The sequence below is a fragment of the Micromesistius poutassou genome, assembly GCF_964030765.1.
Source record: "Micromesistius poutassou genome assembly, chromosome: 23".
NCBI classification, from domain to species: domain Eukaryota; kingdom Metazoa; phylum Chordata; class Actinopteri; order Gadiformes; family Gadidae; genus Micromesistius; species Micromesistius poutassou.
This window is the reverse complement of record NC_140293.1, coordinates 8,657,718-8,779,613: the sequence shown is the minus strand read 5'-3', so window position 1 is coordinate 8,779,613 and position 121,896 is coordinate 8,657,718. Positions and strand designations below refer to the sequence as shown.

General features: G+C 44.7%; 2 protein-coding genes and 1 pseudogene across 3 annotated transcripts in view; 2 read left to right on the top strand and 1 right to left on the bottom strand.

Moving 5' to 3' along the window:
- Positions 1-537: 537 nt before the first annotated feature.
- Positions 538-105,353, top strand: LOC311368773 (inactive dipeptidyl peptidase 10-like; the record flags this gene model as incomplete). Its single annotated transcript, XM_084487551.1, has 26 exons — positions 538-597; positions 38,699-38,807; positions 39,837-39,932; positions 48,256-48,350; positions 48,724-48,798; positions 60,506-60,558; positions 62,728-62,809; positions 76,275-76,395; positions 77,334-77,488; positions 78,882-78,979; positions 79,075-79,198; positions 79,941-79,979; positions 80,161-80,268; positions 80,473-80,564; positions 80,647-80,694; positions 81,195-81,316; positions 83,113-83,160; positions 85,325-85,423; positions 87,396-87,465; positions 88,076-88,270; positions 89,223-89,277; positions 89,361-89,460; positions 98,563-98,621; positions 99,378-99,450; positions 100,202-100,275; positions 105,225-105,353. The coding sequence occupies 26 exons, from the start codon at positions 538-540 to the stop codon at positions 105,351-105,353; spliced, it is 2,379 nt and encodes a 792-aa protein (XP_084343677.1).
- Positions 105,354-110,056: 4,703 nt separating this feature from the next.
- Positions 110,057-121,896, bottom strand: part of dpp10 (dipeptidyl peptidase like 10) — a gene marked incomplete at its 3' end in the record, with an annotated part of 169,139 nt that continues 157,299 nt past the window's right edge. Inside the window, exons 18-26 of the mRNA XM_084487092.1 lie at positions 120,045-120,143; positions 119,856-119,925; positions 114,804-114,998; positions 114,175-114,229; positions 113,658-113,757; positions 112,798-112,856; positions 111,855-111,927; positions 110,949-111,022; positions 110,057-110,194 (exon numbers count right to left, since the gene is read on the bottom strand). Of these exons, the coding sequence (XP_084343218.1) occupies positions 110,057-110,194; positions 110,949-111,022; positions 111,855-111,927; positions 112,798-112,856; positions 113,658-113,757; positions 114,175-114,229; positions 114,804-114,998; positions 119,856-119,925; positions 120,045-120,143 (863 nt within the window). The remainder of the gene's footprint in view (positions 110,195-110,948; positions 111,023-111,854; positions 111,928-112,797; positions 112,857-113,657; positions 113,758-114,174; positions 114,230-114,803; positions 114,999-119,855; positions 119,926-120,044; positions 120,144-121,896) is intronic.
- Positions 115,237-119,004, top strand: LOC311368627 (annotated as a pseudogene). The gene is made up of 2 exons: positions 115,237-116,058; positions 118,861-119,004. The product of its transcript is annotated as an uncharacterized misc_RNA (transcript).

Below are 121,896 nucleotides of genomic sequence, written 5' to 3'. Positions count from 1 at the left end.
GAGAGAGAGAGAGAGAGAGAGAGAGTCAGAGAGAGAGTGAGAGAGAGAGCATGTTTGATAAGAATAGCCTTGCTGAATAAGTAGTGAGATGTTGTTTTAATTAACATTTCATTTTTGGATTTACATCGCCATTAAATCCTTAATTGCGTTGACTGCGTTGCTCTATGTAGGCTAAGCAGCTATGTTTCTGCATCTCGTGCAGAGGATGCAGAATTCGTCTTCATACGACGATACGTTTTCTCGCGGATGAATGAATCGCCCGCCTGCACTCACAGAGCCAGCGCACCGGCAGAGCGCGTCTTTACGCATGGCGCGTCATTGGCTGAGAAACCACCACGCATGTCATAGCGGTTAAGACGCACTATTGAACCGGTCTCAACGAGTCCCCCGCGACATCTGCAGCTGATTCTTGTCTAAACAACTTAGATTGTTGCAGAACATATTCCTCGAGGGCGCGTACTAAGCCACTCTGCGTTTGATCTGGTTTTCCCGGGGCTTTTGGATTCCGTTTGGAGGAGCTTTCCGAGGTTCTGAAAGATGAATCAAAGCGCAGGGGCAGGAGCGGGTCACACACGGCGGTTCTCCGCCGATGAGAAGGTAAGGGGTTGCCTCTCATTGCGTCATGTTACACTGGCGTGTGTGTTCTTTGATGCGCTGGAAAGCGAGATCACGGCTTGCGGTCTTTTCTTATCTGAGATCAAAGTTTTCGCTCTCCCCGGAACTTATACCAAAATAAGAAGAGAGTTAAAGAAGTCTTTGAATCTGTAGTGCAAAAGCCACGTGGAAGCAGATCAGTTTAGTGGCCATGTATGTGTATCATGTCTGATCAATTATTGAATTGCAGCCCGTGGTTCCCGTTATAGGACTATCTCCGTGCGTGTATGGTATCAATGATTCATGGGAGACCGAGGTGAATGCGGCCGGAAAATGCAGCCTTTGTGATTCAGTCTCACTGTCAAACACTCCCCTTCATTGACTCTATTTGTTGCTTTGTTGCTATGGTGTGTGTGTGTGTGTGTGTGTGTGTGTGTGTGTGTGTGTGTGTGTGTGCTCGTGCGTGCCTGTGCGTGTATGTCTGTTTGTGCCATTTGCTAATGTCCCGGGGCTGTTTGCAGGGGTACTGTATCTAAGTAATAGGTCTCTATCTGCAAATGTGTAATATACATTTACATTGACAGTAGTCTTATGATCTGCTAATGAATATGATGACACCGCTGTTCTATGCGGCCTACAGAACAGGTTGTGACGTTGTCACGGTCCCCCAGCGGGTTTAAGGGACAAATGAAAGTGCATACATAGCCGGGGGCTACTGTGATGCACCTTTCCACCCCCCCCCCCCCCCTCCCACCATCCCCAAGCTCCGTCACGTGCATCACTCTGAGCACTTCAGTCTATGTCCACAGAAAGCAAAGTTCAGCAGACTCACTGAGGAAGCACGTATGTGAAACATCTGAACAACCTATTGCGCAAATTGTCTACTATTAACCAATATGCTATTAACAAGGTACGGTTGATCTGTACGATTTATAATCCTGCCTCATTCCTGTTACTCCGGGGTTGAAGTATGTGAGTCTGTTTGTCCGAGGAAAGATGGCAGAGAGTTGAGATTATTCCCAAACCACGAGCCTTTCCTGCTTACGTCATCAACGCAGGATTTAAGGCCCAACAAGAGGGTACTTTCATGTTGAATGCAGTGTCTGTCAAATTAATAGCAGCATTATGTTCGATTGACCTCAGTCTCGGTTTTCTTTGAAGTCTAAAATGTTTCTGCCGTTGAGCGATAATGAGGAGAGGGAGGGGCTTTGGAAGTGACAGTGTGTGTGACGTGGTTGAACGAGATGAAACAGCTGCCTTCAGCTGCTCGTGGCATCAGTGTGTCTTGTAGAGGTGACCTTTCACCTCTACTATGGTTCAGCCCTCAACTCTCCTTCCCCGATACAATTGACAGAAGGCTGAAAGTCAGATATACCATTAAGGATGTAATATACAAATATACGTCACCTGCTGCTTCTCTAACTCTACTCAATTTCAAACTGCTCATTTGCCAATTTATGTTTTTACCTTTGTAAAACGTGTTAGAATATCAAAGACTAGACTGAGCTCCATTCCATCATGCTTCTTCACGTGCACATTGCTTTTGACCATTTTTGATAAATGACCTGGCTGCTTGGAACCAGCTGCATAATGTTTATATAATATTCATAGTGGTTAAAGCACACATTAAATATACCCGCTGTAATACCTGAGCAGGAAAGGGGAAGGAAAGAGGAAGGACAACACTTCAGGGAGGTATGGGCTCATCTGGAACGATGTGTATTATCACAGCCATCGATCGACCGTGACATAACTTCATACAAGGTTACTAAACGACTCTTCACCTTGAGAACCATCGATAACGATCGCTCTTCCAGACGGAATTCACGGTCACCACCACCTCTAGGAGTGTGCGGTGTGCGGTGTGAGTGACGAGGTGTGTTGGTTTGTTATTAGGCCCTCTACTGAGCACCTCTCTGTACAGTGAAGCCCTTTACAGAAACCAACAGAACCCCCTACAGATGCTGTCCTCGGGCCTACCGGCCACAAGCTTCTTACACTGCCCTGCATTTTTTGTAATGAAATGAAAATAATCAAGCTAAACATGACTGGATTATGTTCCCATAATCCAATCCCAGATGCTGATCTACTGCCTGTGTTTCCCGGCAGCAGCTTTGGGTCAGGGCTCTGCATGGAGCTGTGGTTCTGGGGCAGGGGTGGAGATTGAAATGTGGCGTAATTCTTCTTTCCTTCCCCGTCTCTTGTGTAACAGAGAGGAGCTCTATTGGACACAATCAGCATGATTCTGGACCACTCCCAGTCCAAGTCCTCCCTACACCAACGGGTTTCTCCACTACAGTTCAATCTATACTCTGGTTTTGCTCTCGTGCTCCGAGGCCCAAACGTCCCCACATTTGGCAACATTATATTAATGATTTCAAGTTGCTTGTTACAAGTTGAGTTCAAACAGCCATGGCAAACAGAAGAATTAGAGGAGATGATTGTGATTTTCTCGCTGTTTCCTCTGCTGGGTCCAAAGGCGTTATGCGGGGAACAAGACATGAAGCTGTGGCATTGTGATGGGTACTTGGTACCCTGGAGAACAGGTGTGCACACGGGGCCCTGTTGGTGGGCCTTCGCGGACGGCCCCCCAGGTCTATTGTCTTGATTGTGTTCTGGTGATGAGGCTTTGTAATGTTGTGGGTGATGAGGCATAAGACCCAAGAGTACACACACACACACACACACAGAAGTACACACAGATGAACACATACAGTACAGACGCACAAGTACACACTGATGAACACATGCAGTACAGACGCAATGACATTTTATCCAAAGCAGCAAACGCTTTTATCCAAAGCAACTATAAGTATATTTGTCAGAGGAAAGAGAAACAATATATTGCTGTCAGTAAAGCTATTCAACGTGCTAAGCATTTACAATTGCTCGTTCCCCGTATACAACACAGATAGCTAGGATAAGACACTACGCAATGCTAAGTACTATTTTTAAGTGCCAGGACGTAAAACATACATGTGCATACATTAAGTGCCAGGACATACAACATACAATAAGTGCGTAACAGGTATTTTTAGGAGAGTAATGGAGGAGAAGGGGCGGTGGGGTGTAGGGAGGAGGCTATGCAGAGTCCAGGTGAACTCTGAACAGGTGAGTCTTGGGTCTCTTGTTCAGAGTCCAGGGGAACTCTGAACAGGTGAGTCTTGAGTCTTTTGTTCAGAGTTCACCTGGACTCTGAACAAGTGAGTCTTGAGTCTCTTGTTCAGAGTCCAGGGGAACTCTGAACAGGTGAGTCTTGAGTCTTTTGTTCAGAGTTCACCTGGACTCTGAACAAGTGAGTCTTGAGTCTCTTGTTCAGAGTCCAGGTGAACTCTGAACAGGTGAGTCTTGAGTCTCTTGTTCAGAGTCCAGGTGAACTCTGAACAGGTGAGTCTTGAGTCTCTTGACTCTGCAGTCCTGACATTGGCAGGGAGCTCGTTCCACGATCGCGGTGCCAAAACAGAGAAGAGTTGTGACTTTGTTGTTGATGCAATGACTCAGAGATACACACATACAGTAAAAACACACAAGTACCCACAAAAATATCGAATGGTGTACACACATGCATAAACACAAGTGCTGATACAAAAACACGTACAGGGTGGAGTACAAACACAAAGAGACACAGAAGAAGACTAAGAACACTCAGATGAAGATGGACACTCACACTAGAGATGAGGGATGGGCAATTATTTTATCTGCAACTGCATCACAGAATGCATCATCTGTCTGCCATCCATCCGCACCAACATTTTTGACCAATTTTCAAAACCGCAGCCGTCCGCCATCCGCCGGTTGATTTTAGTTCTATAGGCGATGCAAGGCGCTGCTGATACGAGTCTATAAAGCAAGCCTTGATATTAAAGAAACACACTCAAGCCTATTAATTTAGAAATTCACTGCAAGTCAGCCGCACAACAGTGCAACATGCACATTTTTAATTGTACATAATTAACAACCCCAAAAAAGTTTTCTGACTATTTTACCTTACCTTCTTTCTTGAGCAAGAAGTTTAACTTGTTCTGAACACCTCGCGCTGCCATTGCCCAATGTCACTTCTGAGTCAAATCACTCCATAATCTCTTTTAAATTCCTTATTCCACGAGTGGTAGGCTACAATGACTGGCTTTGGTTTTTAGTTCTCCCTTTTTGAGCTCTTCACGTACTACCTTCGCCTGCGCTGCCATCTCTTTACATCCACATTTTTTCGGATGTAGGTAACAATATTTAACAATGTATATATATTTTTACTTTGATTGGTAAAACCGCCATCCACTGGAATTTAATTAAAATATTATTTTTTGTCACGTCATCCGCCCAATCTGCGGGTTCAGAAACACAAACTCACACACACAATCCCGACTTATAGGGCCATCATCATGTATACTTCCTCCCTATGGGTGTATGTAGTACACAGTAGATACAAATCTTACAGCGCTGAGAAGATACAACTCTATTGCCCAGTGATATGACCGGGGATCTGGAGAGAAAATCTGAAAATCTAATTAACTGAAATGGACGTATTAGAACTTAACACATAGCCAGCTAGTGTAGATAAGTTGTTTCCACATTATTCCTGTTACTTAAGACACATATCGGAGAAAGTTCTGCTTATGAGCAGACATAATTGCACTGTCCAGAAATACCCAATGTTAGATCAAAAGACCTTCTATCCCTGGTTGATTTAAAGACATTAATCTGAACAATGGTAGGTGTATCTCTCTAATTAATTTAATATTAAGATATATTGCCCTGTTTGAGTCTGAATGTCTGGTAATCGCGTCGTTATGGACAGTTAATGAGGTGTGGAGGAGCAGGGAAGTATGAAAAGGACAGAACAAGATATTAAACTACTTTGCGAGAATTATGGAATTAGCGAGAGAAGACACGGATACAGATTCACTTGTCAAATTGAGAAATTGAGTTATTGCTGTGACTCCATTACAATAAACCGAAGCTGCGCACAGCCATAGAAAAGCGTTTTATGCAGCAGGTTATCATAGCTTTGCTCCCTCGCAACGCTACGCTAGGCTAAAATAGATAAGCTAAGCTGCTAACCGCCCTGGTTATGCAGAGTGTGGTTAGACTTTCTGAGCAGACAGACACACTTGGCTCCTGGGATCAAGAGTTGAGCCATGATGGAGGGGTCTGGATCTGTGGAGCTCAGTCCGGAGTAGAGAGTCTTGTGTAAGTGTTACTACTGTTTGACCAGAGCTATAAGTTACACTACACTTTATAGCGCCCAGAAACATCACTTCAAAGAAAACATGTACCTGGAATCTGGGTCAACTGGATTTGTATTGCTAACAAGGTTTAAGGTAGGGATGGGATGTCTGGGAGATCATTTATAATGTCTTTAACATGTGGTGCAACATGTGTACTGCGTTAAAGACATTGCTACTAGGGTTAGGAAGCCCTCTAGGTAATCACATGTGTAAGTGTACAGGCACTCAATGGTGCATCATTCTTTGTCATACCATTTCTGATTGGCAACCCCATTGGATAGTAGGAGCTCATCGTTTTACAGATGTTTTGTATTGTATACGCATTGCAATGTTTACAAAGGCAAACAACATATTACTATTGTGTCTAAACCTGTTGTGTCTAGTTTTCCTGACTATTGTGTTAAGGGATCCGGCCAACGTCTCTGCAGGCTGCATCACATCACACAATAGAGTGCAGTTAGTTACTGGAATAAACGCCATGTCCTTTCCCAGCATCTGTTAAAACGTTAAACCTGGGTTTTTCATATTTGGAGGTTTTAAAAAAATATTTTCTCTCTGGAAAATTTAGGTAAGTGAGCTTGACTGTAGCTCTGCAACTAACTGCCCAATCTGCCCAGATCATGTCTTCTAAATGAAACTGAAAACAAGCTTGACATTTGACCACCGTGTAACACAGAACATTGTCCCCAGACATATTTTTTTTAATTTTCACGTCACTTTCAAAGGGTATATCACTGTTTCTATTTATACTATCCCATCACACGGCGTGCATTGGTAGCTGGAAATAGACCATCAAACACAATACACAGACACCCTGCATCTAAAAATTGAGGAATATGAGCTGATGTCAACAAGGTTTTGCACAGAAAATATCTTAAACCAATTCCCATTGATCAAACCTGCCTATTTTAAACCGCTGTAACCTTTTGTAGCAGGCACTGCAGGTGCTTACGCTATAAACAACATGCTGGCTTGGCCCAGCCATGTCTCAGGTGTGCACTCAGCCAACCCTTTGGCTGATGGAAGCAGTTTTTCAATGAAGGTCAAGAAGTACGAATCTTAAATATGGAAGTGGACGTCTACCTACAATGAGGATCTAATCTTGGTTCTGGATATCAGCTTGATCCCTTGAATAACATAGTGTATCGGTGCCAGGCAATATCCTCTAGGTGCGGCAAAAAAGTGATAGCAGGACACCTCCGATATTAAAGAAACTGTTCATCAGCTAGAGATCACAGCTGTATTGCAACAACAGAAGGTTGTTCAAGGTAATGAAAATGTGTTATCAGTGGGATATGTGTTATGTGTTATCAGTCTTCTCCAGTGAGATGCCAAGAGGCCACAGGTTTGCAAGTATATGCAATATATATATTGCAGGTGAGTCTAGGAGAGGAGAGGCCACTGACTTTTTTGAAGACACTCCTCCAATGTGCCTGCTAGTCTCAAGTCACTGTGTGGACGTGCAAAGTGTATTTTTCAGAACATTATGACACATAATTGTGATATGAGCCAGACATCTGTAGGGAGCCAAAGTGCTCTTCAATTGCGAGATGAGAGGAACATCTTTGATGTTTCATAGATGGACGGCACTTGATGTTGGTGAAGACGGTATGGACAGGAAACAACTGTGTTTTAACATTTATTCGGCATTGTTTGCATATGGGCTGAATACTAGCGAATCCCTGAACTACCAAAACTCTTGAGCACTAGAGTCATCTCGCCAGCGTGAGCAGGTTGTTCTTCATCACACTGAACAACCCGCCTCACCGGAGTAGTACTGTCTCTTTAACGTGTCGTTCTCTTGTCCTATCTCCCTCCGAACACATGCCCACTCCTTCTCTCTCACGGTATTGATTAAGTTAAGCTCCGCGCTCGACCACCTCCACCTACGCAGTTTCAACAGACACCAACCAATCCGGGACCTTCAAACCATGGGCGCTACGTAATTTGTCCTTCACAGCCCCTCCCTTGGAGACCACCACCACCATCCCCCGGAACGCCATATCCCTTATCTCTCTCTCTGAGCCTGACCCCTGCTTTGTGTGGCCACATGGGCACATTGTAATCCCAGTTCCTTGACATTGTCTATCTGCGACTTATCATTAGAGGGGTCTGTAGCTGAAGTCAATGGGGGGGGTATCAACAGTAAAGCCCCAGATGACATCATGACATCTAAAGGTAGCGCTGTCTGCGTGTGACAAAGCTGCTTCTCATTATAACGTAATCTCCCCAAACACTGAGCATCACGCGGGAGTGTGTGCGTGTGTTAGTGTATGTGTGTGTGTGTGTGTGTGAGTTTGGGAATGTGTGTGTCGGAGTGGGGTGAGATGGGTTGGTTTGCAGTCCCACTCCGTGGGTGCATACGCGGGGGCATCTGTGGAGTCTTAGGGCCCGATGGGGGGCCCCCGCGGGTGTAGTCATGAATGCCTTGACTGCCTTGGCTCAGCTGCTGTGGTGAAGTGTCATTCCACATCCTGATGCCCCCCCTGGCCCCTCCCCCTGGGCTTTGTTCACCATCTCCTCCTCAACTTCTCCTGCTTCCCCTCGCCGTCCAGGAGCTGAAGAACATGTCGAGGATGTGTTCACTGATTCTGGATTCATGGACCACAGCAGGCGTGCTGTAGAGACACGCAGGCACGCACACACACACACACACACACACACACACACACACACACACACACACATTCAGGTTCAGGAATTCATGCAGGCACACACACACACACACACACACACACACACACACACACACACACACTCACTCCCATGTGTACACAAACATGTCTGCCCTCAACAATGTAAATATGAATGCCATTGTCTTCTTGGAACTATGTTTAATTTGGGGGTTAAGGTAGCATGCCCTCAGATCATTCCTACAGTCCTACCACTGAGAGGGAACAGCCGTGGAACAACTGAGTAATGACTACCACTGTGTGACTCTTTCATCTCAATGTTATTCAAATGAGTGAATCTGTATTATATTCAGGAGGGGTGCAGAGACGATGGGTTGGTGTGGCGACCGGAGGGCAGTTTAAACTGTACTGGGAAATATCCAAACTAAAATTCAATGTGGAGTCGGCTGTATGCCATTAACCGTTAATGCCCGTGTCACACTGTCCCGAAATTGACACCTGATGGACACACGATAAAGGAAATGTTCAAATTCGGCTCTGATCGTAAAAACATCCGGCCATTCGTGAGGGCATCTGAAGCCGTTTTATGAGTTTCTCGGGCGCCGGCAGCAACTTCGTGAGCAGTGCCAAAATCTTTGGCATGCCAAAGATTTGCCGAAGAACCTTGCGAAGGTTCATTTTCGTATTGAATTTGTGTGTCCATTTTGCCCTTCGTAAGGCCATTGTGATGGCATCTTTTCAAGTCGTGTCATGTTTGTGTGATCATCGGCGCCATCGCCTCACGAAAACAATGCGAAGGAAACAAGAAGCTGCCTGATTGTCTTAGGAAGGCACCACGAATACGTGAAGCCCTCGCAATGCCGTTGTGTAGCAGTCGTATTAGAGTTCGATGGCATCGAGATGGAACAACGGTGTCGGCGAAGACAGCCGAATTTGAGTAGCTCAAGCGTTTTCGATGTGTCATGGTAACGTGGACATATAAAACGCCAGCCTCAGAGCATCTTCCTCAGTCAGTCCTGAGCAACTCTACAGAGCAGAGGCGTGTGTAACTCCCAAAGCTTCAATCACAATTAAGTTCCTGGTTATTAGGCCTATATGAAAATGATTATATAGATATTGTCTCGGCTATTTTGACCGTGGGTACAGCAGGCGAGGTCAGCTCGACTCGCTTCCAATAATTAAAAAAAACTTGCGACTTCAAAAAATGATTGCATTTATTTTACAATTTAAAAAATGAACAAAATTGTCCTCTATATTAAGGAAATAATACTGGGAAACGAATAAACCATTATAAGCAACGAGTGAACTTAATAAGCGGTGTTAATACTTTTTTCAACAACCGCCTCTTTCCCTTGACGTTAGTTTTCACCTGACAAACACACACCAGATACCTGCGCGCAAAGCCCGCACACAGATCCTACAGGTAGCAAAAAGCAAAGCAGTCTCAGCATAAACAGTAGGCTATTATATAATATTAGTCCTGCAACGGGTCGGGTACCCGCATAAAAGTTGCTAAAACAGGCGGATTGTAACGTCCGTTTTAGTCAACGATACGACACTTGACTCCCAGCTGCGAAGAGACCTCGTCTGGTTCTAACAGCTGATCATTTGTCAGACGTGGAGCGGGGACTCCAGCGATGACACTGCGCTGCCCGAAGACTGCATAAATCGAGTGAAAGCCACCCAAAGGAGGTCCTTTCGATGTTTTGGTGCGGATTTCATTTTGATCACGGATGACAGGTCGGATCTGGTGCTGAACTTTGCAGGTGCGGGTCTCAAAAAATTGATATGATTCATAAATAAACAAGTCAGACACCTTTAACAGAAACTCAATAGCCTCATTTGAACGGCTGCGACAAATATATTATATATCGATTATAGATTATTTAGATATGATAGATATCCAAATATCAGATAGATGATTATATGAAGGTGTTATACCAACGGGAGGTCACGTGACGCCTTCGTGACCTAGTTCAAACGCATCGTACCCTCAATACGACGTCTCGTGTGTGTGGTTCGGGTGCCATTGTTTGACCTTCTGTAGGCATTGTACTTGCTTCGGCTGTTGACCAAGTTCGGGGCCATCTTCGTGCGAAATTCAAAATTCCACATTCGTGTGTTTATCTGGTGTCAATTTCGGGACAGTGTGACACAGGCATAACCAGATCAAAATACATTATTCAAGAGTGCCCTAGCCAAGAAGCCAGCATAAAAAATGACATCAGGGTTACAGAGAGACAGAACAAATTACAACACAGAATTACAGTAGGCCTACATTATAAAATGTGGCTCAAGGGGCCTACAGGTAGACTGTGGACATTGGGGGACTTAAACCGGCTACGAGAAGAACACGCTTAGCACCAGACCATCCTGCCAGAGAAGTGTTTCAACTGGAAAGGCACTGCCCACGATAACACTGATATTTCTTGTGGAATGCAAATGTCGTGGAAAGACTCTCCGAAGTTGGAACAACCCAGTACAGTCCAGTCGATACCGTGCATTTGCTTACTTGACCAAAAGACGCTGTACCCCGTCAGGACCCTTAGGTTGTCACCGTCAGTGTGATGACACAGGGTGGCCACTAGAGGGCAACCTGGCATTGGACACAAGCTGCTTATCCCATCAGTGCCATAGATTTGTTAGTCATAGTCAAACGTGGCTTTTTGTTTTTAGTTTTTTTTTTATCATCATTTAGAAAATAATTTGTCATCCAACATCGAAATAACATCGATACATTTTTCTACACACTGTTTGGATAGGACCCCCCCCACACAGACTTACCACTGAACCCAACATGTGATTATAGAATCTAACATGTTTTGGAGTGAGCTGGAGCAGGCGGTTCCTCACAATAACCCAAGAGGCCTCGAGAGAAACCTTTACAGAGCGTCAGACGGCCGTGCCTCTGCCCTTCTGTAGGAGAGCACAAAGCCAATGCTCCTGAGGAGCCATCGGAATCAGAGCCCTGGAAGTCTGAAAGGACAAAGAGTTACTATTTGCTCTTCTGAATAAAGCCTTTTTGAATCTTGCACGCACACACACACACACACAAACACAAACACACACACAGACACGCACGCATACAAACACACTCAAAGACACACACACACACACTCACACTCAGACACACACTGGTATCAAGCAGTCCCATAGCTCAGGCCCGAGTCTCCTGATTTCCCTATGGGAATGGTTGATGAGTTGTATGGCTACCTAAATAAAATAATCTCTCACACACACACACACACACATGCACACACACATGCACACACACACACACACACACACACACACATGTACACACACACACACACACACACACACACTGTGCTGGTCAGCAGGAAGAGGTGAGGCACTGTGACACCTGAGCCCGGAGGATCAGAGCATCGATCCAGGAGCTCTCCAGAGACATCAGAGTGAGTGGGAGGGAAGGAGGGAGAGAGAGACAGGGAGGGAGGGACAGAGAGACAGAGAGACAGAGGGATGGATAAATAAAGGAAGAGGAAATGAGTGAGGGGGACATTTTTGGGGGGAGACAGAAATGGAGGGAGAAAGTCGAGAGAGTGTTCAAGAGAGGAGAGAGAGGAAGGTTCTATTAGAAGAATGAGAGTGTAGAGCGAGGGAGGACAGAGAGGGGAGGGAACATGGGGAGCCACAGAGAGCGAGGATTGAGGGAGGGGAGCAGAGAGAGAGAGAGAGGAAAGACGATGAAGGCAGGAGAGGAGCAGAGAGAGAGAGGGGGTGAGGAGATGGAGGAATAATTCTGTCCATGCAGATAAAAGGGATGCAGCTGTGCTCCAGGGCCTTCCCTCGGCTGTGTGCTTGTGTTTGAAGCCATGGTGCTTGCTTTAGAAACCATGGTGGGTTTAAGGTTGTCTTCAATAGAGCAGGACATGCCTGGACAAGCCAAGGTCCTCCTCGGGCCCCTAAGTAAGGCTCTCAGAGGACCTGCGAACAGGAGGCTTCATTATTGTTGCTCCCTCCTCTTCTGTGTAGAGTCAGATGCCGAATGGCCAGGGACTGAGCAGGACGGCACGAGGCTGTTCAATTATGCTAATCATTTAGACCTTGACAATAAAGATATTCTGATTATTATTCATTGCATGGTTTATGTGGCCGCTTTCAGCAAAACATCATCTTAAGACATGCTCTGGCAATTTAAAAAAAGTTTGATTCTTAAAGGGGTAGTTCAGGATTTTAGACATTGGGTCTCATTTCCAAGTGAGCCAGTGTGTTATTTATCATTGGAGACCGTTTTCAACACTTTTCATTCAGTCCTTCTAGTTGCAGAGATCGCTGGTGCTAGGCTAGCGCAAGTCGAGGGGAACTGCTAGCCTGCCAATAACAACAGTTTTACCCACTCCAAAGTACACCCGATGCAAACCAATTATAATGCCCGATTATCAATGTAAATGTCTGTGTTGATAGAATAATATTAGAAATAAAACTATCCTTATATCGCAATGATCACATTACAGGCGGAATTTCACTTTGCTCCGGTGTAGCAACCAATTCACTACAGCAGAAGGTAAACAGAGAAGCGCACTCCAGGTAATATCAGTCCTCCACTGCCGTAGCTTGCTTACAACTACAGGGATTATAAACTAAATGCAATGCGATGTAAGGGTAAGTTTATTTCTAACACTATTCTATCAACACAGACATTTACATCGATAGTCGGGCATTATAATTGGTTTGCCTCGGGAGTGGGTTTTTATTGGCAGGCTAGCAGTTCCCCTCAACTTGCGCTAGCCTAGCACCGTTTTCAACACTTTTCATTCAGTCCTTCTAGATGCAGAAATCTTTCTGCAACTAGAAGGACTGAATGAAAAGTGTTGAAAACGGTCTCCAATGATAAATAACACACTGGCTCACTTGGAAATGAGACCCGATGTCCAAAATCCTGAACTACCCCTTTAATACCTGCTATAATACATAAAAGCGAACATCCTTACAGCATAAACATCATATAGGTAAGACGCACTGTTTTACTCAGAAGTAGTTGATTCATTTTAGACACAACTAGCATTGATCATATATATATATAAAGTTTTTGTGCTGGAACCTTTTCAGCTTCAGCTCAACTCTCTTCTGATTTAACAAGCATGCACACCACCAACAAGTCCTCATTACATGCAGAGAAAGTCAACTGAAAAATATATAAAACATATTTGATTCGCCTGCTTCCTTTGGAATGAGTAAAAACATAAATTTGGCATACAGTACCCACACCGCCGAAGGGCTTTCCAGCACTACGCCAAAAGAGAAATATTGATATCTGTCCCTCCAAGACCACTGTGGGAAAACGTGTATTGCACTTTCCAGTGGAACGACAATAGTTTCCCCTCCAGTAACTTTCCCCTCTGGTGGTGCTCGGCAGATTGGTGTGTTCTTGGCATGTTCTTTTTGTTCTGTTCACCGGTCTCCTCAGACATGTCTGGTCATGCAGGTTTATACGATAAGTCATATCATATGAACATGTGCCTTAACATGCAGGTGTGGTGACCCACAATTACTGTGTGAGACATTCACATTCAAGGGACTGTACCTTTAAGATAAACAGTTCCGGTTTACGTCAGTTTCGATTTGAACTCATGTGCGAGTATCACTCGTTTGTTTGGAAGTGGAGAGTAAAGCTGACTCGACCCATCTCCGTCTCTTGTCTCATCATTTACATACTCCACAATTGGTGACCCCGACGCGAGTTGGATACGACTGTAAAATGTTTCACATCGACGGTGATAACAGCGCGCCCGCCGCGGCGCCCGCCGCCGCTGGCGGTGCGGCTATCGACGCGGCGAACGTCGGCGCTATCTATGCTGCCACCGTCAAGTTACCGGACTTCTGGCAGAACAACCCACGGTCGTGGTTCCAGCATATCGAAGCCCAGTTCCAGCTGAGAGGAATAACACAGGACGTGACTAAGTATTTCCACGTGGTAGCAGCCTTAGATGCCTCGACGACGGCCAGGTGTATGGCGCGGTTGGAGGCTCCTCCAGCTGTCGGCAAGTACGACGTGCTCAAGGCGTTCCTCGTGAACCTTTTTGAACTGTCGGAGCTGGAGAAGGCGGACCGCCTGCTTTCCCTGAACGGCCTGGGCGACGGCAAGCCGTCCGAGTTGATGGAGAGGATGCTGGCTGTGCTGGGCTCGGCGGATCCCTCCTTCCTTTTCGCCCACATCTTCCTGCGGCAGCTTCCAGCACCCGTGCGCACCGCACTGGCCAGCTCACCCCTCTTTGCCTCCAAGGACTACCGGGCGGTGGCTGTAGAGGCCGACAGGATTTTCCTCGCCAACAGGCAGCAGTTTGTTCATGCGCTGTTGCCCCCCCAGCACACATCGGCCCCGTTTCCGCCGCAGGGATACGACCCGGACACCGCAGCCGCTGTGACCGCCCGCCGACAGAATGACGACGGGTGTTGTTACTACCACGCCAGGTTCGGGGCCAAAGCCAAGCAGTGTCGCCAGCCTTGCAGTTTTGGGGCCCCGGGAAAAGCCCGGGCCAGCGCTCATTAACAGCTGTGAGCGCTGGTCGGGACTGCAGGCTGTTGTTCGTCACTGACACCTTGTCCGGCCGGCGGCTGCTGGTTGATTCTGGGGCTCAGCGCAGCATCCTGCCGGCAACGCCTGTGGACACTATGGCTGGCGGCCATGGCCCCCCGATGGACGCCGCCAACGGCACACCCATTCGTACCTACGGCACGAGGTATGTGGATGTGTGTTTTGGCGGCCGGCGTTTTGGTTGGGATTTCGTCATGGCTGCCGTGTCTACGCCACTCCTGGGGGCGGATTTCCTCTGCGCATACAGACTGCTGGTGGATGTTACGAACTGCCGCCTGATCGACGCCCTCTCCTTTGCTTCGTTCCCCTGCACGCTGGGGGGGGTGGGGGGGCTTTGTCTTGCGAACACGTTTGCCACCGGGGACCTGTATCAACGCCTGCTGGCTGAGTTTCCTGACATCACCACGCCAACGTTTTCATCGGCTGTGGCTAAGCATGGTGTGGAGCACTACATCACCACGGTTGGCCCCCCGGTCTATGCACGGGCCCGCCGCCTGGACTCTGCCAAGCTCGCGATCGCCAGGGAGGAGTTTGCCACCATGGAGTGCCTCGGCATCGTACGCCGTTCTAAAAGTCCGTGGGCCTCCCCCCTGCACATGGTGACCAAGGCTGATGGCGGTTGGCGTCCGTGTGGTGATTTCCGTCGCTTGAATAACGCCACCACCCCCGACCGGTACCCGGTACCGCACATTCAGGATTTCACCGCCCACCTGGCTGGCGCCGCCGTCTTTTCAAAGGTGGACCTGGTGCGCGGTTACCATCAGGTGCCCGTCCGCCCGCAGGATGTCCCCAAGACGGCGGTCATCACGCCCTTTGGACTTTTTGAATTCCTGAGAATGCCTTTCGGCCTCAAGGGTGCAGCGCAGACGTTCCAGCGCCTCATGGATTCTGTGCTGCGGGACATGCCGTTCCTGTTCGTCTATCTGGATGACATCCTTGTTGCCAGTGCGTCCGCGGACGACCACCTGACGCATCTACGGCAGCTGTTCGGTCGGCTCAGTGAGCATGGTCTCATTGTCAACCCGGCCAAGTGCGAGTTTGGCCGGTCATCCATTACCTTCCTCGGCCACCACGTCACTCCGCAGGGGGCGGTTCCCCTCCCGGCCAAGGTGGATGCCATCGCCAGTTTCCCACGTCCGCGCACTGTGAAGTCCCTGCAGGAGTTCCTGGGCATGGTGAACTTCTATAACCGTTTCCTTCCCCATGCGGCCCAGCTCATGCGCCCCTTGTACAACGCCTTGCGGGGCAGGAAGCCTGCAGACGTGTTGGATTGGTCCACGGAAATGACGGCTGCCTTCGATGCTGCCAAAACCGCGTTGGCCAACGCTGCTCTGCTGGCGCACCCGTCTCCGACCGCCCCTGTTGCCCTTACTACGGACGCCTCTGATTACGCCGTGGGGGCTGTGTGTGAGCAGTGGGTGAGCGGAGCCTGGCAACCGCTAGCCTTTTTCAGCAGGAAGCTCCGCGACAACGAGAGGAAATACAGCGCTTTCGACAGGGAGCTCCTGGCTCTTTTCCTCGCCACCCGTCATTTCCGCTTCCTGCTGGAGGGCCGTCGGTTCACGGCTTTTGTTGACCACAAGCCGCTGACGTTCGCCATGGCGAAATCTTCGGAGCCATGGTCTGGTCGACAGCAGCGTCAGCTCTCCGCCATCTCGGAGTACACCACCGACGTTCAGCATGTGGCCGGCAAAGACAATTTTGTAGCCGACTGCCTCTCTCGGGTGGTTGTTGGTTCCGTCCACTTGGGCCTCGACTACGCAGCTATGGCTGGGGATCAGGCTATTGACTCTGAGGTGCAGGCCTACAGGACAGCCCCCACGGCACTCCTTATGGAGGATGTGGTGTTTGGCACGGCCAACACTGCGCTCCTCTGCGACGTCTCTACTGGCCAACCGCGCCCCATGGTGCCTGCTGGCTGGAGGCGTAAGGTGTTCGACACGATCCACAGCCTTTCCCACCCTGGGGTGAAGGCCTCTGCCAAGCTCGTGGGGGCCAAGTTCGTCTGGCCGGGCCTGCGGAAGGACGTCAGGGCCTGGGCTGCTGTCTGTGTGGCGTGCCAGCGTGCGAAGGTGACTCGGCATACCAAAGCCCCCTTGGCACTCTTCAAAGTGCCGGAGAGGCGTTTCGACCACGTGAATGTGGACCTGGTGGGCCCGCTTTCACCCTCCCGTGGTTACACCTACCTCCTCACCATGGTGGACCGGACCACCAGGTGGCCAGAAGTGGTTCCCCTGTCCTCCACTACAGCAGCTGAGGTGGCCCGGGCGTTCGTTATGGCTTGGGTGGCCCGTTTCGGCACACCGTCAGACATTTCCTCAGACCGGGGGCCGCAGTTCACGTCGGAGCTTTGGACTGCGGTCGCCGGGGTCCTGGGGGTGAAGGTCCACCGCACCACAGCCTATAACCCACAGAGCAACGGGCTTTGCGAGCGGTTTCATCGGGACATGAAGGCCGCGCTCAGGGCCAGCCTTACGGGCGGCGACTGGGCTGACCGCCTCCCGTGGGTTATGCTGGGCCTTCGCTCCGCCCCCAAGGACGATCTTCAGGCCTCGTCGGCAGAGCTGGTGTACGGCCAGCCCCTGCGCGTCCCTGGGGAGTTTCTTCCGGACGCCACGGCCCCGTGGTCGGCTGCCTCCCATCGTGCTGCGTCCCGGGACATTGCGGACGCTTTCATTCCCGTTCCGACGTCTCGCCATGGCCTCCCCCGGTCCTACGTTCCCAGGGATTTACCGTCGGCCAAGTACGTCTTCATCCGCCACGATGGCCACCGTACCCCGCTGCGGCCCCCCTACGATGGGCCCTTCCGCGTCTTGGAGGGTGGGCCTAAGAACTTTGTTGTGGATATGGGGGGCAGGCCTGAGCGGGTGGCTATAGACCGGCTCAAGCCTGCTCATGTGGATGTTGGCGAACCGCTCCAGCTGGCTCAGCCCCCGCGGCGGGGGCGCCCGCCTGCGGCAGCCTCTACCCCTGATCCTGCGGCGGCCTCGACACCTGCTCCTGCCTCTTGCCCTTCTCCTGTTAGGCGCAGCCGTTCTGGCCGCCTGGTCCGCCCCCCTAGGCGTTGATTTTTCTAGGGACTGTTTTGTACTAGTGTATTCTGTTTAACGCTAGTGGGTGTCCGATGTTCTCTGTGTGTTACCTGTTCGGTCTGGCCCTGTTCGTTTGGGTGAATTCTGGGGGGGCCTGTGTGGTGACCCACAATTACTGTGTGAGACATTCACATTCAAGGGACTGTACCTTTAAGATAAACAGTTCCGGTTTACGTCAGTTTCGATTTGAACTCATGTGCGAGTATCACTCGTTTGTTTGGAAGTGGAGAGTAAAGCTGACTCGACCCATCTCCGTCTCTTGTCTCATCATTTACATACTCCACACAGGCGTCTCAATCTCAAACACATGGAACCGTTTTAATATTACACACAGACCACAGGAGAAGCTCAGCCCAGATATGCTAGCATGTATGCTACCAAACAAGGCATCCTACCTGTGAGGGTTGGGGAAAATATCATTGTGGAAAATATCATTTTTGGAAGTAATTGCTCTTCATAAAAGCCAATCGATTAGCAACCTTCTTCCGAAAAATCAATGGCTCGTTATGTGCCTGATCAACATTTGACATGAGCAATATTTTACAGATAACACCCTCAGTGGTGTAAGAATAATGACGAAGATCGGCCCAAAGTCGTATCTCAGAGTATGCCGTGCTGTGGCAGTTATCAAGCGCTCTGGCCTGCTGCCGGGTAACCGCACTGCATCCTGGGAATTTGGTCCCTGGCTTTTAAAGTGTGCCATTATGTTAATTTAAATGTATTTGATGATTGTATTGAATGATGAATTGTAGTTATAATATTTCTATCACAATTTAAGCATCAAAGGCATGTACTTTAAGTATAATGTTATTATACTATAATGAAGAGTGGAAGTGTATATGAATATCATTTCATATATATCATTGCTTATACTACAGAATAGAAGTGTATTTTGAACACACTATTATCATACCTCTATCATATTTCCAATTAAATTGAGATACACAATCTAACTATATTGCATGCTTGGTGCCACCCCTCGAGTTGGGCCATTTTCATTACTCGTTGCCAGACCCTACAGCTTTCTAGATGTGTGCAATACCACTTCAAGTAGGCCTATTGCAATTAGTATACTTGAACTTAATGTTGTTGAACTTAATGACAAATTAAGCCCAAAAAGTAAAAATATACTTGTACTAACTTTTGTATAATAAAATTATATTTGTAATACACTAAAGTATACTACTTTTTCACCTGGGATACATCTCTTCAGGAGCTGTCTCTTATCATTCTCTGCTAGGTGAATTCTCTCTCTCTCTCTCTCTCTCTCTCTCTCTCTCTCTCTCTCTCTCTCTCTCTCTCTCTCTCTCTCTCTCTCTCTCTCTCTCTCTCTCCCTGATGTCCTTCTACTGGTGACTTGCATATGAGGCTGTTTTTAATCTACTAGATCGCCCTCAGGTCATAGACAGTGTGTTTACCTTGGCCTGGCCTGCCCCCCCCCCTCCATCCAATCAACCAGAGGGTTAGCGAGGCTCAGGCAGATATCTCTTAATCCAGCAGGACTGTGTGTCATACCTGTGGGGATCATTCAGGTCATAATAACGTGGGTCTTCAGCAGTGGCCCTGCTTTATGTTTCCGTGGGGAACAGCGTTGACACGCATGTGTCAGACTGATTTGATCTGAGAGGACTCTCCTTCACAACGAGGAGAGATGACAGAAGAAGTCCCATTGTCTATGTCATCAGAGGAAAGGGTTGGCAGCAACCAGAGTGAGGAGACTGCGTCCAGTCCGGTGTCATTGTGCTACTACTACTACTGCCAGGTCAAAACATTGCAACTGCAGTATTATTTTATCCCTACATGAATATAGGCTGACACAATAATGGGATATAAAAATACTGTGGGATCGGTGTGGATGACGTCTGGTTGAAGCAGCCTCACCTTGCCGAGTCTGATTGGACTCTGGGGCTGGGGAGGCTGCACACCTGTTGCATGTTGAGTAATCAGTGTGCACAGGTTAAAGCAGCCATCTCCACACACACTCAGAGAGAAATCACCTACATGGAAGTGGAGCAGCTTGGCCATGGTCCTCACCTGCTAAACCAAAGGATAAAGCGGCTTTAACATCGCCACTCTGGGTCCTTTTGTTTGTCTGAAAGGTTTTAAACACTGTCACTGGCAATGTCCTCACATTTCTTGGAGCAGTGCCCTGTACTACGAACAAATCTATTAGTGAGGTATGTTGCGCTCAAAGCCTGGGTTGGCTGGGACACGAAAGTCGCTCTCTTTTAGCGTCGCTGTATCACCATGTTGACTAATGCTGCCAACCAAACCTGGTCGGGAGGAGGTTTTCAGCTAAGTCTATCGGGTTTGGTCGGCGTGCGCAGCTTCCTAGCCCCTCATTTGACAATGGCGTCACCATTTGTGGGTGTTCCCGTGGACCACGTATCGTAAAGGGTCTCTCCGACAGAGGCCTGAGAATATTCTTTATGAGACCCTCACATTGTGTAGAAGTGAGGGTATACAAGTGCTGACATCCATACTAAAGTTAGTATAGTATAAGACTGGGGACCCCCAGCCCCCCCTGGTGCGCTATTGGCTGGTTTAACACAATGACGACAGGGAAGCGACAGCAAGCAGCCAATTGCGTACTGAGTCGTTGAACTAGGCCCGTTGATCACGCCTCCTGTGCTGAATTACAGCCGCCTCCCCAGACCAACGTGCAATCTACGATTGAGCCTGGTCTGGCAATAGCCAGGTTAATAGCAATAGTAGTTCCATGTTGGATTAGGATTGGATTTGGCATCCATGATGGCTCCATCTTACATGTTGGATTCTTCTGTCACTCGTGGCTCATTATTAAATAGAGGAGGAACGTTGCAGCCAGTGCCATTAGAGACCAGTAACATTCAAGGCTCCCACACATACAGAGTTCATGTCATTAGAGTGTTGCTATTCTGGCTTACCTACGTTCCATAATGAGCTGTCAATCATATTCCCAGTGCCTTCATATGACAGAAATACACTAAACACTACGATTACTGTCCGTCTGTCTGCCTGCCTGCCTGCCTGTCTTTCTGTTCACATGTGTGTACATACTAGCCTGTATGTCTGTCTTCTGTCTATCTCTCCGTCCGTCCTCATTCCATACTATCTGAGTAGCGGATGGCTCCAGTGAACCAGATGCTGAGTTGTTGTGTCTGCGTGGACGACTGACGGTGTTAGGACTCAAACTTCCTTCCTTAATGATACCTGGGCTGCTCAGCCTCCACATACGTGCCGGAAGAGAATCTTGCTGGATCGGAATTCCACTGAAACATATTTCCCTCCTTCCCTGAGACAGGTGAATTCTTTCCAGCTCATTGTGCTCATGATAAAGGAACTGGCTCAAACTGGTTTCCTTGATTTCCCTGATGTAGAAGATTAGATAAAATGAGTTCCACACTGGCATAGAAACACAGAGCTTTACTTCTACACATGGTTTCAGCTTCACTGTTGATTTCTTATAGATAACATAATTTTGTGTGGCAGTTTGTGCGTGTGTGTCTGTGTTTGTGCTTGTATTTTGTGTATTTGTGTGAGTATGTGATTGTGTGTGTGCATGTGTTTGTGTGTGTTTATGTCCATGTTACTTAAATAAGAATCAAATCGACTTTGTTTGTTGTAAATTGTATTTGACCCCAATCATTTCACCTGAATTTTCTTATATTACTTTTAAACACTATGTAAGTCACTTTTTGTATTGCTATGACCTACAATCCTTGGTCTGTGCATAATGCATGGCTTGGCTCAGCAGGCTATCATGAGATAGAGAAGCTAGCCTGAGCTTGTTAGAATGCGTGGAAGCACGGCTGAGCTGGTCCACGAGTGCAGCAACAGGAGAAAAACTGAATTCCAGAAGTAAGCCGGAAGTACATGACTGTCTGACTGGAGCCATGAAATAGCTGGGCATCCACATCAAAGCTATCAGTCAGTTGTCTATTAGGCTAACCCACTGAACTTCAAACCCCAATAAGCTGAAACCACAACACATTGAGTTTTGAAGCCCTAGTGCAGAGTTTTTCTAAGTTGTATGTGTATGATTGTTAATGTGTGTGTGTGTGTATGGCTCCATATATGGCTCCATATATGGCTCCTATATATATATATTGTGATGGTCGCCGTGTCCAGGTGCCACAAAGGATCCTGGTAGGGTCGGGGGAAGCTGAACCGCCAGCTTGTGTGTCGGGGTCGTATGATGTATGGGGCACGAGGGTTGCACCTCCTTTGACCCTTGACTCCCGTCTGGTCATTCCCTTGCTGCTCGCCACATTGGTGTCAGAAGCGGGATGTGTTAAGGATGATGTGCCCTGTGTTAAGGAAACACTGGAGAACTGGCAGCCGTCGACCGCCCCCCCAGTGGCCAGGACACCGGCCACGCTGCCCAAGTTCTCTGGGGCAACGCCAGCCCACCTGGCCTGGAACTGCTCTGCCTGAGCCCCTCAGCGGAGTGGTCCAGTGAGGGGACCCCCCGTCCAGCCACTCCATGGTCGCTGCGCCCTGGTTGGTGGACGGGGCCGCATCAGGGGCCTGTATGCTGGCTGCAGCCCTGACGGTCGACCTGGCCCGCCCTGGGAGACGCCGGCCCACATCTCCCTGTTGCGTCCTGGTATCCTCTTGGGGGCATGGATGATGACCATAAGAAAATGTTATTTGTAATTTTAGATAACAAAAGAGAAAATGGAAAACTAATTGGAGTGGAATTTATACATGAGTATAAATGTGTATATATATATATATGTGTATGTGTATGTATATGTGTTTGTATGTGTATGTGCATATCAGTCAGCAGAACAAAATAAAATACCTGCTGACTAAAGTGCTTCAACATTCAAAACCACCGAAGTGCAGGCTGCATAGTCAGAGCTGCATATTCACATAATGCTCTTCATTTAATCTGGAGTAACCCCTGAAAGCTTCCATCCCCAAAGAAGAAATCAACACTCCAGCTTTTATCTAATTTCACTGAGAGACAGAAGACAGACTCGTGTGGCAAGGGACGCCTCTTGGCTCTGCAGTAATCAGCGGATCTATTACAGAAAAGGATTGGTTTAGGATTAGGAAACCAGTACAGGCATCTGGGTCCTCTCCACACGGCTGTTGTCCTGGAAGCGAGCCTTCACATGTATACACCGCAAATACTGAGCAGAGAACGTTATTCACATCTCAAACCGATGGAAAGCCCTCTCCTGTAATGAGGATGATTTTAATATATATGAATGTTGCGATCCATGTAAAAGCAATCAGTCCGTATGAGTAGGAATGTTGTTTTGGAAATGTTGGAGAGTGATGTTCATCACACACATTTTACACAAAACACTGAAATATAATTTTATTATTCCTTTTCAACATTGTTGTGTACCTGCAACAGTGCAATAAAGATTTAAGTTTACCTTCCTAAGGTAGCACTGTAAAAACTGTCTGTTTGCAATTAGCAGTATCTGATCTAAGAAATCCTTTAATTCCACTCTTTCCATGAGTTGAGACTAATTGAAAACACAGACATTTTTCGCTATTCTCCAATGGCTCATTTCGGAGACATGAAGGCTGCGCTTTTCACTAATTCAGTAGAAACAGAGCAGTTGAAAGCATTAGGAGTATCAAAGCCATTTATTCTGCGGAGTATTAAACCACGTGATCGCAGAGCTAGCGTGCTACACAGAGCACTCCTCCATGAGGACATGGGTATAGCATTAGCTCTACACCAGTGTTAAAACCTACTCTATTACGCAGGGCAGAGTTTCAAGTTGGAAAAACAACATGAGATGGAAATTGCTCTTCTCCTCCACCCCATTAACTTATTTATGCTCTTTACCTCTTTTGAGAAAGTATGTCAACATTATTCTACACATTCTGTACGTTTTTGTGATGATGTGACACATACACACAGCTGCTCACACAGCTAACCGGAGGTACTTAATCGCCACCATCCAACCAAATGTTCTAGTATCAAATAACATCCCTGCAACGCCTTGTGTCCAAGGCTAACATGTTTTACATGGAAATATTTTAGAAGTAATAAACACATAATTAATGTATTCCACGCTGTCTCTTGTAAGTCCCTGCCATTTGACCATACCCTGGAAGGATTCTTTAAGCTTTAATTGTTTTGTTTGTTTGTGCAAGGGTATGAAGACATAATGAAAAACAAACAACCAAAGGAATCCATCACAGGGGTTTTATTCAATAGGTCGGCTACAGCACACCCTGTCTTCCTCTCAGTGTTTACAAGACACTGTCAACAGTCTCTACATGCCTGTGACCTCGCATCGACGTAGATGAAGAAATGCCAACATAACGCACTAACATATGCAGCGCTCTCCTACATCACCCGAGGGCTGGCAGACCAACACAGACACCGCTGAAGCCACATTTTGGAGTGACCCACTGTATACACATAGGCCCGTGTAGCAGGTTGATATGGTTCCACCTGCCACGCTTTTAATTTGAAAGAGCCGGTGGGACTTCCCCCTTTGTGCCCCTGCACAGGCTGGAAATATTTGCATTGGGCGGGTACATACAATTTGGGCTGGTTTTGATTATTTATTTATTTTTTACAATCATCAATCAATACCAATAGATGTGAGGTTGACATTTCGATTTGACATAATAACGTTAGTATTGAGGGGTGGGAGATGGTCCAATAGTAGTCAGGGGCGAGGTAGGGCCATTAGACCTGTCCGCGCCAGTTGTAAGGAGATTTTGGTTCCTCGATGTATTAGTTGAACGGGTGTTGATTGTACATAGTTCTCCGGTTGCTGTGAGTGTGTGTGTGTGACGTGATAGTTATTAGGTTAATTAGGGCGCACACTTTCTTACACAAGTACATGCATATGTACATACAACATGCATACATACATACATACATACATACATAAAGACATACATGTATGTATGTATGTATGTATACATACATACAGGCATGCAAACAGACACACACACAGATTCATACATCAAGAGACAGACAATATACCATGGAAATCCAGAGTTCTTGTGAGAGCACAATTTTAATTTGCTCCGCGAGTCTCTCTGGGAACGAGCAATATACTCACTCCCCGATGCCCCTGGATCCGAACATTAACCAATCACATCTGTGTATCTGATATAGGCGGTGCTGTTTTACCGACTGGATACGGCAAGAGTCTTATCTATTGGTTAGCTCCGCTGGTCTGGATACGTCACCCCTTGTATTCTTCTGATTGGTCATAGTGTTACTCCTTGCGGGCAGTGATATTTTCAAATGCATGCTTGGTGCCGCCCCTCGAGTTGGGCCGTTTTCATTACTCGTTGCCAGACCCTGCAGCTCTCTAGATGTGGCTCTGGATCTCCAGGCAACAGACAATATCATTTAACATGTGAAATGCAACACCGACAGTTTTGTAATCCGTTGCGTCTAGTCACTGCACATCCTAATAAGGCCAGGAAACCAGGGTGCAAAGTGCGAACTGTGTAAGCTAATTGTCTGTCTGACAAGGTCTCTGCTCTTTACGGGCCAATCTCGCCGCTGAGGTGTACAGGCCGGCGCTGCGCCTCATGGCGGTACAACATCACCTGTCCGCTTCATTACGTTTGGTCAGCGGTGACACGGGAGGCCGGTCGCTAGATTGCGTTCAGACGGTGGCGAAGGCGGTAGCGGAAAAAGCAATCAGCAATACAGATGAACAAACAAGAGTTGGCAAACAAAATGACGTACACAGGCACCGGACCCCGCCGGATTGCCCTGGTGCTGTGAGGGGTGGGGTGCGGGACAGGTCAGGTGAGTGACAGGTAGTTTAATGAGAAGTCAATCACCCCGTCTCCCTCTTCTTTCTTCTCCCCAATTGATAATTAGCTCGCAGGAAGCTGATGGATTCAGACCCAACCGGTGAATGACAAGTAACATAAACATATCCATATTTGTTTGTTTGATAAAACACTAAGATGTCTAAGTTGAAACGTAGGTGCCATAGAGATACCGCCAAATTGCCTGTGCATAATATGGTCAAACTTTGGAGGTGGTTTGTGACGCCTCCAAAAATAGCAGAGGATTCATGTAGGTAAAGATCAGGATTTGATCCATTTCCACATCCCATATGCTCGGACGACCCTTTTAATCATACTGTCAGAGAGAGCGAGCGAGAGAGAGAGAGAGTAGGAGGGAGAGCGAGAGGGAAAGGGGAAGGACACTCTCATGAATATTAATGCTCTGAACCAGAATCCAGACAGCTGCTGACGTGGCAGACACCCAGGTGGATTGTGGATGTTAACGAGATAGTGGAGCCCATCTGGTGGTGCAGATCTGCGAAGCATTAGCCTGATGGGCCAGTGCATCAGGTGTGTCTCTGGCCACCGTGGAAACCATTTAAGGCTAGCTAGGGCAAGACAGGCTGAGAATAGTTGATGTGAAGTATATGTGAAGAAGAATAATAGTGGAGAGAATTCGGTGTGGGGGGAAATTAGTTTTAGGTTTAAAAGGAAGTGCTTGTCAGAATGGTCAAAGGGGGATATGGGTCAACTGGTGCGTACTAAATGAGGTAAGTAGGGAGATAGTGTAGCGGTGTTCCAAGCCAAGCCGAGAGATCCTGGGTTCCATCTCCAATGTCCACAACCTACCTGTAGGCATCCTTGAGCAAGATGTTTCACCCTTTAGCTGCTCATTGATGACATGGATCTGATTTCAGTGGTAGTTTGTAGGAAAGTGTTGACTAAATTACAAAATAATATAGTACATGTGAAATCAAGTCTGGGGGCTTTATATAAAACATAGGCTCTGATTTATTGAAGACTATGAGGTATATGGAGTGCTTCCTTTGATGGATAATAACAACAGTTGTGGTTGTGGAGGGATTTGAAATCTAGGCCCCCACTGTGACATTCAACAGATATTGGATATTGGTGCTGGTGGTTAAAAGGTTTTGTGGATGAGAAAGACAGAACAGTCTACTGGGTCCAACATTGTCTGCTGCACATCCAACACTTCTCAACAGAAGGGAACCAATAAGATCTGTCTGGCTACCACAGCCTTTAGTTCACAAAGGCTTTATTTCCCAAAGGCAAAGAGTAAATATGCTGATTACTATTCCATGTGAAAAGATATTTAGCCCTTTTTCAATGTTTTGCTGTAGGTGTAGATAGAACCATACAGCCACGTTTCAATGGAACAGATTCACTACCCGTTCACAGTTAGTCGTAAATACTAGTATTAGTCACACAATCACATCTAGAACAACTACATCATCATTGATGTAGAACTACATGCATTTCTAAATGGTTTTACATGAAGTTCTACATCAACTTCCCTTCAACTTCTACATCAACTTCTACATTGATTTCTACATCAAGCTCCACATCAACTTCTACTTTCATTTCTAAATCTAGTTCCACATCAAGTTCTACATCATGTTCTACATCTAGTTCTACATAAATGTCTTCATCAACTTCTACATAGACTTCTACGTCAATCTCTACATCAAGTTCAACATCAAGTTCGAGGGCTTCTTGACCCTAGTAGTAGCAGTAGTAGCAGTAGTAGTAGTAGCAGTAGCAGTAGCAGCAGTAGTAGTAGTAGTAGTGGCAGTGGCAGCAGCAGCAGTAGTAGCAGTAGTAGTAGTAGTAGCAGTAGTAGTAGTAGTAGTAGAAGTAGTAGTAGTAGTAGTAGTAGTAGTAGTAGAAATAAGAAAATGTGCAACCAGAGTAGCAATAGGAATCACAAAGACAAGGTAAGAAGAGGTTATATTAAAAGATGTAGAGTGCTTGATGTTTCAGGACACAAATTGCAGCCTAAATTCTACATAAGTGCAACAAAGTCCACACATTTCTTGATTTCCATAATGACCAGCAGACAGGCAAAGCGGAGAGGTTATGTAAAATAATGACCATCTCTCCTAATGACCACAAACGGACAATCGATGAAATGGCAAAATAAGCAGTGATGAATTGGCTCAAATATCACTTCCTGCGACAGCCTTACGATGAAGCTGGCTGGCCCTAAGGGGCCGTTATATAAAGCAGCAATCGTAGTGAAATTGAATCAATGAAACGTAGAAATGGCAGCCATGGAAATGCACCTGCTACATCGGTCTCTTTTAAGACCAGCTAAAATATAGTCACTCTCAACAGAGTTGTACAAGGCTTACCATGGCAAGAAGACTGTTAATGAAAGTGTATATGACAAGAATTTGCTTTGAGTGACATAACATACCAAACACTTTTTTGTAATAACAAATTTCATTGTTTTTACTGCATAATCACTCCCCTTTTACAGTCTGTAAATACACATTTTTGCTTTGCTTATTTGAGTTTTGTCCGTGCGTTGCTCAGGTCACCGTGCAGATGAAGTGAACGTACAGTAAGCACTGACTATATGGCCATACAGTTTACTTTTACTTATTTCACAGTAGCAGGAAAGATGATGAGCATGTAGCCATGATAACTGGCCTCTCACATGAAGTCATTTTATGAACAGACCTTTAGCACAAAACATATATTAGATTAGATTCAGATTCAGTGGCAATTTGTTCAGACTTTGTCATCCATGCATGGGACTATTTATATTTCCATTTGCCGTGGCCATGGGATTTAATTTCTGAAGTAGGCGCTGGATGTTTTAATGGAACTGATTATAAGAACTAGTTGTTCAAATGTAACGTAATAAAAATATAATCTGACTGCACACAGAGTTGATGGGGGATGGTTTTGGCTCTGCCTGTTGACATGCATGCTACAATTGAGCTACAGTCTGTGGTGTGTGTCCGACCATTTGGGCAAACAACTTTTGGACGAACCATTTGGACGAACAAACAACACTATTCTCCTACAACAAGAAAAACAATTATTTTTATTCTAAGTTTTCCTTTGTGATAAAAATCGACTCAGGCGCACACAAACACAAATTATTATAAGCTGTTGTTTGTTCTTGCTTTCTGGTCCTTGACGCCACATATTGCTTTCACATTAGAAGCCTCACTGAGATGTTTAAGTAATTTCATTTGTTGAGATGAAAACAAGATGTGTCGGGGCTTTGTGTGCAATAATGTTGCATTTTTAATAGTGGCTATGAACCCAAATAAAAATGTTTGACTTCTAATCTAAACAAGGAGCTAACGGATAAAACGGCGGGGTCGATCTATTGACATTCCTCACACCTCATCTTGGGTCTCTTTGATAACTCTGCTGGGAGGCAGCTGCACGTAAACAGTGTTATACACATGCATGCACGCCATTATGCCCTAATAAACAGTTGGAGCTTTTCTTGTCTTCTCTGGGCTGCTTTGAAACGCATTAAAACTGATGAGCTTAGTTAGCATCGATTTGGAGGATTGATCGCCCCAGAGCAACTGCCTGTGTAAACACATCCTCTCTGTGTGTCTGTGAAAAGCTGGTCTGGAATCAGCTGTTACACAGTGTCATGAATCGAGTGGGGGAGTTCAGACTTTTTATAGCCTTTGTAGTTTAGTCATTAGCAGGCCTTCCCTTTGTGTTTTCTGGTTCAGCCTCGTAGTATATCCCTTGTGTATCAGTTTCAATGGGGGGGGGGCGTGGGTATGTTTGGTAAATCTTGTAAATCTCAACTGAAGTTGAACCAAACTGGCAACCAAAAACACACAGTTTGCTGGTTTATCCCCTGTTTAGGGAATAAACCCTTCTTTTTTAATCAAATGGACTTTGTCCCTAACCTGTGGGCCCTTACAGCAGCTGGAACGCCATGCATCAAGTGTTTGCAATAAGGCAGCGTCTCTGTGTGTCGTCACGCCGACCCAGGCCGTGCTCTTTTCCTTACCTTGTGTACGTTGCGGAAATGGCATATTTCAAAGCTGCACTCCCATCCTGTGTGCTCGTCCAGTCACTGACCTTTATGTATGTATTTCTCTTTCAACACTTGAAACTACTTCTGACGATCATGTGAGCCCTCGAGGAATAGCTCAAAGATGCCATTACAGACATCTTGGTCTACATGGATGTTACCACACACTTAGACCTCAGTAGATAAATCTGTGTTCACTAAACACATCCTTCGCTGCTCCGGTATGACGCCCACAGAGAGGGAGTCCATGTTCTCCTGGGCCTCTCTATCTGAGTGTGTATCAGGGTCTGAGTGTGTGTGTGTGTGTGTGTGTGTGTGTGTGGGCGTGTGTCTGTTTGTGCACATGTTTGTGTGTTTGTGTGTACGTGTGTCTGTTTGTGTACATGTTTGTGTGTGTGTATGTGTTTGTGCGTGTGTGTGCTCCCTTCCCGTCCTTCATCCAGCGAGGGCGAGGGGTGGCATGCTGAGTTCCCGCGCTCCCTCCATTAGGCTCCATTGAATTCCACTTTGACGCCACGTTGGAGGACGCCCCCCCCCCCCCACCTCCCTCAGCCCCCTGCGCAGCCCCCATCATTTAGCCTGTCAAGCCGACGAGCCTCGCGGCTCAATGAAGATTAATTATGATCCCCACGTCGCCACGGCGACTGGGGGTAATGAGATGAGCTGCATGGCGGGGCGGCACATCGCTTTCTCTGCTGTCACATTTCCACCGTCAACATCTTCCAGACACTCGCAGGCTCCTGCCTGATGACGGCAGATGGTTGGAGAGGAGAGACGGGGGGGGAGGAATGGCGGTGAACACACACCGCAGCCGCGGGGACGGTCTGCGGACGTTGACCTCGTGGGGGACATGTCTCTACGGCCCGGTTTTGATGAAAAGCTAGGGAGATGTGGTGTGTGTGTGTGTGTTTCTCACCAGTGTTGTGTATTTATTGTGTATGATGCTTGTCATTTAGTGTGTGGTATCTTCAACCTTATGGAGAGACAAGCCAAGTCTGGCTTGGTCTGGTCTCCATTAGTCTGCGATACAGCAGTCCTGCTATGCTGTCGTAGAACTCCTGGGGAGGCGGCCCAGAGCCCGGGCAACAGACACTGAAACAGGCAGAGCTAGGCTTTGTTTTCATCTATCTGAGGGAATGAAGTTTCAGGAGGGGATTTAAATGAGTCCAATTCTACAGTGGCTAGTCTACACAGAGTTGATTTGAAACCTTTACAGACAAAGTTTTCTACTGCCGGTTGAATTTGTGTTCACCAATTTCGCGCTTAAAGATCACAGTTTGTCTGCCATAAGACTTTAGAAATAATTCTAAAGTCTGATTGTAAAACTAATGGAAGACAACTTGTTCAAGAATGCCTACAGCAGGGGTTCTCAAACTATATAGGGCCCGGGACCCCTCATAGGGCAGACAATTTTTTAAGGACCCCCTCATAACTGCAACACAAATGTAATCACATAGGCTCTTATCTATTTGTTCTGTTAGATGCTTTTGAACTCTTTTATGCTTCAAACATTCAGTGCCAAAAGCCATTGATGTAACAGACAATATAACATTGCACAAATAAAATACTTAATGCATTGAGAGGCAATTGTTTTAGTAGGTAAATCATGAATCATAGCTAAAGAGTGTGTGTGTGGGGGGGGGGGGGGAGGGGTGGGTGAGCAAGTAAAAATGAACTGCAACAACAGTGCAACAACAGTGCAACAGGCTATTTGATAAGTATAGTGATAAAAGACAATGAAAATGCACGGATGCAGTAACAGGCAATACACAGAGAGAATATAACTTTTTGAGAAATACTTCATGTATTACAGAAATATAAGTTTAACCATTTTCAGTGGTTTTGTGTGCGTGTGTGTGTGAATGAGTGAGAGAGAGGCAAGTACAATTAACTGTAGCAACACAGTGGAACACAAAGTAACTAGTGCAACATCAACCTTTTGATCAATCAAATCAAGTAGTGTTAACAGACACAAAGACAATTTTTATTTTCCACATATTTTTTAGCAAACTCTTCACGGACCCCCTGGCAATGTGCCGCGGACCCCACTTTGAGAACCACTGGCCTACACTGTGGTACACTGTGGTACACTGTGGAACTTTTGCAAGCCCTAACAGACATGTGATTTGTTTGCAGACCAGTCTGACTGATCACAGCTCAAGGTCAGAATGGAACAGTTGTTCAAATGTCGTCAACTTTGATTCATTATTGTCTGCCCCTGGTGACATTTGGAAATACGAGAGCAGAGTGTTTGTTATGCTAATGAGTGGAAGGTTGCGTTGTTCAAGAACATCTGCCGCAGCGGCATTAAGCACGCTGCCATGAGCTCTCCAAGGCATTGGGACATTGTAAATGTATAACTCTACAGTACTGCAGGACATACAACGAAAGGCTCTTGACAGGCAAATAGCTGTGTAACCATTAAGATAAGATGACCATAGAGTAGATCTGAAGTGCTTAAAGTTTAACCACATTTGTAATCTTGACCAAAGAAGCTTTGGAATGGAATGGATTCTGGAATGGAATTTGTTTGCAGCAGACATCTTTATTTATTAATATTCATGTGCCCTATTTTATATGGAATTCATTTTTACTTGAAATAAATGATAGTGGTTTCTGTGGATATTTATTTTCACACAACTGTAAAGAAATACCTTTTTAAAACCTCTACATACATATTGATAATATTGATCAATCTTTCTCTGTGGGTTTCTTGCATAAACCATAATAGTTAAATCAAATGGTGGTATGATTTTATGTCTGTTTTAATAAGCGGCCATGGCTGGATGCGTCCCTCAAACCAGATTTTTCTTCCCTCCCTTTAATTAAAACGGCCGTTGAAAGCAGAAGAATTGGCTGATATCTGATATATCACTTTGCTTTTTTTCAACCTGACCTCAATTTTCCGTGCTCACCTTCGCAGATGAGGCTGGAACTCTCCTTGGCTGGAAAACGGTTCTCTACTGTAGCTTGACTGTTTCATCACTGGAGACTTTCTTTCCTTAATTTTTGAATGAGGATTCTTATTAAGGATAATATGAATTTGGTAGCCTTCTGTGAAGTCGGTTGAGTCTCGTTCCATTGTAAAGTTTTAATTGGTGAAACAGGTGGCTCCATTTATGTTATTGGAAGAAAGGTGTGTGTATACAAATAAACTATATAAATAAACCAATAAACCTTATTTTGATTTAGACACTGGTTTGAGTACGTGCTGTTGTTGGTATTAGTACATTTTGTACATAATAGCATTTGAATGATAGTGATTTCTTATGGTGATGATTCTTGCACCATCCTTCCCATACACAAACACACAAACACACACACACACACACACACACACACACACACACACACACACACACACACACTCCCCCCCCCCCAATACAGTTCACCCAACTCACTGAGGGACAGCCTATGTGGTTCTACTGCCCCCCATATTCAAAAGATCCCTTTGTTCTCCAGAATAATGGCCCTGAACCCCGTCCAGAACCAGCGGGACCCAGGCAGGATCAACGGCCTATGCAGAGCCACCTCACAGCAGCCCGCTCCATTCCCCCACCTCCCTCTTTTATCTTTGTGTGTCCCATGGCCTGCCTCCGCCTCACTGCCTGCCTCGTCCTCGCCTCATTACCAGAGACCCGCTGCCTTTCAACACAGTGAGGCTTGTGAACAGGGTCCCTTGCTGGAAAAGTTAGTTCTTCCCAAGTTAAAAGGATCAAGGCAGGGTATGGTTGGGGGAACTCCTCTCAACATGTGTCTGATTTTCAGCAGGAGCTATGTGGGCCTCATGAACGGTAATGGCTGTACAGTCCTTCTCTCGGATCATTGCTGTAACAAGCTGGTCGACTATGAAAGACAGTGTTGATGTCTGAGAGAGACAGATGAGTCTGTTTGCATGTTTCTCTGGTAAATGTTGTTTGGTACAGGCTATAATTACCGGAAGGTTATTCCAGCGTGACTCTTCATTGAGAGAGTTGTTTATGTCCAGGTACACTTAACCTTCTTCAGTGCCATTTTTTTACCCCAGATTGCATTTTAGCGAGAAACTAAATATTTCACATCGTTTTGCCAGAATGACAACAATGTGCATATTTATTTGTCTATGCAGGAACAACAACATTCACGCAGAGCAATGTTGTTCATGATAGTACGACACAACTTAATGAAATAAGTGTGAATCATCATCATTTTGTTTATTTTCAAAAGTACAACTCTTACTCTCTGACTTCTTGTCCTCAAATCGTAAACCTAATTTAAAAAATATATAAACTCCGCTGTTTTATACTGCTGTTGCATTTACACTTTGCAAAATCCACTTAACTGCAGAGATTAAACCTTCAACTGTATCTACGTCCTTGGTCCCTTTCAATACATATTTTATGTCCATGCTTATTTCATTTAGTTGTGTGGTTCTACCTTTCATAACATTGTGCTTCATGAATGTGGTTGATTTACTTTGCTCAAGGGAAATGTTTCAAATGATACATTTGGGTCAAAGCAAGTGCCATGTTATATTGAATGTTTCGTTATATCGGTGTGCGTTATGGCAAAGGTAAAGTGTTTAGTTAACTGCATATTGTCTTCTTCTAGAACATTTTCGCTCTTGCCTCGTTTTGTATTCTCCTTCTTGTAATTATTTTTTGAATCCTTGAATCTCACTCCTTGTTGTTTTACAAAAGTGGGTACTGGAATACTTCCAAATGAAGCCGGATATTCGGATATTCATTGTAAAACCTCACTGAACCCAAATCCTCCCTTTGCACATAGAGTAGAACACTGTAGAGCGCACAATGCAATGTAACATGCTCAAGGTTCGCCGAGCATGCTCAAGATTCTCGAGCGTGCCTTTGCGTGCGTTGTCTAATATGAATCACAGCACTAGTCTGTGGCGTAGCTTCCTCCAAGGTACGCTACATCTGCCCATGTCCACAGAGACAGACCTTGAATGGCTCTTTATGCACCCAAAGGACATCTTCCACTTTGCTCTCTCTCTCTCTTAATATTCAGTGTCCTGAATAACCGCTGAAGCACATCATCCACCTCCTTCTCCTCCTCCGCCCTTGCGCGCCCCTGACTTCCTCCACACTGAAATGAACAATTTACCTCTTGGAACTGAGATATCATCCTCAAGCCCAAGGAATATGCGTGACACAATATCACCCTGTGCCATACGATTAGAAAAACCAGCATCTAAAGGGGAAAAAACATGGGAGCTTGAATATTTACACAGGAAACTGAACAGCGCTGAATAGGAATGTAAGCGTTGTCGTTTCCACCATTGGTCAGATTAGTGTGGTTTAATATCACTCGCCGTATCCAAGACTTTTTACAGGGAGATTACATTGGGAGGAACGTGTTAAGCTTACATAAATACACATATCCCTCAAGCCAGTGAAGACTGCTGCAATAAATCACAGGCCAGCACTACGCTAATGCGACAGTGGCATTCAGCCTCGATTGATCCAAAGCCAAATCAAGGAGGAGTTTTTGAGTCACAGAACCAGATTGAAACATTATCTACAGCCCTCCCAGTGATCTGATTGGCTAGCCTTACCCCAAGGCTGTGGACAGCGTTAGGGTAGAACTGTGTGTCTAAAGATATGTGGTGTAAACATAGAATACACATTACGCTGCTAGAAACTGTGTTGTTTTATTCATATTACATTTTAGTTATGTTTTAGTTGAGATTTTAAGAGAGAGACCCTGCTCAGTTGTAAAGCATGAATGGTGAAAACAGGAAACTAATAGAACAACTCAATGTACAATAACACACTAAAGCCTACAATATAAAACAAAAAAATACAACTAAGAACAGCAGTTGTCTAACCAGAACACATGATGTAGTCTCAGCCTAATCTCTATACACGTATGATAACCACAGAGTCATACGCATCTCCCCTTCTTATCTTGAAAACCCACAGAGACCAATTCTAGTAACCTCCTTACATTGGTATTCAAATAAACCCTTTTATCTGTGCTGTGTTTATAGGAGGGGGGTGGGGTGAGGGCTCTCAGGGGATGCCTGGTGACATTGATTAATGCGGCTTGGTGCGTACGGCCGCAAGCTGAGTCAAAACATAAGATACAGTGCAGCGTGGTATTATCATGTGTGGAGAGACGGTGGGGACGAGGCTGATTACATAGTACAGCTGCACCGCTGTTGGATTTGACCATGTGGGCTGCGTTCCAAAGATATTTCCTATACACCTCCTTCCTATTGCTCCTTCACTATACCCTCAAGGAGACAAGCAGTATTGATGTGAGTGGCCAGAAAGGAGGAGAGGTAGCCCTGTAAGTTTCTGTTTCGCAATGGCCGGGCTGGCCAGTGTATGATTCCCAAATATGAGCACAGCCCTTCCGTTTTACAAACAACTCCAGCCAAACAGATTAAAGTGACAAAAGTGATTAAAGCCAAAACATATCCTCCTCTTTTTACATTCAGTCTACTTTGTATGAAACTGTTTTGATTGCTCTGTAGATTGTTACCAAGTCCTTGGGCGCCGCCCTTCTATTTTCCATTGGGCAGACTCTGGTCACTACTTTATATTGATTCATGTTTGTTCACGGGGAAATTTAGACAGTGTACATTATTGTGTCATTATGTCAACCTTCATGCACATACACTCACCCACACCATATATTTCATATATCCTGACCTATCTGACATCCTGCCTGTCATTTTCTGGCTGAGACAATGTCCACTACATAAACCACATATAACCACATATAACATATAAACCACAAAATTAATAGTAAGACCAATTTTTTCTGCAATAATAGCATTTGGTCACTAAGTATACCATTTTATTATTAAATAGTTTAAATAGTTTCTCCATAAACAGTGAAACTTTAACATGTCCTCGCCGCGTTCTGTGTAGTGTATTGTGTTTTAAAGTGCCTTTAGGAGTTTGTGCATTGATCGATGTGCATAGTTTGTTTAGACTGTGAACAAGGGATTTTTCTCCAAGATGTTCTTCATGAATAAATATTCACTTGAATGAACTAACTGGAATAAAGGACAAATTGTTGTTTTCGCTTTTGTTCGGCTCTTAACCTGTAAAAAAAAATAAAAATGAAAATAAAATCAATAGGCATTTGCCATACTGCTGCTATAAGCCGTCGATGAATACAATGTAAAAAAGCCTTTCCAAACAGAGAACCGAGCAGACGACTGAAGATGAAGAACAGCCCATGGGGGGGTTCCAAAATGGCGGATGGATGTGTGGCTGCTCGGGTTAATGAGGCTATAGGAAACAACAGAGAGGCAATAACAAACAACACTGATGAAATGATGTGGATTGTACACTGGAGGAGCCTGTTTCTCTGCTGAATAACTTCTCTCTCTGGCACTCTGTCATTTTTGTGTCTCTCTCTCTTTCTCTATCTCTCTCTCTCTTATGACAGTTCAGAAATTGCAATAACTAGGTGCCAGAGGGACAAGCGGATGAGAGAGAAGTGTTTGGGAAACCAAGGGTGGGGGGTGGGGGAACAGAGGAGTCTCGCGGCCCCCCCAGGATATTTGTCTTTATGTCTCACTTCCAATTAAAAAGGCTTGGAAAGCAAAACGCTCCCCACATAAACAGGAGTAATTCCGCTCACTTGCGACATTGTGAATTAAAAGCGACGGATTGTTAAATGTTCCTCTGTCTCTATGAAAGGAACCGCGTATCGGAGAGGGGTTGGGGTCTGCGGTTCTTCTTTGACAGAGCATCAAGTGGATAAGACGTGTTTTTTACTGCCTTGGCCTCCAGTGCTTTCGTGTGAGTTCTGTCGGTTCTTTCAGGTGGAGCTCGTCTTGTCAAGTGTAAAGATATATGATATATGTAGCCCCCCAACTTCATCAGCCCTCCTGCCAACCTTCAGCCCTCGCACCTCCGAGTGTCACAGCCAACACAATACCGCTCACCTCGCTGTACAGCAAGGAGGTCACGTCCAGCTCATCGCAACCTTTACAAATAGAAATGTTCCCCAATCCCTGTGTCTCCTCTGAATCCCTGAATCTTTTACCACGCAAGCACTTGACAAACACAACTCAAAATAGAGTCTTTTGAGGAGTGAAAGCCCTGGTGAGTTTGTCTGGGAGACATGGTTACAAAGGTCAGAGGAGAGAGAGGTCAAGCGCCCAGCAAAGTCTTACTTCCTGCCATCCCCTTGTTGTCTGTGGAAGGCCTTCATGGAGCTCAGATGTCCACTTTAGACTTTCACAGTCCTGTGAGTCTGACAGTGCGTATGTGTGTCCATGTGTCTGTGCATGTTTATGTATTAGATAGGAGGGACGGGGTCCTGGATTTTCGCTGCTGGAGTGGAGAAGCAAGCAGGGTACTGATAATCCATCTGCCAATAAAGCCCTGAATCCTTCCTCCTGTCTAACCTACACAGATGTCCTCTGCTCTCCCCATGAAACACACGCTGTCCCAGCCCCACTCAGTGCTACTCTTTTTGTCTGCCCACTATTCTTCTATTCGTCCTTTTTCAGAACACATTTTTCATCACGTAAATCGTACTCTGTTTCTCCCTCCCCCTGTCTCGTTCTCTCTTTCTCCCATCCCACTCTCTCCCCCTGTCTTGACATCTCTCCATCTGTCTCTCCCCCTCTTTGTCTCTCTCCCCTTCTCTTTCTCTCTACCTCTCCCTTCCTCTCTCTGTCCTCAATCTACCTCCCCCTCCCTCCCTCACCCCCTAACTCTATCGCTCTTGCCTGCCCTCTCTCCTGCCTTTTCTCTCTCTCTTTACCCCTCTCTGTCTCTTGCCCTCCCTCTCCCTCTCTCCTTCTCTTTCTCCTCTCTCTCCCTCACTCTCTATCCCTCCCCCCCCCCCCCTCGCTCTCTCTGTAGGATATAGACCTTGGACTGGATAGGAACTGGAAAGGAATTGGCATCTCCCTGCTGGTGATTGTGCTGGTGTTGTCTGTCATTGGGCTCTCCATTGTTGTCCTATCCAAAGGTAAGATCTGGCATGCTGCAATAAGAACAGATCTGGCATCAGCCTCTGTTAAAGCCGGCCAATACAGCGTTAGACACAGAGCCAGAACACGCCGGGTGTGTCTGTTTTTTTGACTCCAGATTGGAAAAATGTGTTTTTTATTTTATTTGTAAGATAAGATAAAATAACACTTTATTGGTCCCAGGTGAGATGTGTGGGTGTAACTATACTTGGGTAGGTATTTATATTTAAAAACACACACGCACACGCACACGCACACACGCACACACACACACACACACACACACACGCGCGCGCGCGCGTGCATGCACACATGAGTGCACACACACGCACACCTATCATCTCATGGAAGTATGCAATTACCAAAGAGAATATACCAGTAACCACTGTACCTTTGTATGTCATTCTTACTCTCCCCTGCATTACATGTATTATTAGCTACTACCTATCCAATTAATTTCATAAAGAAATCCATTTTAGAATTAACTTGAATTTCAGTCAGTTTGTGCGACTGAAAACATCTTTCATCTAAACAATGTGACATGAAGGGGAATTCTCGAGTGGTTCAGTGTTTAACTTCTACTCAATTATCACAAACAATACGTAGGCCCCTCCGTTCCCAGCACAGATGAAGGGCCGGGACCATAGACTAGATGGGGAGCTGGGGGGGTTGGCGGTGGACTTAAGTTAACACGGCCGGGGTCATGGTGTGTTCACAACCTCACCTTCCACCATCACCACCGCCGGGACAGGCCCTGTGAGGGAAGCTCTCTGGCCAAGCAGCCACCATCTGGCAGCGTCAGGCTGCATCCATGGCCTCCATGCAACTAAAGGAAAATGGCCAACCCCCCCCAACCCAAGGGGGCGTCGGGGCGTTCGGTGCCTCGCCCCCCGAGTGATAACGCGGCTAGCAGCCATGGGGGAGGTACAGCCACTAGCTCCACGACCCCAACCGCAGGCCCACTACCCAACAACCAGTGGACTGAAGTAATGTTTCCATAATGAAAGTTTTCTGTTTTCTGATTTCAGACGATGGCTCCAAATCAGTTGGCTCCCAGCTGACCCTGGATGACCTTTTCAACAGACACTTTCAGGTCCATGATCCGGATGCTAAGTGGATCAGCGGTATGTATATATTTGAAGCATACACACTTATGGCTTGTACATGACAAGCAACTATACTTATGGTTTGTGCATTACAAGCGTGCATATTCATGTTTTTTACGTAACAAGTAAAAATATTAATGGTTTGTAATTAACAAGCACAATCATCAATTTCACATGGATAGTACCAATGTTTGGAACTACTCGCCAAACATTTCTCCCTTCTCCAAGCAAAAAATATCTCCTCTGAGGAAAGCCTTCCGTGCAGATTTCTGTTAAACTTCCTATGGGTGGCGTCATTTTCTTAAATTTCAGATGGGCAGACTGCCGTGTTTCTTGTTATTCACAAACTGAAACTCCCTCCTCCAAGCACTGATTCAACATATAATTTCTGAAAATTGAAATAGGCTTTTAACAGGCTTGAGGCCAGACTGATCTGAAAGGTTAAGAATGGAGAGCTCTGGTGATCAGGATGGTCGCACAATGGAAAGATGCTTATGGAAAGCTGTTGTTTACAACATGTGTAGTAAACGCAGAGCTCAGAAAACAAAGAATTCACAGCAACTGTACACTTTGAGTGCACACATCTCTTTTCCGAAGTCTCCAGCAAAAGCTGACCGAAAAAAAAACATCTTTTGTCTCAGATTATCCTATTTAATCGCCTTTAAACCTCTCCCTGAAGCAACTGCTCTCTGTATCGCTTTTCATTAATACCGTTTCTGTACGGAGATCAAGGACAAATCCCTCCTTTTCACACATCTAGAACAAAGGACAAATACAAAGTACTATTGACACAGGCGTGTTTAATTTTCACAAAATAGATGAATGATCAAATGAGGCTGTTCCTGATTGTTCTTGTTGTTTTCTGATGTTTGTCTGTTTTGGTGAACCCCCTCCTTCGCTGAATGTGCTTTATTGATATTTTATGCTAAATAGAGAAGCAGTGGGGGTCATGTGAATCTTTGGCAAAACAAATCTAGCTGTAGAGAAGAGGCAAATTTATGCATCATTAACACTTTCCTAAAACTTAGATTTAATGAAATTATTCATGAACAAAGAAAAATGTGAGCAATAACTACTTAAAAAAAAGTAGGATCATAGAACATACTCTATCATATTTCTCTATAGAAATAACAAATATTGATCAGGTTTTTTTAATCCATTCAGAACACCTTTCTAAAAGCAAGGCTTGCTAAAAAAAACCCTTGAAATGAGATTTGACTACGCTGCTGCAGAGTCTGAGCATTTTATGCCAGATCGCAGATTGTATACCTTCCCGTTGTGTACTTTCAATGCTATCTAGGCCGTAGACATACAGACATATACTCAGTTGAGAAATGTAAATGTTATAGTGCATAAAATCCAGAAAAAACACAGCTGCCCCGTGTGGCGTATATTAGGCCAATGTTGACGCTGACCGAAAGGCCAATGCATTGCTATGATGGTCTCAGATAAGCTAATAGTGATATCCAATGATATCAGAAAAGATACTTGAAAAGATACTTGAAAAGATACTTGAACATCAGAAGAGATGGTCCGGTTAACATTTCTTTGTGGAGGGAAGTTCACAGGGCGCTTGGAACTTGGTACTGCTGAGAATAAAGTTTGGTTTTAAAAAAACATTTTAAAATAAAACTTCTTCAAAAGCAGGACTAAAGAAAGCAATGACAGAATATAGAATGGAGGAAAGAAAGACAGAATATATATAATAAATGTAACTCAGCAGTGTGGGAATACATTGCAACCTGGATGTATGACACGCATAAAACCAAGTTTTTGACCTCAATATCATTTTCCCCTGTCACCAATTTTCTCTTTAGCCTATTGTGATTTGCATGGGATTAAAAATGTTGCAGTTAAGGCTTTCAGGGGGTCTCAAGTGACAGTGAGAGGGGCTCGGCCTCCCCAGGGCCCATGTATTCCGCTCACTGACTATCGGTATCCATAAATAAAAACAGGTGCCCAGAAGGAGCTCCACACATCCCAACACACAGGGGCGGAGTGGCCGTCGGGACGATCGGGAGTTTTCCCGGTCGGCCAGTCGGCCACCGAGGTCAGGTGGACCAGCCCACATTTAGCTTCCGCGAGACGTGTGTAAGCCGGGCCTATGCGTTATACATCATTATGCTACTTCAGCGCTCGTCCGTGACCCCCCCCGTCAACAATCGCGACCGTAACAGCACTCGTCCGCGATCCCCCCCCCTCCCCCCCCGTCAACAATCGCGATCGCTACGCCACTGGGCCGGTGGTGGGCCGGTGGTGGGCTGGGCTGGGCAGGTCAGAATTCTCCCGGTGGCTTTTAGTGCCCCACTCCGCCCCTGCCAACACACATGGTATTACTATAGGTTTCTGAGAAGCAAAGCTTCTCTCAGACACTGTGGTGAACCGCTGCCCAGACAGATCTCATCCACACACACCTCACTACTGGTGTCCCCCGTCCTGGCATCCATGACTCACCAGAAGGCACTAGGCATGTACGATTTTACATTCTTATTTTAGTAAGTGATAAAACGACATAGATTACTATGTTGAAGATCATATATAACAAATATTACTCATTTATAATTGTTCACGCTTAAGAGAGCACTTTGACACTTTGACAAATTCTGTCTGCTTTGTCTAATTTTTGACCCGCCAACAAACCAATCAGATTGGCTGTACAATATAACACTGTGAGTGTCAAAAAAACCCATCAACACCAAATCTTCAACAAAGCAACAAGACGTTTAGCCAGACACACCCCGTTTCAGAACATGGCTTACATGGCTTGCCGGCTTCTGCCTGACACAAAACGGATGCCTTTTTCCCAATGACCGTGGGCGATATTTTGGGAATCTCATAAATATTCATGAGGAGCCGTTATCTGATTGGCCAATGAAGCAATACGCACCAGCGAAAGACCGAAAGGTTTTGGACTTCATTATTTTGTCTTTATTTATTTAAGTCTTTATTTATTTACTTAGGTTTTGAACCAACTATTTTGGACTTGGAAAATGTCTTTGATATTTTATCGCTCAACAGCCTGAGTGCCAAGTTGTTTCATTATTTCTGGGGAAGGGTGTCAGGCTCCATGACAGCACACCCAGGCCTCCCTGGTGCCCAGGCCAACCAAGGTGGCCTCTGGTGGGCTTGGGGGGTGGGTAGGGTCGGTACCCCTGGTCCTATTTATTTAATTATTTCTTGGGATGGGTGGATCGCGTGGCAGGCTTTTTAAATTTATGAATAATTCTGGCAAAAGCTGTAAAAAGGCTATTAGGAACTAAAAATGACACTCTGGTTATACTAGTGGGTCTGACATCATGGACTGAATACATCTTAAAACAGTTAATGTCTTAACAATAATGACAGAGCCCATCAATAGACAAAATAGTTTTTAATCATGAACAGAAATACTCTAGTATAGTGTATATACTCTATAGTGTGTTATCATGGACTGCATACATCTTAAAACAATTAATCTCTTAACAATTAAAAAACGTAACAATAATGACAGAGCCCAAAATAGTTTTTAATCATCATGAACAGAAATACTCCTAGACCAGTGTGTTCCACCGAGGGACGTGTTTACTTCTACACAGCACTCCTCTTTCTGCCCGTCCTACGATAAGGCTGCTCCCTCGCCGAGGCCTTCGTGGGCCGCCCTGATATGAAGGCCCTTCTCCCACCCAGTGCCATCTTTCTGCGGGCTACAGCTGTTGGCTGCACTCTGGAGCACTTTGTCGTTTGCAGGTATCCCTTCGGTCTTTGGTATTGGCTCGTCTTGATACCTGGGCCCTTACTGAAGGTTGCCAGAGCCGACTGCAATGTCTGTTTTTAATTGTTCGAAGCTGGAGATGAACGCTGTTACAGGTGCTGTGAAGCTGGTGTCATCAGTTAGGCTAGCTATATTCATTAAATTTGGTTATTACACGACTCTTCTCAATGTTGTGGAACGCTCCGTTTACTTGCATGGGCCTTCCCGACTTCCGGTGGTGAATTTATTTTAGTAGCCGTGTAATAAGCGGGATACTGTATAGAACGTTGCTGGTCATTATCTAAAAATAAGCCCTGTCTGGGCTTATTTCCCAATAATGACCGGCGTTCTATACATTATCCCTTACTTAATGACCACTGACTAACGTTACATGACTGAGGCTAGATGCTTAAACTTTGCGAATGGACAATAGTAAAAAAGTGTGGTGCTAATATGTTTTACTTTACATGACCTCAGATTGTGTGGTCGAGATCTGCTAGTTGAGTCAAACACCAAGCCAGCGTCACCATCACAACGCAAGTCAACGTCCAATCCGATGACAGCTCCTCACGAATATTTATGAGATTCCCAGACTTATCCTACGGAAAAAAATATTACAGACCGTCACTGTGGCACCTCCGGCAACCACTCTGCTTCCGGCAAGCCCCGGAGACACCCGACTTAATGAAAGCACGCGGGCGCCATTTGTTTGAACACCTGCTTGGCTGCCTCAGACAACAAACCCTCAACCTTTTCCTTTTCACCGCGCCACACGTCCACGTGATGCGGGCCGACAGCTGCTCCGAGCGCCAGCGCTCCATCATCTGCGAGCGACATCGTGCTCCGCGAAACACAGCGGTTCTGATTTATGTACGACAGCGGGTGAGCTGGAGGGGAGAGAACACAATAACAGTATCTTCATCATCGCAGGGCTCTGTTCAGTGGATTGAATGATGCGGAACAATGTATATTTCATGGACACGAGACTTACAATATAATATGAATATTTATCATATTCATATTATATTCTAATAGGTAAAATACAATCAAATTTGTTGTCAAGATAGCATTGAGGATTTATTCCACATTTGTGATGACCCAGATAACAATGATATTTTTTCTTTATCACAATATTCTTTTGTCCTCATCTTGTAGTTAACACATTATCCATAGAATTTATACAGATTTATATATTTAATATATATATATATAATATATATATTTGTTACACTTATATTGAAGTTGTTCCAGCCTGGTGGCCTGGCATTGATATAGTGGCAAATATGCATTGGCATTTCCATAAAAAGGGGATCTAAAAACGATGCCTCAGCTGTCAAACACATAAATGAAATCCTTTTCCCCTCGGACTGTAGCATGGCCCGGGATTCCATTATTAGTCATTGCCATTTCTGCTGTCAGTCTCCATTTCTGACATTTGAAGTGTTACCAGTAGTTCAGTAGGCACAGAATCCCACTAGAATTTGTTTTATTCGTATTTACAGGGATGAAACCTGGCCACCCTCTTTATATCGGAACCCACCGCTGACATGAGGTCATTGGTCTTAGCATCTTGTCATCTGAAACCTTCCCTCTAGTTTGCAGATTCCTTGCATTGATCTACTGCTCATCTATTTTCAGCAAAGGACCACTTGATACCATCTGCCTTGCAAATTGTGATATTTATGAAGATGGTTTTGGTTCAGAAAACAAGTCTATCAATCCACAGTACATTGCTCATTTGCTATGCATTTCTTTAAGTGGGATATTCTTTTCTTTTCTTTTCTTTCTGGTTGGCAGCAAGAGTGTTGGGGAGTGCAGTCTGCTGTGTTTCACCAACACATGTTGGTTGAGTAAACCAGACTGCTCGCTCAAACCGGTCATTCGGATCCATGATGATAATAATAATAATAATAAAATGTGAGTTTTGAGGAGTGACATGAAGGAATAAATGGACTTGACCTCTCTAACGGAGGTGGGGAGATTGTTCCAGAGTGCAGGTGCAGCACAGCTGAAGGCCCGTGGTGACTAATTAATTAAACTATTTTTAATTAATTAAATCATTTTATAGGATGAAGCCTGTTACCTCAGGGAGCTCGGGACTCCATCTGGGCTGAAGTCGTCTTCCTCCATCACTACACACTGTGACACTACTGCTTCTCTAGCCCTCCTATAGCTCCTATAGGAGGCTGCATCACAGCAGACATCCACACAAGGCTACGCGTCGCGTCGAGCAACAAGGAAACGCTCCCTCTGTAATCAATGAAGGCTGCTACACTGAGCCCGTCAGACGCAAAGCAAAATGCTGAAGAGAAATGACGTCTATTTCTACTCATGTCGGCTGTGTGTATGCATAAACTGTGGATTTTCACAGAAAGTACATATGTTTGTATGTCATTTAGTTTAATAATGTATAGATTAGTAGTTCTGGTTGCATATTGCAAGGGAAAAAAAAAAAATCTTTACTAGGAGTTGCATTCCTGCATACAATCGCACTGTAGTCCACCTACACAGTAGGGTGTGTCCCACAGGATCCCTACGATGGCATCATGATGCATGTCATATATAATGAAATAACTGTTGTTATATAGCCTCCCTCATATAACTACTGCCCGGCGTCCCTCCATTGACTATGCACCTCTTATTAACTTCATATCTTCTCGCTAGTCTGTTTGCTCTCATGAACGAGGTGCAGTTGATGGTGGAGGTAGAGAAAGACAGAGAGTTGTACGACCCCAGACATTGTCAATATGAGGACCATTTAAAGAAAGACAACATTTGTAGCACAATTGGTGAGCTTCAGGTGAGGTCGCTTCGAAGATCGCCAATGAAAACATTGGCCCGTTAAGTGACTAAACCTGCACTGTATGCACAGTCCACTAGGGATTGTTCACAACAATGTAAAACCACATATAGCTGAAGACTCATAGTTGTTTATTCTATTTCTCCTATATGCTTCTCCAGTGGAGCAAGTAGTAAAGAAACACAATGCAACAACTTCGTTCATCATAATGCTCCTACACAGCGATGGAACTAAAATAGCATCACAAAAGGGGTGTAGACATAGGGAGAACACGCCCCCTCCTTCCTACAACCCTTAACCCAACATGGCCACCACCATGGAATGGTTTCCACTCCCCATGTAGATAGAAAGGGCTTATTCTATGGTAATGAAAACAACCATTAGTATTTTCATGGGATTATACACTAGTTCAAACATAACATCAGTGTGTGAATGTGTGTGTGTGTGTGTGTGTGTGTGTGTGTATAAATGGGTGAATGTTAGGCAATATTGTAAAGTGCTTTGGGTGGCCACTGGTTACAAAAAAGCACTATATAAATGCAGTCCATTTACCAGTCCAGTCCATTGTCTGAGGAGGCTGGTCTTTCCAGACCTTTTAGATGGTTGAGCTTTTGCGTCTCTTAGGCCTTGGCTACAATTGTAATTTCATTGTGACTTTTATCGTGCAAGCCCACCAGGACCCATTTACTGTCAGGTCTGGACAGTCCAAGATGGGATCTGGGTCACATTGTGATCTGATGAGCTAGGCCACATCCTGAGGTGGTCACATTCTGAACGGAGAGCATAGGTGTGTGGATGTGGGCAGACTACTGGCTGCGTCATTAAAACCACGCAACCTTGCTACACGGAGATGCCAGGAATCTCCTCTGTCTCCTGGGCAGATGTAAACCACGTTTGCTAATTCAGAGGTGAATATATGTTAAATATCGTTCTGACCTACAAAAACATGTTAAAACTGAATAAGCTGCTAATTGAGATGTTACTTTTTCACCACAAGAGCAGTGCTATGCTGCTATACAACTTCAGTTTTGATACTACCCAGCCACTAAATGTTGGCAAACCAATCTATTTTAAACAGCCTCAAAACAACAAATTTCATGACATCCTGCTCCAAATCTTTGCCAGAATACATATCAACATAATCAGGTATTTGTAAGATGTTGAAAAAAAGACAAATATGTAATTATAATTGTTTATAATTTGCTTGATTTACTCAAGTAGGCCTTTTTACCCCTTACTACTAAATACCTTTTGAAGGGATTTATTAGCAGGAGCATTTCTCTCTTATCTACAACCCCTGATAATGCCTCCCATCTTGTACATGTGTAAGTACTGTACTATGGAATGTTTCCAAATATTTTGTCTGTTTTTCCTTTTGTTTGGTGTGATCGCAACCATCCCCAGCTTAACATGGGAAAGACCAAGGAGTGGATTGTGTTCTACAGAAGAAGAGGTGGAAGCCCGAATGCCTGTTCCCATCGAAGGGAGCACGAGTACTAACGAGCTCCTCTAACGAGTGCCTTGGGGTGCCGCTCAACACCAGACTGAACGACACGGACACTGAGGCGTCTTCAGGAAGGGACAGCTTGTACCTCCTGAGAAGGCTCAGATCCTTCCATGTGTGTCACTAGACTCTTACCCACATTCTACCAGTCTGTGGTGGCAGTGCACCTTTCTTGTTGTTGATGTGCTGGGGGGGTAACCCTGTGGGGGGGGGGGGCTGGAAACGAAGGCCGGCCCTTTGGGGGGGGTGGGGCTGGAGCTCGAGTTATTTACTTAGTTATTACTTCTTATTTCATCCTTTCTTTCAGATGAGGAGTTCATCTTTCAGAGCTGGGACGGCAGCGTATACAAAGCCAACACCCAACACAACCAAACCCAACTCCTCCTGAACAACAACACTTTTGTGAGTGCTTCAGTCATCCAAATACTTTCTGGAGAATGGCGTGAAACTCAAACGCCATTCTCAAAAGTCAGTCAAAGTCCAAAAAAATAAAAACGTCAAAGTGCTGAGTGAATTGGGAACTGCTTCAATTTAGAAATTGCAATGGAGGTTTCGTATCAACAAAACATGTCGGCTTCGAGACAAATTATCATTTGATTGGAAGTCTGGAAATCTGGGTTATGTTTTTAGGCTGATTTTATAACCTTTGCATGTCAATGTAAATTAGTTAGACATGATAGGATGTTAGATTCATGTAGTCACACATAAGTTGGACTACATGAGTTCCAAGCTTCAGATTGGATAGTTATCTTTATTTCCCCATCTCTCCCTCCAGGCTACGTTCAAGGCCTCCCGGTTTGCCCTTTCTCCAGACCTCAACTACGTTCTCCTCGGCTATGATGTAAAACAGGTAAGAAGAAGCAGCGCCTGCTGGGGTTTGTCCCGAGGCCTTCTTTAGATGGGGGTGGGCCATGGCTGTATAATGAGGTTGACGGTTTGAAAAACAGATGTATTTAATGCATCTCAATGTTATTCAGGTATTTCATGTAATCTAATTGTTATTGTTCTTTGGCTCTGCTTCAGTTCACAGCTTTGACATTTAACGAAACACTCAGGACGATAATAGCATACTATTTGATGGGTCAACACAAAAAAATGAATAAGCTACTTTCAGAGGTTATCATACACAGTGTGTCTGGGATCCAGTCGTTTTGGCTGCCGAAAGTCAACGTGTGAATAACGTCTAACTAGCCCCTCCTTTGACAGGCCATTTGTCTTGAATTTATGCGTGCAGGGTTTGTCTCCCAAGTGATGTGCATTTATGGGAAGCTTAAAAAGTACCAATTCTTATGTCATACTTATTCACTAAAGGTTATGGAATTATATTTTGGTGCTTATTTCAGACTTGAACCCATGTTCTCAGGGCTGTGCTGGCAGCACATCAATGGGGGTAAACGGCATGATGATGGACCGGCGAGATTTGAACCCTGGTTGCTGGTGTTTTGGTTTTATAATAATCCACTACTCCACCGCGGCTACCTCACAGTGAATGAAAACATATGCGATACATTTCTTACATAGGGTGTGATCAAAAGTGAATTCCCTAAATTATACTTGGACACTTGGACACTTGGACACTTTTGAATGTCCAGTCCCTGTCTAATAAATCAAGCCTGGTTCATGATCACATTCTTGATAAAGATATAGACCTGATGTGCCTCACTGAGACCTGGCACCAACCTGAGGTTTTTTCATCATTAAATGAAGCCTGTCCCCCTGGATACAGTTACCTGCAGAGGGCTCGCTGCACTGGCCGAGGTGGTGGCCTGGCAGTAATTTACCGCGACACACTCAAGCTGTCTCCTCTGTCTCTACCTGATGTGTCCTCGTTTGAATATCTGGCCTTCAAATCAAAACCCCCTTCCAAGATCAATGCTGTACTGATCTACCGGCCGCCCAAACCACACCCATCCTTCATCACAGAGATTCACGACCTTCTCACCTCGCTCTGCTCTCTATCCTCCAATAACATCATACTTGGTGATATGAACATTCACATTGATAATCCCTCCTCCCCCCTGGCAGCTGATTTCCTTCATGTACTGGACTGTCTCAACCTCACACAGCACGTTGATGCACCTACACACACCAGAGGGCGCACTTTAGACCTGGTCATCACAGACTCTCCTTCCATCAAAGATCTGTCAGTATATGACCTGGGCGTCTCTGATCACAGCATCATTTCCATGGACATTTCCTGCCCATCTCTCCTCCCCCAGCCTAAACGCGATATTCATTTTCGCAACATAAAAAACATCAACCCTGCCATCTTGCACTCTGACCTCCAACTGCTGGCCTCAGTCAACCTTCCATCAGTCAACAAATCGGTCGATCACTACAACCATTCTCTTCGCTGCCTCCTGGATATACATGCCCCTCTCAAAACAAGAACTGTGTCTTTCTCCCGCACTGCCCCCTGGTTCACGAAAGAACTGCGCAAGATGAAGGCTGCTGGCCGTGCCATTGAGAGGCGTGTCAAATCATCTGGCCTGGTGGTACACAAGCTGGCCTACAAAAATCACCAGAAGGCCTATGCAGCAGCCCTTAAAGAAGCCCGGTCCATCTATTACTCCAACATCATCAATAACAGTCCAGGAAATTCAAAACAGCTGTTTTCCACCATAAACTATCTCCTTAATCCCAAAAACCAAACCCATACAGAACCCACAGTAGAACACTGCAACAGGTTTCTTGCATTTTTCAAAGACAAGATAAATTCCATCCGGTCCCAGCTCTCAGGCTCCCCAGCTCCATTTCTGCCATCTGCCTGCCCTCAACCTGCACTTTTCAGCACCTTTGCTACAGTCACACAGACCGAAGTTGAGGGTTTCATCAAAAAGATGAAGCCTTCCACCTCCCCCCTGGACCCCATCCCTACAACACTCATCAAATCTAACCTGTCTGTCATAAGCCCTCTTATCACACAAATAATAAACCACTCGTTAAACTCCGGCCATGTCCCGCCCTCACTCAAGACTGCCGTTATCAAGCCTCTCCTGAAGAAACCCGACCTCGACCCAGAATGTTTCTCAAACTACCGGCCCATTTCCCATCTTTCATTCCTGTCTAAAGTGCTTGAAAAAGCTGTTGCCGCACAGCTACAGGAACATCTACAACTTCACTCACTGTTTGAAATATTCCAATCTGGTTTCCGCACTGCCCATAGTACAGAGACAGCATTGTTGAGAGTCACCAATGACCTTCTCACCTCTGCCGATTCTGGATCCCCCTCCCTGCTCATCCTTCTCGACCTTTCAGCGGCTTTTGACACTGTCGACCACCATATCCTCCTAAGCCGCCTCCACACTGACATTGGTCTCCATCATTCCACACTGGACTGGTTCACCTCATACCTCGCCGACAGGACAGAGTACATCAGCCTGGGCTCTGCCAGGTCCCAAACAGCCCCTGTTACATGCGGTGTCCCCCAAGGATCTGTCCTAGGACCCCTCCTCTTTATCCTGTACATGCTGCCACTGGGTCGTGTCATCAGCCGGCACGGCATCTCTTTTCACTGCTACGCCGATGACACTCAGTTGTACCTCCGAACTAACCCCAACCTACGTTCAACCCCGGTCCACTCATCATCACCTACTCTAGCCCTCTCCAACTGCCTGGAGGAGATCAGGGCGTGGATGAGTCACAACTTCCTCCAGCTGAACAGTTCCAAAACCGAAGCCATACAAATTGGTACCCCTCATCAGGTCCAGTCATCACCCATAACCACCATCTCCTTCTCTGGTCAAGACATCCCCCTCTCTACCTCAGTTACCAACCTCGGTGTGAAGCTGGACCCACAACTTACCTTTGTAAAACACATCAAACATCTGTACAAAACCTGCTTTTTCCATATCAAGAACATTTCTAAACTCCGCCCATTCCTCACCTTCTCTGATGCTGAAAAACTCGTCCACTCCCTGATCTCCTCCAGGCTTGATTACTGTAACAGCCTGCTCATCGGTATACCCAACAAACACCTTCAGAAACTTCAATTCATTCAGAACTGTGCTGCCCGAACTCTGATGAAAACCCGCAAATACGACCACATCACCCCCATTCTTCAGAACCTACACTGGCTTCCCATAACCTCAAGAATCCAATACAAAATCGCCCTCATCACCCACCTTTGCATCTACAGCAACGCCCCACAATACCTCAAAGACCTCCTTACCCCTCACTCATCCACCCGTAACCTCCGGTCCCAAAGTACCAACCTCCTCCATCAGCCCCGCACACGACTCCGCACCATGGGAGACCGAGCCTTCTGCTCCACTGCCCCCCACATCTGGAACTCCCTCCCTGAACACCTACGACAACCCCAGTCTGTCGATGCCTTTAAAAAAGGGCTTAAAACGTTTCTATTCAAACAGGCTTTCCTAGGTCGTTCCTAGATGTTTTTATTCTCTTTCTGCACTTTCTTCTCCTCCTTTAGCTATTCTTTCTTCTGCTGATTTTAATCGTGTCTGATTTTAATCGTGTCTGATTTTTCTCTTAGTCTTTTGTTTATTTTGTTTTTTGGTTTCTGTAGCACTTTGAGATAACTTTATGAAAAGTACAAATAACAACAAACAACAAATAAAATGTATTATTATTATTATTATTATTATTATACAATAAGGCAGGTTGGACGTTGCTTATGCATTTTGAAATCATCATCACTCTATTGGGATTAATGGTGAACAATTCTGCATTTGGCATAGTTACTTTTTAGACTATATGGAGAATCTTTTCACTGACTGATCGGCTGTTTTTTGCCAGCACGCCTCCCTAGCCTTATTGTGTGCACACACACATGACATCACATCACTTCATCTTCCTTAGAACATCGTCATTTCAATTTTATCACAAGTAACTTTCAGTGAATTTGAGATATTTTGTCCTTAAACAGAAGGTGTGGCTTAGGCGTCTTGCTCAAGGATGCCCACAGGTGGGTGAACATCCAGCAACCTTCAGCTGAATTGTGTGATCCCAATGTTTTCATCTTTTTTATTTTGGTATTTTTCTATTTGTGGAAGAGTTTTTATCATCATGGTCACTGTTCTCCTTTCATCTATTTGTCGAAAGCTTTGATATTCATGGCCTTCCTTTTTTTTTTTTTACATATGTGTTATGACCCCTTTATGTTTTACTTCTTTATAATATTAAGCAGCTATTTTTTTTTATAAAACTGGGGTGGTGCGTATTGAAATGTGGAGTATACATCTTGACATCTATGTTAATCTCTGCGTCAGTAGCTCAGACGGTACAGTGGGTTGCCTGGAAACAACAAGGTTGCTAGTTCGATCCCCCGCTCCTCCTAGCGTGTGTCGAGGTGTCCCTGAGCATGGCCCCAACCCTAACTGCTCGCGTTGAGCTGGCTGTCCCCTTGCATGGTTGTCTCCACCCTCGGTGTGTGAATGTGTGAATGTCAGGCAATATTGTAAAGCGCTTTGGATAAAAGCACTATATAAATGCAGTCCCTTTACATCCAGTGCACTGTAGCTGAGAACCACAAGGTCCTTCATTTTGCAATTAAAACACAACCACTCAGTGACAGATAGCTCTTGAGAGGCACTTGAGAGATAAATATTTAAATGGGAGAATGTCCGTACTATCTGCTGCTCTCATGCAAAGAAGGAATCAACCAATTTGTCTGCTTTAAACATTCATATTTTAAGTGTTTCTCTATCTGTTGCTTAATACAGTGATTTTACTCATGAAAGTTCAACTACTTATTTTTAAAGGTCAAAACACTCTAGGTAGGTACAATATAAAGGTCTTTATCTAGTCTTCATTGTCGGACACCTGTAAAAAACACAGACACTTCTTTGACCTTTATTTTTTTAAATTGCGTAATTATGACAACTCTTGGTGACAAAATGCAAAAATAAATCTTTAAACTATGACAACTGTGTCAGAGGCCCAAATGGTTTGAATCTCTCTCCATAGCTTGAAATGAAATTGAAAACGGTGTGAGATTGCGATGCAAAGACAGATGTTTCCTCCATCTGACCCGGTGGCAATCATACGAGAAGAGTTGTCAAAACCACCTCCAGGAGAGGTGTGCGCTACATTCAAGACAATAGGCAGGGATCTCTGGTAAACTACCCCTACATCTGACCAGGGAGGTTGTGACCATGTCGAACCCCTACCGGCTCATTAATGAGATGAAATACTGTACAATATTATTCAAAGTTCCTTCCTTAATAATGACTAAACAAGTCCCCCCACAAACACACAGACTCACAGGCTCTGTAAATGACCCCTCTACAATTAGAAATGAGCTTTCTGCGCATGTCACGGATATTGATATATTAATTGTTTGAATGTATGAATTGTGGAGATGTTCTTGTGTGTGTGTGATAAACTGTAGTTTAAGTCACTCTGGTTCTGCTCATCCATGCAAAGGCTTTCCCCAATGGTCTGAAAGTGAGATGAATAGAAAGAAACTTTAATCATTTTCCTTAGGACCTATTAAGTCATTATAGCCAGTCAAAGGCTTCAACCCTTTCAACACATTATTAGACGGTCTCAAACGCAGACGTGAAGCGCAAAGTCGAAGTAGCTTTGTGGGCGGTTCTATGGCGCTGTTGCTATTACGACGGCGAGATAAATTAGCTTTTGCACCCAACGCAAATCTAAAATGGGTTGGTCTGAAACCTGTAGGTGTGTTTTGGGCGTAACGTGCAATAAACCAATGAGATTGCCATCTCCCATCCCCTTTAAGAGCCAGCGCAATTGACTTGACGAGTTGATATTTTGACAGCGTGTTTGCATTCTTCTCCGCTGAGACAGATGTGTGACCACATGAATTTCAAACTTCAAATGGCTCAGTTTATGGCGAAATAATAGGCATAATTCACACATGGAATAGCGTTTTCTTCTCCAACTTCAGAAACACTGAGCCGTCATGTAAATTGCGGTGAAGACAACTTAACACATATGATATGCGGACGTGGTCCTGTGGCCGCAACTGTGGGTCTATTTAATGATATGCGGCAATACATTAACAAACATCGTTTTTTACCAGTATTGTATACATTATCGTTATCGACTTTATTCATAATATTTTGTTCATAATATGCATGTGTCCCCCTGTTAATATACATCGCCATGGACTGTATGTGTTACTTGTGGGTGCGCACACACACGCGCGCCAAGCATCACCCGCATTCATTCATTCTTTTAAACACTCACTCGCGGTAAAACTATGTTCTCTCACGATCAAATATTCATCAATCCTGAAAGTTATGGGCTTGTACACGATGTATGTGTCGTGTCAAGAAAATATGTGTTTGCTGTAGGCTACGGTGTTTGCAGATGCATTGATTTAAAAGTACAACTTAGCGCTGTATCAGCTGTTACACAAGATTTTAAAACAAGATTTTGTTTTGGGAGGCTGGAATATACTTTGTTCAAGTTTATTATTGTTATTATTATTATTTAAATGCATGGCATAGCCTACTCTACTGTGTTCATTCATGCAGCCCCTATGGTAAAAAAATGTTTCCACAATCCAAATGCTATTTCTATGCAGTTTTACTCATATGAACAATCTTTCACATCATAATATTTAAATCAGGCTAATCGTTTGCATGTTTGTTCTGTGTACAGCCTACGTGTGTGTAAGCATATGTTGCAGTTCCGACCTGCCATGGCACGTCAAAATAGCAACACCAACTGCGCTATCCGCTAGTGCATTTAGACCAGGCATTGTTCAGTCAGTTGCGCAATTGTATTGGCGCAATGTTTAGATTGGTAAAATGGCACCAAGTATCATTTGCGCCGGAACAAGCCTCTGCTTTTCGCCGACACGCCTCTCCAGGCGCAAGTGTAGTGGCGCCTGGTTTCTGTGGGGAAAAATCAGCTTTGCGCCGGGTGCAAACGACACATGGGTCGGTGTAGAAAGTCAATTGTGCTGGGTGCAAGATAGGGCCCATTGTCTATTACTCATTTAAATGTAAAAATGTTACAGCAAAACAAATACAAAAGGCATCATTATTCAGAGGCTGAAGACGGACGGTTGTGTTTCTATAAAGGATAGCAGTGTGATCGCAGGGTTCCTCTGAGCCATCACGTGTTGTGCCGTGCGGGGATGATTAAGTTATGTAAGTAATAAATAGGTCTAGACCGCTTCCTTCAAAACAATTCTGTTAGCAGTGATTGGTGGTTCAGGTTGCCATTGCCAGGCCAGTCCACATCGTCCTGACCTTGAATCAGTCATAGGTATAAGTCCGCTTGCAAAGTATTTGGTGTCATGACGCCATTCAGTGGCTGTCAGTCACAGTCTGGTTGTAATGATGTATTGTCTGATTGGAAGACACAATGTACTGAGATCTACTGTGGACTCATTCAGATGTCTGGTTTGTCTTCTACCCTGTCTGCCTCATTTAATTCAACATTAATCATAAATAAAAAAGAATGTCAGATGTTGTCGTTAAGGCTCAGCTCTAACTACTAGTATTGCTACTAGCTTCAGACCTGAAGCACAGAGTGCTTGCCTTGCATTGTTGCAGTGCAACCATCCTTTGCTCGGTCATCTCCGGAGACAGAGGGGTCACGCCGGCGTCATGAACATGGGGTGAGGGTGTGTGAGGGGGGGGGTGAGTGTAAGGCCCTCACCGGGATGACAGCGGCGGCAAGGGGAGGTTGGAGGAGAGACTGGTGCTCCTGTCCTCCAGAGATGGTCGGAGCAGATGTGTTTATCATCATCTCTGTGACAACACTGGTATATAGAGAGTAATTGCCCAGCCTGCCATCTCTGTCTCCACTTGTCTTTTGAATTTATCATCATCGCACAGACCAGCCCCCACGTGCCGTAATGTACTGCAGCCACCGCTGCTGTCGCCTATCCCGCTCCATTATGATGTTTCTTCTGCTCTGATCCCCTTTCCCAAAGTATTGAAGGAATAAAAAAGGAAAGGTAAATTTGCATAATGCCTCTGTCTGTGATTTAACGCGAGATTGCTCAATAGCGAAATATGGTCTTTGCATAAGTAACTCTTCAGCTGTGCGTGATAATGTTCCATATTCTCAGCTCGGCCCATAAAGAAGGGTTTATAAATCAGTGTAATCACTCTTCACACAACCTTGGATACAGCCTGGTGCAACACACACTTTCAATGAAACAACGATTGAAAATGGCTCGCAAATAATCCTTTACCTTCTACAGGGTAACCACACCTTTGGTTGTCCAGAGGCATACTGCAAGTCATGCCTGTTTTGAACTATACACCTGCAACTTGGTATTCTGTCATTGTTTCATGACCCACATTCAACCATGTAGTCCTCTCTCTGCCGAGCTGACAAAACAGGTCTTTTGTACCCTGAAGACACATTACAGTGCACTGCTCAGCGTGAAAAAATAACCATTGCACTTCAGCGAGGTAATTTGTCAATGCCAAAAAGGAATATTCCCTCGTAAGGTTACCTCTAAAACCTTGACAAACCACACAACTTTGTTTTCTGCAGTCTGTGAAAGCGTTCCTCTATTGCTTCCCTGAACGAGACATTTGAAATAATGATTTTAAAAATGTATTATGCCTTTCTGTTGTGTGGTTGCGACTATTGCTGTTGTTGTTGATTCTTAACCTGTCACCTTTGGTAGGCGATTAGCCTCCATGTAGGTGCTGTATGCTCAGAGTACAGCAGCAGACAGACCCTGCCTAGCTGCCTGACAGAGACAGCCTCGGGCTGACTGCCACGCTGACAGGCCTATCTCCACATCACCAGTGAGAACAGGCCCCTCCGCAGGCAGTGTGGCGAGCCCCTCTCTGACAGGCTTATCATCGCAGGCCTCTTCCACCCATCACGGGGGTCTGTAATTGTCGTTGACAATGCAATGTATTACTTCTTCGGGGAAGTGGCGTCGTGCAGCGGTGGGGGAGCAAGTATAAATCTGGATTGAGAGACGAGCGGCGGTCATGTCACGTCACAAAAGCGATTCCGTTGACTTCACACGTCGGCTTTGAGTTGGAAAGCGGGCAAAGCGAGCGTGAACCAGAGCTCATTATCTCGGCTTTTGTTGACCATATTTCTGTGTTTCACACTGCGGTGGGGGGAGTTTAATGTGGAGGTGTTATGAACATGCTGTGGTTGAGTATTGTGCAGCAGGCTTTGGGTTATAAACCATTATCTCAACAGGCATCACATTAAGAGTTCTCAGAGTGGACACTCAGTGGTCATTTGGCGGGATTAATAGAAAATGACCCTAGGCTTCAAATATCTTTTTTGATATAAATTTCTGAATAAGTAGTGCAACAGAGGATGTAGAGTTGAGGTATAACATAGTAGTGATGGGTCGTTTGTGACTGAATCAGTTTGAATGAACGACTCTTTAACAAAAACGAACCGACCTGATTCCCCGTTTCAGTTCTCTCTTGTTCGTCTCTATCGTTCGTTCTCCCAGACTCAACTCCCACCCGCTGACTCGCTGTTCACTGTGTTAAGTTAGCAGAGTGGTGAAGAGGGACTGGCCTGGGCAACAACATCCCAATTCCGAACAAGAAGCGCTCCTCAGCTAAAAGGAACTTAGTTGTAATGTTGTGTGTTGATTGATGACCATTTGCAAGATCGTTTGAGGACAAGGGGGTCTGACTGACTCAGCTGAGAACCGTGCATTCCATGATTCACCGCTACCGGAAACGCGACTGAACAAACAAACAAACGATTCTGAACGATTCTTCTTGGCAAACTGACCGACGCGAACTGAATCACAGAAACAAATCAAGAAATCCATCACTATAACATAGGAAGAAAGGGAAGATAATCATAACTCACGTATTTAGTTTGAATTATACAGATACTTATTAAGAGAGGGTGACCAGGTCCATGGACCATGGTTCTGGTGGCCTGTCCCAAGAAAGGTTTTTAAAAAGAATGTTGTTTTATATCATAGATTTTGAAGGAAGGTTCTCGCTTGCTCATTGATATTAATTGTAGTTGATCATTAGTCTCGTGTCTGATCAGCTGTAACGCATATCGCTACGTGGGGGTATATCTATCGAGGTTGTACCATAAGCAGGCATGTCCAATCATAAACAACAGGCTATCAGTACAATATAGATTCCCTATTCAGGCAGGTAGCTGGCTTGTTTGAACACATAGTAATCACTTGGCGTTGCCTTATCTTTCACTACATTTGTTAATATTTTGTGATCGTCACATATTTTGTTGATAGATGGATAGATATTCACACTTGTCTCTGATTTTAATTTCAGCAGCCCTGTCCCCTTATACTAAGAGCACTCAGTAACTGGTTATATTTGCTTGCAAGAGTCAGCTCTTTCCAAAATAAAGTAATCTCTCCTGAAATCCTAGTGAGCCCTGGTTTGGCTATAGAACATACCTTGAGAGTTGCAGTCTCCCTTAACCTCTGGAGTGTGGCTGGACAGCCCATGACCTTGGACAAGGGGGGTAAGATGGTCAAAAAATGAATACAAATAATTGGTTTATGAATGACCACACGGTGGTTGGGTAGGCTTAAGGAGTTTAGCACCTGACCAGATATTGTCTTAGTAGCTAGGGCAGGCACTACCTTGTTAGCCTGGGACTGCTGTCTACAGGCTGACGTTGTACGCTGGCTGAAGGTCCTTAAGGAACAGTTGCGTCGCCCAGGGGTTCCCAAACCTGCTATTTGCCCATTGGTCCACCCCAAACTCATGTGCAGTAAAATAAGCCTATCCCCTAACCATGTCCAAGACGTTGCAGGAATGCATATAGAGTTTGAATCCACTTGGTTTCCTGCTGTGACCTCATGGTTTGCAATCTTTATCCCATCATCTCATCTCACTGGGTGAGGCTCCAGGTGGAAATATGAGTCAATATGAGCCCACAAAAACTGATTGTATGGAATACGGTGCAGTGTGTGTGTGTGTGGGTGTGCGTGTGCATGTGGGTGTGCGTGAGAGTCTCAGGAGTTCTGGCTTGGCTGTAGATTTTTGTGTTGCCCAGAAATGTGTTTTCTAACTTCATGGTCTAACTAACTTCATGGTCAACCCCCCCCCCCCCCCCCCCCCCATTATCAAGTTGTAGCTGGGGAATACAAAACAAACTTTCACTGAACTGAGTACAACATTACTTCCGATTGTATTTTAAACAACACATCATATGATTTAAGGCATTAGACGTTATCTCTTCTGCAAGTTCGGGAGTTACTACTCAATGTTTGCTTCTCACTCTTAAGTGCTTTGGCCAATGGGCCAACATGGAATACGTTGACTATTTGTGAAATAGAATGAAAAACATTATTTGAATTTAATCTTAAGCTTTTCAGGACATTAGGTTCATAAGGAAATTGCTGCTGCAATACATCTAACAGTAATCAATTGTGTAGCCTGTGCTCAATTATTCATAATTATAGTTAATTAGGTCATTAGTATTATACATTCTGAATCCCCCATGTGGTTGATCAGTATATTTCACATAACCCGTTTCTAAACTGTATCTGTGTCCTTTTATTAAAAGAATGATTATGGTGTTTCTGACGGTTCAGTGTATCTCGTCAGTAGTAGGCTGCCTACAGCTTTCACTTCATTTCCTCAGCAATAATTCTCCTGATTTGATTGGATGTCCCCTAGGTGTTCCAGCACTCCTTCCTGGCGTCGTATCTGATCTACAACCTCCACACCAGGTGAGCTACTGCAGTCAGGCCCAGGACCTCCACACCAGGTGAGCTACTGCAGTCAGGCCCAGGACCTCCACACCAGGTGAGCTACTGCAGTCAGGCCCAGGACCTCCACACCAGGTGAGCTACTGCAGTCAGGCCCAGGACCTCCACACCAGGTGAGCTACTGCAGTCAGGCCCAGGACCTCCACACCAGGTGAGCTACTGCAGTCAGGCCCAGTCAGAACAGATAGTAGGAGGTAGACTTTAGTGCCTGTTTAGGTCAGAGAAAAGGTTCAGTCTAGTAATAGTTATTGATGATTATTTACATTACTTATGCATTCTTTATATTGTGTGATATTATTGGTATGGTCCTTCCTTGAATGGTATTTCCTTGCTTCCCATTATCTAATATGCACAATAATATATCCTGTCCATCATGAGGTGAGGTTTTGGAAGATGAAGTGGGTGTTACAGGTTGTGAATTGTTCAAATGTTTTGTCTGCCAACAACATCAGATGACGATTACTACGATTACGATTACGGTACTAGCCTGATACCTCCTGGGTGTTGTGTTCTGTTAGATGAAAGCTGGCCAAACAGGGCCTGTGACCTGGGCCCCATTTCCCGAAAGCATTGTCACGTAACGACGTTGTTAAAACCCTCATAGCTAACGAGGCTCCAGGGGTACTCGTAGAGCACTAAGAGCATCGTTACTATAGCCTCAGTGGAGCACCAGCTGGACATTCCGTGGTATTGGATGTGTTTTATTAAAACATGTGTTTTTTATTAAAAATTTTATTAAAAATTAAAACTATTTCGCAATACCCCAAAAACAGTGGTTACCGCTGATATATTACTCGTAGACTACTGTTAGATTTAAACAGCAAAGACAGAGACATGTTAGAAGTCAACAAAAATATAACTTATTGCAGCAATTTAAAATTCAAAAAATACATGCGCATTCGAAATGTACCGATCAAACGCCACGTCACATGGCAACCCTATCACAAGGCATATAATAAAATCAAATGATTCCATTGCTTGTGTGGGAGGTCGCTTGCGAGCTGCACTTGCTGTCTCCCTCTGATTTTAATTCAACCATCGTGGTTAAAATGTCCTCATATTGATCAATGACAGAAGACATGCTGAGACTGAGACTGTGTCTGAGAATTTCTGCAGGTGTTTTTTGTTGCGATTGTTTGCCATAAAGCACTGTAGGCCTGTCGGCGAGGCTGTGATGAAGTTCACTATTTATTGGACTGTGTCTAGACAGTTACGAACATCCCTGACCTTAGTGGAGTACACAATCCCCAAGTTGAGAGCGTGGTTTCTGCAGTGAACGTAGACTGCTGCGGGAAACTGTGCTGCGATGCATACCTTTCCTGCTTACATTGTCCATCAACATTACAACTATGATGGGCAGGAATCGATCTAGACCAGCAACAGCAATAGCCGTATCAATGCCTCTACGTTTGAATGATAATGAATGAATGGAACGTTGCATTTTTTATGTTTACACCAAAGTTTGTAGACTAGAGAGTGTGCGGCGCGCCAATCACTGAATGAATGAATGAAACCTTCTGCGGAATCAGAGAAAGTCTGCCCTCTCGGCGCAAAGCATGTTTCAGAAATCAGCACATTTAAATAAATGCTATAGTTGTCACACAGACACATGCTATTTTTTATTTTTGTAATATGGAATTATTTCAGGGGAGAAAATGCCGTGAAACAATGTAGCCTACGCACGGTGCGTTCAGGATTAGGACTGATATAGCATATGTCGGCCTAGACCTAATCAATTGTGTTTTAATATTTGTAGCATTCATATTAGTCTATTCTTTTCGTAGGCTACTCTGCTGTTGGCCTTGATGGGGAGATATTTTTTTGCTGCCACAAAATATAGTCTAATCCAACAACGTTCCTGCGTCTCCCCCTCCTACCGAGCCCATTTCAGCACCGTGTCAGTGGACAGCTACAAGCCTACGACGTCGTAAGAGCAGAGCACGCGCGTTCATGTTAAGAGGAGTTTAGGGAAACGCTCTGAAAAAAGTTACGATACATCGTGAGATCCATCGCAAGAATGATCGTTTGAGCGTGGAGCCATCGTTATCGGGAAACGGGGCCCTGGACTGTGACTGTGAGTGAACATGTTATTAATGACGGCTGACAGCTCTCTTACTGTCCTCACCTCAGGGAGGTGCGGGAGCTGAACCCCCCGGAGGTGAGCGACTCTGTTCTGCAGTTTGCGTCCTGGGGAGTGCGAGACCAACAGCTGGTGAGTTATAAACCGCTACAGTCAAATTGAGTGGGTGCTAAACACAAACTATTTCTTAAAATAGGATGTTTATTGAGGGAAGCACACTGTGGTAAATTCTCCACAAAAGTTCACAAAACCCCCCTACGCAATAATCTAATTTAGCATGCGTGAATACCCACATCAACAGAAAATAATCCATCCTGCTTCATTCTCCTGCTTTAATCAACGCCTCCCTGCAACACCTCAGTGCGTACTGTGTGGCTGACACTTATCACCCACGACACATTGCACTAATCTGAACGCCACACAAACAAGCAGCTCCACTTTGAACACAGGCGATAAGCAGAGTGCGCACGCCTGACTCTGGCGTTGGATCTTCTTCCACTCCTGCAGTTCCCTTCCCTCACAGTATGAGCAGAAACATGATGTTTAAGTCAAGGCCTAAATGGACCTGAATGCCCCCTTGGAGCATCATAACCTACCCAGAAATGATGTATTGTGTGTACAATATCTGCAGGGTATGTATCGTTGTTGTTTTAGGCCAGCGCAAAAGGACTAGATTTTATGCAATGTGAGTGTCAATTCAAAATAATTGAGTTTTCCTGTTAGGAACTCCATTGAGGTACTGAACAAAGCAACACAAACAGCCCAGAGGGACGCCTCTGTGAGGGGATTGATTAAGACTATCGGCCTCTTCTTGGAGCAAGGCTGTTTGATGTGTTTTAAGATTACTTTGAAGAACGTTACTAATGGACTAGCACAAGATTTATTTATTTTGTTATAATTTTTATCCTTATTATGGAAGACAACGAACACTGTTGTGGCCAGTTCTAAGCTTGTTGTTTAGACCGCTTCTCGGACTCGCACGTCTCCGTCTCCAATAACTCGCAAAATCTTTTTGATTTGTTTACCTTGATTTATTTTGCCTTCCACAGAACATTTCATTTCATACATTTCATACGGTTACGCGCGGTAGAAAACAGTCTGGACCTCCTGTTCCACCACTATCACTGGCTCAGGTCCTCATGGATAAAACAGACTCTGTGACCCGCCCACTCTCCTCTCCGGCTCATCTACATCCCTCTAATTTGGATACCTGAAAATGAGTTTAAATGAACATTTAAACTAAATAGGAATTCATTAATAGTATAATTGAAATAAAATAGATTTTAAACATGCGTTAAATATGTCTCTAACAAACATGGATGAGGTTTGTCATTATATTATTACTATTGTCATATAGCCTACATGAGGCAAAAGGCACCAAATACAAATAAGCATATAGCATTCACATCTCCAGATAAGATATCTGCATGTATTGATTACATCATGACCCTCATGATTACATCACGGTAAAAAAAAAACATGCTGTAGTTTTACACAGATTAATATTCAAACCAAAGCGTGTAAAACCAGCCGTACCTGCGTGGTGGAGGGGGCTGCTCATAAGTCTCTGCTTGGTTAATGCCTCCAAACTGAGACAATAAGACTCCACATAATCAGTCCATTACTCCACCACTGTGGACAAGCCATGTGATTAAGCGTTTGATAGCGTATTTATCTACTTTGTTTGCCGTTTATCCCAGGCCCCTGTGGATTGTGTTTACGAGGAGGCCATACAGCAACCACGCAGCACTCTAATGACAGAGTGGCCCACCGTTATTCATGAGGCCTTATTCTGCGTTCTTTGCTACTATATCACAACAGATAAAAGTGTGGTACTCTGGGGCTCTGCTTTGAAGACCCTCCTTGGCTTCATTTGTGTGCCCTGAGCTCAGCATTGGTATAATGTGTCGGCTTGATTTATTGAATAAATATGTGCAAATAATTACAAGAAAATATGACAAATAGACAAAGGGGGTTAATGACTCTGCTACTCCTCATGAAAATAGAATGCAGGGTTTGGCGGGTTTCACTAACTGAGATAACTACTGGGTATCAGGGTAAGGGTTAGGGTTAGATAACTACTGGGTGTCACACATGCAATTATGTGACAGGCGAATGGAGCGTTGGGGTTAACACATTCCTATCGGCTGCGTCTTTTAGAGCTCCATATGTAGCCTGTGTGTCTGTGTGTCTTAAAAAGCAGCTGGAAGACAAGCAGGAAGCAATCTCTTTAACACTGCATAGAAGATTGCATTAATTACACATATATCACCTGGTATCTCTCTCTCTTTGATTAGCCCCCACGAATATTCACATACATGCTGTATATCCACATGTATATTCAGTGCATTTGGAGACAAATCTTGAATTAAGTATTAAATTAGTTTATCATGAATGCAATATGAATTCTAAGTTATCCTTGAGTTCAATAGCATTTCATAGCGTTCTAATTATTCCATTCAACTGACGTTCAAGGTTGTTGCTGTATGACGATTTGTGTAAGTAGCTTTATTTTAGAGCACTTTTTAAACATGTTTACAGGCCTCACATACACCCCCCCAAAAAAAACCAAATTGAAACAAAAACAAAAAGACAGGGATGAAGATCTTGAGAAAGGCTTATTTATATAGATGGGATTTTAGAAGTCACTTAAAACAGATCAATGTTTTTTCTCAAATCGAATGTATTTGGGAGAATGGTCCTAGAGGGTTGGGGTGATGACAGCGAAGGCCTGGTCACCTGTAGTTTTGTGGTTGGAGCAAGGGATGGATATCAAGATGAGATGTGAGGATGGGGCAGAAGGGGAATGAGTCAGGAGATCAGAGCTGTAACTGGGGTTGTGCAGTGCCTTATAGGCTCTCAACAGGCTCTTATAGTCTATTCTGAACTTTACAGGAAGCCAATGGAGGGATAGAACGGGAAGAGCAGGGGGATGTGGGACCAACAGCTGGTTGTAGTTAAAAGCCTGGTGGCTGAATTTCGAACATGCATGCATGCATTTTAATTTGTAATCTAAAGGCTGCCCCACACTACACATTTTTTTAATCTTATGCGATTTGTTCTCAGCCGATTTGTTGCTCTCCAATCGTAAATACAAATACATGAGATTCGAACACAAGACACTCAACACCACACACTATAGGACAATCTTATCCGATAATTGCACGCTGCAGGGCCGTGGAGGTGGAACTAGAGCAACTCGCGTCAACAGTGAAAATGGATCAGTGTCTTTTGACAGCAGTTGTTTCCGCGGTGCTTATGCTTACATAATATCAGAGAATATCCGCGTCAGTTCGGCCGCGGTACAATTAATGAATAAAGATCATAAACACGTCGGAAGAAAAAAACATTTATTTTTGACAGATGTGCCCGAAGTTACTACTTTACAACCTCGTTGATGACCAACATTTAGAAAAACATGTAGGCCTACTTTTAATTCAGCCTTGGGTGAATTTGAAGGGTAGTGTGTTGGACTGTTTTCAAAACGGGTAGGCTTTTAGATTAAAATAAGTAATGCTGTCTGTGAGTCTGTAGCAAATCCTACATTGTTATTGTTGTAGTATTCAACCATTAGCAAGGTGACACTGATTTGCTATTGATACCATAGATAGACTAATAATATTACCGTTAGTGAATTGCATAGGGGTCAATGTGAGCTCATGAATATTCATGAGCAAATGCAAACTGAATGGTTGTACAAGTGTTCTGAGACACGGCTGCGAACCGGCAACTTTCAAAAAAAGTAGTGCTGGTTTGGTGACGGTTTCGTGCCGTGCTGCCGTATCCAGTGGAATAGCCTACATTGACAATAATGGTTTCTAATGTCTTCGGCAAATGTTTTTATTGCCATGCCGCTTCTGTGACGGTTCTGGTGGAAATTGCCCTTCACTGAACATTCCGAAAATATCTATCATGTTGGATAACCCAGATTTTGCGATCGGGTGCTCTTGGAGTTGATGAGATTCTATCTTAGAACACTACGGCAGACAGGATAATCTTGGCCGATTTTCGTCCCGATTCGGCTGCCATGGGAAAGCCACCCCGATTCTCGTAAGGGGCAAATCGGGCACGATATCGGGACATTTCTCTTGTAGTGTGGGCTGAGCTTAAGTCAGTGATTGAATAGGATGTTTCGTTTTTTAGTTAAGGTGATGTTTTCTATTGTTGCCATGGTGATGCATATGCTGCTGCTATCCCTTAAATCAAGCAGCCTGCTTTTTATTTGAATCATTATTTGTGTGTCACGTTAGTCATTTCAGCTGCTATGTTATGTGTTATTTTAAGTAACTGATGATGTTCTTTCAACAGAAACGTCGATTTTTTGCACCACAAAAAACATAGTGACCCAGGGATGACATTTGTCCTTCTTCTTTGGGACCGATTAGGACGACGTGTATTTGTGGTGCAAAACTGTTTATGTCTGCTTTGCTTCTGCTGAGCAATTCATTCCAAAGCTTCATTAAATATATACTTTGTGTAGATCTTTTGATTATCATGACAAATAAATCCCGCTTTAAAGGTTTTTGAAGTGTTAATGCATCAATAAAGTACAAGATTTTTAAAAGGCAATTGTAATGGAAACGTACAAACTTGTGATGCAAACGCACCATTCATGGGGCACAGAAGTACCTGGGAGTGACCTAGAGAGATGTCTGTTCTCTTTTATATGACTCAGGGCATTACAGCTTACTAAAATAATAGATCATATATTATACATCTAGCCCTACAGGAGGTTATGTAAGTAGTAGGTGACCTAGGGGTCAGGGACACTTGGGAGTGAGCTAGAGACCTGGGGTCTCCATTATATTAAAGAGAGCTTCAAGGAAAAGTATGATTAAACGTTTTGGGGCTCAAGCCCTCGAGGAAGTAACTCAAAAAGCCTCAGAAAAGGCTCCGTCTCTCACCCCATGGCCCACTTCTGAGATTTTGAGCTAAATTCTTCCCAGACGTACACCCCACTGATCCAACACGCAAATACACAAATACACAAAAAAGTTATGAGCAAAATGCACAGGGACATGTTTATATCTCATCAGTGGCATGGCGCAGGCCCCATTAGGGTTGGGGTCAGGTTTGGGGTTACACCGCGCCTCTTTTTGCAGAGACTTAGGATTTTGAAAGAGATCCCACAACCTCAGGGTTGACAGGTCTAATAGCCATGTTCTGATCTCTTTCAATGACTTCAGATTCAGTCCTTTTAATGTGTTTCAATGGCGCATTTGATGATGCTTTGTGAATCACAAATTGAATATCGTATTTCCTTGAGGCCCTCTTTCATATAAAAGACCAAACATCTCTATCTTACTCCCAAATCATTCTATGCCCCAACATACAATAAGTGAGCGATAAGAGGCAGCAGAGAGAGAGGTCATGTTTTCCGAAGCTCCACTAGGCAATGGCAAAAACTACTAAATTCATCGGTCAGATTTACTTTATTTTATTTTGTTTCATGATCATAATACTTAAGAATATATACTTTGTTTTCGTCAACCTCCATCGCCTGATTAAACAATACATTTTGGCCGTAAATCACTTTTCATGATTACCGGATCAGGCCGCAGCAGAAGCCTTGGACTTTCCTATCGCCAACATGCCTCTGTACTCGGATGTCTCAGGCACGGAGACTGGGAAATGCACAGACTGCACCAAACTGTGACAGACAGTGGCTTCATTTGAAACGAGGCTAGCAGCATTAGAAAAATGCACCAGGACTCCTCCAGGATACAATGCAGTGGGTGAGTTAGCTGAGCTAGCTCAGACAAATACATAACAAGATGATTATCAAAGCTACACTGTATCCTCCCGAAGCCGGACAAGAGAGAGACAGTTCCAGCTGCCTCTCACTGGCACAGAGTCAGCGCTAATCGCAAACAACATTCCAAGGTGAATCAACAAGTTCACTCGACGCCTGTGCTAAGCTACCCAGAGACGGACCATGACCCTGTCACCAGAGAGGCCAGCTGCGCATGTGTCTGCCACCCGTGCACCCCTGAGCCCCGAGGTGCGTCCATACCGTGGACCCATGCCAGCAGTTGACAGGGGAATAAACAGATTCAGTCGTCTACTTGCACTGAATACATGGCTCTCCAGAGTCTGCAATGAAAGAAGCTTTATTGACAATATCAACTTGTTCTGGGGGCACAAATATCTTTTCAGAGCAGATGGCCTACACCCAACAGGTTAGGCTCTGTTAGGGGACAATCTTCTCTTCTCGCTCTCCCACAAATCTACCCTGCCATGGTCTGACACACAGGCCACAGTCAGAGCACAGGTTGAGAAGCGAGACAACAGTCTCCCCCACACATCTACCCTGCCACTATCTGACACACAGATAGCAGACAGACCACAGACCCTGGAGAGAGACAACAGCCCGCCCGACACACCCTCACATCTCATGCATTCCCCCATCGCTGATGCTGGCTTGGCAAGGAACGGCCACGCCCCTCCTCTACACTCCCCTCTACCTCCAGCCTCATCTCTCCCATAGCCACAACAACAGCTCCAGCTCCACTGTCTCCTCCCTGTCACGCTGCGGTTATCGGCGCGTCCTTATTGTGGCCGCACCAAACATTTCCCTTGCATTCAGTCTTTCAATGACTCAGTCGCGGTACAACTCTGTTTTGTTGCGGTAAAATATGAATCAAAACTAAAAGTGTAAGGCTTCTGCATAATGTCTGTGTTTAGGAAATTGATGGCTGAACGGTGTTTGCTTATTCACTGTTTTAAAAGTACAACTTCGTACCTGTGTGTCAGCTGCTCTTTTCCAGCGGCTTCTAGGAAGGGCGCTCCCGTCCAGGGACGACTATATGGTTTAGGTGCGTTTGTGAATGACGCAGTTGCGTTAATATTTGTTATTGGTTAAGTACCTTTTTAATTCTGTTTGATTTGTTGAATGATATGTAAACACCCAGGTCTGTGCTTAGTGTAATGGTATGTACCAATTTGGGGTTGGTCTGTCTAGCAGATTTAATGGACGTGTGTTAGTTGCATAGGGAAGCTCTTGATGGACAGAAGCTGTGCTACGCTTTCTTGTACCCTCAGCTGTGTGAGGTATGGTGCGAACCTTAATTGCTAAAGCCTTGATGGCTTTAGCAATATATGCTTTGGTTTGGCTGAATATAGCCTTAGTCTTTGCTAAATATTATTTTTCCTATTATTTTCCTTTTCTTTTTACCATTTTTCATTTTTGCACTGGATGCCTAATTACTCCTGGTGGTGGAAAAATAAATCGCATCACAACGTAATTTTTGCCTCACTGCTGCCTTTTGTGCCAATCCTTAAGACCCTCTACACACTACCCTTTAACACTCCCTTTATGATTTTCCAGATGAATTTAAAGATCCCATGGCATGCTACTTTATGGATGATTTTATATAGATGTTAGTGGGCCCCTAATACAGTATTTGAAGACGTTCAAGAAATTCAGCCTTGGTGCAGAGTTACAGCCACTACGAACCAGTCCCTCAATGAGCTCTCCACAAACATGCTGTTTTTTAGAGGCGGGTCAAGGTAGAGGGTGGGGGTGTGGCCCTGAGCAACTTGCGGCCACGGTACCATGCGTCGGGTTCTCCGACGTCTCTGGTTCTTCCACTTCCACATCAATCTGAAGAACCACAACGACACTCGTAGTGGGGGTTATCTCAGCCATGGTTGAGAAGGATTTGGGGTAAAGGAACTTTGGCTTTGACTCCCTGAAGTCCAGATTGGAGGAGAAAGGGATAATTGCCCGGGATTGTCTCCCGCTGCCCTGGCGGCGGTGGAGCACCGCCGCGGGCTGCTGAAGTACCGGGCCTGTGGAGCCCCACCCGCGGGCATACCTGTGGAGCTAAGGAGACACCGAAGGAGCTGGAACGAAGGCAAGGTTGCAACGATGCACAAGAGATTTAATCCTTGCCTTCCATTCGTGATGGGGAACGTGAGATCGTTGGCCAACAAAACATATGAACTAACAGCATTGGCGAGCAGTCAGTGTGTGTACAGTGTGTGCTACATGGGAATGTACCGGACTGTGCTATCGAGTTCACGCTAGCAAGAGCGGACAGGGGACAACAGAGCGGTAAGAAGAAAGGAGGAGGTCTAGCCGTCTTTGTTAACTCAAAATGATGTAACCCTGGACATGTAACCGTGAAGGAAGTGCAAAACCAGAGGAAATAAAATCCTGGACTTGCTGTATGGCAGTGTGACGGAGGCTTACAGTTCCTCTACCCTTCCACCCCTCAGTCGATCTGATTACAACCTGAGATCATGGGACACAAACTGCAAGGTCCAGCCGTGGGGGGGGGGGGTGAAACCGCATAAGTCTTGTGCGTTTGGGCCGACTGTCCAGAAGGACCCAGAGGATCCGGTGCCCGAAAACACACATTTCTGAAACCACCTCCGAGGGTGGATTCAGATAAAAACGGACCTATGCAGTTTCGTGTTCGTATTTGTGTGGTTGCCTGAAACACAAAAGATGACATCATCGCCCCCCCCACCAGCTGGGGATGTTAGAGTTGCATTGATTTTTGTGTATGCATGTGTGTGTGTTTTTGTATGCGTGTGTATTTATATGTATATAGTATGTGTATATATGTGTGTGTTTATGTGTGTGTGTGTGTGTGTATATATATATATATATATATATATATATATTTAAGCAATAGATCACGACAGGCTGTGGTCCGTCCCTCCACTGCGCGTCGGGACGGACAACGCCCCTTAACTGTGGTATAATGAGCGTATACCACTGACTGAAGTTGAAACGGTTACGTAAGTGTGGCGAAATGAAAGTCATAGACACCCTCCATTTTGAAAAAGTGAGAAAGTTGGAAAAGCGTTTTTTTTAACGAATACAAAAAAGTAGTCCCTCCTGGCTGCCTGCAAAGTGTACGGCGGTTGCTATGCAACACACTGTAGCGTCCTTCAGAGAGAAGGCTAGAGACGGTAGCTTGGTTCGCCGGCAATTTAGCCTACTATCGAGTTCACTCACCGTGTGCCTATTGCTTTACAACATTTCCACCCTCTCCAGCAATCAACATGTTTTTAGGCTTCAGTGAACTATGCTATTGCTTTTATATATAAATAAACAACAGTTCAAGTTAGGCGCGGAGTGATACTGAACTCTGTAAACTGAACGGGCGCTATAGCTGTGTGTATACGCTCATTATACAACAGTTGGGAATTGATGGGCAAAAATACCTAACGGACACATTATATTACGAATATAGTCAACTCTGGGTCCAAACCTAACAAACACAACACACCACACATTCAAGAGGGTCAAGATGACCCTCTAGCCCCCCTATCAGTCTGCGGAGAACACTCTGCCACAGCTAGATGGCGAGGACACACATATCACACAGAAAGACAACACAACCTGGAGGCTCAAGGACAAGAGAACCCTCTATAACCCACACAAAGTCTACCACTCACACCTGGCTAGGAAAGATACTATAAGTTTCACATGCACCGGATCACGGGGCTCTTCTGAAGCAGAACTTCCACGGAGGCGAAGATCCAGACGACCTGAGCGCTGTTAGGGGACGTAGAATAAGTCGATCTCTCACGCTTTATGAATCAGTATTACCTTTGCTACTTTACTCAATATATCCGAGGCCCTCGTGCTGATAGACTTTATTACCTCTCCGTCTCATTTTATCTGGTCAAGTAACTAGACAGACTGTTTTTCGCAACAGATCAGATCACTTGATTTAAGCCACCCGTTTTATATATATATATATATACGTGTATATATATATGTACGTGCAGATAGGTATGTGTGTGTGGGTGTATATTTGTGTGTGTGTGTGTGTGTGTGTGTGTGTATCAGAGCTAGTGAGCGGAGCGGTCCGAATATCCCGCTCCTCGCTCAGGTGGCTGTTCACTCGGCCGCTCCTTCGCTCAAATTCGCGTCAGGTTGCTCCGCTCAATTTCGCCCCCGCTCCACTTAAAAATCCTCCCGCTCCAGAAAAATCGCTCCACGCTCGCTCCAATTTAAAAGAGGGAGGGGGGATTTATTGCCTAAATTATATGATAAAAATATATAAATTGATATGAAGCATATTCAAAAAACTCGTTTTTCTTTGCTCTGCGTGTGTTCGCGTAGCACACTCATGTTCCCGTGAAATGTGTCTTCTTAGATTCCAAAGTGAATCTTTACTCACTGAAACAGTGTCACCACATGGTTGATCTTGCTCTACATTGTTAGTATCTAGTTTTTTTGTAGTAATGGTACACTTGTATGACTTCTCAGTTACCTTTATAAAATATTTCCATCTCCATCTCCAACGAGCTTACAATGGCCAATATTTGAAATTTACCGGTTGTGGTTGTATTAGGAAGAAATAAATTCTGGGTGGATTTGCTTGGGCATGCCTCAGACTCGTGGTGTGAGCGGTATCGGAGCGGAATTGGAGCGGAACAGAGCGGCCGCTCCGGCCTCTAAATAAAAAACCGCTCCACGCTCCAGCAAAATTGCATCCGCTCCGCTCCTCGCTCGCGCTCCGCTCACTAGCTCTGGTGTGTATATACAGTATACCGTATATATATATATATATATATATATATACTTGATCACTGGGCCACTTTTTCTCTTTGTTTAAATTGCATCTTTGTTTACATTGCATTTGTGGAACTTAGCCACTTTATAATTTACACTTTACACTTTTAGAATTTATCTATATTTTATTATTTATCTCATAATTTATTTATTTAGTCTATTTTTGTTTGCCCTATATGTTGTTGTTTGTTCTGTTTGTCTTGTCTTCTCCTTACTTTAGCATTTCGTTTAGCATTTCCCCTTAGTGTCTACTTTTGTTTGTATTAGTACTTTGTATTCTTATTGTATTGTATTTTATTTATTTTTATCCTGTGTTTTTCCACTGCTGCTGGGCTATTGCAAAAAACGAATTTCTCCTACAGGGAATTAATAAAGTAAAGTATCGTACATCTATTTTATTTTAATATCTTATTTTATTGTATGACAATGTTTCTATGTGAAGCACTTTGAGTCTGCCTCGTGTATGAAAAGTGCTATATCAATAAGGTTGCTTTGCCTTGCCTTTGTGCAGAGAATGTCTAATATGAAGAGAACTGGCACTCTCTGGTGACTTCCGGTTTCTGAACTGACGCTCGCCAGTGAGAGCAGAATGAATGGGAGTCGACAGGGTTCCACCCTCAAATTCCACTTTTCTCAGGGTGTCATTAATGATTTTTTGTCAAGTAATTTGAGAGTCACATTCAAAAGGGGGGGCTAAAAGAATACACTCAGCTGAATATTGCATTTTTTAAGTTCACTTAACTGTTCTAAAAATCTGTTCAAAAAGATGATGACGTCACTGCCAGAGGTCCTGTTTTACGACAAGTTCTGAGTCACTTTTGCACTTCTGCATATATATATATATTATATCATATAATATATATATATATATATAATATATATATATATACATATAATATATAACATTAAATTTAGACGGAAAGTCCTCCTTAAGATATTGTTTCTGATTCTGCTTCAGATGGCATCAAGACGGGTCTCTGGTCGTAATCAGTCAAGCAGCAAGTCCATCCCTGACCAATCAGCATAGAATGCTAGCGTACGGCCAACAACGGCCCAAACTGTAAGAAATCGAAAGGACATAAGTACTCATTCATTCGACTTTTGACAAGCAGGTGAAAGAGATCCATTTAGCCGTCTAGCCCCATAGACCCCCATTCAATCTGCACTCATTCGATCACCCCCAGTGGAATTCTAATGGAACTGCAAAAAAGTTTGATACAATGGGGCTCAATAGAGAGTGCCAAGGCTCTCCGTAGATGGGCTCTGCTTTGTGTCACCTATTGTATTTCTGTGACCCCCATGTAGATACTTTTAGTAGCCTATTATAATGTTTTTAGCCTGCCTTTGACGTTATTAATTGCATTCATGCTTCAAAAACATTGAAAGTGGCATTACTTGCTCATGATTATCTTGATAAATAACATTATTCTATAAAATTAGGCTTTGGTATGGATTTTCAGCAGAAGCAAACAGAATGCCCCACAAAAACATGTTGGCCTAGTCTGTCTCAAAGAAGAAGAATAAATAACTATACATATAAACAAATCCCTGGGTCCCTCGAAAATATATTTTTTATTGAAAGAACATCCAACAGCAGTATTAATGTGTAATGATTATCTTGTTAAACAAAATGTATTTATAATAGGATACTTTTTTTAGTGTGTGTCAACATACGCTTCCTTTGGGCCTCACAAAAACTTGAAATGTTTTATTTGAAAGAACATCATCACTTACATGAACTAGCACAGAACACAACAGCTCAGGTGATTCCACTACGCAAAGACGTTGAATCAATCAACATGCAAACTGAGTGGTTTCAGGGATAGCAGCTTCCAAATGAATCACCATGGCAACGATAGAAAACGTTGCATTCACCTACATTCTAAATTCTATATTAAATTCTAACAAGTTAATTCAAGAATTTAAATGCACATATATCACTAGAAATGTTATCAAAACAAATTTTCCTCTGAGAATGAAACATGTTCTCCATTTTGTTTTGGCAGAAAGAACCTTGACATACATACGTGACGTATTGCTGTTTTTTTGGAACAGTCTATATGGGACGAGCTATACAAATAACCTATTCTGTGGTTCAGGTTGGAGAAGGCTGCTAAGGCACTTGAAGAGTGAATAACAAGAATCTGAACAGGAGTAAATTAATTCATACGAGACAGGATTATTCAGATTTTAGCAAGATTTCGAATTTGAAGTAAACAGGACTGGATAAACTTAGTTGTGATTGTGTGTATGTGTGTGTGTGTGTGTGTGTGTGTGTGTGGATGTGTGGATGCTCCATGAATACCTAGAATATGTGCAGCACGTGTGTGTGTGTGTGTGTGTGTGTGTGTGTGTGTGTGTGTGCATGTGTGTGTGTGTGTGTGTGTGTGTGTGTGTGTGCATGCGCATATGTGTGTTCACTGGGGGAAGCCACACACAGAGCCGATTGTTTGAGTTCTCTGTTGTTGCTGAGGTCCTTTGGAAGCTACACTGCAGTGCAGGAATGATCTAGATGTATCAGTGGCTGTCGTGGCAATGACAGATGAAACTTCTGAATGCAAAACAACACACCATAGTTGGAGAAAATTAACCCATTTAATGTATGCATTCACCAATCTCCTCTCTCTCAGAGTGAGGAAGGAACAGTTTCTCCCCCTCTCCATAATGCAATTGTCATCAGAGAGCTGTTTACCTAAATGCCAGGTCCCTGGGTTGTTTCCAATATGTTCAAACTCTTAGTGTTTGTGATCAGCAGTTAGACTGTTACTGAGTTACTGAGCCTGCTCCACTTTTGATTAGTTCCAGGCCATATGGGAAAACATAGCGGGGCTAGATAATACAACAGAGCACAAAATAGTTCAAAACCTACAACATTTAGACTTCCCATAACAGGGCAGAAACACAGCTACACATCACCACAACCAGCCCACAATACAATGGTTTAGACAGTCCTGGTTGAGGTACTTCAAATCTCTACCAGCACTTTTACACTGGTTTTAAACTGGGAACATCGTACTGACAACCGTAATACCTGTTGACACATTCTCGGTTCATCCTCAGGTGTACATATTTGAAAACAACATTTACTACCAAGCAGACGTCCAGAGCAGCTCTTGGAGACTGACATCCTCTGGACAGGAAGGGTCTGTCTTCAACGGCATCTCTGATTGGCTGTATGAAGGTAAGGACTGATGGCATCAGCAAAGGAAGTGAGTTGGAATGCACTCAGAAGACACCTCCAACTATTGAGGCCAAAATTAGAACCTTACTCATTTGACTATTCCACATTATTATTGAACAATTTTAAAATGTGTTTTGATGAAAACAATTTTTTTCTATCATAGCATACTCTTTCAGGTCAAAAAATGTGGAAGGATTTGATAATGTCCCTTTTGGGTAAAAGAGTAGGCAGAGTAGGCAACTTCAAAGAAACCACATTTAGATGTTCCGGGAAAGAGCCAAATAGCAGAGAGGGAAAGTGCTTTCTTGGAATATGCTGAATTTTATACTGCATTAGTCCGTAAATCACAACCAAACTACTGAAGAAAAAACAGTTGGCCTCAACAATGAACAAACATTTGAGAACTGATGAGGTTAATTGTGTTTAATTTCTACTTTTGTAAAAAAAAACAAAAAAAACAATGTGCATTAAGTGCCATTATGTGACGCAACAAACCATCAGATTCAGTTTAGTGTTCCGAACAACCATTGAATTAAACACCAATGGTTCTTAATGACCAGTGATTTTCAATGAATTTAAGAGATAATACACAACTTAAAAGTTAGCAACCTTTTCAACTCATTAACGTAATTAAACCAAACCATATACAGTCATTTACAACAGAAAATATTGAACTGTTTTCCCAACACCAGCACAGATTGTTTTGCCTACACTGACCCCTCATTGAACTGAAAGACAAAACTGACTAACAAAACGTAGTTAGCAAAAAAACTCCAGAACAATTTAACTGCTCGAAAAGCAAACATTTCTCTTTGCACCTTTATCTTTGCATTTATTTTGTCCTCCAACAAAACAATAACTGCTACCCGTCCCCCACATTCCCTTTGTTACAACTGACTTCTCCTTCAACCCGTGGCCCGCCATTTTGTCCTCTCTAGAGCAAGTGATCCACACCCAGGTGGCTCACTGGTGGTCCCCTGATGGCTCTCGGCTGGCCTACCTCTCCATCAATGACACCCTGGTTCCCACCATGCTGTTGCCCCACTTCACTGGAGCCCGTTACCCAAGGGGGAAGAAGTACCCCTATCCCAAGGTCCTAGCTCCTCCAACCTACTTCAGTCCTCACTGTGAACTATGGGGATAATGGGATAATGGGATAATGGGGGGGGAGATGTTGATTAATTTGTTGGCTACTTCCATAGCTCATTGAAAATATGATGTATAATATCATGTAATGTTATGTGGATGTATGGCTGGATGGTTGTCTGTATGTAAACACTAATGTAGTCTGCTGTGGCTGTAACTAGTTCTTCTACTCCAAGGACTGTTTACAGTTCATGCCTTTTGGATCTCCTCCATTATTGTAAAGGTGCATAAGTAAGGGATAATGTATAGAACGCTGGTCATTATCGGGAAATAAGCCCAGACAGGGCGAACCAGACACCGACGCGAAGCAGAGGTGTCTTGCTTCACCCTGAAGGGGCTTATTTTAGATAATGCTACTTCTAGCTACTTGCCAAAACGATAAAATAACTTCACACAGTGTGTCTTTTTACAATTAATTTGTTACCAGCATTCGTAGTGTTGATCAGCAGGGAAATAGTCCGCCAAAGACGTTGACGTTGCTTAGCAACCGAATCCACTGGGGTTATTAAGTTACCGGACTACTTGCAGAGTGATACAAAGGACGTGAAAAAATCCACTTTCCTTGACAGTGGTCATTATATGCTTAGCAACGGTCATTATTCGTGGAAGTCGGGAAGGCCCATGCAATTGAATGGAGCCTTCCACAGCATTGAGAAGAGCCGTGGAATAAACAAAAGTAGTTTCCCGTGGGACAAAATAACTTGTTAGTTGCTGTCAATCTATTAGGTAGTACCTGCAATTACATTAAATAACCCACACAATGTTGTTTACATTTTTTCCTAAATGATGCTGTTAACAGAGTGTTAAGAGAGTAATCACTTAACAATGGTAGAAATTTATAGCTAACCAAGCATTATTTATGATCGGCCATCAATAATCATTATCTTTAACCAATCAGGTGACTTGGTCCGGTCTATTAGCATATATAAGCATAGCAACAGTGGCACTGCTATGAGAGACAAAGTAAGTGAAGTAAACACACACACAGAAAAAAGCGTGTGTCAGACTTGTTTTTTCGTGATGCTTGCCGATGTGTCATATCATCTCTAGACTAATGAGCAGAGTGTTTGAGGGAGGCTTACCAAGAGAAGCACAATGAATGGCCCGCCGGGGTTACACCACCTCGCACACTGTCACTGTGTTCTTGTCTTGAATTATAATGTTATTACAGAGCCTTTGATTTATCTACTGGCTTAGCCTAGCGCTGCAGCTTACCAAAAACAAACAAAACCTTACACCATGGTGTGGAATAGTTCTCATAGCGACAGGCGACTGCAGGGATATCTGGGGGCAGATGGGAGATGAACTTATTAAAAGCGTCTTGGTTTGGAACTCTTCAGATGGGGCAGATCAACCCAACCGTCAAACTCTACGTCATCGCGCTGGAGGGAGGCGCTCAGACCGCCCAGCTGCGACCGCCCCACAGTTTTGAGGAAAGGTATTTCAAGACATTTCCAGGGAGAGAGGGTTCGGGTGGAGTGACCTTCACTCCCTTATTCACACCCACTTTGTGTTGTTGTTTTTTTACGCTAGAGAGCACTACATCACCATGGTGACCTGGCTCACCCGGCAGCGAGTGGCCGTGCGCTGGGTCAACAGAGCGCAGAACACGTCCGTGCTGACCCTGTGTGATGTCATCACAGCACACTGCGTCACGGTGAGGAGATGGAACTGGACACTAGGAAATGTAACCTAACCTTTCCTTACCGTGGAGATGGAACCTTTTTTTTTGCTTTAAAGGTGCTGTTAGTGATGTCATCGTTCTGGCTAACCTCTGGTCAGTCTCTGCAGTTAGAACTTCCCTCCCCAACGAGTCCCCAGATGGTTTGTTACAAAGAAACATCATCCTCGGAAAATGTTTGGACAGGGGAATGTAAAATGACTTGGCGGGTGATTGGAGGAACCATCTGGTTTTCACTGTCCATCAAGTAGATCCCGGAGTTCCTCATAGAACACAGATTGGGCCAAACTCACTGATGGTTCAGCACAAATGCATAATGTGAGCCTGGCAAGATGGCTCCTTGTGAGATTGCAATCTTGCAAATCAAGCTGTCGCTCAAGGTCACTCACCTACCTCCTCCGCACATCAACAGAAGGGCTTGTTCATGACTCTTATCCTGGCAGCCTTTTTTCTCCTTTCTTCTCTTCAGCAGTTTCTTTTATTATTATGTTGGTGTGTTTTGTTCTGTAAGCCCTTCCTGAGAACACTGGTCGCTTTGCCTGTTCAGTGTCAGTCAATACATCAATTCTGCTGCCTGACACTGAATTTGCCTCTGCCTCTTTGGAATTTCAAATTGGAGATGTAACTTTAAGAAAGCAATGATAAATCTCCAAAGTGAAGTGAGTTACATCTCCTAACACTTATATTGGTCCCTTCTTTTTCGTCCTTTATTTGGTAGAAACATGTGATGACATCGGAGAAGTGGCTTGATCGCCAGGTAAGTAGCTAGAGAGATGAGTTTCCTAATCATTCCTAATCATACATGATATATTGAGTAGCCACTTAAATCTTAATTTAGTTCATCTTAATTTGAGTTTACTGTATTTAACATGAAAACATCTACCAAAAGATGTGGATGAGGAAATGTTGAAAAGTACTCCTCCTTTACCCTCCTTTAGAACGAAGAGCCGGTGTTCTCCCAGGACGGCTCGGTGTTCTTCATCACCCTCCCTCTAGAAAATGGCGAAGGAGGAGCCTTCAACCACATCGCCATGTTAACAGACCAGGTGAAGCCCCCTGAGAGGATTGGCATTTCACGAGGAAACGTCAAAGCATTTTTTTTACATATTAACCTGCATTTAGAAAAAGGTACTACTTGCATTTAGAAAAAGGTACTAAGGATTTTGTGTTACAAAAAGTCTAATATGGCCTACTAACATCCACAATGTCTCTGTTGAAACCTGTTTGATTCCTCGCCTCCCCCCCCTCAGTCCGAGGATCAGGAGGTCAATGTTCATCACCTGACCTCGGGAGGCTGGGAAGTCTCTCAGGTCTTAGCCTTCGACGAGAACACAGACTCAGTGTGAGTTTGACCAACGAGACAGTGACTGCAGTATTTTATAAGATTAATGAATACCTTAGTTCACACTCTCGTATCTGTGCAGGTATTTCCTGAGCACAGAGGATGGGTCTGCACAAAGACAGCTCTACAGGTACGTCAAAGTATCTGACTGTGGTCAGGGTGATTCAATTAAGTGTTTGATAAAAAAAATTGGTAAAGATTGAGACAGAAGTATTCCTAAAATTGTGTTTCACCTATCCCTGTTGGGATATGTTATAGCCAGGGGTGCACATAAATTTTTAGTGAGTTACTAGGTGAGTACCAGGAGATGGTGTTTGGTACGCACCCCTCACACGTAACATCTGATCTTATGAAACGTATCCAGTTTCACAAAGGAGATTCCATTTTCAATACACAACTTCTTAAGCACAGCAGTGTTTTTGCTCCACCATTTTTTTTTTATCAAACTGCAGCAGCTTGACCACAGAGCATGAATATCTCACGTGACATTACGCATCCCTGATTATGGGCGCGCATGCGTAATTGTGTACCAGTTAGGTGCACCCCTGGTTATAGCAGCTTGCCAGGAATATGAAAAAAAATATGACCTTTCCGTGACTTGATCCATGTTGAGTTTTGTCCTGCTTTCAGGGTTTCCACTGTGAGTCCGTTTCAGAGGTCCTGCCTAAGCTGCTCTCTTTCCAAAGTCCGGTGCACCCACTTCCACGCTCGCCTCAGCCCTCGCTGCCAACACGTCCTCCTGGACTGCCGAGGTAGAGAGGGACCACACTGTCAATATCACCTCACAAAATGATCACATCATAGAGGTACCACATGGTACCTCTAGGTAACCGGGTTACAGAAGCAAGTAGACAGGGGCAATAGATCCATATGCAAAATCCAACAATAACATTACATTAAAACCAGTGTCCAAAATAATGGATAGATTATAGAAATATTCAAGCTCTGCAGTATAGCAATCTAAAATTGAAAGACGCACATACGATTGTCCGTTCTCTGCTTAAAGGGGTAGTTCAGGATTTTGGACATCGGGTCTCATTTCCAAGTGAGCCAGTGTGTTATTTATCATTGGAGAGCGTTTTCATCACACTTTTCATTCAGTCCTTCTAGTTGCAGAAATCGCTGGTGCTAGGCTAGCGCAAGTCAAGGGGAACTGCTAGCCTGCCAATAAAAACAGTTTTACCCACTCCCGAGGCAAACCAATTATAATGCCCGACTAGCGATGTAAATGTCTGTGTTGATAGAATAGCGTTAGAAATAAACTTACCCTTGCATCGCATTGCATTTAGCTTATAATCCCTGTAGTTGGAAGCAAGCTACGGCAGCGGCGGACTGATATTACCTGGAGTGAGCTTCTCTGTTTACCTTCTGCTGTAGTGTATTGGTTGCTACACCGGAGCAAAGTGAAATTCCGCCGCTGCTAAGAAAGTAGTCCCCCAAAATGTAAAGTGATCATTGCGATACAAGGATAGTTTTATTTCTAATATTATTCTATCAACACAGACATTTACATCGATAGTCAGGCATTATAATTGGTTTGCATTGGGTGTACTTTGGAGTGGGTAAAACTGTTTTTATTGGCAGGCTAGCAGTTCCCCTCGACTTGCGCTAGCCTAGCACCAGAGATTTCTGCAATTAGAAGGACTGAATGAAAAGTGTTGAAAACGGTCTCCAATGACAAATAACACACTGGTTCACTTGGAAATGAGACCCGATGTCCTGAACTACCCCTTTAAGATCGCTTTATCACGGAGCGTGAATATCTAATATCTTTCCAACTCTAACCCGGTTTGACAAGATTAATAGGTGATAGGTAATAATCCATAGCTCTTGACTTATAGTTGTTTTGATTTACTTCCAAGTGTTGCATAGAATTGCGCATATCAATTGCATACAGAACAAGACTGAGGTAAGGTTACATGCTCAGCTCGAGCAGATTTTTTAACAATATCGATACGGATAGTTTTTTCACAGTTGAGCTTTGACTGTCAGGTTTTTCTAGAAGATGTTGGTTTGTCTTTAGATTTAAGATGAAATATCCCCAGGTATCTGCGTGAAGCAGTTCTCCTGTCAAGCCATATCAAATCCAAGACATACCTTATTCAAGACATACCTCATTCAAGACAGAGCACATCCAAGAAATATCCAATCCAAGATATACGACATCCAAAAAAAATCACATCCAAGACATCTCATCACATTCAAGAGGTAACACATTCAAAAAGGTAACAAAGAAATAGCTAGGTATGATGAGGTAATTGTGTCTCTGTTATGTATTTGTAGACTGGTGTTTGTGTGAGGCCTTTAGACACATGGCCAGCCATCTTTGTAGTGCTGTTTTGTTGTAATTTGTGATTGAAACTTGAGATCATGACTTTCACAGTGAGACAGATAACTTTCCCCTGGGACATGAATATAAACTACTCAAATGTGTAAAACTGTAAAAGTTGTCCTTTGGGACAGAGCAGATTGCCCTTTGATGTTCAGTGAAACGTTTACCAAAACCTCTTTGTGGCTCTATGATGAATATGTGTTCTTCCTATCCCAGGTCCTGGTATCCCCAGTACCACAGTTCACCAGCTCTCTGATATGACTGGTAGGTTGCGCACTGTCGCTCAATTACCTGAGTGTCTTTCAGCGAGTTGCATCACACCCTGCATTTCACCAACATTGCTGAAACTATTAGTTTATATATCTATATTTAATTAGTAAATGTGTTTGTGTGTGGGTGCATGTGTGTTTGTGTGCCATATTCAATTTAACTATAATACAACATTCATATCTCCAGCCCATCTTGTAAATATTAGTAAATTACAATAACAATTGAACCATTAATAATGATCATTCCATTTTGACTAAAGCAAGTGTTGAGAAGCAGTTGTCCTCCACTGAATTGTAAGTGCACTAAAGGGACTTAATTTATGCAGCTTGTTAATCTGCAATCATGCCTTAAGTGCTTTAGCTTGGAACTAGGTGTTGTGTTTCCAGTATCCTTCCTCTTCTTAGGCGTGTGTGTGTGTGTGTGTGTGTGTGTGTGCTTACCTGTGCTTGTTTGTGTTTGTGTCTGTAAGAGTGATTATCCTTAATCGCCTAATCCAAGTCAAATTTGCATTCCCTGAATACACTCAAAAAATAACTAATTGGATGAACTCAATTCAATTGTGGGCAGAATTTCCATCCAATAAATATATGTTACCCCAACCTAAAACAAGTCCATTGATTCAATATAATGTATTTGAGTTCATCTACCATTTTTTTAAAAGTTGGTCCAGCTGAAACTAAATTCATCTAATGAAATTAAATTGAGTTACCTCTACATATTTGTGTCAAAGGTGATTATATTAAAGTAGTTAAAATAAATTGTGTTTGTTCAACCTAAAAATATATGGTTAATCGAAAATTAATTATTCAAACCCCCCTACCCCTATAACCCCATATAACATACATGAGACATTACCTGTTTGAGGTGCTTTTATTTAAACCCAACCGGATCATTAGTGCAGCCAAAAGATTATTTCTTTCGAACAAGACTTCAAAATAAGTAAGTATTAGTAGTAATTCCTCAATGCAAAAAAAAGGGAAGAGCAATTACAGACCAATGCTCTATTATTTATGGCTCAAAGCTCAGTTAAAAAAAAAAAAAAGAAAGTGTCAGTCCCAGTGTTATTGTTCACCCGTTCCTCCTTTCACATCAACAGTTTGATTTTCAATTGCTGTATTTTGGTGTTGAGCCTGTGTCCATCCAGATTCATAAGGATTTTCTGGACAAACTCAAAAGTGTATTTCAGGTTGTCTGGGAAACTAAGATCCAGACCATAGATAAGCCCAAACAGCGTGATGAAAGCCATTGTAGCACTTCCGACTGTGTGAATGCCCATAACTGTGGCAACAATGTCGTTCTCTGCATCCTCAGAGTTGTAGTCGCTTGCTGCAGGCAGAATAGGACCAAAATGGCGCGTGCCTCTGGGCGTGGAAAGAGCTAGACTAAGGGCGTGGTCACCTCACCTGCGCATGCTCCCCTAATTGACATCAATCTTTTTGGGTTGAACGGATAGGTCAGCAGCGTCAGCAGAAACGATGAATACATTTTAAGTTACACGTTGTTAAACTATTTTGGTTTTTATTTGAATTAATATATATTTCATTAGACAAATATAATATTAATTTGTCACATCTAAGAAGGGCTTGAATCATTTTTTTGAGTGTAGGAATATAAAGAGCTGTGCTTACATTCAGTATTTTCAGTTACCATGCAACATAGAGATGCATACAATAGATCATAATATTCTTAAACTGTGTTGTCATTTTGATGACAGTGTGGATATCATATTCTTTCCTCTAATGCTCTCAGACTACTGTTATTACGATGTCCATTTGATGAATCCATGAATGCAGTGATATATTTGAATGGATATTGATGTGTCTTGATGCTGGTGGTGGTGCTGGTGATACTGGACTTATGGTGCTAATGGTTGACCTCTCTGAACACTGGAGTGCAGATGGGAGGAGAGAGATGCTACATTCATGCTTTGCATGAATGTAGCATCTGAAATACGAGAAGCCAAAAGCCAAGGTAGACATGCACCATTGTGATTGGTTGAAATGAGTTCTTTCTGAATGCTTGAAGATGATGATGGAGAGTTGTGCTGTGTGCTGCTCGAGCATTTTCTCCACCAAACGATTAACAATTACGTTTATTTTTATTTGTACTTATCTATATATTTTATTGATACTTTGCTTTCCGTCTGTTGGACACGCAGGGAACATCAGTGTGGAGAGCAACAGGGTTTTAGCAGAGGCATTGCGGTACCGGACTCTGCCCAGGAGGGACAGGGGAACCGTGCATATCAACCACTTTGGTACATAACGTGTGGACGTGACACGCGTGTTTCCACAGACAACTCACATTGAATTACCTTTTAATTGTTTCATTCTTTATGATTATGCTCTTTATCTACATCCTCTCCATCATCATTATCTCCCTCATCACCATGACTACCGTCTTTGATACATATTTTAACTCACCATTCATTCTCTCTCCACAATAAGAGTTCCCCTCGTGATGATCAGGTAACAGATACAGTTGACAGCCGCCCACTTTAGAGTTGTGTTCAAGTGTTCAATGAGAACGGCACTGGTGGCGTTCAGGCAACAAATCCAGGATAAACCCAATTAAAAGAACAGGTGTGGAGCTTCGTGAGGCGATTATGAACTGGCTCTGTATCGAAAAACATGGTGTTTTACTGGGACAACTAGACACTGAGACACAGCATATGGCTTCCTCTCTCTCTCTCTAATTTATTAAATAACTAATTTTTTGCGCTTCAAAGGCCTGAAACAGATAACCAACCCAATTTCACACCAAAATGTGTAATAGATTTGTTGTTCCACAAAGTATGAGTTTACGTTTTTCTATTATTTTCTATAGGCCAGCATCCATGTCACGTGACAGAAAACAAGATGGATGAAGATTATATTGTTTTGGCATTAAAGTGGGGTTTCTAGTGAGAATTTTGTAATATTCTTTCAGGTCTTGCCAGAAAATTATTTGAATACAACATTTTCTATTGTTGCTATGATGGTTGACCATATGCGCTTGTTTACCCATCGCCATCATTTCATTTTCTGTAACATGCTCACATATTTCCTGTATTTAATACATGAACATGTAATATGAGCACATTATTCTGAACAACCCTGGAATCCTCATTCATATAGGCAATAGGAGTTGACTGCCGCCCCTATAATGAATGGATGCTGGATGCTGTGTGAGAAGGCTTCATGACTTCATAACCTCATTAGGAAGATTCAACTTTCCATCTTTAGAAATTATACCACATTAATGTGGTTCTCTATTCCTTGTTCCTATAAGGCAGCTTGTCAGGATCATTGCACTGAACTACAGAAATAGTCAATAAGCACCGAGCATGAATAATAACCTCTCACACATGAAGGGGTCATTGGCGTGGCACAGTGGGGAGGCACTGCTCTGTGTGGTGCACCTTGGAATATCGCTCTAGTTCATAGCCAGCATTACGTTGTCTTGGAATATCGCTCTAGTTCATAGCCAGCATTACGTTGTCTTGGAATATCGCTCTAGTTCATAGCCAGCATTACGTTGTTTATGACAAAAACAACATTTTACAGCAGCTCATCTGCCACACATATTGTCATTATGGCAACGAATCTGAGGTTTGGAGTCAAAGCCGGCTAAATTATTTATCTATAAATAAGTAAATGACTGAAGTGCCCAATTAAGGTGATACATCCTCATCTTGTTAAATGCCACACATAATGTAAGAATGTGACCTGTGCTTACATTGTATAGATTAATGTACCTCAACACAGCGTCCCGCACCTATCACAGGAAACAAGAATCATCATTTTGGGGGTTCAGATATTGTGTTGATATGTTCATGTATATACAGGATATACAGGATATATGCGTGCATGTCACAGAAAATGAAATAATGGCCATAAGTTGTGTTGTGTTGGCAGACAGAAGAAGCCCTATAGAAAAGATAAGGCCACATAAACATAGGCAACTCACAATTTTTAAGCCGTTAATGTGAAACAAATACGTTTTCCGCCGTGGACCAACTATTACACAGTTTGGTATGAGATAAGGTTGAAATAACACACATCTGAAAATAGTGTTCTTGTTGAAATATTCCTCTTGTTTTTAATTAATTGGCAAACACGCTTGGTTGTTCATTTGTCTTCAGTTGTTCATGAACTGCATATAAAGCTTTTATTTGTACAGACGGTGAGGACTGCAGTGGAAAAAAAATTATATAAAAAAAAACTAATATTTGTCCTTTGTTTTTGCAGCACTCCACATGGAATTATCTATCCCAGCAGCTTTGGATGAAACAATACCACACCCACTCTTATTGATTCTGTACGAAAACCCTGTTTAACTAAGCCTCTGTAAATAGTACTTTATTTTTATGAATACATTAGCTGTTATGTCTTGGTCCTGCAGTAAGGCTGTTGATGATGGGTTTAATTGCGCTGTCACCCATCCATGCGGTGCTGAAACGTGCTAGAGTGCCATCAAAGCATCATCAAAGTACTGGCAGTTACCAATGCTTCAATGGTGCACTCAGGCAAGGGCTGACCCCGCTGGGGGCCCCCTATTATTCAAATATTGTAAGCACTTTGTAAATCATTAAGGCTTTTTAAATTATGAACTTTTATCAAATGATCTTTTTAATAATTTAGAATTGATCTCATCATTTATAATTAATGGGATTATGAATAGCTTACTAAGCTTGCGTTCTTCCATGTTGCATGAATGGACGCTCACGTCCTTCTGTCCTGCTAGTCGTCCTTCATGCGTTTGCTGGAATCCATTAAAAATTTAGTTCAAATTGATCTCATCATTTCTTTAGGACTTAAAATATTTGACAGGACTGGCTGTGAATTCAGTGATTAAATCATTGCACTTTGTTGTGTATCTCAACACGGAGAGGCTGTTTGAGTGAGTCAGTGCTTCCTGCTGCTCACAGGAACAGCGCGCCTGGCGAGCAGTCGGTGAGCGACCTCTTCCTTCTGGACTGGGACTCAGCGCTGGTGAGCTCCGACAACGTCATCGTGGCACGTCTGGACGGGCGGGGCAGTGGCTTCCAGGGCCAGAGGGTCCTCCATGAGCTGCACCAGCGCCTGGGGACCGTGGACGTCCAGGACCAGATCACAGCAGTAGAGTACGTAGAGTACGCAGCAGTAGAGTACGTAGAGTATGCAGCAGTAGAGTACGTAGAGTACGCAGCAGTAGAGTACGTAGAGTACGCAGCAGTAGAGTATGTAGAGTACGCAGCAGTAGAGTATGTAGAGTACGCAGGAGTAGAGTACGTAGAGTATGCAGCAGTAGAGTACACAGCAGTAGAGTACGTAGAGTATGCAGCAGTAGAGTACGCAGCAGTAGAGTACGTAGAGTATGCAGCAGTAGAGTACGCAGCAGTAGAGTACGCAGCAGTAGAGTACGCAGCAGTAGAGTACGTAGAGTACGCAGCAGTAGAGTACGTAGAGTACGCAGCAGTAGAGTACGTAGAGTACGCAGCAGTAGAGTACATAGAGTACGCAGCAGTAGAGTACGTAGAGTACGCAGCAGTAGAGTACGTAGAGTACGCAGCAGTAGAGTACATAGAGTACGCAGCAGTAGAGTACGTAGAGTATGCAGCAGTAGAGTACGCAGGAGTAGAGTACGTAGAGTATGCAGCAGTAGAGTACGCAGCAGTAGAGTACGTAGAGTATGCAGCAGTAGAGTACGCAGCAGTAGAGTACGTAGAGTACGCAGCAGTAGAGTATGTAGAATACGTAGCAGTAGAGTATGTAGAGAAGGCGCCGCTAGATTCACAGTTCAACACCTTCCTGTGGCAAAGCGCAGACTGCAGTATAAACACAAATTAGACAAATTTAAATGAAGTGGTTACAATATATATATATATATATATATATACTTCTGTAAGTGTATTCTGAAAGTGTCTTCTAACCCTGATATTTAAGTACAAATTAAATCATTTACGTTTATGCCTTTATAGGAATTTGCAATTCGGCCATTTACATTTAAAGGGTCTACCGTAACACTGATATCTCCATTAACTGCTCTCATATAAAAAACAACATTTCTTTAATCCTCTGTAATTCATTCCCCAGGTACCTCTTTCAACTGCCCTACATCGACCGCAACAGAGTAGGAGTCTACGGCAAGGTAGGTGCATTATGACTATTAATGAATGACACGGGGTCCCTCTGTAAAGCCTTGACCTTCCCGGTGGGGGGGGGGGTCCACAGGCCTACGGGGGGTTCCTGAGCACAGTGCTGCTCCTCTCCCACCAATCCCCCTTCAGATGTGCGGCCTCCGTCTCGCCGGTCATCAACTGGAGACTTTACGGTAGGATGGTCTCCGTTCATCCTCTCATTCATACCCTGGTGAATTCATCAGATGTCAGGGAGTCACGGCCACCATACAGAGAACATGAACATGAGGTGATATCAGCTGACCCCCTGCGTCCGCCCCCTGGCCCCCTGCTGCAGAGAGAGACTTACTTTGACTTGTTATCATTATAATCCATTAGTAACCATATTCTTTAATCCATAAATAACTATTAAACACGCAGTGTTTGGTGATATATATATATATATATATATCTGTAAAAAAAAAATATATATATATATATATATATTAAGACTGTCCAAATTAGCGTGTTAATAATGCGTTAACACAATCTTATTTTAACTTGATTAATAAAAATTGCCGCATTAACGCACATTTCTCTTTTTTTTTTTTTCCACTGTCATTTTTGAAAATGAATTCATATCAGAAATCATTTTTGTTTTTAGATCCACTTACTTTACATTCAATTGTACAATTGTACTAATTAACTGCCTGTTTACAATTCCCAAATTTGTGGTGTTCCGTAAGTTTCATATTCAACCCACACTGAGTGAGTCAATAAAACTCCCTCAAGATCACTTTGTCTATATATATATATATAGATATATATATCTATATATATATATATAGATATATATATATATATAGATATACGCTGCTGTCGCTGCATGAAAACCAACATAGCACACTGATTTCTAACCTTTGTTAAGGAAAAAGGAAAGCAAAATTCACTGTTACTGTAAAAATAGAAGACATATATAAAATGGGCACCAAAGCAACCAACATTATGGCTTAATGTGAGTAAAATATCTCAAAAGAAGCCAGATTGAGCTAGAATTCATATCATTATCAATTCAGTGTAAGGAAATACTGTGTTGAGAATATAAAGTCTAAAGCCCTTTGGGAATTTTATTTTTTATAAGTCAAAACAGGTTAAATTAAGGCTTAAACAAGAGCTTAATGTGGGATAATAACCTAAAACAAAACACAAATGCCTACTTCAATATTCGACTTGAATATATGTTTCAAGTCTAACTAAATAATTGAAGGAATGAAATGTTCACATTATTGTAGCACATTGAAGGTGAACCATGTGAGTTTAATGTAGCTGAATGGGCCTTTAACCAAAAACATCTAGCATAATAATAGTTTAATGTAGCTGAATGGGCCTTTAACTAAAAACATCTAGCATAATAATCTCAAGGACACTGATATACAAATATAATATAAACATACATTTTGAAAAAACTGAAACTGTTGAACACTTTTAATAAATATGAGCTAGTCTACTGTTACCTGTCTCTCAACTGGCAGAAATGAAAGTCAGCCCTCCACCATAATAAGGACATACTGTTGTATCAAACATCCAACCCAAACATCCAACTCACGCGATTTCCTGCTCATGCTCACAAACGTTAATCTATTGAATCGTGTCCCAGAGCACGATTGTCCGACTTTTTTCGTGCTACACAGAACGAAATGTAAACCCATGCATTTTGATTGGGAGCGTTTCTCAGACTATATTTTGACTAAAATGAGAGAGAGAGAGACTTCAGAAGGAGTGTGCACAGACAGTACAATGCACCCTCTAGTTATATATATATGTAAATTTTTCACATTTTTGCAGTAGACCTCCTCAAAAACTTAAACAAATTTTCCGTGCTACACAAAACGAAATGTAAACCAAAACCGTGTTTTGGATGGGAGCGTTTCTCAGACAACTTTCGTGCTGGACAAAGCTAAACGAGAGAGAGAGAGAGAGAGAGAGAGAGAGAGAGAGAGAGAGAGAGAGAGAGAGAGAGGCTTCAGAAGGGGTGTGTGCAGACAGTACAGTGCACCCTAGTTATGTATGTGTCATAACCACGAATGCAACAAGGGTCAATGCTTTGTATTATGGATACTCCAACTTTTGCAGCAGATAGTGCGATGCACCCTCTATTATGCATCGTGTTCATGCTCATGAAAATGTATCTATTGAATCGTGTCCCAGAGGCCAGATTGTCGGGCATACAAATATCTCGTTATAACGAGATATAAATTCTCGTTATAACGAGATCTGTATCTGACCATTGACCATCCTCTTGGAAATTCAGTTTTTGAGGAGGTCTGCTGCAAAAATCTGTACACTGTACTGTCTGCACACACCCCTTCTGAAGCCCCCCCCCCCCCCCCCCCCCCCTCTTTCTCTCTCTCTCTGGTGCATGCTGGGAGTGAGTTGTGTGAGTGAGTCAGGAGCGTGTGCGTTTCAATCTTGATTTACTTTTGTTTGTAATGAATTATAATTTAATGGGAGTGCACTGGTGATAGTTATGTTATTGACACTTGTTTTCTGGGTGTTTAGGGGTTTTGACTGTAGGGTCGTGCCTGCCGGCGTACTCGCTGGTCGGCGTCTTGGTTGGACGCCGTGGTAAATGGCGAGTTCGCTCAGCTCACGACGAAACATGGCATCAAAGTTGGTGGCGGTTTCCCGTGTAGCGTGGAGGACATCGGGCTGGCTGTGGGAGAGGTAGTCCGGTGTAGCAGCGTGAAGTGGGCCGCTCGGATGAACAGCGCCCTAGGCCTCTTCCTGGACCAGGTGGAGAAGGTGAACCGTGTCATCGAGACGGGTCTCACGGTGAATGGTATGTTTGTGCAGATGCTGCCGCTGTTGCAGCAGGCAACAAGAAAAACATTATCCAATGTCCCTCCTTTCATTACTGACAAGTTTCTCAGTAGAGAGCTGTCCAGACATGGAAAAATTGTCTCACCAAAAAGATGCTGTCTGGGTTTAAGTCTCCCTTGATGAAGCACGTGGTGTCTCACCGGAGACACTTATATACGACACTTAACAATCGGGCTGCGGGGCTGGACCTCCGGTTTCATGTTAAAGTAGCTGATTATGATTAAGTGATTTTTGCATCCTTGTCGGCACCGTGAAGACCGGTCTGGGCGCGGGGAGCCGTCTCCACCTGGCCCCGTCTCCGCCGGGCCCCGGGGGGCAGCGGAGTGGTTGCTCCGACGGAGGGGCGTGCAGTCGCGGGGCCGAGTGCGGTTTTTGGGCGGCCGATCGCCGCATCGCTCACAGCGGGTCGCAGGGCTGCCGTGGCCGACACTGAGGACGGGGTAAGAGTGCACAATGGTGAGGTTGAGGTGGGCGAGAGTGAGGTGAGTGGGGAAAAAGAGGAAACACCAAGTGAACAATACAAAAAAAAAGTGGGAGAAAATGGGATGGGTGACTGTATGTTCAGACCAAAAGCACACAAAGCGTGCAAAGATCCCGAAGTCATTCACTTTCTATTGGGAGCCAGGTGGAGAAGGCGGAGGAAGCAGAAAAGGCGGAGGCGGGCGGAATAGGCGGAAAAAGCAAGTTAAAAATCCTCCAACGTTATGTAATGAGCTGTGACACGTCTAGGCGGTAAAGGGGTGAAGCCATGACCAATGGGGATGTCTTGATCTGCTGATGTCCCTCGGTCAGGTGGCTCCCAGAGAACCACCCATGTCATTTTGGTTCCTACCAAACATTCGTTCCGAGATGGAGCTTGAAATTTTGATTGCTGCCGTAGCAGAACAGCCGGTCCTCTACGATTTGACGCTATTTGCATATAGGGATCAATTAAAGACGGCCGATGCTTGGAAGAAGCTGATCACAACCCTGGAGGATCTTCCCGTGCACCCAAATCCGGGGACAAGGACGGCGTCTTGGCAAGTACAGCAGGGCAACACCAAACGCAACTATCTCCATTTCATCCATATCGATAACGATATGCAACTGAGATTAAGTGCAGCTATTTATAGAATATGTTTTGGTTCTAGAACTCTCCATTCCAGCGGGAATGCAATTGATTTGCTGACATTAGGGCCCGTGGCGTGCAAGCTCTTTAAATTTAGAAGCAAGAACGAACATTCCAAAGGGTGACAAAAGCGACAAAAGCGACATACGGTGGTGTGGACATGGTGGATAAGGCGTATTTTCCTCTTTGTGCGCTTTTAGTCTGAACATACAGTGAGGAAAATATAGAGACAATAGGAGGAAGTGGTTGGGAGGAGAATGTAAAAGAGATGAGTGAGATTAGCGAGGCACAGGGTGAAACCGCTGAGTCGGGGGAAACAGCAGAAGGTGAGGCAAGTGAAGCCAGTGAAGTGCAGCAGCGAGAAGAGGGAAGCTCATGGGATGAACAGGGAGAAGAGGAGGAGATGATTGTGGAGGAAACAGCAGTAGCCAGGCCAAAGCCTGCAGCAAAACGCAGAGGGAAGGCTAAAATCAAAAACAGTGATGCAAAGGCAAGCAGGTTGGGGAAAGACAAGCAGACTGGGAGAACACAAACAGCACAGACAGACAGTGAGAGTTCAGATGATCTTGCACATGGAAAAACTAAGTTGTAGTCAGCAAAAAAATATATAATTCATCTGAGAGAATTAAGTCCTTTCTTCAGGACACCAAAAATGTAAAATGAGTTAAATTCTAGGAATATTTCCCAGACATTTCAGCATTTTATGTTTCCGCCAGATTTTATGCGAACAACAGACTTGAATCTGGCATTACAGGCCAGGAAATGTACACACTGAGAAAACGTGCTGAAAGCAAGAAGTCAAATGAACAGCAATGAACGTAGAAAGTCTGTCTTAATGTTTTTATTATTTTAATTTTTTTATTTAGTTTTAAATACCCCACTCATGACTGACGTTTTTAGAATGTGAAGTCTTAATGTAAATGGAGCAAGGGAGGCAAAAAAAGTGGGCACTCATTTATGAGACTTCTAAAACAAAGCAAATTGATGTCCTTTTCTTACAAGAGACCCATAAACCTAACCTAGTAGTGCTGAAAACGAGGGAGAATGGGAAGCAGAGGTAGTGCTGAGCCACAACACTAATTTCAGTGGAGGAGTGGGCTTCCTCTTCTCTAGGAGTTTCTCTCCAGTTTCCATGGAGGTCATCGTGGGGAGGTTGCTTTTAATTAAAAATTGGTTTGAACAATTTAATGTGTTTTTTATAAACGTCTATGCTCCAACCAATGGTACAGAGAGGAAGCTGTTTTTAGAAAGAATAACAGATAAATTAAATAGTTGCAACTCTGAGGATTTTTTATTCTTGGGTGGGGATTTTAATTGTACAGAAAATGCGACGTTAGATCGCAATCATGCAGAGCCACATCCAGCCTCTCAACATGCACTGAGGCAGCTGGTCTATTCTCATAGGATCTCCTCAGCTAGACTTTATCGTTTTTATGTTTTTAAGCATCATTTTAATATTTTTAAAAATGTGTAGAATTATGCCTACTGGTTTTAGTGATCATTCCTTGCTTGTATGTCATGTTTTGATTAGAGATTTTGAGCCAAAAACGTACATTGGTATTTTAACAGTTTTAACATTACACGAAAAGTTTAAGGATGCTTTGGGTTATTTTTGGGGTGTTTTAGGCAGACAAAGAGTGATTTTAGTAGACTGCAGTGGTGGGACCATGGAAATACTCTAATTCAACTGCTGCTGACATAGAATTTGTGCGGCTGACAAATTCTATGTCAGCAGCACACCCTCAATGTCTCACAGGACATCGCTAGATCTATGAAGGACTTGGAGACTGTTATAGTAGAGCTGGAAAAGATGAGTAAGTCATCTGGAGAATAGGGATATTTTGAAATCCTCAAAGAAAAAAAGCTAGCTTTAGCTAACCTGCTGGACACCAAACTACAGGGTGCGTTAGCCAGGTTCCGAATTCAGAACATCTCCGAGATGGATGCTCCCTCTAGCTTCTTTCTCGGCCTGTAGAGGGAGAACGGACAGAGGCGTGTAATCCACACACTGCTCTCAGACACAGGGGCTGAGCCAGGGCAGATCAGAGAGAGAACTGTCAAGTTTTATTCCTCCCTCTACTCTTCGGAGTTTGAGGAGGAGGACACACTGGAGGGGTTCTGCAGTGCGCTACCTCAGGTCTCTACGGAGACCAACTCACAGCTGGAGAGGCCGCTGCACAGCGAGGAGCTGCTGGCTGCCTGCAGAGCATGCAGGGGCGGAGGGCTCCGGACATCGACGGTCTGACAGTAGAATTTTATAAAATGTACAATTTATCTGCAGACTTGTTAGATGTTTTTAATGAGAGCCTGGCCTGCGGCTCCATGCCAATGTCCTGCTGTAGAGAGGTTATTACGCTTCTACCCAAAAAGGGGCTTTGTGTGGATTACAAGCTTCTGTTCAAAGCCTTCGCCAACAGGCTGAGGGGAGCTATGGAGCAGTCCATCCATCGGGACCAGACGTACTGTGTGCCAGGCAGGTCCATGGTAGATAATGTCCACCTGATTCGGGATGGAGTTCTCTAAGTCTATTGGCATTAATACTGGTTTGATTTCCCTAGACCAGGAAAAGGCATTTAACCGCGTTGAACACAACTTCCTCTGGAAAGTTATGGAGAAATTTGGGTTCAGCGCTGGTTTCATAGCCAAGATCAAAGGTGGTCATTTATTATTATTAGTGAGTATTATTAGTGATTTTACAGCTACATCGGAAGCGAGGGTTAACTGGAGAAAGAGCGAGGCTGTGGGTGAATCCGGTGGCGGTCTCCCAGTTCTTCCCCAAAATTTGACCTGGAGGACAGATGGTTTAAAATACTTTGGTGTATTTCTTGGGAAGGAAACCATAGTCCAGAAGAACTGGGAGAACGTCACAGAAAAAGTTGAAGGTTGACTTTTTTTTTTTTATGGAAATTTTGCAGCTACTGCCGCAAAAAAACTCTATAGAGGTAGAGTTCTGGTTTTAAATAATCTAGTAGCTTCCCAACTGTGGCACCGTCTCTCATGTGTTGACCCTCCCTCAGGCTTACTAGCTCAAATTCAAAAAAATATGGTGGATTTCTTCTGGGATGGGTTGCACTGGGTGCCACAGGGAGTACTGTTTTTATCTAGAGAGGAGGGGGGACAGGGCCTCATCCACCTGGCCAGTAGACCAGCCACATTTAGAATTTAGTTTTTGCAAAAGTTTCTGTCTGGTCCGACCGACTCGGTATGGAGGAATGTGGCCAGCTGCATTCTCAGACGTGTAAGTAACCTGAGGCTGGATACTGCTCTGTTTTTAACATATTCTCAATTCTTAAAATGAAGTGGGATACCTCTGTTTTATCAGGGTGTTGTCATGGGCCCTTTTTATTCATAAAACATGTCAAGAAGCTAACTCTCTGTACTGGTTGTTAAAGGAGCCACTGATCCACGGGGGCCAGGCTGGACATCAACAACAGTACCACCCCGGCCTGATGGGGCCACTGTGTAGTTCAGGGACCGTTTGCCTGCAGCAGCTGTTTGAGGTAGTGGGGCCAGCGCTGGACAATGCTTCGATCTCACCGAGTGGCTGGGAGACTCCTGGAGCTCTGGAGACAGGCTGACCATTAAAGAAAAAAGCCTTCTGATGGACTACAGCCTAGGGAGAGCCACACCAGACCCCACTGACCCCTTCCCTGATGTCCACCTGAGCCCCGTGGTAGGAGAGCTGACAGGCCCCCTGCTGACTGTAAGCTGTCCTTAAGCAGGGCTGATAAAAAAACTGTCTATGCAAACTGCCCCCCCCCCCCCCCCCACTGTGTGGACCAATAGGTTAGGAGGCTGCAATGGGCCTGGTCCACAGTGGAAGTTGTTTTATGAACCTCCCCTCAAGAAACAGACCTCCAGTAGAGAATTTTACATGGCTCCATCACCTCCAATTCTTTTATTTATGTTTGTTTTGAGCATGTGTCTTTTTTTTCACTGTTTTTCACATTTTTACTGAGCGCAAGATACTCGCACAGTTTCACACTCTTTTAACATTGGTTTTTAATTGGTTTGGTGTAAATTTGAGAATGTTTGTAGAAATGTAGAAAACAAAGAACAGGATTCAGGCACAGTCTGGCTCTGCAACGTCAGGGCCAGGCTGTGGCTGGAGTACACATTTTATAAGAATATTGGAGATTTGGACACTTAAAATTCGCTGGTGCTATAAAAACATTGTCTGGTAGAAAATGACTTGCTGTTTTCACAAGTTTTTAAAAGATAATTTATTTTTAAATGAAGAGACACTCACAAATTGAAAATATTGACATATATAACTAGAGGTTGCACTGTACTGTCTGCTCACACCTCTTCAAAATCCTCTCTCTCTCTTTCTCCCTCTCTCTCCTTTCGTTCTGTGGAGCAGGAAAAAGTCTGAGAAATGCTCCAATTCTAAATGCATGGATTTACATTTCGTTCTGTGTAGCACGAAAAAAGTCGGATAACCGTGCTCTGGGACACAATTCAAGATTAACATTTGTGGCCATGAGCACGAAATTGTGTGAAACCGGGTTGAAAAAATCACAGAAGGTTTAAAATATAAGTGTGGCTAATGTAATTATTGTTATACATTTAAGACCCTGAAAATGCCCTAAAACAGATACATGTGTTTGCCAAGAGAAGGAGTGATGATCTAAACAAGAGACAGGCTGAGATGGCCCATTGGCATACGATTGTCTGTTCAACATGACAGTGGTCAGTAGTAGTGGTGCAAGGACAGTAAAACATTTGTGAATTACTATAGGTATTAAATAGGAGTAGCAAGGTAAGTGCCCTTGGGCCCTTGTAACAGAGGGGCCGTCTAAGGACCAGCACAGGTGCCCCTCTATACAATCCAAAGGTCCCGTCATGTATTAGGGCATGGGAACGGGACACCTCTGTGGAAAGGGTCTTTTGTCAAAGGTGTAGTGGCTGGTGTGATTGACTCCCAGCAGAAAGGCACTACACACCCTAACTCTCATGTCTGCCAGTTGGAAGGTAACTATCTTATATGCCTATACATACATGTTATTGAATGAAAGTGTATTCTTTTGCTGAGTGTATGTTTATATCATGAAGTGTCCTTGAGATTATTTTCAGATGCTTTTGAGTTTGTCAAAGGCCTTTCAGCTTCATTGGGCTAAACAGGCTTTGAGTTACATAACATGTGGTTGAACAATACAGATGATAACAAAATGGTAGAGGCCTGGCTATTGAAGGGCCAAATGAATGTGATCTTAAATGCCTCATATATTTAGGAAGGATGCTGAAAGAAATGAAGGTTGCACCTTTTCTAAATACATAATGTGTTTCTGGTACATGCATTCATTTGTTTCTTCTCATTTCTGTGAAGGTTCATTCTTCACGGAGCGGTACTTTGGCTTCCCAGCTAAAGAGGAAAGCCAATACCAGGTACAGTAGAGGTTCTTTTAAAGAGTTGAAGACAAACGTCTCATCTGCAGTTATCAGGATTTCTGATATTATATATATAAATTTGCAATATTTTGTATGAAATTAAGGTCATGAAGTTGTTGAACAATTCTATTTCAGGATTCAGAAACGTATATGATGAATGTCTGTAGTTCAGATGCTGTTGGGGTTTCATGGTTTTGGATTTTACTATTTTAATTCACGCAGCAGTTGGGCATAGCAGACAGAGCAGATTGTCATCCTTGCCACGGCCCTCAAAGTTCAAACAATTTCCGCTTGGACCCTGGTTGACACTGATATCCCAAAGAGTGTCCAATCAGATTGCATTTTTGTTGACGTTCTCAAACCAACAACATCAAAACGCCAGCTGTATTCTTCATTGCTAAATTCAATCCAAGTTTCAGGAGTTAAAAGTGCTACTCTGTTGGCAGGCTTTATTCTCAACGCCAAACACAACTTCCAGCGCTTAAAAAACACACACATTTTAAAATGTAAAATGTCATGAAAGGCCAGTGAGGGACATGATAGCTTACAGGACATTCTTACACATACATTTTATACTTCATACATATTTCATCACATAGTTGATCTTAGCCATGTGGCGAGAATGTCAATGTCCTGATTACAATGACCCTGTGTTACACTGAGCATTTGGCAAACAAAACACTTGAAATGAATCACTTGATGAGGTGAAGGGGGTTCAGAGTAACTGTGGGGTCCTCCCTCTATCTCTAACAGATATCCAGTCTGCTCTCCAACACCACAACACCAAACAACACCATGCTGCTCATCCTCCACCCCACTGCAGATGGTGAGTGGACTCTTCAGAATCACTCATGTATCCCAGAGTCAGAGACGTCCCTGGCCAACAAGCCATCCTGTGTTCAGACAGAACATTAAGAGGCTAATAGATGGAAGGAAGGATAGATGGGCCACGCCGTTATATGGACTTGTTGAGGTGGACGCAAAAGGACAATAAACATGCTTCACGAATTTCACTTTTCAGTAATCTGGTCAACAATTTAATCATTTAGTAGGCTTTTATATTTAAGTGAACAAAAGTTTAATCAGATATCATCAGTAGGTAGGACCAATCCAATACTTCATTTTTAATTAAATGTATTGTTTTTGGTTGCCAAAACCGTTTTTGAGAAGCAGAGGACCCATTTGTTTAATGAAGAATTGAACAGAATGTTTTTGCCTGCATGTTTTCTGTTTGAATCACCCTCTCATAACCCTAACCCTTATCACTGAGAAGTAAAAAATATCTAAAATAAATAATGTGTCCATGTAGTAAACTGCTCTTGCTCTTGGATTTATTTTTATATTATTTTGTTAATTCATCTTGTAAAAAGGGTTTTCATCTTTAGATTTGTAATATAAGGGAAGATTTGTGTTATCCGGTCTTTACATACTTTAGATATTTATAAATGATTATCTATATATCTATATAAACTATTCATTAACCGAATGAATAACCAATAACCAAACATTAACATATTCATTAACCCGAATCAATGAATGAATAATGCATTCCTCATTTGTAATTTATTTCATTTCAGCTACTGTTCACTTCCAGCATTCTGCTGAGCTGGTGAAGCTGATGTCTTCTGCCAACCTGAACTACACTCTGCAGGTTACCACCTCTCTCTCTCTGACAATCTCTCCCCCCAACTCTCTCTCTCTCTCTCTCTCTCTCTCTCTCTCTCTCTCTCTCTCTCTCCCCAATCTCTCTCTGTTTCTATGTCTATATTTATTTCTCTTGCTCTGGGTCACTCTCCCTCTCTCTGACAATCTCTCTCCCCTCAACTCTCTCTCTCTCTCTCTCTCTCTCTCTCTCTCTCTCTCTCTCTCTCTCTGACTCTGTTTCTATGTCTTGCTTTCTCTCTGACTCTGTTTTTATGTCTCTCTTTCTCTCTCTCTCTGAATCTCGATCTCTGCCTCTCTCTCTCTCTCTCTCTCTCTCTCTCTCTCTCTCTCTCTCTCTCTCTCTCTCTCTCTCTCTCTCTCTCTCCCCTGCCTGTCTATCATCCTTAAATCATCAATTATTTTGAGACCCACGGTGGAAATACAACCTTGTCCCGTTCAATGCATCTTCCTCAAGAAAAGCTTTAGGAACCAGGGTACGTTAAACCAGGGTATGTTAAACCAGGGTACGTTAGGAACCAGGGTATGTTAAACCAGGGTACGTTAGGAACTAGGGTATGTTAAACCAGGGTACGTTAGGAACCAGGGTATGTTAACCCAGGGTATGTTAGGAACCAGGGTACGAGAGGAACCAGGGTATGTTAGGAACCAGGGTACGAGAGGAACCAGGGTATGTTAGGAACCAGGGTACGAGAGGAACCAGGGTATGTTAAACCAGGGTATGAGAGGAACCAGAGGGGTGTTCCAAGAACGGAGGTTTAACAAACACAGAGTTAACGCTGAACTCTAGGTTGTTCGATCCTGTGCCGACTAACCCAGAGCTGTCGGTTCCACAGCACCGGTTATGAATTAGTTCAATCAACACGGGGTTGGTTAACACAGGGTTGTGCGCGTTCACGGCAAACCTATAAAGACGTGATGTATGGATCATGGAAATCCTGATCAAAATGGCGAAACGGGCCGCATATTTTACCGATCAAGGTACTAATTATAATTTTTCCTCCCTCAGCAACTAAAGAATAAAAATGATGGAAGAAAAGTATTTTTTTAATTTTTTTTATTTAAATGATTTCTGCAAATGTGGTCTCGCATCCTTTGTCAGCCCTTACAAACATTTGCGGAATGTGTTCCTCCTCGAGGAACGGGTAAAGTGGGGAGGCATCTCTTTGCGCAGAGTGGCTATATATTGTGGAGGACGGCGCATGCAACAATTACATCGCATGCCCGTTCCGGACAAACTCTTAGTCCACGTAGGCATTGGAATCTGGACTTCAATATCCCGAATGTATTTTAAATTTTAACGCGGGTTCTGCTGTGTGCCAGGTTAAATGTTGTCTGTGGTCCAGGAGCGGGATTAGGGTACGGGGTGATGAGCGTCGGGAGGCATGGATACCCTCGATCTCCTAGGAGATCCCCATCGAATTGCCCTGCGATCAAATACAAACTTTGAGCTATCTTGCACAAGCACAACAATTATATGAGGTCTAGGATATGTTCATAATGCAACGCACCCTGTTGAAATGTATTGCTCACATTGGATGTGTGCCATCAATGCACCCAATTACATTAGGAAATCCTGAAATATAACACCCAGATGAAAAGTCAACAAGGATAATTTCGGAGCCATTTGGGAACACTTAAAGTAGATAATGCTGACCTGCAAGTTGGTGAAACTCCATGAAGTTACGCAACAACCGCTTCAGCGCAAGACAGACGCACGGAGCGGCAGACGGTAGCTTTGCCTATGTGCTCAGCATCTCCTACACTGTACAAAAAGCTACCCGTCGCAAAAAAACGGAAAGCTATGCAAATTGTTTGTAGTGAACTGAGGGCAGATCCACGATTGGTAACATTTGCAATGTAGGGTTGGAGAAGGCTATTTAAATATATCAAAGAATCACGTGAAAAACTATATCTCTCCAGCAAAAAGTCATCCGGAAAGGACAATATGTCGAGCCGTGGTCTAATTAATCTCTCTGTGAATTGCACAAATTATTTGCGCTCCGATATCAATAGGCGAACACGTAAAAGCTGCGATAAACGTGGGTTTAAATATGCCGCTTTTCCACCGCCAGTACCTACTCGACTCGACTCGACTCGACTCGACTCGCCACGCCTTATTTGCGTTTCCATTGGCAAAAAAAGTACCTGGTACCTAGTACCGGGTACTTTTTTTTAGTACTACCTCCGTCGAGGTTCCATGCCAGCGGAGTAGGTACTTTTGTGTGACGTAAACAGGCTGCTGGTAACTGATTGGCCAGCGGCTGTAAATGGGAATATTCACTCAAGTTAAGTTGTGTCCGGCGTGGTTGGAGTCCACGAACCCGCTCCCGAGGGGGACACTGATCAGCGTTTCGCCGTGTGTGTCGCTCCTTTCCCGGGGCTAGAGTTAGGCTGCGCGTCGTTATGTGTGTCGGGCGTGGTTGTGTGTGTCCGGCGTGGCTGGAGTCCACGGACCGGCGTTTCGCTGTTTCGTTTCAGTGTCGTTACTTTCCTAGGGCTCGAGTTTCGCCTCTATCAACGTTACCGTATGACAACAATAGACGCGCAGTCATTGCGCTTTTTATTTTATTTTATTTCCCATCATAACCTTTCCCGGGAATCAGGAAATAGTCTTGATCAGATTCAGATTTCCCGGGAATCGCGTCTCCCGTGATTAAAACCTAATGACGACCCGCCCATGGTGGAGAGGTTCTTTTCTACGACCCGCCCACATTGAAGAGGTACTTTTTTAGATGGAAACGCAACCAAACCGAGTTGAGTCGAGGCGAGTCGAGTCGAGTCGAGTTGGTACTGGCGGTGGAAAAGCGGCAATAGCCTACTCTGAGCAAAACCGGGTTATCTTCCAAACTTAACCTGCGCAAAACCTGCTCCGACCAGGTTTGATTGAGAGCATATGTTTCTATAGCAACTTACATACCGTGTTCATTTTGGAATGGAAAACCTAGGGTTGCCGCTAACCCTGGGTTAACTTAGCTGGGTAAGTGATAAAACCGGCTTTGTGGAACACCCCTCTGGGTATGTTAGGAACCAGGGTATGTTAAACCAGGGTACGTTAGGAATCAGGGTACGTTAAACCAGGGTATGTTAGGAACCAGGGTACGTTAAACCAGGGTACGTTAAACCAGGGTATGAGAGGAACCAGGGTATGTTAGGAACCAGGGTATGTTAAACCAGGGTAAGTTAAACCAGGATACGTTAAACCAGGGTATGTTAGGAACCAGGGTATGTTAAACCAGGGTAAGTTAAACCAGGGTGGGTTAGGAACCAGGGTGTGTTAAACTAGGGTATGCTAAAACAGGGTATGTTAGGAACTAGTGCTGTCAGTTAAACATGTTATTAACGCTGTTAACACAAACCCATTTTAACAGTGTCAATAATAGCGTTTTTTTTTGCCATTTATTGATGGACAGTGTTACATTGTCTGAGAGATTATTTGCTCCAAGTGAGAATGTTAGTGTGAAATTGAACACTACAATATATGGCAATGTTGTTTTCAATAAAAAAACATTTGCACAAAGCAAGCCGATCCACTTTTCCATGTTGATAAGAGCATTAAAATGAGAAAAAATGAAAAAAAATTAAATCAAGGGACATTTAGAGTGGGGTAGTTAAAGTTAAAGGGGTAGTTCGGAATTTTGAGTGAGCCAGTGTGTTATTTATCATTGGAGACAGTTTTCAACATGTTTTGTTCAGTCCTTCTAGTTTCAGAAATTGCTGGTGCTAGGCTAGTGCAAGTCGAGGGGAACTGCTAGCCTGCCAATAACAACAGTTTTACCCACTTCATAGTACACCTGAGGCAAACGAATTATAACGCTAGACTATCGATGTAAATGTGTGTGTTGATAGAATAATGTTAATAAAACTACCCTTACATCGCATTGCATGTAGTTTATAATCCATGTAGTTGGAAGCAAGCTACGGCAGCGGCGGACTGATATTACCTGGAGTGCGCTTCTCTGTTTACCTTCTGCTGTAGTGAATTGGTTGCTACACCGGAGCAAAGTGAAATTCCGCCGCTGCTGAGAAAGTAGTCCCCCAAAATGTAATGTGATCATTGCGATACAAGGATAGTTTTATTTCTAACATTATTCTATCAACACAGAAATTTACATCGATAGTCTGGCGTTATAATTGGTTTGTCTCAGGTGTACTTTGGAGTGGGTAAAACAGTTTTTATTGGCAGGCTAGCAGTTCCCCTCGACTTGCGCTAGCGTAGCACCAGCGATTTCTGCAACTAGAAGGACTGAATGAAAAGTGTTGAAAACGGTCTCCAATGATAAATAACACACTGGCTCACTTGGAAATGAGGTCCCTTATCTTTCACTCTGTAAAGAAATCTCTGGAACACTGCCAAATACACAACAATTGAATTAATCACAGGAAAAGTGTTGTTGTTGTTGTTGTCATGGCGGTGGTGTTTGGCCCACACTTTCTCCTCTCCGTGGGTTGAGGAGCAGAGCTATGGATGCTCTTGTTAGCAGTAGTCTCCACCCTGCTATTTCCCTCTCCTCATGCTCCGCCGCGTGACAGGCGGACAAACTACTGGGAGCACATCCTCTTTCTGTGGGCCGTTGTCTAGGCCTGTCACTTCTCTGGGTGAACCGTGTGGGAACATGGCCTCCCTGCTTCTTCCTTTTATTGCTCTTGTTCTGTGTGACACATCCTGATTTGGCGTCATCTACTCTGTTCTGAGGGGTGGGGTTGTTTCCAGGCGCAATTCTAGGTTTCTTAAACATCCGGGGCTCAGTGGGACGATCGCGGGCGGACGAGATTGTTGACGGGGGGGGGGGGGGGGGGGGGGGGATCGCGGGCAGGATTGTTGAATCTATTTTTTCAAACAAAAATAGATTCGGGGCTATTTCCATTTGATCCGGGGCTTTAGCCCCGAATAAAACAGCCTAGTGATGCCACTGGTTGTTTCCTGTTCTACTCTAGATCTTTCCGGACGAAGGCCATGTGATCGCGTCGGACGCGGGCCGGCGCTACATGCTCAGATCGCTGACGAGCTTCTTCAGGAAGTGCTTCGAGGAGGAAGAGGGAGCTCCCGCCCCGCCCACAGACTAGGAGGAAGGCTGATCCTGATGTGGCGATCCTCCTGGTGGCGGTAAACCTCCAGCTTCCTGGAGTCAGCCAATGAAATAAGAGTAAAGAAAACACAGGCTCGAGAGGAAAGGGAAAAATGGATGTGTGCGTCAGTAGGTTTGAGGTCACAGGATGTGTTGATATCATGATGTCTACATGTAGGAATTAGTGAATCAAGGGATTAGCGACACAGCGTTGGCGCATGTACACGGTCGTGCAGGTTTAAAGAAGATGTATAATGTAATGATGTAATAATATTTATTGTAATTAGTATAGTTAATTTATTATACTATAACTTATTATATTATAACTTAGATAAGTCATCTAGGTGATGGAGTTTACAGTTTAACACTTAACTAATTATTTTTCATTTTGAGATGATAGTTATTTTTGGACTACTTTAATTGACTCTAAATATTTTGAGTGTAAAGACGGGGTTAGGGTCAACGTCTGCATCCATATATCCAAACACACTTTCCAGGTGCCTTTGTATAATTTGAAATGTCCCTTTAGTTCTACTTCAGGCCCTTGTAGTCAGCTTTTTCATTGCCTGATATACATGTTCATACTGAGACAGGTCAGGAGCAGGTAGGGGTTACACAGTGAATACAGAGACAGGTCATTAAGGAGCAGGCAGGGGTTAGACAGTACAGAGACAGGTCATTAAGTAGCAGGTAGGGGTTAGACAGTACAGAGACAGGTCATTAAGGAGCAGGCAGGGGTTAGACAGTACAGAGACAGGTCATTGAGGAGCAGGTAGGGGTTAGACAGTACAGAGACAGGTCATTGAGGAGCAGGCAGGGGTTAGACAGTGAATACAGAGACAGGTCATTAAGGAGCAGGCAGGGGTTAGACAGTACAGAGACAGGTCATTGAGGAGCAGGTAGGGGTTAGACAGTACAGAGACAGGTCATTGAGGAGCAGGTAGGGGTTAGACAGTACAGAGACAGGTCATTGAGGAGCAGGTAGGGGTTAGACAGTGAATACAGAGACAGGTCATTAAAGACCAGGTAGGGGAAGGGGTGGGGGATCTCGCTAGACAAGGATGCCTACTGGACGGCTGCAGACATTGAGAGTCAACAGACCATAACCATTACACTATTCTAACCAGCAAACCTTGAAATATATTCCACAGAGCAATTCTATCCACGAGTAACCCTTCAAATGCAACACATATACTATAAATGTATAGAATGTAACCTTTTGATGTGCGTAGCACCAATGCTCGGGAGGGCAAGATTAATTAAATGTTAATAAGTCCCTTATATTGATCAATAATGTCAATCCCAAAATGCCCAGGTACACAGAGATTATTCTAAGACTTTAAAGCAATTATTTTATTCAAAGCATAGCATAATTTGTCTTCTTTTGAAAGTAAATACTGTAAATAAATAAATAAGTATTTTTGTGTTACTATTATCAGCTGTCACCTGAGGATAGCATGTCACGTTCCCATCCAGTGCACTGTTTTAACCTCTGACATCACATGAACATGACATAATATATGTGCTGGAGTCAATACTGTGAAATGCTGACTTATAGTAGCTCCTATTCCCCACAAGCAGCTTGTGTAATGATCAGGGAACGAAGTGAACATAGTTTTATAGATGTACGGTTGTCTTATACACACGAGTAAGCTATGGCACTGCATGGTATTCTGAAGTCATGATGGTAACTACTTTGAGTCACTTTTATCTCTGCACTGATCATATTAAAATGTGTATTTTTTACACTTTCATGAGAATAAGCTTCTGGAAATAATTCAATCAGTTTCATTGTTGATGTTTGTGATCAGTGTCAACAAGGATTATTAATGTCTGGTCTCTCCTGCTATGCTACGCTATTCAGTCCATTAAGGAACACTGTGTGGCATTTTAAGTAATGTATTTGCTTAAATCATGTCTTCATTCATAAATATGTCCTCATTGGTGTAAAATCACCTCTTATCGCTCACCTGACTTATCCTACAGAGCGAAGAATTTCTTATCTGTATTTACATTGAACAGGTAAGTCCTGAGAAGGCTTCAGAGCCAACGTGGCTGAAACGTAGAAGGAGCTACCGTAGTTGCAACCAGGTAGCAACGTGCATTTCAAAAAGCTAGAGAGCACTATTCGTTTGAATGCAAAATAAAAAAATTCCACTAGAAGTGGAGAAATTCCTAGTGTCCCTTTAATTCACTCACGCATAGAGAGATACAAATGTTCTCAGCTGGCATCCAGTATAAACCCAGGACCAAACACTCAAAGGTCCTTCTCATGGCAAAGACAAAATGGACAAAAAACGGATGTGAGGATCATCAACCCCTTTTGGCCCAATTATTAAATAAATGAATGATTTGTCCCTGTGCCCCTCTGCAACAAAACACACAGTGGCATTTGCTTCAAAATTTTTGGTGTTTTATTTTATTCATAATTATCACTAGAGGACAATCACAATAACCCCCCCCCACCGCCCGCCCGCCTCTCCCAAGGTCGTAGCCCACCCCCCCCTTTTTTAAAAACAGCAAAAATCTAACGAGAACAAGCATTACAAAATCCATCCTAAGATAAACAGGACGGGGAAAAAGAACACGTACTGTACAAGATGTCCGCCTGGACCCGCCCGCCCCGCCAAGAGTTCACAGCGGTCTCAAAAATAGATGTATGTACACACTCTTGCATTGTACTGTACAAAACGTGGCGACACTTTTTCACGTTCTCCTGCGTAGACATGCACACACCTTTAGGTTACACACCGGGGAAAAACTGAATCACCTGAACAAAACAATGCTTCTCTATTGATCACCATTTATCATCAAGGGGCAAATATCATCGGGTTAGGTATTGGGTTATTTCACTTGAGACTACAAAACTAGTTTAATTTCGTTTTTAGATGGTATTTATACCTACGTTTTTTTTGCAATAAAAAATGGGATCTCACTTCATTTTCAGATATGTCACTTTAACTAAAGCGCTAATATTGGGAAATGACACAGTATATCAGGATGGACATATTTTTCTGTGTAAATCAATACCAAACCAAGGCAAGCGTCTTCTAAAATAATCCATCACATTGCGCTCCATGTCTCTACCGCTTGACGCAGTCAGCCATTTCTGAGAACAAAATCACTACGGTGCGATGGTGTTACTGCAGGACCTGAGTTGACACAGACAGGCATTAGCCAACCGTCGATGTTGAAGTCCAAGCATATAATCGCAGAGTTTATCAAACCTTATAAGGCATTGTACATGTCCACAGAAGATCCTTTTTTTCACTAAAGTGTTACCTGAAAGAAATAAATGAAGCGTAGCTATCTGTACGAGTGGAGTTATGGTGGAGGACGCGGGCAGGAATTGCACTTTGTCGTGGAGAGGCTTGGTGGTGAACTCACCAGTGAATCACTTGTGTTAACTTCAGTAGCAGAGCTCAGTCTCAGGCTTGGTGGTGAACTCACCAGTGAATCACTTGTGTTAACTTCAGTAGCAGAGCTCAGTGGAGAGGTCATGAAGAAGGGGCTGGTGCCCCCTGCGTGTGGATATTAGACATCCACCTCCTTAAAATTTTTCGCTATTGCAAACACAACCAGCGGGTGAAAAAATAAATATAAATGCGTGCTGTACACATGGAAATGAGGACAGCCCCCCTGTGCTCTGCCCAGACATGATCGCAGGATTCCAGGGATTCTAGTGAGGAGACGCTAGCTGCAGGTGGTGTTGGGGGAGGTGGGGGTGGAGTTGGGGGTGGTGTTGGTGGAGGTGGGGGTGGTGTTGGTGTTGGGGGAGGTGTGGGTGGTGTTGGGGGAGGTGTGGGTGTGTTGGGGGAGGTGTGGGTGTGTTGGTGGAGGTGTGGGAGGTGGAGGTGGTGTTGGGGGAGGTGTGGGTGGTGTTGGGGGTGGTGTTGGTGGAGGTGGTGTTGGTGGAGGTGTTGGGGGAGGTGGAGGTGGGGGAGGTGTTGGGGGAGGTGGAGGTGGTGGTGGGGGTGGTGGAGGTGGAGTTGGAGGAGGTGGAGGTGGGGGTGGTGGAGTTGGGGGAGGTGTGGGTGGTGTTGGGGGTGGTGTTGGTGGAGGTGGTGTTGGGGGAGGTGGGGGTGGGGGAGGTGGAGTTGGAGGAGGTGGGGGTGGTGGTGGAGAAGGTGGAGTTGGAGGAGGTGGGGGTGGTGGAGGTGGAGTTGGAGGAGGTGGAGGTGGGGGTGGTGGAGTTGGAGGAGGCGGAGGTGGGGGTGGTGGAGGTGGAGTTGGAGGAGGTGGAGGTGGGGGTGGTGGAGTTGGAGGAGGCGGAGGTGGGGGTGGTGGTGTTGGAGGAGGCGGAGGTGGGGGTGGTGGTGTTGGAGGAGGTGGAATTGTGCGGCCTTGGGCGGCTGGGGAGTGAGTTCATTTGTCCTGGCTGTTCGTTGTGATCGACAGGTGTCCTTTCAGTGATCTATTTGAAACGATTATACACGACCGTACGCACTCACACAAGCCGCGTTCCTCACGCCAAAACACTGGTCACACACACACTCAGACAGACGTGCACACACGTGCGTACACACACACTCTCTCACACACCATACACACATTTACGAGCCCAGACTGCTCTTGGTATCCACTTCCAGATAAACACTTGGTCCAAACGCCAAACAGCGCGTCGTCAGCGGGTTCTTTAGCCAGATTCTCCACAGCAGATGGCGCCATGTCAAAAAGGTCTGACCCCAACGTGACCCTCGCCTACTCCTCCTCCTCCTCCTCTTCCTCGCTAAGCGGTAGAATCTGTTCCTGTAGGCATTCCCTGTAGAAACTCGTCAGGGTGCCGGAGAGGTGCTGGCGGCTCTGTCGAGACAGGAAGTGACCCTCGTCCGGGTAGATCTGGCGGGAAAAAACAATTAAGATGATGGGTTGAATTTTGTGGATATGTTTGTTTGATTTAGCAAGTCTCAAAGGATTGAGCTAAAATGTGTTACATTTTGAAAATCACAGACACCTGGAACAGTTAAAGTATACCAGACACCTCGGTCCCCACGTGAACCATATGCCTAGGTCCTTAAAGTGTTACAGTAAACCATATGCCTAGGTCCTTAAAGTGTTACAGTAAACCATATGCCTAGTAGGAATCGACCGATATGGATTTTTAGGGCCGATACTGATTCTTTTCCATCAGCCTTAGCCGATGACCGATACGCCGATAGATTTTCTTGAGCCGATATTCAGAGCCGATACTGCTTTGGCTCCCTCAATATCATAAAAATCATAAAAATGACAGAAGTCTCAATTTTAAAAATTATATTTATTGAACTGTCTGTAAATCAAAATCATGCCGTGAAAAAATATTTATATTAAAAAAATATATAGATAGATATATATATAATATAGGCAGATATATCGGTTGATCACTAATGCCTAGGCCCTTACTGTAGTGTTTAAACCATATGCCTAGGCCCTAAGGTGCATTGTGTAACGGTAAACCATAAAACAGGTTCTCATGCCTATAGTACATCTTTCTACCGTACAGCTTAGTCTTAGGCTTAGTCTTCACATGCACGGTGTGTGTAGTATACAGTGTACAGCGACGGTACACCGTTTAACCAGCTCCTCAGGTGTGCAGGGTGTATTTGGTACATGCCTGCATTGTGTAATTCGCTCCAACTTTCACCAGGTTCTTGATTAGCTCAGCAGTGTGCTGGAAGTGAACATTGGCTGCCATCAAAGATAAAGAGAAGAATGAAAAACAAGTGTCAGCATGGTCGGCCTGGCAGGAGGGAGGAGCAATCACAGGCAACAGAGCAGAGACAGGAGGACACCTGGCGTCCAGCTGAACCTGATTCTCTGCTGATTTGCCTCTTTGTCCTCATGAATATCAGGGGGGACAAACTCAGGGAACCAATTTTCATCCTTCCACTTTCATCCTTTGATTAAAGGAGTTTGCCTCCTTGCTTACTCAGGATACATTCCTAATGCTCTGATGGGCTGCTTACACGCCAGTCCGACTTTCTTATTTCTTTCTCTCTTTCTTTCCTTTCTTCAACTTATTCCTGTGTGCCGTCGTTCTCCTCTCTTCCCTGTTCCTATCTCCTCTTTGCCTCTCTCTGTCTGTATCACCCCTCCCCTGTATCACCCCTTCATATCTCTCTGACCAGTTGTCTTTCCTTAATTTTCCTTCTTTTCTCTTCTTTCCTTCCTGACATTATCTTTCTCTCTCTGTCTCTCTGTCTCTCTCTCTCCCTTACTCATTGTCTCTCTTTCTCTCTCCCTCCCTCATTGTCTCTCTCTCTCCCTCCCTCATTGTCTCTCTCTCTCTCCCCCTCATTGTCTCTCTCTCTCTCTCTCTCTCTCTCTCTCTCTCTCTCTCTCTCTCTCTCTCTCTCCCTCCCTCATTGTCTCTCTCTCTCCCTCCCTCATTGTCTCTCTCTCTCTCCCTCCCTCATTGTCTCTCTCTCTCTCTCCCCCTCCCTCATTCTCTCTCTCTCTCTCTCTCTCTCTCTCTCTCTCTCTCTCGCTCTCTCTCACTCATTGTCTCTCTCTCTCTTACCGTCCGCCGTGCCATGCACCAGCATCAGTGTCTGCTCCCGGAAGGCCTGAGCGTTTTGGAGCGCGCTGGAGAACTGGAATCAGACATAACAAAGTGATAGACAATTAATCCACCAGGTGGAATCAGACATAACAAGGTGATAGACGATTCATCCACCAGGTGGAATCAGACATAACAAGGTGATAGACAATTAATCCACCAGGTGGAATCAGACATAACAAGGTGATAGACGATTAATCCACCGGGAAAATAAACAAACAAACAATACAATAAAGGTCAATCATTAAAAACCTCGCTACTGCACACATTTTTACTGCAATTCATATAAAGACCTGCAGTCACATTTTCACATATAAAAAAATCTGTTGCACATGCAGGCATTAACACACACACACACAGTTGTGTATTCTTATTAATATAAAGGCTGTATGGATGACAAAAGGACAAAAATAAAAGTTGATTAATAATAATCAAATAGCATGCAATTTTATAAAGGTATCAAAATGTAAGTGGAACAGCTGAAGCCAATTTAATCCTATTAACTAATCATGAACCACCAAACTAAAGCATCCCTTCACTCAATGCTGTCTCTTTGTGTGACAGTGCTGCACATCATCTCCTCGTCTGTTGGGGAGCTTCTCGACAGCCTGTGACAGGACACCAGCACTCCGCCACCACAGTACCACCACCGCGCTACCACCACCGCGCATAGCAGCCGCCCGTGTGTTAAGTGAAAAGACTGCTTTAATATTTTAAAAAAAACGTGACATGACATCTTTACTGACTTCCTTCACTTTGATAGTGACAGCGCTGTTATGCTACGGCACAGGGAAGCTTTCGCACGGTGATGCTGCTCGTATCTATGGAGCTTTCAGAGACGCTAAGCAAGATTGACGGCAAACAAGTGAGCGGGGCGGGGAAAGAAGAGAACACACACATGTACCTGATATCTGCTGTCGTCCCACAGAGGTGTGCCCAGGTATCGCTCCGAGAACGCTGATGCTGTACAAATAGAAAGTGATACATTAGGAGCACACACTACCTCTAAACAGCTAACTGACTGCCACAACAATGGGGAATCCCTGTCAAAAAAAAACATCTCGCCAGCGGTCCTTCCTGTTGATAAACGATTATGTGTTTTTTTCCCATCAAATATAAATTTGATTTTGTATTTTTTCGCTGAATCCTGACAACTGGTCTAATAATATCCGTGTTTGAAGGCGAAAAAAATAGAAATAGAATCCCAGCTTGTCAGCAGACAGCAGGCCACGTTTAGATGTTATGTTTGTGTTACATTGGTTAATGTTTACCTCAACCTTCACAGCCAACATGAAGTGTAAGAGACGGAATAAAATTCAATGTCAAATCATGTCTACACTGCACAAGAGCAGCGGCTGGTGTTTTGGTCTTTGTTGTGTCTTGTATGACCAATCTGTTCCTGGAAACCTCAAATAAATGTAATTTGTGCTGTGTTGCCCTATACATCTCTGTTTCAAGAAATATAATGCTTTAAAGTAAATATAAAGGAGTGTGGTTATTGTCCCAGACAATCCTCCATCTCCTTTCATTACTAAAGTACTAAAGTGGCCCTGATCCTAACAGAACATGTATCTGAAAGATTGCTTTCTTTATAATTCCTACAGTGTGTCTGCAATGGCTGCCTCCCACCAGACTTATTTCAGTGATACAGGGGTTTAATGCTTAAAACAAGAACACATTTGATCATCTCCTCTCCTCTCTTGTACAATGAAGTTTAACTGAAGAGTGAACGTGTTGGTTCAAAGTACAACACGCTGTACCCACCGTATAATGTCCAGTCTGTGACCGGGGAGATGGCACAGGCACATTTAAACAGACCGTCCGTAGACTTCAGCATCATTAACGCCAGGTAGGCCCCATAACCCTAGCAACCACAAACATATTCAACCTGGTCATTGTTCCACACCAAAGGTCAACCCAAAATGCTTCAATCAATGAACGAATCAACTGAATGAGTCGACTGAAATATGCTTTATCCAAACTTATGAATAATTGCATTGCATTATTATCAGTCAGAAAATGTATCAATTAATCAAGCAATCATTCAGACCTGTTGATTGTCCCAAAGGTGGTCAAATGAACCTCCAATTTAAATTAATTTGAAATTCTATAATCTCTTTAGAGTCAAATACAATAAACTGAGTAAAACAATTACAGAACGTACACCATTTTTAATTGTTTATATTGTTACGATTGATACAAGATGGAAAGAGCTGATAAATAATATACAGTATATCTTGATCAAGTTGAAATGCTCACAACAAAGACCGCATAGTCTTACCCTTCCACATACTGCTATCCTCGTTCGATCAATATATTGGAGTTTCATCATATATCTGCAAATAGTAAAAATAAATGCTGATTAAAAGTAGACCAAGAACAAAACACAGGAACAAATTACAAATCACATTAAATGCTTCAGTTATTTAGTATTTCATATTTTTCACTTTCCAAAACCACTCAGTGAATATGAATTGCTACATTTATCGTTATTTCATTCTCTTAATTTGATATTTTCAAAATAAAGTTAGTAATTGTGCCACTCTCAATCAAATTTGTGTTTTCAAGTACACAGCGTTGTGAGGTATACACCATTGGGAACATTTGAATGATGAAATTAGAAGAAAATAACAAAAAAAGGTCAAATAAAAAGTAATATTTTGTAAACGTGACAATGGAGACAGCAGCACGTACTCTACTGCTGCTTACTCTACGTACTCTACTGCTGCTTACTCTACGTACTCTACTGCTGCGTACTCTACTTACTCTACTGCTGTGTACTCTATGTACTCTACTGCTGCGTACTCTACGTACTCTACTGCTGTGTACTCTACGTACTCTACTGCTGCGTACTCTACTTACTCTACTGCTGTGTACTCTATGTACTCTACTGCTGCGTACTCTACGTACTCTACTGCTGCGATCTGGTCCTGGACGTCCACGGTCCCCAGGCGCTGGTGCAGCTCATGGAGGACCCTCTGGCCCTGGAAGCCACTGCCCCGCCCGTCCAGACGTGCCACGATGACGTTGTCCGAGCTCACCAGCGCTGAGTCCCAGTCCAGAAGGAAGCGGTCATTCACCGACTGGCCACCGGGGGAGCCGTCGCTAAACACAGAGACATGAAACAAAAATATATACTTACTTAAGATATATATATATATATGTGGAGGGGGGCGGAGTCTGGCCGGTAGGGGGAGTATGGAGCACCAGGTCGGCTGGGGCGATTGGGTCTGATTGCCGACAGGTGTCCGCAATCAGACCCAATCAGGAAGTGTGTATTTATGTGCCTGCTTTGCCTTTCAGTAGGGGGAGAGAAACCAGAGAATCCGGCGACCACGGTCGGGAACCCAGAGCGGCGGGGGCGGTGGGCCACATCCACGTCCCCAAGATGGGGGAGACCGACGACGCGGAGGCCTTCCTGGAGACGTTCCGGGGGGTGGCCGAGGTCTCCGGGTGGCCACGCCAGGAGTGGGCTCAGCGCCTCCTGCCGCTCCTGACGGGCGAGGCCCAGCTCGCGGCCCACAGTCTGCCGGCAGGGGCCCAGCGGGACTACGAGGCGGTGGACAAGGCCATCCGGGACCGGCTAGGCCTGAACCCGGAGGAACATCGCCGCCGGTTCCGGGCCCTCACCTTTTCGGAAGGCGATCGCCCCTTCACCTACGCCCAGCAGCTGCGGGACCAGGCGAGGAGGTGGTTGGCCCCGGAGAGGAACAACCCCGAGGAGATCGTGGAGCAGGTGGCCCTCGAGAGGTTCGTCGAGGGGCTCCCAGCCAGAACATCCACCTGGGTCCGGTACCACCGGCCCGAGAGCCTCTCGGCGGCCGTCAAAATCGCGGAGGGCCACCTGATTCCCCCCTCGACCGACAGAAGACCACCAGCACCAACCCCGAGCCCGCGGACCGGTGCGGCGGCCCTGCGGGGGTACAAACCCACCCCGCTACCAAGAGCGAGGTGGGGGGGGGGGCCCACTCCAGAGCAGGCACATGAATCACCTTCCTCCCCCATCCCGCAGGCGGGCCCTCAGACGGCAAGGGAGGGGTGTTGGCGGTGCGGACAGCCGGGACACCTTCGGAGGGACTGCCCGATGATGGAGGTGGGCCAGGTTGTCCGTGTCACCGGTGCCCCGATCCCTCCCTACGGTCCCGGCGAGGCGTACCGTATCCCGGTGAGGATACAACGGGGTACGTACCAGGCGCTGTTGGATTCCGGCTGTATGCAGACCATGATCCATCAGCGCCTGGTGCGGTCCGAGGCATTGGTCGAGGCGTCGAGCGTTTCGGTGAGGTGCATACACGGGGATGTTCACACGTATCCCTTGGTCCCTATCGAAATTCGTTATGGGGGAAAAACGCATAGGGTCAAGGCGGCGGTTAGTCCGAGCCTCACGTACCCCCTGATTCTAGGGATAGATTGGGCTGGGTTTCCAGGGGCAGTTAGCGAGAGTGCGGGGGTACGGACACGACAGATAGGGACATGTAAGTCATGTGCTGTGTTCTGCGCCGATGCGAGGGTGTCCGACGCTGCTCAGGGATCGGGGGAGGAGGCGGGAGGTTCTCAGCCCGAGGGCCGAGCGTCGACATTCCCACCGGTGGACGATTTCCCCCTTGAGCAGTCTCGTGACGCTACTCTACGCTCCGCCTTCGACCAAGTGATTTCCATTGATGGTCTTCGGGTACAGCCAGACGCAGTGCTGACTTACCCACACTTTGTGGTGATTAGGGACAGGCTTTATCGGGTGAGTCGTGACACCCAGAGTGAGGAGGTTGTTACCCAATTGCTGGTACCCAGGAGCCGCCGGGAAATGATTTTCCAGGCGGCGCATTACAACCCAATGGTGGGCCATTTGGGGTACGACAAAACACTGAACCGGATAATGGCTCGGTTCTATTGGCCGGGAATTCGGGCGGAAGTGCGCCGCTGGTGTGCCTCCTGCCCCGAGTGCCAGTTGGTGAATCCCCCGGCCATCCCCAGGGCTCCCTTGCGGCCCCTTCCCCTGGTGGAGGTCCCATTCGATCGCGTGGGCATGGACATTATCGGGCCATTAGAACGTTCCGCACAAGGGTATCGATTTGTGTTAGTCCTGATCGACTACGCAACCCGATACCCGGAAGCAATTCCGTTGCGCAATATCTCCGCGAGGAGTGTTGCGCAGGCGTTGTTTCACGTCATATCGCGGGTGGGAATCCCAAAGGAGATTCTCACTGACCAGGGCACCAATTTCATGTCACGCACGATCAAGGAACTTTACGGGTTGTTGAAGGTCAAGGCCATCCGCACGAGCGTCTATCACCCAGCCACAGACGGCTTGTGTGAGAGGTTTAACCGGACGTTAAAGTCCATGATCCGGAAGTTTGTACTGGAGGATGCTCGAAATTGGCATCAATGGCTAGACCCTCTGTTGTTTGCGGTGCGGGAAGTGCCTCAGGCTTCCACAGGGTTTTCCCCGTTTGAGTTGCTCTATGGGCGCAGGCCCAGGGGCGTCCTGGACCTCATTAAAGAAAACTGGGAGGAGGGGTCCAGCGACAGTAAAAACGAAATCCAGTACGTCATGGACTTGCGTGCAAAGCTCCACTCACTCGGGGTAATGTCACGTGAGCATTTGCGCCAAGCCCAGGAGAATCAGAAACGCCTGTACGACAGAGGGACTAGATTACGCGATCTCACACCGGGGGACAAGGTCCTTGTTCTGTTGCCCACCTCTAGCACCAAATTACTCGCGAAGTGGCAAGGTCCCTTTGTGGTCACACGGCGAGTCGGGGACGTGGATTACGAGGTAGTGCGGTCGGACAGGGGCGACGCCCGACAGATCTACCACATCAACCTCCTGAAAAGGTGGAATGATGTGGTCCCGGTCGCGTTCGCCACGACGCTACCGGAGGGAGAGGAGCTTGGACCGGAAGTCCCTGCCCCGGGGCCCATCCCTCCGGTCGGCCGAGGAGAGGATCTGTCGGAGAGTCAGGCGGCGGACGTGGTCTCTCTACAGCTCCAGTTCGCCGACGTCTTCTCGCCCCTGCCCGGTCGCACCCCGTTAATAACTCACGACATCGAGACGCAACCGGGGTTAACGGTGCGGACACGCCCCTACAGGCTGCCCGTACACAAGCAAGACGTGGTACGGCGCGAATTGGCAGCAATGCTAGACTTGGGCGTCGTCGAGGAGTCCCACAGCGACTGGTGCAGCCCCGTCGTGCTTGTGGGGAAGCCGGACGGGTCTGTCCGGTTCTGTGTGGATTACCGTAGGGTGAATGCGGTGTCTAAGTTCGACGCCTACCCGATGCCTCGGATCGACGAGCTTGTGGACCGGCTTGGCATGGCCACCTACTACACGACCCTGGACTGCACGAAGGGCTACTGGCAGATTCCGTTGTCTCCAGCAGCCCGAGAGAAAACGGCATTCTCCACTCCGCTCGGTCTGTACCAATTCAAGGTACTTCCGTTCGGGTTGTTCGGGGCCCCAGCCACGTTCCAGCGGCTGATGGACCGGGTGCTGCGACATCATGCTGCATATGCTGCCGCCTACCTCGACGACATAGTCATCTATGGAGACGACTGGGGGCAGCATATGCAGCGGGTGGCGGCCGTCCTTCAGTCGCTGAGACGGGCGGGGCTCACGGCCAACCCGAAGAAGTGCGTGATCGGGCGGAGGGAGATCCAGTATCTGGGGTTCCACCTGGGGCGGGGGAAGGTCCGGCCGCAGGTCGGTAAGACCGCGGCGGTCGCTGCCGCCCCCCGCCCCAGGACCAAGAAAGAGGTGAGGCGGTTCCTGGGGCTGGCGGGGTACTATCGGCAGTTTGTCCCAAACTTCTCCGACCTGGCCAGCCCCTTGACCGACCTCACCCGGAAGAGGGCCCCAGATACGGTCCAGTGGTCGGAGCCATGTCAGGTGTCGTTTGATGCTATTAAAACAGCCCTCTGCGGGGAAGCCGTCCTGTGTGCTCCTAATTTTGCTCTCCCTTTCTCCGTGCAGGCAGACGCGTCGGATAGGGGGTTGGGCGCGGTCCTGACCCAGCAGGTGGGGGGGGCCGACCGACCGGTGCTGTACCTGAGCCGGAAACTGTCGGACCGGGAGGGTCGGTACAGCACCATCGAGAAGGAGTGTCTCGCCATCTGATGGGCGGTCGGCGCCCTCCGCTACTACCTGCTGGGTCGCCAGTTCACCCTCTATTCCGACCACGCCCCCCTCCAGTGGCTCCACCGGATGAAGGATGCCAACGCGAGGATCACCCGGTGGTACCTCGCATTGCAGCCCTTCCATTTCCGGGTGGCCCACAGGCCGGGGTCGCAGATGGTCGTGGCTGACTTCCTCTCCCGTTCCGGGGGGGGGGAGTAGGCTACGGCCGGATGGGTCCCCGGCCTGTGTCGGGCGGTGGGGGTATGTGGAGGGGGGCGGAGTCTGGCCGGTAGGGGGAGTATGGAGCACCAGGTCGGCTGGGGCGATTGGGTCTGATTGCCGACAGGTGTCCGCAATCAGACCCAATCAGGAAGTGTGTATTTATGTGCCTGCTTTGCCTTTCAGTAGGGGGAGAGAAACCAGAGAGCGGCAGACGCTCGAATGGACAGAGAGAGACAGAGACAGAGGCCAAAGCCCAGAGAGCCTGGCCACCGTATTCGTGGACCCGACTGATCAGTTTCCGTCATTTTATGATTTGCTTGTTGTTCGCTTTTTGGAGCAATAAAGCGAACCGGCTGACCAAACGCCGAATCTGTCTCCGCCCACTCCTTGAACCCGCTACAATATATATATTGAAAATATCTAAATATTGAAAGCCAAGAAAATAGACATCTTGGAAAGATTAGCAGATTAGTTCTCAGCAAGGTGCATTTTTGTTAATTTTATCCTGATTCGTTTTTTCTGGAAGCATTACGAAAACACACTAAACAAAAAACCAAACCCCCAATTATAGAATAGAACAAAATAATATAAATAACAGCTTATAAATGTATTTATTATAAGATACATACATCAGTAAAAGTAGACCGTAGTGACGGGATTCAGAGAAGTCTGGGGGGTAGGAGATCTTCAGTGGTAAATCTGGAGTAAATAACATAGAAAACAAATAAATATTTATTAAAGTAGGATTTCCCTCAGAATAATCTCTTTCTCTAAATCAATATTAGATCAAACATACCATAGTGAAAGTTGATTCTTACCAAAATGTTCAATCTGTACTGTCCGGAAGTCTGTCAGTAGGATCCTCTTGGATTTCAACGCTGCCTTTAGCTGGGAGTTGTTCTCTAGGATGTAGTAATCTATGGGGACAAGGAGAGGGAGAGGCCTTCAGCAAGACTGGAGGGGCCAGAATACTTGAGAAAGACATGTTTTCTTGTTGGCAAAGTTCAAGGGAACAATTTAATGAATTACTTTAATTTATCTATGGATTGAAGGCTAATATTGTTAATAATATGGATTTCATGGTTACTCCACTGATCCAATTTGACCATAACATTTGGATTACCAAATACTGTTCACCGAACAATATTTTCTTCTGCTTTTAAAACCGAACAATCAAACCTTCTCAAGCCTAAAACCTTGAATGGGCATGAAAACCCTTGTCCAATTTTACTGAGTGGCTGTAACACGCAACCAAATGAAACATGAAATTAGTAAAGCTGGACTCATGTTCTTCCCAGATCACAATAAGTGGCTGATTCGGCCCATCGCTTCTATTCCTGCCATGGGAACAACATGGATGTCATCCAGTACTTCTAATGGAAAAGCCCCAGAAATCAATGGCTGGCTCATTACGAGGCGACACACACTCCATGAACCACTGCTGTGGAGGCAGGGGTCCGTCTATCCAAACACCCTGAGGGCATGTACCCTCTCTGGCATCTCTACCCTAGAGCCCAGCGGGGGGCTTCATGCTGCAAACCATTGACAAACGTGCAGAGGTGCTGCATGAGCAGATGTGGGGGTCACCGTTTGGGAGAAAGTGGGTGGAAGAGAGGCAGAATAGAGAGAATTAACTATTGAGAGGGAAGAAGAGAGAAAGAAGAAGAGAGAATAAGAGAGGGAAGTAGAGAGAAAGGGAGATAGAGAAGTAAAGAGATTGAGGGGGAGGTGAATTGATGGGGAAGTATTCAAGTGTGTGTGTGCATGTGTGCATGTGTCTGTGAGTGTGGTTGTAAGTGAGGGATTAAGGTAAATTGAGGGAAAGGTATGTGTGGGTGTGTGCATGCAATTATCCGTATGAGAAAGCGCTAAATTGAGAGTGTGTGTGTGCACTTAGGTGCAAAATAAAATGTGTGTGAAAAGTTCCCTGTTGTATGTCATTTAGCCCTGCTGAGGCGGATGAATGGAGATGGATGCTCCCACATCTAGGCGCCCCCCCCCCCCCCCCCCCCCCCCGAACCCAGGGGAACACTGTGCATAACTCCGCCTCTCCTGTTCCGTTAAACTAAAGGATGCCGCTACGCTGCACCCTCAGGTGGGATGAAGACACAGCAGAACAATCACTGCTGGATGATGGGAAATGCATCGCTGACTGTGAGCTGCTTTTGACTGCATGCCGGGAAAGGTGCCTTAGGTTATTAATACTCTTAATAGTCATGTTGCAAGATTTGAACGGCGGGCCAGAGGCTCAATCACCAGTGTGTCACCTGCGACAAAAAGTGAGACAATGGCATTTATTTAATGAAAAACTTTGGAGAACGTTGAGATTGCCACTTTAAGGAAAGTGAGGTTAGAAAAAGTTCATTGAAGAGTTGGTAGGGGTTAGACAGTAACTACAGCGACAGGTCATTAAGGAGCAGGTAGGGTTAGACAGTAACTACAGCGACAGGTCATTAAGGAGCAGGTAGGGTTAGACAGTAACTACAGCGACAGGTCATTAAGGAGCAGGTAGGGGTTTGCAATTGTATAAAGAGACGCATCTTTATGGAGCAGGTAGGGGTTGGACAGTGACTATTGAGACAGATCATTAAGGAGCAGGTAGTGGTTAGACAGTGACTATTGAGACAGGTCATTAAGGAGCAGGTAGGGGTTAGACAGTGACTATTGAGA